The sequence below is a fragment of the Platalea leucorodia genome (genome assembly GCF_965183815.1).
Source record: "Platalea leucorodia genome assembly, chromosome: 6".
In the NCBI taxonomy this organism is placed as follows: domain Eukaryota; kingdom Metazoa; phylum Chordata; class Aves; order Pelecaniformes; family Threskiornithidae; genus Platalea; species Platalea leucorodia.
The window spans coordinates 30,785,297-30,916,210 of NC_138828.1; the positions used below are offsets into that span (position 1 = coordinate 30,785,297).

At 39.0% G+C, this 130,914-nt stretch overlaps 5 protein-coding genes across 7 annotated transcripts; 4 read left to right on the forward strand and 1 right to left on the reverse strand.

Moving 5' to 3' along the window:
- The first annotated feature begins 28,825 nt into the window (after positions 1–28,825).
- LOC309591989 (radial spoke head protein 4 homolog A-like) lies at positions 28,826–35,177 on the forward strand. Its single transcript, XM_082315012.1, has 6 exons — positions 28,826–29,182; positions 29,692–29,923; positions 31,414–32,169; positions 33,317–33,467; positions 34,345–34,462; positions 34,932–35,177. Exons 1-6 carry the CDS (start codon positions 28,914–28,916, stop codon positions 35,173–35,175), a joined length of 1,770 nt encoding a protein of 589 aa, XP_082171138.1. The 5' UTR covers positions 28,826–28,913; the 3' UTR covers positions 35,176–35,177.
- An 814-nt stretch (positions 35,178–35,991) lies between these two features.
- CENPE (centromere protein E) lies at positions 35,992–73,705 on the forward strand (the record flags this gene model as incomplete). The annotated part of the gene is made up of 44 exons (XM_082314965.1): positions 35,992–36,047; positions 36,362–36,453; positions 37,320–37,409; positions 37,488–37,606; positions 38,666–38,785; positions 39,524–39,605; positions 39,804–39,871; positions 39,949–40,020; positions 41,620–41,671; positions 42,497–42,584; positions 42,785–42,911; positions 43,846–43,965; positions 45,299–45,457; positions 45,793–45,937; positions 47,247–47,341; positions 47,662–47,718; positions 47,799–47,966; positions 50,149–50,223; positions 50,476–50,598; positions 50,961–51,095; positions 51,720–51,897; positions 52,375–52,529; positions 53,567–53,881; positions 54,792–55,103; positions 55,308–55,466; positions 56,362–56,571; positions 57,536–57,820; positions 57,932–58,090; positions 58,985–59,206; positions 60,380–60,542; positions 60,752–60,969; positions 62,011–62,148; positions 63,043–63,243; positions 63,326–63,472; positions 65,028–65,240; positions 66,477–66,686; positions 67,218–67,427; positions 68,905–69,126; positions 69,757–69,960; positions 70,561–70,673; positions 71,194–71,291; positions 71,854–72,016; positions 72,439–72,701; positions 73,608–73,705. The coding sequence occupies 44 exons, from the start codon at positions 35,992–35,994 to the stop codon at positions 73,703–73,705; spliced, it is 6,699 nt and encodes a 2,232-aa protein (XP_082171091.1).
- Positions 73,706–76,419: 2,714 nt separating this feature from the next.
- Positions 76,420–89,391, forward strand: BDH2 (3-hydroxybutyrate dehydrogenase 2). The gene is made up of 10 exons (XM_082315281.1): positions 76,420–76,459; positions 78,540–78,620; positions 80,143–80,221; positions 83,362–83,458; positions 83,983–84,091; positions 85,304–85,364; positions 86,024–86,137; positions 87,209–87,267; positions 87,959–88,051; positions 89,293–89,391. The coding sequence occupies exons 2-10, from the start codon at positions 78,549–78,551 to the stop codon at positions 89,344–89,346; spliced, it is 738 nt and encodes a 245-aa protein (XP_082171407.1). The 5' UTR covers positions 76,420–76,459; positions 78,540–78,548; the 3' UTR covers positions 89,347–89,391.
- Positions 89,392–93,276: 3,885 nt separating this feature from the next.
- LOC309592098 (sodium/hydrogen exchanger 9B2-like) lies at positions 93,277–112,339 on the forward strand. Its single transcript, XM_082315203.1, has 12 exons — positions 93,277–93,353; positions 96,111–96,213; positions 97,820–98,000; positions 99,551–99,721; positions 102,414–102,556; positions 104,474–104,601; positions 105,508–105,683; positions 106,210–106,316; positions 107,490–107,639; positions 109,973–110,081; positions 110,318–110,454; positions 111,463–112,339. Exons 2-12 carry the CDS (start codon positions 96,121–96,123, stop codon positions 111,700–111,702), a joined length of 1,635 nt encoding a protein of 544 aa, XP_082171329.1. The 5' UTR covers positions 93,277–93,353; positions 96,111–96,120; the 3' UTR covers positions 111,703–112,339.
- Positions 112,340–117,001: 4,662 nt separating this feature from the next.
- On the reverse strand, positions 117,002–126,770 carry CISD2 (CDGSH iron sulfur domain 2). Of its 3 annotated transcripts, XM_082315204.1 has the most exons (4): positions 126,577–126,770; positions 119,502–119,713; positions 118,405–118,458; positions 117,002–117,269 (listed from the first exon to the last, which is right to left on the reverse strand). In XM_082315204.1, exons 1-4 carry the CDS (start codon positions 126,677–126,679, stop codon positions 117,177–117,179), a joined length of 462 nt encoding a protein of 153 aa, XP_082171330.1. In that variant the 5' UTR covers positions 126,680–126,770; the 3' UTR covers positions 117,002–117,176. The 3 variants fall into 3 exon arrangements, 2 of the variants coding, with proteins under 2 accessions (XP_082171330.1, XP_082171331.1); XM_082315205.1 differs by lacking the exon at positions 117,002–117,269 and having other exon boundaries at positions 117,283–118,458; XR_014228513.1 differs by lacking the exons at positions 117,002–117,269; positions 118,405–118,458 and adding an exon at positions 122,347–122,561 and having other exon boundaries at positions 119,578–119,713; positions 126,577–126,666.
- Between the last annotated feature and the right edge of the window lie 4,144 nt (positions 126,771–130,914).

The following is a 130,914-nucleotide window of genomic DNA, read 5'->3' on the forward strand; positions in this document are numbered from 1 at the left end:
GAGTTCAGAGTGCAGCACCGTAACTGGAGCAGGGCTCTAAAAGGACTGCAAAGGAGCTGCCAAGTGCAAGTAAGGGCCGCTTGAAGAATGCTCCTGTAAGGAACACTAAGCCTGTGGCTGGGGTCTCCTGGCCTACTGATCAGCCCCTTAGGGTAGAGTTACAAATAAAGAAAAAGAGAAAGCACTGAGCTAGATTTAGAGGGTTGCTGGGAAAGTGCTGTCAAAGGAAACTGGGGAAGCAAAGTTTTCCACCGTGGACTACTGTCCATGGACTGGGGTTCCTAGTCTATGGTTCCAGCTTGGGCTCAGTTTAGGGTTGAAAGAAAAAGTGCAGAATTACCAGCTGAAGGTAACTCTGAAAGAAGATTAAAAGATACTTCTTTGTCCTTAGTAGACTATTTCATTAGATATTGTTACTGTTTTTATAGTCTTCTCCATCCCTTGTTGGAGAACCAGGATGGTATGGGGAACACGTTTCAGTTTGCTAAAACTCACGGGCTAATATGGTTGATACAATATGTTATGGCAGGGTCAGAGAGAGCAAGGAAGTAGTACTAGAAGACGACTTATTACCTTTCACTTCTAAATAAAATGGCTTCACAGAGGAGAATATATAATTAAAAAATATTAAAAGGAGTTCAACATACTACTCTTTTGGACCTGTAAAATAACACCTGCCCAGACTCACTAGCTAGCATGCTTGCTAACCACGCTTCTCAGTCAGTGTCCAAATAACAATGTTGTATCTACCATTTGTGAACAGAGAAGCACAGAATTTGCCTACTGTGTGACTCAAATGTCAGGTCTTTTTCTAGCACTACATGGTTTGGTGCAATCTGTTTAGAGCACTCTTAGTTTTGGGTTAGGTATGAGAAATTAATGACTCAGAAGTAAGAGACTCTGAATCTTATTCTGTGTTCCCTAATTCTACTAAGAAAGATCATCATACATCATTATTATAGGGAATATATATCTAAATTCCCTGTACATTATTGTAAAAAGTAATTTCTAAAATAGAATATGCTATTTCAGTTGGAAGGGACCTACAACAACCATCTAGTCCAACTGCCTGACCAATTCAGGGCCAACCAAAAGTTAAAGCATCTTGTTAAGGGCATTGTCCAAATGCCTGTTAAACACTGACAGGCTTGGGGCATCGACCCCCTCTCTAGGAAGCCTGTTCCAGTGTTTGACCACCCTCTCTGTAAAAAAATGCTTCCTAATGTCCAGTCTAAACCTCCTCTGGTGCAGCTTTGAACCATTCCCACACGTCCTATCGCTGGGCACCAGGGAGAAGAGCTCAGCACCTCCCTCTCCACTTCCCCTCCTCAAGAAGCTGCAGCAAGCAATGAGGTCACCCCTCAGCCTCCTTTTCTTCAAACTAGACAAGCCAGAAGTCCTCAGCCGCTCCTCACAGGCCATGCCTTCCAGCCCTTTCACCAGCTTTGTTGACCTTCTCTGGACACCTTGAAGGACTTTCACATCCTTCTTAAATTGTGGGGCCCAGAACTGCACACAGTACTCCAGATGAGGCCACACCAGTGCTGAATACATTGGGATCACCTCTTTTGACCGGCTGGTTGTGTTGTGTGTGATGCACCCCAGGACGGGGTTTGCCCTCTTGGCTGCCAGGGCACGCTGCTGACTCACATTGAGCCTGCTGCCAGCCAGCTCCCCCAGATCCCTTTCTGCAGGGCTGCTCTCCAGCCACTCCTCTCCAGTTTATACTTGTGCCTGGCATTATTCTGTCCTAGGTGCAGAATCTGGCATTTGGTCTTGTTAAATTTCATCCCATTAATCATAGCCCAATGCTCCAATCTATCTAGATCCCTCTGCAAGGCTTTCTGTCCCTCAAGAGAGTCAACAGCATCTCCCAGTTTGGTATCATCAGCAAACTTGCTAATGGTGCATTCAATTCCTGCATCCAGATCATCAATAAATATATTGAACAGAACTGGCCCTAGAATTGAACCCTGGGGAACACCACTGGTGACCGGTTGCCAGTCAGATGTAGCCCCATTCACTACCTTTTGAGCTCTGCCCTTCAGCCAGTTCTTCACCCAGCACACCGTAAACCCGCTCATCCCATAGCTGGACAACTTGTCCAGAAGGATGCTGTGAGGGACAACCTTACTAAAACCCAGAAAAACTACATCCACCTCCTTCCCTTCATCCACTAAGCAGGTGACCCTCCCATAGAAAAGGCAATAAAGCAAATACTTTAGGGAGGAAGAGAAGAAACAGGTGCTATATATAAAATCATGAAGTAGTTTTCCTTTAAGATTTCTAAAATTCTGCATTCATATATGTGCAAGTTTGGAAGTGATAGCATTCAACAGAACAGGTTATTTTATTTAGGAAATTAACTCTTTAAATAAGTGTTACAGAAGTAAGATTGTTGCAGCTATTTGGAGGAATAGCCATCCAAATAGTGTGCCTTTTGGACTCGGGAGATCTTGGTACAGCTCCCTCTTCAGTCAGAGTCCTTCTCTATCCAGCTACATAAAATTATCTAGGTAATCAAAATTAATAGAAGATAGGTATTTAAAAGACAATGAGAATGTGAGCTTCAGTGTCTCATTTCCTCAGCTCCTTGGCTGTCATATAAGCGTTCTCCTACATCACCAGTGCTGGGAGAGAATAAATATATCAGGGAGTGAAAAGTGTTCCTATAATTGTTAATGTATAAATAGAGAAGACATAATTGTATTATTTTAGATATAATGATGTGTATAATATATAAATATATAGAATTCTGAGTCATATATGCATTCCAGTGCAAACACAGGAAATAGTGATTAGAGCCTTACTGTGAAAAACTGTAGACAGACAAATAACAATAGGGTTCTGTATTAAAGAATTCACAATGCTAGGTGCTGATCCTGCAATTATTTATGCACAGCGATAACTAAGAACATAAGTAGTTCACTGACTGAATTACGATTCCAACAAGTGTTTCCGCAATCAGACCCAAATTATTTGATGACAGACAACAAGTGGATGTACCACCCAGACAGGGAATAATAATCTCTGAATCATTTCTGAACTGAAGCATGTTAATAAAATCCCCTTTAAAATATTTCTGTGATTATTTCCCAAAGGACTACAAAGTATTTATGCACTGAGAGTTTGATTTAAAAGGATTCTACTAGCTAGCACTCTTCCAAATGCAATCACAGAATTCTCTAGCATGGTAGAAGCTAATTATCAAAAATACTGTTAATTGCGACTCTCAGTTATGCTACTGCTAGTCAAAAGCAGTTCCACTTAATTCATATTTCACTGGAACCTGTCTGCACAGACGCAATGAAGGAACAAAGAAGATCTGTTACATCAATGAGTATGAAAGGGGAACCAGAACACCCCCAGTTATTCATCCAAAGACAAGCTCTGCTTTTCAGGACATGATGCTTCACAGGGATTTGTCTGCTGACGCTTTGTTGACACCAGTCAAGTCTTTCCACTACTATAACCTTTATGCTCCACAACTGATGTTCTGATGTCAAAGCCTATCAACTCTCATAACGAAGAAACAGGCTTTCCAGAGGTAATCTTTTTGTATTGCATTTTTTAATGTATTCTTTGAGCTGCCAACTTCTTTGGCCAGGTGTCTACAATAACACAATAATTAACTCACTAGCATAAGTTCTTGTCAGGAAGCATAGAAGTATTTGCTGTGTGATCTCCCTTGGTTAAATGAACCACCTAAACAGAAAGACTCTCCTCTTCTGTAGTGATTTCTATTAAGAAATTCCAGCCTCAGCAATCACATATAAGATTTGTGTCATAAGGCAAAGAGTTTCTGCAGCTGTTGGACTTAGTGACTTCAGCAAGGAGCTTCATTAATAAGACTATTTATTGCTCTATTGATAGCCAATCAAAAAATGCTGTAATCACTAATTTACAGAGCAGGCTTTTTCAGTAAGACCATTTTAACACTAACATATGTTCACATCATATAAACTATGGTCAGTCAGTTTTCATAACTTTAAATGCATCCATGCTTTAGCACTTGTCATGGGGAATTGTATTAGTGGATTAGTTCTGTGCCTGATGCTTCAGAGACAATTCAAGAAATTCTGTAGTACACAATTATCCAGTAACCTCAACATACAGAAAGTGCATGCTTACTTCTGTCTTACTCATTGGTTTATATCATCAGGCACAAGGTTTTGAATTTTTTAAGCTAATTCATCTGTTCTTCCTCCAGCCTTTCACCACCAACTCCATATCCCTCATCTTCTCTACCCTTTCAAAATAGTTTACACAAGGCCCTAACTCCACATATCACTTTCAGGCACTTCCTTACTCTCCCCTCCTCTCTCTCTTCCAAGTCAGGATCCTCAGCTGTGCAAGTCACTTTGCTATGATTTTTATCCTAACTCATTCAAAATACCTTTTCTCATCCCAGTGAATACACAACAACAGAACTACCTGAAAAATAAGACTTCCAGACTTCCATCTTCAAATGTGATACTTCTGAAATAAGCTAACTCAGCTTCTGTTGCAAGATGAAGCTGGTTTGCGTATATGAGTTATTTTCTGGTTTTTTCTTGATCTACTAATAAGGATCCATTGAAGATTTTTTCCTCTATCTTTTTTATACTGTTGCTGCTTTTCATATACATAATAGATCATTAGTCTGCTACTCTTATAGTATTTACTTTCCAAATTACCTCTTTTCAATTAAAAAAATTGAAAGATAGATAAGGAATCAGGGATGGAGCATTATCTTACATCTGAACATAGTATTTTCAGGGCACATTTTGGTACAAAAGAAGAGAACAATTAAATGCAAAAAGCTTACTTCAGAGTTGTTAAGTGCTTTGACAACACAAACACACCAGGTCTTCCCCTTGCTATGTTTTCCAGCTCCCTGTTTAGCAATTCTAATCTACAGACTGCTACAGAACAACATTAATGTGCAGTGTGGTCACCGTAGTGGCTGCTTAGGTCAGTAAAGAGGACTCCAGAGCCATGACTTCACTCCATGACTCTGAAATGCTTCAGAACTCCAGGGAGCTTCATCCCCTCTCATGGCTTCTCCTGCACCATGATCTACAGCTGAGTGAATCTAGTCTTGCATTACTGCGAAGCCAATTAAGTACAATTGTGTGCTTATCCAAACCCTCCTGGGACTGACAGGCTTGTTTTCTTATGTCTCTCAGACACAGGTCTGAGATCTTTGAGTGCCTGTGGCTAACAGCCCTCAGATCTATTAGCAGCATGCCAGCTGCAGTTATGACAAGGAAAGCATTGCTGCGTACAGAGCAAGGAATTTTAGGGCACTCAGCCTAGCAGAGGGAGTCTAGTTAGGAATTGGGCGCTACAGATCTGAAACACACATACAGCATGGAAAACTCTGCAGCTGACTAAGGATCTGTTGATAGAAGACTAGAAAGTCATGGAGATACCATTCTCATATACTTTCCAACCTCAAATTAAAAAAGTCTTTGTGCATTTAAGTAGCAACAACGTCTTCATCTCAAGGTACAAAAACATGTCAAAATACACTCAGGAGAAAGAAAAAACAGAATATGCACTAGATTAAAATAATTGCACCCAAAAGCATCAAAAGTGTAGTCTCTTGATAATACAGCAAAAGTTTACCATATCAAAAAATATTTGCAGTAGTTTTTCCAAAGAATATTCTTGAAAGCTTTATAAATTAAATATGTTTACAGATAGGAAGTGTCAGCAAGCAAAACAGAGCAGAAGGATTATAAAAGACTAGCAAAGTAAAACTATATATGTATGCCATGGAGTAAAGTTTTACCAAGTACAGCTAATGGAACCTCATTAATTTCTTTCACAATTTTAATCAGATTTCTGAGCTTTCTAGTAGGCAAACAGAAACCACTACCAGGTCTCGTTGTTTCTACTCCCAGTAATTACTCCATCCAAAAATCTCAGTAAGATGTACATTTTCTGGAAATGTTAAATTCTGAAGATACCTCCCCCTCTTCCAGGCAGACAAAAAAGCAAGACCTGTGGTAATCAGTTGTATTTTATGATCTTACTGCACTTAATATTAACTCCTTGCAACTCACCTTAAAACACCTTACCTGCCAGTAAAATAAAACCATACAGTCACCTCCAATTTTTGCCTGCTATCTGACCTGTCCTAGCATGAGCATACAGAAACATTTAGAATTCTATCAGTTCTCACTAACCTAGTGAGAAAGATTATACAAAGCCACAAAAACTGTAAGTGAAAAACACTTCAGTAACAACATTGCTAATTAATCACTGACAAAGACCTACATAAAACTTTCGCATTGTTTTGTCTATGGACAAATGAATATACCAAATATATAGCCATATAGCTGCCTGCTTGTACGCCATAGTCACTAATATACCACTATGCACAACATTCAACATATACTCTGGAACCATCAACACAAATTTCTAATGAAGTATCTGGCATAATCTGATTACTATGTTGATCAAGCTGAATTGGGGCTTGAAAATGTGAGGGAAAAGCCTAACTGCTAGTTTTCAAACACTTCAGTTTCTTTGCATATTTATTAAAGTCAAGATGTATTAGGTAGTCACTCAAACATGGAAATGAAATATGCAAAAAAAAAAACCTGAGCAGCAGAGTAGGTGCACTCTTCTTCAACATGCCAAGAGTCAAGCAGCTGGCTCTGGCTTAGGAGGCATATTCCTCAGCGAGATATTTTGCTTTTATTTAGTTCAAAGCCTGATAAGTCTAATAAATAGATGATGCAATTTCCATGTCTAACACAAAGTAAAACTAGATTGGAAAAATCAGAAGCCAAATTTGTGTATTAATTCTATATTCGTGCTTCAAAACATAATACAATCTAAAGTTGACTGTGCTTATCTGACAAACTTTTAATGTGTTGAGGGGAGCACAGAAAGATACATCAGTATATTTTTCAAGATGTGTTAGATACCTGCCTGCTCCTAATAACTTAGTTTCATGTGGCATTTCAGCTGCCGGAAAACAGCGTTCTGCTCTCCTGTCCCTCTGTACCCCAGGGAATTCCAAAAAGACAACATGCAGTAAAAGGCCACTAACTTTTCATGAGTCTGGATCAAAGCTTACAGAACATTCACAATATCTTGGTACAGACTCCACAGAGATCTTTAGAAAGACAAGAAACGGCAATAAAACCATTTTCCTAAGTCCCTAACAGTGAAGCACAGCAGAGAAAGCAGTAAATCAGTCGCAGTGGGCAAGAAGAAACATCTGAGCCAGTTTAACACAGCTACTGACATCCCCTACTCTTTGCTTTCAGTGGCATGCAACAACATTTTTAAGAACTAGAGCTAGAGATCATGGCAAAATGCTGTCATACTAAGCAGATTTTGGCATGAGGTATTCATAGGTTTTCTTCCTTACAGACTTAGCCCAAGGTTCTTGAGATCCTTTCTCACATGCTCTTTTCTATTATGTTTTCCAGCTTGCTTACTGTTATTTTAAAGACTCCTCACAGCTACAAGCTTCACTTGAAGCTCTCATTAAGAGTCATATGCTTAACACCATCACTGGACACTAATTCATTAATAGGAGGGATGAGAAAGCAGCTAGTATGTAATCACCAGCACTAACTGTATCTTGCAACACTACCATGTTTCTAGGTGACCTGACACCACTAATACAACTTAGTAACACTTTTTACTTTGTGTGGAGTCCAAAACCACACAGCTATATAAAAGTAGCAAGCAATGGAATACAGTTTTTTACTCAGCTAAATGTATAAATAGGAGTAACACAAAGTGCTAACAAATTAAAAAGACTCTAGTGTACAGACAAAAAAACCTGTTGTGTTAGCATGTGCTCTTTTGATAAATTGCGTATCTAAATTTGCAGATTTGATCAAACATCCTGCCAGCTTTACACAAGGTGATTTGGCAAGTACAGACAACCTGAAAGCTGACAGCAGATAAAAGCACATTGGCATTTTACCACTCTACTGAGAGAACTCTTTTTGTACGTTCCTTGCCTCTCAATAACATCCCATTTTATTCTGTGCCTGCAAACTACCAAACCCCTTCAGTTCTCTTCAGAAGACTCATCCTGAAAACAAAACATTCCTTTTCAGAGTATTTGGGGGGGGGGGGGGGGGGGGGGGGGTGAAGAGTGTGAAGAAACTAGATGAGAGGCACATTACTTATCAAGTTTTTTTACACTCGTGCCTAAGGTCCAGCCAAAACTAGGTCCCAATTTGCTAGTAATTAGGAAATCAAGACTATCTTTTTCTTCCCTTCCTCCTCCCCAGGAGCTATGTGGCTAATTTTCTTCATGCTTCAAATTCTCCAAGTGGCTATTCTATCCTAAGTAAACTGCACATACACATTGTATGCAACTCAAGAGCAGTAAAGTGACCTATCTTCCCTGATCTGTAGAAAAAGATGAAGTATAACATATACTGTATAATGTACAACAAGTACAATTTCCCTACAACATTTCTACCTTAACATAAGAAACAACAAAAACAGCGATCAAGGATTGAGCAAGATTCCTGGTAACATAGGAAATATGGGGCTTTATTTGGATAGGTAGACTAGCAACCAAGTATTGATAAAATTTTTACCTCGCCTGTCCTTTTGATGAATAACCACTTTCTGCAAAAAGGCTGACTGATTTATTTACAAAAGTGAAGGATGCAGGCAAACAAAATGAGGTAGTCACTGGAGAATGACCCTGTTGGGTTCGGTGCTCTTTATGACCACTCTAGTGAAACACTCAAAATCTATATTCATGGTGGTACATTAGGCGTTCATTGCAGTATACTGCTTCAGTGGAATTATTGTTATGCTGAAATTTAACTGAGGGGGTGTCTAACTGATCTCTCACAGGCTGACATTCTACCTGCTCTCTGGGCAGTTTTGCTTACATACAGCCAATTGTAATACACATAGCTGTGTGGGTGCAGCTTTTACCCATAGGCAGTATACTCCTGAACAAGGGTTATTGGCTCAGGCTCAGAGCCACGCTCATTGAAGTATATTGTTTTGGACAGCTTGAAGTGCATGTGGGGTGAGATTATATCTCAAGGCAAATGATGCCATGGACAGAGTATTGTATTAGATTAAGACCAGAGTATTTAGCATCTTGCAGATCTGAACTCTAGCTTTTGTACATCTTGCTGCACAGCCAAAACTGTACATACATCTAGACCTTACAGATGCAAAGCCTTTCTTAGAAGTCTTGAAGAGTTATCTATCTGTCACTCCTGAGACAGAGTTCATAATGCTCTTAGCTTTCTTGCTAGAAGCACTAATCATTCATTTGGCTGCAAACGACATTTTAAAAATTGCTACCTATAAAGAAACGTTTGGTGCTCTTCTGTGCTATTAGAAATTACATACTGCACTGCCCCATAAGGAGCATTAAAACATTATATCTCTCACATTCAAGGAAAGCAGACAGAAGGATGAGAAGCTTATGAGCTGTTTGACTAAAGAGTCACCATGATCTACCACCACTGAAAACCTGTTTGTGTAGCTTAGGGTAAATGTGAGCTGTGGAAAAATCCATTACAACAATTTCCCTAAATTAAGGAGGAGACAACATAATGGACACAAAGTAAGATTTCAGCATTAAAAAAATCAAGAGGTTTAAATTATCAAAAACTTGAAAGATCACATTAGCAAATCTCAGGAAAATTTAAGAATTTGTTTCTTTCAGTCAGCATTCTAACAAATCCATTGCGTTTGTGAAGAACATCAGTATCATAATACCAGAACAACAGATCTAAAAAAGAGGCTCAGAACTAAAGTGTGCATAGAAAGAATTACAACTATAGGTAAAAATCAAAAATCACACATAATGCTGCTAGTGCCATTTCTCAGTGTGACTTTCAGGTTACTGTCCTGTACATGCAGAGAACTGAGCAAAGCAGTTCAAAGTGTACCTTATACCAAGCCCAACCAATAACTGCACTTTTTCCCTCCACTGAAGTCCTCCATGAAGTCTCACTGGGAAAACTGTGAAAGAAAAAAGAACATATACAAAATGTTTTGGGGGTTTTTTTTGTTGTTGTTGTTGGTTTTTTTGTTTGTTTTTTTTAAATTATAGGAAGAGAGTGCTTTCTTCTATATTGATCTTTTGTCAGTGTTCTTGTATTCTACACCAATTTAGAATCAGAATCTGTTCTTAGTTATGCCAGAGTTGACTATAATGGAGTTATATTAAACTCATTGTCGAAAAATCGTAGGGGCCTGACATTTTAAAACCAAAACAAAAGGTAAGTCTCTTCAAGCACAAAGGCTCCAGGACAGGCTTAGACTTCAGCCTACACCCCAAACACCCATAAAAGGTACAGAAAAACTCTGGGGAAGTACTTTTAATCCTAACTTTATGTGACCTGCAGGTAAGACTATGGATTTAACTTTGTCATGAATTAACTTGATGTGCGGCCAGAATCCTCATTTCTGAATGAAATGAGCCCATTGCTCAGAGACCCCTAAGTGAACTTCAAATTCCCCATCATGGGGGGGGGGGGGGGGGGAGGAAAAACATGGATAAATCTTCTCCAGTATATGACAGAAGGGGAAAAGAGCTCCTTTGAGAGTACATGGAAAAAGAATTACAGGTTATGACCCCAGAGAAAGAATTACAATACATCCCCAGCCACATACACAGGTTAACTTTGCAATGGAAACATATCTTGCATTCCTAGACCACTCTCATGGTAAAGAACTGCCCTCCACTGTAAGTACACTGATGTAGAAGGAAAGACAGTAGGATCTCTAACATATAGCCAGTTCTTTCTTGCACCACTTTTATACTTGCGCCACTCCAGTGACTAGACATTATTCAGCAGAATTACTCCAGATTAACATCTGGGCAGATGAGTGTCAAACTGGACTTTAATATTTTAGGATCATCAAATGGCTGACAAAAGCTACTTCCAACTCATCCTCAGGTATATGAATGTTCAGTTATGAAATTAGGTGGGGATCTCAGTCATTTCAGAATTACTTGGTTGGCTTACTGAATCCATTTAGGGGCTTCTGTTCTCATTTCATAATTTTACCTAACAAGCCTTTAAGTTTTCTCATTATTTCTTCTAACATAAGCAGAGCAGAGAAGCTGAGTTTGCATTAGGATAAAAATGTGAAATATCTGCCTACAAGTTGATCTTTCAACCTCAACAAAATTTCCCTCCTTGTCCCTCTTCTCTCCTCTCTCAGCCTCAGCTCCTGGGCAGAATTAGGGCTCTAAATTATGCTGAAAGACTATAACCAACACGGGTAATAATCAGATCCAACAGGAAATAGTCAGATCATTCAAACTCAAAACTCAAACCAATTGTAAATGTTAGAAGGCAGATGTTATCTAACCAGAAGGCAGCTGTGGGCCAAAGAAAGGAAGGCTACGATGGAATCATCAAATAAATTTTCATATCATAACGGTACAAATAAATACCATCTGGCCACCCACACCTCTAATTTTTATGGAAGAAAAATATTTTTTTTCCCAATACTGTCCCTAAAAAGAACAGTGCTCATCTCTCTCAATGCTGAACTGCTTCTTTTATGTTCTTGGACAGTATTCAATATTTGTACAGACAAAGCCAGGATCCTTAATATTGGATTAAGGGATTACGTGCAGTGGGTTTTGCAGCCTTTTTCATTTTCTCACTCCTATCACACCAGTATTTACTGAACTGAAGTGTGCTGGAGGCAAGTTCAATTTCCATCTCTGCTCAAGGGAGCGATTAAATTTAGCTGATGCTGAGAAAAAGAAATTCAGTGTGATGAACATAGCAAGACTTGACTGCCAAGCCTATGAGAAAGGATTAGTACCACAAGCAAAGCAGAGCTACCAAAACACATGCAAAAAAGCTTACATATAGAAAAATAAAAGTAGGAAGGAAATGGAAAACTAATCTTTTTCTAAAAAAGCAAAACCAAAACACTGTAAGCCCAGGACTTAAGCACATTAAACTTAATTCTATATTTCAATACCAGAGAGTATTCTAATAGTATAATTTCAGCTTCATTAGAATAATCCTTAATTTTGAGAGAGTTGGGAACATAATTTGAGATGTGGATTTTGTGGCTAATATGCATCTTTTAACAGAATTGAAATGAAATCCTAAATTTGAGTTTCACTGAAGTTTGGAGTTGATTCAAATTTTGCAGCATTTACTTATTCCTGACAATAAGACATCCAATGGCTGCCTCTGTTAGGGAGAACTATTCAAAGATTTACTTCTGGCAAACTGGAGTAATCTTTCCTATAACCTGAAACTTCCCCACAAACTGACAGAGCAGTCATCTCTTCACTCAAGGAGATCAATGAACACTTCAAAATTAACCATTGCATGTAAAGGACAACTTCTACTCATGCAGCAGATTGAACACCTTATTTTGGAGTTACACATTAGTCCAACTCTTTTTTCTGTAACAAAATTAGGTTTAACTGACAGCACTGCCTTTTCAAGGCTGGGAAGGAAATATATTGACCCAGCACAACCACACTCCAGAACTTTCTGCATTTTTACCATTTAGAAAGAGCCTGGTGTGATCTCAAAGGGATAGTGTCATCCCTCTTCTTGGAATGAAAGATTAGAATGTGTTTTCCAAGACTGAGGCAAACTGACCCAGCACAACCACACTCCAGAACTTTCTGCATTTTTACCATTTAGAAAGAGCCTGGTGTGATCTCAAAGGGATAGTGTCATCCCTCTTCTTGGAATGAAAGATTAGAATGTGTTTTCCAAGACTGAGGCAAACATGATAAGAAGGTATTTAAAAAAAAAAAAACTGCTTTTCCTCAAGGAGGAAAACAAAGGTGCTTGGGGGTTTTGTTTTTCTTTGGTTCTTTTGGATTTTTATTTTTTTTTTTTAGGAAAGTAAGTAGATCCTCTAGAAGTGAGGTCTGCTAACTTGCATGAAGACTAAGGAATAAAACAGGTGCCAAATTATCTAAGCTCATTTTGAAATGGTGATTTTGAAAACAATTCCATTTTGAATTAGGAAAAAAAAATTAACGATCTTCTAATTAAGCTGAATTACTCATAACAACTATGTCAGATCCAAGCATATCAATATCAACAACAAAAAAAAAATTGTTAATCACAAATTGCACAGAATCATTTTTATTTAAAAGCAACCCAGTTTGATAAATTACCACCCACAATGTGTGTGGCTTAATGCCTGCTTTAAAGAATAATTGCATACACAATTAATTTACCATTAGCTCTGAGCACCTAGAAACCTTGGAGTTGATATATAGGTACTTTGGCTTTAGCAAGGCCTTTTGGATACTTCATACACCCAAGTGTGCTACTCATACCAGCTCCTTTCAGAAGTTGTAAATGGTGAAAGCTACTACTTATCACTACCATCCCATATGCCTTGAACATTTAATGACGGGGAATCTACTCATTTCCTGTGCCAAGTGGCTCACATCAAGTTTGGGATTGCTTTGTCTAAAGACCATAGCCAAAATTGTAACAATGATGGCCATCCATTTACATACCTAACAGCCACAATGATTCATTGCTTGCAGCAGAAAACAAAATATCTCACCAGGCCAAGGAAACTGGCAAGCTTCAGGCAACAGCTGTTCTTCATGGGCAAGAGTGCACTGCTACAGGAAATCATTGCAGCTCTTGCCTCATATTTATGCAAGCTTTTCTACACATATGAAACAATTTAAAAAAAAATAGTTTTTACTAGTAAAACTTCACTATTGCTTGGCCCATCTGCATAAAGCAGTATCATGGTTTGTCTTTTTATTTTTTCATTTAAGCAAATTCATATGGTAAAAAACAGCTAGCAGAGAGTAGAGTCCAGTCCAGTTGCCCCTTCCAGATGGTCAATGCTAGTATCAGCATATAAATACAAAGATCTAAGAGTCACAGAATCATCACAGAATCATAGAATGGCTTGGGCTGGAAGGGACCTTAAAGATCACCTAACTCCAACCCCCCTGCCATGGGCAGGGACGCCAAAGGCCTCCAAATATTGTAGCACTTTTTTTCCCGAATTGATGTCCCCCCTGAGTTAAACTGCATATACTATCATGACCCTAAATAGCATTGCCACATCACTGTTTTAATACGTCTAAGCAGCTTTGCATTAGTCTAACTGTGCAGGTAATTGCTTAATTGCTTATCAAAATAGTTCTACTGATCCAAAATAGTTCCCAGTGTTAGAAGTCAATGATTCAGTTTTATGATCTCTTGGATGATTGCCATGACTAAGATTTCATGCTTACTTTGAGTTTTAAAAGGCAAAAGAGTTTTAAAGCTGGAAAGCAAAGTCTTGATTCATTCCCTTAAAGAAAAAAAAAGAAGAGTCAGGGGAGATGCTTGGACACTGTTAGGGAATGTTGCTATTATATCCTCAGCAGGAAGACTAGAAGTCCAGGATTTTACAACCAAGAGACAATTCCTTCACCTGTGAAAGCCCAGCATGAGATCTACACTCTTTTTTACCATGTAAGAGGTGAGGAGTCAGAGTTGTACTCCTCCTCCTTCCTGGCCTGAGCCCTTCCTAAAAGGCCAGTCACTGGAGCCAGTGGAACTGCATTCAGTGCAATACTAGCTTTTGCAATCTTTGATCCAGTTCAAGAGGAGCTATAATGCAGCTTGTTTTCATAAAATAAAAAAATATTTTAAATGCTTCTAATTTCAAAAGTTCAGCATGTCCATGAATGGAAATTTGCACCTAACACATAAGTAACAATTTATTCTTCACGCTAGGCTACAGTACCTCTCAACAATTAGACTTGAAGTCACTTGAAACATTGACCATCTAACCTATGAGTCAATTCTTGCTACCATTGTGATAATGTTCCACTCCCAAGATTAAAGTCATTTCACTTGAAATACTCAGACAAGTAACAGAAATTATATATTTCAACTACAAAATCTCTTCTACAACAGAAGTTGAGTTTATTAGAATATTTATGCTGTAAGCCATACTAAAACTGTTCCTGCCATAATTACACAAGTGTGATGCAAGAAAACCCTACACACTAACACAGATGCCAGTCACCACAGCAGCTGTTGCAAGGATGAATTCCTGCCCTCTACAAGACAGACATGGGTTGGTGTTCCCATTTGCTTGCACATTAGCATAAAAAAATAAAGCAAATGTACCTGTAATCACAAGACAATTGCCTAATGACAGAAGGAAAAGAACCCCTTGATTTTGCACACAGAGCCATCTCAGAAACAATGTTTGTTCTTGTAGCTCCCCAAGAGCTACAGAGTTTTCCTAACTGCTCTCTATACGAAGTTCAGAAGCATATCTTTAAAGAAACGTTACTAACTTCTGCAATTCAGCTTGCTGGAAAACAAAAAAATATTTAAATAGTGAATTCTTTAATTACAAAAACACACACCCCCCCCATCTTTCTCTCCTCATTTTGTTTCTCACCTATGTCTTATCAGATGGCATCTAGATTATATGCCAGAAATATGTAACTGTCAAGTCATTTGAGGAAATCTTATCTACTCTAAGAGGTTGATTGAACTGTCCACTGGTGAGGCTTTTATAGCATCGACATTTGTGACATCCAATCAGCTAATGAGCAAATGCTGCCACTGGCGTACATTATTTGCAAGTTGGTGAAGGACAGAGCTTACAACATCTATTTAGTTTTAGATTTGTATTCAAGTTACAAAACTCATTCAGCCATAGTAGAATCAGCCCACATTTTTAAATCTAGAACTAATCTTCTACAGCACTCCACCGTGTTTAGGGATTCAAATCTTCCATGTAAATAAAACATGAGATTTGCTACCCTAGATGCAACTCTCACATAAAGCAAATGGGCAGTGCCCAATGTTAGAGAAACACAAAATAGTGAATACAATGAAGTCATGGGTGGACAGTATGGGCAAACATTCTAATTGGCTGAAAATCCAGACTTAATTAAACAGTATGTAAAAGCTAAAATAAAGGCTGCTATACAATCCATAACAAGACAAACATTCTCTCATGTAACTAATCCCTGTTATATTTATTGTTGAGTGTATTAACTGAAAATTGAACACTTCAGCCAAGCTGATTTATGGTGTTTGAATTTTGGGACTCTATTGATTTATTTACTATGCATTTGTTAAATTATTTTGCATTCTATCCCCCAAAGGTATTAGCAGAAAAATCTTTCAAGAAAGAATTTAAAAGGCCCTTCTTATAGATTAAATGAAAAAGCTCCATCAGCACAAGTATTTGATAAATAGAAATTAATGAACTATTATTTAACTTGATCACAAGTGTCAGAGGTCTAAAATAACAATGTTTAATTAAGATGATGTGTGCCCCAAGTCTTCTCCCAGGAAACTGGTGAATCACAGCAGATTCCCTTCATTGCCAAATATATTCACAGAATTATATGAACACATCTGTTAAAAATATATGAACAGCATGAAGTCGTCTGTTAATTCAGATTGATTACTTGTTAAACATAATTAAATGAGGCAGGAGGGAGGTTGTTAACTTGTTTACATTAGGATATACAAAATAATGGAGAAAATGCAGTTGTGGCATTCAAAGAGAAGTTGAGGTATGTTAGAAAAGCAAAGTTTATATATTTCAGATGAATCACATGAAATAACTAAGAAAACTAGTGTTTCCCTTTCATTTTTTACTCTTGAGTGCCTTCTGATTTAACAGATTTCAGTGCCTGAATAATATCAACCACGCACAGTGGACCCTGTATTATTTCTGACAACAGATAAAGTATATTCTCCCATCATTGAGCAAGGACTGCTTCCAAGTCCTATTACCTCACTTTACTGCCTGTTTACAGAAGCAAATGCATTACTAGATGAAACTCACACTCCTGAAAGTATATTGCATCTAACTAGAGAAATGTTTTCTACAAATTTTGCCTCCTGTGTACATTGCCCTTCCTTTGAATCTCAGAGCCAGAAGGAATCTAGCCAACTGAAATGGAAAGAATGTAAACCTGAAATGCTAGAGTCAGATCAGATCTTTTCTTTCAAATTTTTTAAAACATATCATGATTTTTCCTATTAAATGACTGTACATCTTTCTCGGCTAGATCTCAGAAGCCTTCTGGGAAAATCTCAGCTTCCTCTCTTGTAACTGTTATTTATCCAGAAAGCTCTGATCCAGAAAATCCATTTTAGGAACACAGCTCTTGTTACTGCAACTCCAACCTCTTTCAAGTGTGGTTCATTTAAAGGTAATATTAATTTAACTTGAACTGTTCAATTTTAGGCATGGTGTTTTCCTGTATTCTGGCATATTATTAGCCAAATCTGTTTGCCTTTCCTGAGAGTTAATCAACTTGTTGATTAGCAAAAGGTCCATCAGCTCGACACTTTAATCTCATCTGCTTATCTCAAAACACTCTTGTTCCTTCACTGTAGAATTAAAACAGGTAGAGGAAGCTGGAAGGGAAGTAGATAACAAGATAGCATCAAGAGATATCAAGAGACAGACACCACAGGAGAGATCTTCAGCTAGCAAAAGCATGCAGTTTCATGGACTGCAATAGAGATGTTCTGACTAAGAACAGTTGAGACTAGCCTTATAATTACAATTGTATCCATTTAGAAAGTCAGTATTACGATTATTTCTCTTCCTCTCACCATCTCTGTCCAAAATAAAAAAAATAAGATTCTTTACAGTTACAAATGGGGTTCACTTAAACACAACACCTTCAAACAGTGACACGTTTAGACATGCTTTTTGCTAAAAATTGCTCTTCTCTTTGTCCCATAATTCAGGCAGTAACTTCTGTATAATAAACTAGAATGAAAACTGGCAAGCTATCAGAATGACTTTTCTGTTAACACTGGACCAAAACGTTAAAAATCTCAAACCAGGGCAAAAGCTAATTTGTGACCTTACTGCACTTGCTGCTGGGGGGCGGGGGAGAGACTCAATAACTCAGTAACTGAGTTCTCCCTAGCAGGAAATTCATTAATAATCTTTCATTCCTCTCCCCACCCACACCAGGTGAATACGTTCATTTATTCAGAGCTCATAGACCTTAAGTTATGAACTCTCAAAGGTGCTGAAGGGCAAGTTCCACATTCAGGAGGAAGAGCTAGAATGGAAGATAGATGTTAGGTAAATTAATTTATAGCACATGCTTAGAGGAAACAAACAGTATATCAGCTGCATATGCAAGATACACCTGTGTCTACAGTGACAGCTTTCAAAAATAAAAATCTACTACCACAACTAAAAAAGGGAAGAGATAAGGCTTAGGGAAGAAATGTAACCTTTGGAAGAGATCCAGAATTTCAGAAACTACACTGTTTCCCAAAAGTAACTCAAACATCTAAATCTTTTAGGTACTTGGCAAGTTTTACCATTACTGTTTCTTGATTCCTATAATATTTGGATTTCTGTGTTTTCATAATACAGACTGAAACTGTGTATGAATTTTAAGATTAAGAGATTTAAAACTCAAATAATTAATACTTCTATTTAGAAACCTTTTTTCCCCCATTTTTGTTGTACTTTAGTATTAAGCAAATTAAGAGAAAGGCAACATAAGCCATACGATTTAAAACTGGACCCGATTTTTTTGAGAGCAATCTCACAATAATCCAGTAGTTTTATTACCAGCTTTAATTATTCAAAGTTAACTTTCTGATCACAAAATTATTGAATGAATACACAGAGTGAAAGATTGATTAAGAATACATGGCAAGAATTGTTGAATTAATCATCATACAGAGACCAATACAAGGTCTATATGTCATTTAAATGAAGTTCAAACTCTGGATTATGTATTAAAAGAAGTTTTGAGTCAGAGCTACTCTAAGATCTCAGGCTGAGGAAGTGCCTCTTTTCTAAGAGGTACAGCATTCACAGACCTGGTAATGAAACCAACTGGATGCTAATTTAATCTCCATAGAAAGAAGAATGTTAACAAGATGTGTCTTCAGGCTCAGGGGAAGCAAATCCAAAGTCAAATGGTCCATAATCAAACCTGTTAGCTCAGAATTCCACAGCCATGATATTCTTTTGAATACCAATAACAAACTAACTAAACCTATTCACCCACATTTTTGATGTTTGTTTCAAAGCAGTAGTTAAGACAGTACCTCACAACACTGAGTAGTATTTATTAAATCTCAACCTACAATACCAGTTACCATGAGTTATCAAGAAAAGTGGAAATGCAACACAGGTAGGCATATTGAGCCTGCTGAAATTTTTTCTGTTACGATTTATTTTCAATCTGCAAATACACCATCTTGTAAGAGGCTTGGGTGTTTTTTGCTTTTCTTTTGTTCTTTAAAACTTGAAGCATTATTCTTATTGCTTCACACTTACTTATATCTGTGCAAAAAGTAATTTTTTTTTTTTTTAATGCATAAACTTAGTATGTCCTTCTATGGAACATCATTAATGAAAAACCCATAATGCAGATTCCTGACAAACAGGAGTTTGAGCCATAACTGTCTCACTGAGGTACAGGGAATTTCACTAACTCCACAATGGAATTTGGCCCTCTGAATAAAATCATGGTCACTTCAGGAAGCAAACCACTATCTGATTAACAGATGGTGTTTGGACATAGATTCTTTAAAGAGAAGACTCAAGCTCTATTGTGAGTTATTTTAATAGCTTGACTTTTTGCTTCCCACGTTTTCTTCCTACAGTTATTACTGTATCCTGGAAAACTACTATTGACAATGAAGTATTAGCTCTGTCTTTTATTGACTGTACTGGAATCTCTTATGAAATCATTCATGACTGTGCTCCAAGGTCATGGTTTTACTTTATAAAAGATGAAAAAAGCAACTTTGAATATTAAGCTAGGAAAAGGTTAGTAGAATTCTGCAGTGTACCCAAGTCCCCTCAGACAGACCCAGTTCCCTTATTCAAGATGCAGGGAACATGATTTGTGTCTTAGCCTGAAGGGAGTTGAATTCAGGTCTCTCTCTGTCCTGAGCTCTACCTAGACTGGTATAAAGCATGTATGCTCCTAGCAGCTGTTCTTTAGAAAAGAAGTCCTACTTATTGAGTGGGGAAGTAGACACTCTGGAAGGGAGAGCCACCCTGCAGGAAGATCTGGATAGGCTGGAAGAATGGGCTAACAAGAACCTTATGAAGTTTAACAAAGACAAGTGTAAGGTCTTGCACCTGGGAAAACATAATCCAGGAGTACAGCTCAGACTGGGATCCACCTGGCTAGAGAGCAGCTCCGTGGAAAGGGACCTGGGGGTCCTGGTGGACAGGAAGCTCAACATGAGTGAACAGGGTGCTGCTGCGGCCAAGGCAGCCAGTAGGATGCTGGGCTGCATCAAAAAGGGCATCACCAGCAGAGATAAAGAAGTCATTATCCCTCTCTGCTCAGCGCTTGTCAGGCCACACCTGGAATACTGTGTACAGTTCTGGTCCCTGTTATACAAAAAAGATGTGGACAGGCGGGAGGGGGTCCAGAGAAGGGCCACCAAGATGATCAAGGGCCTGGGAAGCCTGCCCTATGAGGATAGGCCAAGAGAGCTGGGCTTGTTCAGCCTTGAGAAAAGGAGGCTCAGAGGTGATCTCATCACCGTGTACCAGTACTTAAAGGGGAGCTACAAAGAAGATGGAGACTCCCTTTTTACAAGGAGCCACATGGTGAGGACAAGGGGTAACAGGTACAAGTTACTCCCAGGGAGACTCCAATTGGACACGAGAGGTAAATTTTTCACAATGAGAACAGTCAATCATTGGGATAATCTCCCCAGGGAAGTGGTTGACTCCGCTACGCTGAACACATTTAAGAATCAGCTGGACATGGTGCTGGGCCATCTCATCTAGATTGTGCTAGAAAGGTTGGACCAGATGATCCTCGAGGTCCCTTCCAACCTGGTATTCTATGATTCTATGATATTTCTTTGGACAGTGAAGGAAAAGGGGGGAAATTACTTCCTCCTTCAGTAGAAGATCTATAAATTGGGAGTCTGAAACACATAATCATGACCCCTTTCAGTTCTGAGAAGGATGACTAAAGCCTGAAGAAATGAATAATTTATAGCATATCATGACAGAATTTCCACATCATTCAGTTAAGCAATCCTTGCTCTATGCATGAATTCTCATGTCTTTTTATCTCCCAAGTATGTTACCCTATGTATATTAACTCTAAGCATCAAAGAGTTCTCAATCTCACTCCAGACAGCTGAAAGTAAAATGTTATAGCCCCTAAGTCTTACATACTTAAGGGCACCTTCTAAGATGCTCTTACAGTTTCTTATATGGGCACAATATTTTTTCATATTTTGACAAATGAACACAAACAAATCTACGCTTTAATTTGGATGCTTTGAACACTTAGTAACATTGACAGCTAAAGAAGTAGTTTTCATCTACAAAATATAGAAGAGGGAAGCAAGTTTCAAATGCAGGTGAGCAAGACATTGTTTACAATTGTTATATAAATATTTTGCAAGAAAAACAGACTAATAGAATCTATTCTACTATCTAAATTCATAGTATATTTTCCATGGAAAACTTATTTATATGTAAAATAGGATGGAAATTGTTGCACTAAAAATCTAGTGATATTGCAAAGTTACTAATATAAAATAGGGGGAAACGTATCTCAGAGACACTTCATAGGTACTCCTCTATTTCACCTAAATATAGTCTTTTGATTGCTCGTGCAAGTTTTTGTCTTGTTTTTCTCATGCTTTTCATAGACAGAAAAAGGGCATGGAGACCAAGCGACTAGGTGAAAACAGAAGTCCTATCCAAAATAGTAAAGAGGAAGACAAAGAACAAAAAAAAATAGTTTTCAAGTGAACACGTTTGTTCCTGGAGTAAGGTTGTTCACAGGAAGTTCTACGTCTCCAGAAGAAAATGGGATAAAGTTATCTGCAACAATGGAGACTGAACCTAGACATCCAATTTACAATGAAAGAGTATTGGAATTTATAGAAATTATTTCCAGAGAAAATGGTTGATCTAATGGTATTTCACAAAATAACAATGACAGAGATGGATTTCTCTTTACCGGAAATCGTCACAAAGTGAACTTCATAACCTTGCTTTCCCATTACGCTTTGAGTATTATTTCAAATGAAGAATGCAATTGTATTATGAACTCAGTAGATACAAAATAAACATACTGTTTCTGAACATACTGCTGTTCTCAAACAAGTCAATTATTACATATCACACAGTCAAAATAGCATAATATAGGACAACTTGCTTGGACATTGTTGAAAAAACATGGCCTGAAAAGTTCTATTTTAAAAAGTGATATTCAGTAGCACGGATTTTCTGACAGGACTGCAATACTAAGAAGGATTTTTGAGCAGAACTTCATATTTATTTAGTCTAACATGGCAAGGTGCTCCTGTAAAGAATTTAAGTGTATGACTAATCCCAGTGAAATACTGAAACTTCTTCTGTATATCCCTAAGTTCCACAAAATCTCCTACCCATTTCCAGAGTCCCTAAAGAAAACAACGCCATCTACACTTCTGAAGGATTTTGATTTTAGAATATTTCTTTTCTCAGTATTTGATAAATAGCAAAGAACATGTTCAGATAGTCCTTCTCTTAATCATTTGAAGGGCAAAATGCCAGGCCTGGTTCTCTGTTTCCTCATGTTTTGTATAGTTTGGTAAAATACTGCTGAATCATTATACTCTGTTCTACACCGCTGCTGCAGACTAGAGGGTTTACCACAGTAGGGGAAAAAATGACTGAATCCATTCTCTCTACAATGAGAAGTGCTATAACACACAAAGCTAGGGAAAAGCAAAATAGGAATTGACTGAAATTTATAATCCTCTTGAAGTGATTCCACTTGCACAGCTTCACATGTGAATAAAACCATTACATAGAATCATTGTAAACTGAATGCAGTATCTAGTAAATATAGAAGTTTGTTTTACCACTCAGAAATACAGTAGAGGTTACAGATCTGCGAAGTGAAAAGTGAACCTCCCTTTTATTAATGACGATAAATCATTGCTCCATTTCAATGGTCACTTAATCAAATATTAACAGAAACTAAATCCCCAAGAATTTCTACATTGAAAAAACCTCCCCTCCCTTTTGCTCCCCTACCCTCCCAAGAAAGGAGAACTTCAGAGGCCCAGCAAGGAGAAACAAGCCTGTTAAGATTTCATAAGACTGCAACAAGCCAGAGCAGAGGAGGGTATTTGAAGCTCATTCCACCACACTACTGCCACCTGGTAACACTGCTGCAGCAATCAAAGATCCTAAACTCCAAGAGCCCATTTTTCCACTGTTGCAACACCACAATCATCAGGATCCACACAGCTCTGAGGAACAATTTGGATATCTTCAACATGAACCACTGAAGCAGGTTCAGTCGATGAGGACAGTAGAGAAAGGCACAATTATGCAGTTAGACCTTTTAAAGAGCAGGCACTGTCCCACACAGACATTCAGATTTCTCTGCACAACAGTCAACAAAAACACGTAACAGAAGCTGAGCTGGCCCTATGTAGGTCCAAAACAGGCCCACTTGAACTCTGTATCACAGCTATAACATGCTAGCAAGGATCACCACTGTTTTTCATCTCATCCTATCACACCAAACAGCCTCCGAAATCTGCAGCTGTGATCCAACAGACTTGTAAGACAGTTCTGAGCACCAGCACAAAGTACCTAGGCTGACACTGGTTAAACCCAGCATGTAGTTAAAAGATGCACAACTGCCACACCCTCTTTGCCAGAAAACTAAGCTTTCTCCTCATAAATAGCAATCAAAAACCACCCCACTCCGATGGTACTGACAGGTAAGAAATGGTATACAAACATCAATGAAAATTATAATATATTAGAGATACAGCACCCAGAAAGCACTAATCGTGGTGTCCACTGCAATTTTTAGTCACTCATACAGTGCTCAAAACCAGAGAAATACCATCATCTTCAGTAACAGAAATCATGATCACAAGGACATTATATTCGAGTATCTGAAAAATCATGAACTTCAATTTCCTGCACTTCTCCTAACAAAAATCCTCACCATGTCACTGTAATGACATAGTTTGAACAAAAGCTTTGTTTACAAAATACGTTCAGCACTCAGATTACCAGGTGATATAAATTTTTTTACCCCCTTGAAATTTTGCTGGTCCATACCAATGTTGCTGCCACTGCACAGTTATAGTTAAATGTCTACTGAACATTATCCGGTTACTCACAGTGATTTTCTGAACTTGGAGGATGTAAAATACAGAATTCACATGTCAGAATGCAAACTCATGCTCGGCCTTAACCACAGCAGCTCTCCATTATAAGTCAGGACTAAAATCAGTTTGTCTCCCAGCATATAACCTGGTCTATGTCAAAAAATGATAATGAAATGACAAAGGACCTAATCTTACTTTCACTGAAGTCAGTAGCAAAACTCTCACTGACTTCAATAAGACCAAAAGACAGCACTAGATCTCCCAAAATGATTATTATTCTCTTCAGAGCACCATATGCATTTCCTATCAGCCCCCTGCAGAAAGATGACATCTCTCAGCTTTCCAATAACATTGTCTCATAGAAAAGCATCTCACACTGCCAGCGCTAATTTAACATCTATGACCACCTGACAAATGCAGTTCGACTTCAGCATATAACCTAAAGAAGAGAAAAGAATCAAGCCCTATGGAAGAAGGAGGCATACCAGCAGCACTGACTCAATTATAACCTTGTAACTAACAAAAAAACATCACTGCCATATTTTAAGGAGATCTTGTATAAACATCTATTCCTCTCTGCACAATACACATCTAAGATTCACAGAATGATATTTGCTTTTATATATACAAGCACTTACTTAAATATTTAGCGGGAAATTGCTATTAGAGGTGACATAAAAAGGAGAATTTCAACAAATAGAAAACTATATTCTGAAAGTGATGCAGAAATACATTTTGATCCTCTCTGGGTTAAAAAACGAGTAAAAGAAAACTCTGTTACACAATTACACCCACTTGCTGTATGTTTAAGCATAAAAATCACATGTGGCTTTTTTGGAACTGCAGGAGAAAAAAAAGTGACTTGGTTCTGAACAGAAAAAAAGAGCTTAAAACATAGTTATGTACTTAATAGTCTTTTCATGAGAATTATCAAAGGTAACAAGACAGAACCTGCACTTTTCAAGTATTTTTCCTCTTGAAGTCATCTAGAAGCAGTTGGAGTGAGCAAAAGTATTTAATTCATAAACAGTTTAAAGGAAAAGCTAAAGATCATCTTCATATGCTCAGGCACTTTAGTCTTGACCATGGTATGCAGTTTGAAACCTATGCCATACCAAATCCAGTAAGAATCTACTAATTATGCCTTCCACTTAAGTGAGCTGACAGCACACCTGGCAGCCACTTGCCAGAACAAGCTTCACACAGAAAGCAATAGCACCCGATTCCTGGTGTACAGGCTGGAATCCAGTTAAAGTTGCCTTGCCTGCTACACAGTAAAGAGTAGCTTCACCTCAGTAATTACAGGTGCTACTTATTGGTCTGGTGATGAAGGCATTCTTCTAAGACGACACACATGGGACCCAAATCTGGGGTTTCCAATTCAATAGCTGTTTGCACAGAAATCAACAGAGCACAGAAGGATTACTACTTGAAATGAGAAGCTATATTCAGATTGCCTGTCATTCCCTTCCCAATGCAAGCATGTTCAAAATTCACCAATTAAACTGTATAGAAATGCAACAGATGTCCAGTTCTACATGCAACATTTTATACCATCTTTGGATCTCCACTTGGAAATCAGCAACAGGCAAGAGTTCAGTTTAAAAAAAGGGGGGGGGGGGGGGGGGGGAGGGGGGCACTACTGAAAAACAATCCTGAATCCATAGGACAAGAGACTATTGCTACCTGGCCACAGCAAAGACAATACAAACCATTAATATATCTCCTTTGGAAAGCGCAAACATTAATATTTTAGTTACTGTTCAGCTAATTAACCCATGCTACTGACAGTGTTCATCAGAGTAAGATTCTACAGCAACATTGCATATATCCATTTCCTTCTTTTCTGTATCAACAAGAGATCACAGCACCCTGCTGAAATACCCTTCTGCACTGAGGTACTCTTTCCCCTGAGCCATTGTACGTTTTACATGTGTCCTAACTTACATAATTGCAAAGGCAGAGAGGAACATTACTACCAAATATAGGCGCCCTTAGTTTTCTCTTTCTTTGCTGAACAAGATTGGAAAGATAAAGCAGTTGCCCTTTCTTGAGCAGCTGCTTCACAGAACACCACAGGTAGAAAGGTAACTTAATTCCATACAATTTTTATAGAGGCGAGTTCCTAAATAAATCAAGTTTTTCCTCCAAATATGAAATATGAATATCAAATAAAAAGGAATTCACAAGTAATTTGCAAGTACTGCACCGCCCTCTGCAGTCAATGTGCAAGTTCTGCAAATACATCTGCAAACTGAACTTTGCACGTTCCTTGCAACTCTACAAGTTGAAACCCAGCAGAAGTAACATTTTTATGATATTCTCTTACTTGTTGGAATCATAGGAACACAATACAGAAACTTTTTAATTCTTCATATAAATGCTCTGCCTATTAAAGGATGTGGAAACATATATTTTGCTACTGTTTCAGAATGGGCCAGATTCCTCAATGATACTTCTGGCACTTACTCTCTTGGAACTTGACAGAAATTTGCAATGCCCCACTCGAGAATTTTTTCTGGTTAATTCTAATAAATACCCAAAATACACTGCATTTTAAAAAAGTTACATTAACTGATGCATCAATGACAGAAAAGCACATTTTACAGTTCAGGTATTGCACTACTTTATTTAACACAACTTATAACCTTAATAGGGCATTTTGCTGAGATTTGTACACCACCAACTTCTTCACATGGATACCCTAAGACAGTATTATTTTCCCTGTTGAATTGTTAGAGAACACTTGACAGTTACCCTTGGGCCAGCTGTAGATATTTGCTAAAATGCAACTCCTTAAAAGGCTTTTTTAAAATTTTTTTAAACCTCACCTGCTCTATATATTTGTTTCATAACCTCCTTGTTGAATACTAGGTATGTATTTAACTTTACTCAAACAGTAAAAGTTCTTCACTGACTTAATTATGAGCAATTAAGGAGATAATTCATGTGTGCAAATTTTACACACATGATGAAGGCTCTGGATATTAACATAACTTCAAATATCTGTTCAAGTAGATAGCACTGCAGCGCATAATACCTGACGGGATTACAAAAGCATACAGTGCTGCGCTACTGTATTTCTGTGAAACAAATCTCAAGTAACTAAATTAATAGAAGTTAGCAGGTTCTTTCTCTGTAATGTGACATTTGTCCTTCACATTTTAGTGTTTGAATATTGTTGCAAACAGAAGTTACTCACATTATGGCCAGCTGTCTCCTTAACACTGATAGCATCACATGACAGAACTGTTTCCTACCAGAACACCTTCATTCCAACTTAATTTACATCTGCTTTTTTTCCTTGGACCTGTGAATACGATTTTTTAAAGTAATTATCAGATTTCACAATCTTTTTCTCCTCCTAAAAGAAAAAACTTTGTGCCTTATGGCACCACCAAAATGCAAAAGATTAAACTGCATTTTCTACTGTACACAATGAAAGCAACGAAGGCAAATGAATGTCACTTATTTCTTTTTGAATCAAAATTAAGCTTTTAAAGAGCCATTCTTTTGCTCTCAGCAGACACCTGAAAGATTCTTGTACCCCAAACGTTCGAGACAGAGTACTAACAGCACTTCATGGTTTGTGGGTCATGATGAAAGAAGAGAAGCAGGGCTTGAAAATCCCTCTAGAAAAGGAAGTAACAGCTCGGGCAGCTTGCTGCCTGGCTAGTAAACGCACCAGGGCTGTTGGGCCGAGGGAAGCCAGCCCAGCAGGAGCGCCCCGGCCCCCTGAAGGCGGTTCCCCCGGGGCCTGCCCACAGCGACAGCCCCCTCAGGGCGCCGCTGCGCGTCCCGCCCGGCGCTGAGGAAGGCCGTCGGGAACGGCGGCCCCCTCAGGAATCAGGTCGCCCTCCCGGCCACCTCCTGTCCCTCAGCGTGCGGCGACGCAAACGGGACGCCGCCCTGCCCGCCGCCTAACAGCGGGCGACGGCGGGCACCCGGGCGCAGCGGGAGCGGCAGCCCCAGCGGCCACCCCGCCACCGAACGGCTCCCCCGCGCGCGCGCGCGGCGCCTCCAACGGTTTCAACGGCCTCCCCCAGCCCCGCGCTGCCGCCGCTCCCCCAAGGGCTCCGGCTGCAGCGGGCGCCGTCAGCGCGCCGGGACAAGCCGCTCCCCCTTCCCGAGCGCGGGGAGAAACGGGGCGGCAGAGCCGAGCCCCGACAGAAAACCCGCCTCGGGCCCACCCCTTCCGGCACCGCCCCGCCGGGCGGCCCGAGCGACGGCGGCCGGTTTACCTCGGCGACGCTCCGCCCCGCGGGCGGCAGCCGTTGCTGCGCGACGAGCGGAGCCGACGGCGGCTGAGGGGCGGCTCGGTGCCGCCGGCCGGGCTCGCACCCCCAGGCTGTCCCGCGGGAAGGGCAGGAGCGAGGCCTCAGGGAGCACCTGGGGCCCGGACACAGCCCCGACCGGCCCGGGCCGTACACTTCCCGCCCGCCCCAGCGGGGCCCCGGGCAGCCGCCTCTGGAGGGCTTTGAGCCTGAACGAGACCCTCAGCGGCCGGAATCGGGACCAGCTTCCTATGAATACCAGGGGGTAAGGCAAGGGTCTGATCGGCCACAAGGACTGAGAAAGAGCATTTATCAGCCACGCGCGCCCGAGCAAGACCCTTACCAAGCACAAGACCAAAGAGGAAGCGTCAGCCAGGCTCAGGCACCAGGACAAGCCCTGTATCAATCACAGACCCCAATTCAACACCTCTACCATCCACGGGCAGCAGAACAAGCCTCTTACAAGCCACAGCTGCCAGAACTAAACATCAACCAGAGACAGGCGCTGGGACAAGACTCTCATCAGGCACAGGAGGCAAGACAAAGCATGTATCAGTCCCATGAACTAGGATTAGACCCTTACCAAACACAAGAACCAAAAAGTGCCTTTCAGACATCTGCAGTAGGACAAGATCCCTACCAAGCCTATGAACATGGGCATGACCCCTATCAGCCACATGAACCAGGTTATGGTCTCTATCAGCCAGGATACAGTCCATATGATGATCAGATACCCGATCCCAAATCCCGAATGCTGGCAATTCAGAATGCAAAAGCCTATTTACTGAAGAGCAGCACGACATCTGGCCTGAACTTGTAAGTCTGAAAAAGGGACACAACTGAAAGGGGTAGGAAGCGTGAGTGGAGAGAAAAGTAGTGTTAGTAAAAGGGCAAAGGGTTATGTTAAGAAAGGGAGGGATACCAGGGAGGTATACATAGAATGGGAGAATATGTTATAAATGCAATAGTTCATCGCTATGTGATATTTGTGTGTGTCCAACATCTTTCAGAATCAAAATTCCTAAGGGAATTTATAGAGTTCAAAGGGAAATCAATTTGATTAAGAGCAAGTTTAAATTCAGCTTCAGCTCCTGAGGCAGGTGCAGTATATACCAAAAATGGAATATAGGACTACTCCTAAGTATATTATCATCAGGCTAGTTGCAAGTCTAATTTTCCCATAATGCTCCATGATCCCCTTTCATCTAACTATTCCAATGATTTCTCCAAAGCTCCAGGTGATTAGCTTCTGCTTCTGATATTAAGAACATAATATTCTAAAACTTTTGTATAGTAGACCAATAATATTTACATTTATATGACAGATATGATCATCTTGCTAATATGCTAACAAAGATCCTGGATGAACGGCCCACAAATGCAGTAGACATAATTGAGAATATCAGCAAGGATGTGAAGTGGGCTCAGTTTCAGAAAAAAATGGACACTCTTCGAGATGAACATGAGATTCTTCCAACATTTGAAGCTGCAGAAAAGCGTAAAGCTTTGTTCCTCAAGGCAAATGGAGAAGGAAATGAAGAACTAGAAGAAGAGATAGTGAGTTATTATCAGAGAAAAATAGATAGCATATATACCAGGGAATGGGTGGGAGGATGGCGGGAAGGGAAAGGAGGTAGGGAGGAATTTCTGATCTCCCTTGTAGTATTAACTCTCACGATTGTATAAATAATTGTAGCCACAGTATCATGTGCTCTCTTCATAGTTGAGTCAGTCCCATGTCTAGTTGTGAAGAAGAAAACCCATCTGGTTACTTAGTTGGGATTTTTTTCTGTAGCAAATCTAATATCCTGAGCCTTTAAAATCACAGATGTTCTAGAGATGATGAACAGAAAGTAATGTTTACAATATCTCCCATATGGCAGTTCAACATGGAATACTGCATCCAAATTTCTTTTCTTATCTAAAAGTGGTTATAACAAAGAACTACTAGAATTGAAAAGCCATTTCTTAAAACAGGGGATTTTCAGCATTCAGTTGCTTATGTGCAGAAGCATTTGCACCCAATCAAAAAATAAGAGAATTCTTATAATAACCAAGGGAAACTAATCAACAAGATGTTGATTTTCATATGAATTTACCAGTATATATTCAAATGAATTGCCATTGCAGAATACAAATACTAACAACAGAAGAGATAGTCTTTCATCTTTTCCATAGCCTATTACTTATTTTAGAGTACCAGTATATGATGGTAAAAATGGAAAAAAGTAGGGTATTTCAGAAAGGAATTTTGAATTTTTCATACTCCTGTCTGTCTTGCTTTGATATAAGAAACCTGTAAGGGCCAAAGAAGTTCCATACGAAACTAATACTACTTTTTCCAAATTCCCTACCCTGCTGTATACAACTTCTAGTATCTTTGTCTGATATAATCGCCTACCCCCATGAAATGAAAGAAGGGTGATAAAGCAAACAGCAATACTTAATGAAATCTTCATTATTGGCCTATTTCTGCTTCCACTGAAGCCACCTGGAGTCTTATTATGGACTTCAGTAAGAGCAGGGGACAGTATTTTAAAAAAATGCAGGGAGCTTTATGCCAAGGTGTTCAAAAGAACAACATTCACTCCCAAGAAATATTGCTGGTCTGGTGTCTAAATATATAAAATATGTATTATATTTTCCTCAAATGTGTCTGCCACAAACACAAGGAAACACAGTGACATAGTTTGCGGGCATCAAGGCCTCTTACATAGCTGACATGCCCTAGCACTGAAGTCCTTTGTAGATCCCATGTAAGAATTCTGACTTTCCTTATTTTGCAATAATTAAAAGTGAGTTTGAACTTTGAAATCCTGTATTCTAAAAGCTGCAGATCATCTGTGTTCTCTTCTTTCCCTTAAAATGGTATTTTTAATTTTTCTAAATGATAATGGAAGATGTAGTGGATGAATAGCTGCAAAGCACTTTGAGACAATGAGTGGCATTGTAGGAAAGTGAAGTATAACTTTCAGTTTAACATGTTTAATTTTTCAAATAGATAATCATACCAGTCTTCAGCTCTAACTCCGGATCTTCTTTCCTAGGGAGAGACCCCTCTACCTAATGTGATGGAAACAGCCTTTTATTTTGAACAGGCTGGAATTGGCTTGAGCAAAGATGAATCCTATCACATATTCCTTGCCCTTAAAAAACTAGTTAGTGTTCAGCCAATCCAGACCTGTCGCTTCTGGGGCAAAATTTTGGGCCTGGAGATGAACTATATTATAGCTGAAGTATGGTACCATGAGGGGGAAGAGGAGGAGGAAACAGAAGAGGAAGAAGTTACTGAGGAAAAAGGGAAAGGGATGGGTGAGGGCGAAGACGAAGATGAGAAGAAAGAAAAAGAAGATGAACCACCAAAATCCACATATAAACCCCCACCTGTCATCCCGAAAGAAGAAAATGGGACTGGGGCTAATAAATATGTCTACTTTGTCTGTAATGAGCCAGGCAAACCCTGGGTGAAGTTGCCTCCAGTGACGCCAGCCCAGATTGTCTGTGCCAGGAAAATCAAGAAGTTCTTCACTGGTAGGCTGGATGCTCCTGTTGTGAGCTTTCCTCCTTTCCCTGGAAATGAGGCCAATTACCTGCGTGCACAGATAGCTCGGATCTCAGCAGGAACCCAGATCTCTCCTATTGGATTTTACCAGTTTGCAGAGGACGAAGGAGAGGAAGAGGAGGAGGAGGGAGGAGGAAGAGATACATATGAAGAAAACCCCGATTTTCAGCCCCTTTCTGTGGCCGAAATGGTGGATTCTCTCGCCACATGGGTACACCATGGACAGAGTATTCTAAACCAGGTATGTTCTGGCATAGCTCACGTCGACCTCGGATACCATTCACGCTGGAGTACTCATAGGGTTTCAGAACGTAAATGAAACTTCTCACCTGCACATTTGAACCATTCACCGGAAATAGTACTGGACTGAAATATTTTTCTACAGAAAATATATTTGATATAGTATATAATATATACGTTGCGCATATCTACATATAACATATTTTTATATATTATGTATATATATATATTTAGGAACCTCCTAGGTTTAGTACTTTTTTCAATGGTGTGTTCTTGAGATTGAAACCTGTCTTTAGATAACGGTATGGAGTTAGCCCTTGATAGATACCAATAATTTCTGGTAACCTTCTATATTAGGTTTTCTCTTTTGAAGTCCTTACTTGACAAAAATGTTTTAAATTCTCTAAATTTCTTGGGTAGGATGCTAAAATGCAGATAGCTTATGACTGTATGCTACATGGAACTTATTTGATGTTTTCTTCTGGTTTGTTTTTTGTTGCTTACTTTCTGCTGTGAAACATGCAAATGAAAAAGCTTAAAAGCTTGTGGTATCAAGCTAGTGCTGGAAAGAGGTATTACTAATTTGATGATCATTGCTGGATGACTTGCTGGCCAGTCCACCAGTTCAAGAATGCTAGTGTAAAATAACAGCAAATGGTAGGAAATAAGGTTTAAAATTATGACCAGCAAAACAATAGTTGTAAAAATAAAATCTATATGCATTAGAATCTGAAGAACATTTTGTTATGTTCCTCTGACTGGTAGCTAAATAACAAGGCAGACTTTAAAAGGAAGGGGCAAAGTCTGTAAGTTAAGCCTCTTAGTTTGCAGTAACTGGTAATATAGCGAGGACGTAAACCAAACTAGCAAGGAACTGAAGAATACAAAATAACAAAAAGCTGATGACAGAGGTATAAGGTTATTCTGAAATAGTAAGCAGGGATGAGGGAGGAATGAGTGATATAGGAAGCACTCTGCCAAGAGCATACAATATTCTGCCAACAATATACCAATTATGGAATATATATTTTTCTTTTCTTCCCCCCTCCCTTAACTGTGTGTGTGTGTGTGCCTGAGCCAATTGTTTTAACTGGCTTGCCTTTCAGTGATTGTTACATGTATTTATTATTTTTCCATATCAATTATAGGGTCGCTGTGTTTGGCTTAATCCTTTTCAAAAATCAGAAGAAGAAGAAGAAGAAGAGGAGGAGGAGGAGGAGGAGGAGAAAGCAGAGGAGCCAGATGAAGTACAGCAAGAAATAGGACCTCCTCTTCTCACTCCACTCTCTGAAGATGAAGGTATTCTGAAGATGAAGGAATATGAAGTTTTTGATAGAGAGCCACTAGGAATGTTGGCATTTAGGTAGTAAAATTTGAAGTTATAGGTCTCTGATGCTTCATGGAGCAATATAGTTTGCCCTGTAGGGTAAACAATTTCTTTTACAAAATGGATCAAAAGCAAAATGGTTAACAGTATTGACATTAAAACTGAAATAATTGGGTTTACTAGTGAACAATCTTGTTGAGAACAAAGGGAAAAATACCTCAGACTTGTCAGGCTGCTGCAAGTTCAAGACAGCTCACTACATGAAATACATTCAGCTATTTTTCCATCATCTTTTTAGACAAAAAAAGTGTATGTGCACCTGTAAATAAATAAACATATATACGTACATACATGCATAGATATACAAATAAGAATTTAGATCCTGTAGCATATTACTGCAGCAAATCATGGGAATATGGGAACCTGAATATTAGATTACATCAATAGCAAATTATTTTCCTACTCTCCATTCTTTGATCAAGGTGAAATATAACTGTATAATTTATCCATAAGTGATAAACAGTCCTTGACCAAAGAAACAGCAGTGAGTACTACTGAATTTCAGGAGCGTGATCTTTTCTGTACGTGGCTCTATTATCATTCCTGTGCTACCTACCCGTACATCCAAACCACCTGTTTGAATATGACGCCTACATTTATTGTTTCTGACTTCTGGCTCTTCTAACATGCAACTTATTATAACCATTGCTTGAATTCTGTGAAAGTCTTGTAGCTCAGTCTTAAATATTTTGTAGAGGCTCAATTTATTTTCAATTTATTGTCAATTTATTCATAGGCTCAATTTATTGTCAATTTATTCATAAACTGTGTGTGTTTGGCTGTCTCCAGGAATTCAAAACATCCCTGCTTGGACAGCTCAGCCTTCTACAAACCTGATCCCGCAATACGCCCTTGCAGTTCTCCAGTCTAACCGATGGCCCGGAGCATATGCCTTTGCATCTGGCAAGTGAGTAGCTAGTTGACGTGGTGACAACACAGACCGTATATGCTGAACACCTGTCTAATGAAGTCAAAGTTGCTTTATTATTAACTCATTGACTGAATTCTAACTATTCCAGAGACTGATAGAGAAGGGCACTTAAATGTGCACAGCCACAGTAAATGTGTATTTAAGACTGAAAATTAATAATCATTGGAAAGGCTAGTATAAAGTTAATGGATGTAAATGTTCAGTTAGTATTTGGGCACAGTCCTTGATTTAAAACTTATATTCTTGAGTCTGTGGTACTTTTTACATTCTGCGGTTCTAATGTTCATTCGTTTCCACTACACATGGTACTGTCTTTTAAATACTTCCGTTATAAGGTATCTGCACCACAGCGACTTTTTGCACAGCAGAGTAAGGAAGCCTGACAATATCTCCGCTGATGTTTTGCTGGGGGGAGAATGCGTGATCTTTCACTTTTCTTTCTCAGGAAATTTGATAACATCTACTTCGGCTGGGGTCACAAATACAGCCCAGAGAACCACACTCCCGCGCTGCCTCTGCCAGTGCAAGCAGAATACCCCAGCGGGCCAGAAATCACTGAGACAAGAGACCCCACTCTGGAAGAGGAACTGGCTTTCAAGGCTGCGAGGGAAGAAGCCTTAGCTGCAGCTGAGGAAGAGGAAGATGAGGAAGACGTTGTTGAGGACGATGAAGAGGAGGATGATGATTAAAATACGGGGGAGGAAATATTTTTAGTTTAAAAGTTTAAATATGATTAGTCTTTTCATAGATTAGTCATTAAGTAGTTGACCTGAAAACAAATGCAGGTGGAGCGTGCCGCCTTTTTTGATGTCTGTAGGCTCCCCTCCGCAGCCGCCTTTCCCTCCTTCCCCGCCCCCCAAGCCCACCCGCGCTGGCGTGAAGCCCGCACTGCTTCCACTGGAGGGCAGCGCGGTAAAGCCGCCTCTTTTCAGAAGAGCAGGCAAACATCGTCTGCTTGTGCTTCCTAAAATAATTCTGCTTTGAACTGACTTAACCACCGTCCACCAAACGTTCTTGTCCTTTTTCTAACCCGCACTTCAATGCCTATAGAAATTTTACTTAAACCGAAAAAAAAAAATAAACGTAATTACATAACAACGTCACTTTTATGTGTGACAGCATACTATTTAAATTCAGCAGGCAGCTTCCTAAGTTACCGGCCGAGCGCTGCGTCCCCGCGGCGAGGCGCCGCTCGCACGGCGCCGCAGCCCTGGCCGCCACCATCGCGGGACTCTCGACAGGCAGGGGGGTGTCGCGGGGAGCGCAGGGGCTGCTCAGCCATCTATCGCTCACGACGCGTTGCCTGTTCCCCCCCGGCCAGGCCTTGGCGAGTGGTACGCTCCGCCGTGGCGTCTGCCCTGCGCGGGCCAATAGGAAGCGTCCTCGGGAGAAGTTCAAACGCCGGTGGCGGTTGGGTCGCTGCGCTGCTCGCCTGGGTGCGGGCGGGCGAGCAAGGAGTGAGCGGCTCCCCTGTCACGGGCGGCGCGTGCCCAACGGTCGCGGGGATGGCGGAGGAGGGAGCCGTGACGGTCTGCGTGCGTGTGCGGCCGCTCATCGCCAGGTGAGGCTCCGTCCGGGCGGCAGGGCCGCGCCCCAGCCCCCGGCCTGAGGGGAGGCTGCAGTCCCTCGGCTTCCCTGGGTGTTGCTGTGCCCCCTCTCACCTTCCGCTGGGCCCCCGGGAGCGCCGCTACCGCCCTACGAAAAGGGGGAGGCCGGGGCGTAAATGCGGTGTCCGTCCCTGTGGAGGAGGGAGAGAGCCGGAACAAACGGGGCTGGCGAGGGCCTGGGGGAGAGGTGCTCACGGTAATGGGTACACCGGCGTTATAGGAGCAGAGTCCTGAACTAATAAAGTTAACGGAATATCTCTTCTTCTAGAGAAAATGCTCTAGAAGATAAAGTGTCACTCCACTGGAAAAGCGAAAATAATACCATTTCCGAAGTGAATGGTACAAAAGTATTCAGTTATGGTAAGAATATGAAAGCGATTACTGTATTTTGATGCTTATATGGAGCTTTGTTACTGTACTGCTTGAATGTATGCTAACATCAGTAACCTTAACTTTTTGATCCTGAACTTTTTTTCCAACTTCATAATTTTGAAGGAGTGCCGTTGGTGCACACAGGATTTTGGTTTTAGTCAGTACCGGGAATCTGCTTTTGAAGTCAGCTTCCTGATGGACGTTGCTTTCTCTGCTCTGCTTCATGCTGTAGAGTGGTTTTGGAACACAAGCTGGATTCTTTTCATATGAATTCCAGTTACAAAGGGACTAGACTAGGGCTAGTCCAGAGCATTTAGGGTAAAGAGGGTGGGGGAACCCAAACCCAAAACTGAGAAGTGCCTAGTGTGGATGTTAGATCCTCATAACTAACTGCCTCACTTTGAGTCTCTTCCTACTGATCTACTCTACTTGTAAATATGAATGTAGTCACTACAAATATTTTTCCCAAATTATAGATTCAATAAAAGCATGCTCTAAGCTAGGAATTTAACAAGTAGCCTGTCCTGTCAGGCTTACAATCCTCATGGATAAATTAGCCATAACTGTTTTTAGGATCAAATAGGATGACTATTTAACTGTGTTCATCATTCTTAGTTTTTTTTGACTTGTCTGTTCATCGTATCTTTCTTGGTTCTGGGTTTAATATTTCTTTTAAAAAAAAAAAGAAAGTCTGTATTAGTAGTGTCGCAATTACATTTTATGTTTGAATTATCCTACAAACAATCTGATGCCCATTTATTGGATTTGAAGTCAGCAATACTGAGTAAGATGACAGCTTGTTTTTTACTTATAATAGAGTGGATTTACATGCTTGCTTTTTTTTTTTTTTTAAGATCGTGTCTTTCACTCAAGTGACAACACTCAGCAGTTATATGAAGGTGTAGCTGTTCCAATTATACAGTCAGCTGTGCAAGGTTATAATGGTAAGTTTTAAAACTGTGTGTAAAACCTGTTTGTAATGTGTTTCATAAGTAATTAGTAATATTTAACCATCTTTCTAGGCACAATTTTTGCTTATGGACAGACTGCTTCAGGGAAGACGTACACAATGATGGGAAACGAAGATTCTGTGGGCATTATCCCTAAGGCAATTCAACATGTTTTCAAAATTATTTGTGAGGTGAGCAATTCCATTAAAGTCAAGTGACTGAAAGGACTAGTGATATTTGTCGTTGTTACAGAAAAATTAATTTTAGTACCAAGAAGCTTATAAAGGAAATGAATTTATATTCAACCATATGTTGCTGTTGCTTTGCTAGTCTTGCAAAGATGAGTGGTTTAAAAAAAAAAAAAGGGACTCTATTAGTTAGAATCAAATCAGAACAAAACTGGGGGGGTTGTTAAACTTGCAAATATACTAACCCTTGGTTACAAATATAAAGATACTCGTTAGCATGTTAGATAAGGTAATGTGAAGCTTCGTGTTCTTTATTCTGCTATTTTAAAACTTTAAAAAATTAACAGTGTTAAAGACTTTTTAGTGGGAAGAATATGACACTAAATTTACTTATTTCAGGCTTTCAAAAGAGTCGTAGGCTAACTGCTCAGTGCTAATAGGAAGTAAGGAGAAGGTGTAAGTTAAAACAGTGATTTCCAAAACATCATCTGCAGAGCATTTGCTTCTGCCTTGAGGATTTCAGGTAATTGTTATCAGTTATGTGAAGTGATTGCTGCTCCTTTGAGGAGGTGCAGAGTACATTAGGGGGTCTATAAAAGTAATTAAAGCCAAGAAAACTTTCCATGGTGCTGTAGTCCTTGAGTCCATTGTGCAGCCTTTCCTCACCCCAGTATTCTCTACCAGGGAGGCATGAGAAGCAGCAGCAAGGTAAATCTAAGCAAGCAGGGAGAGTAGACTAGGTACGCAGAGAGGAAAGAGCCTAAGCAAGAGGAAATTAGATATGGAAAGGGCATTTAAGTGTGGTTATTACACTTCTGTAGGGCAGTTATCTTAATTCTATAACCTACTAAAAGTGATATACCATTAATGCAGCTAGAAAGAGGTGGGAGAGAAGAAAAATGATTCTGTATTGGTAGATGCTAATGTGCAAAGAGGATGGGGGGAAAGAAATATGTGGAACAATATCCAAACATATACCCTTGAATTTAGAATACTTGCATTAAAAGGTGTTCATTGACTAGTCTGTTGGTTTTTTTTTTTTCCTCTTTCTTTGAACATTAGATTCCAGATAGAGAATTCTTGCTAAGGGTTTCTTACATGGAAATCTACAATGAAACCATTACAGATTTGCTTTGTGATATCAGGAAAAAGAAGCCTCTGGGAATTCGTGAGGATGTTAATGTAAGTGGATGTTATATAGTTTAAGTATTGTATCTGCTTGGAGTAAAAGAAGTAGTTAAAAAAAAAAAAAAAAAGCAGCCTTCAGAGGCATCTAGTTGAAAACTTTTCTGTGTCAAATTGTGTAATGGTTATCTTCAGAATTACCAGATGGACACTTGATGTACTAGAATAACAGTAGTGAAGTTGGGCTTGCTGTTGCTGGTTTATCTTTATAAATGTTTGTAAATGTAGACTTAATTCCTTAAGTTTTCCAGGATAGTATATTTTATTTAAAAATTGGTGGTTTGTTGGTTTTTTGGTTTTGTTGTTTTTGGTTGGTTGATTGTTTTTTTTTTTGTTTTTTCAACACCCTAAATGATCAGTGCTTTTGGAACTTGGGAAGAAGGGAGACTTGTCAGTTGTATGATTATGGCCTTATAACATGTACTAAGAAATATACTCCTGGATTCCCTCAGAAAATGTCCAGAAGGATATTTCTCTTACTAGTTTTATTTTTAGGAAACCTTCTAGATCTCTGTTGTTTTTTGATTCCTGTGCCTTTAGGCTATAGTTCTGATAAAGGTCTAAACTTTCCCCATTCCTTGTGTTCAGAGTAAGAAGACATTCAACTGTTGTTGTTTCCTTTTAAGAATGAATCAAACTGGAATAAATACCATAATAATTGCTGGTAATGTTAACTTAATGTATTGAAGTGAGCTTTAGAGTTCGGTGAAATTTATTACTGTTTTTGTTCTTAAGAGGAATACGTATGTAGAAGATCTGATTGAAGAGGTGGTGGTTGCCCCAGAACAAGTTATGGAATGGATCAGAAAAGGAGAAAGTAAGTTGTTTAGCCAATGTTAGCTGCTATCTTCAAAAAGCATTGATGAATTGGATATATCTAGAATCATGGGGTATCTCTTTGAGATTACGTTCAGAAATCAATGTTTTTCGGATAGTTTTAAAATTGTACTTTTTGTCTGTTATCGCCAGTTTATCAGAATATAAGCAGAAGTATTCTAATATTGCTTTTTGACAGAAAATCGCCATTATGGAGAAACAAAAATGAATGAACACAGCAGCCGTTCTCACACTATCTTCAGAATGGTAAAAACTGTTCCATTATTAGGAGGGTTTTTATTATTTTTGAAATGACAAAACCTTATTGCACCCTCTTCTTCTAGATCATTGAAAGCAGAGAACGAAGTGACCCTGCAAATGCAAACTGTGATGGAGCAGTGATGGTATCTCACTTGGTAAGCTGTACTCCAAGAAGTTATTAAATAGGCATTTAAGTAGAGAATTTACTGTTACCACTTGTTTGAGAGAAGAATGTTACTTTATAATGACATTACAAGTATGCTTTGTTGTTAACTTCCATCAGACATTTCTTAAGCAGAAATCATGTTTCTGATCATCTGTATAGAGGGAGACTCCTGGGGTGTTATCTAGAGGATATCTTTCCACCAAAGGGAATTCTGACATGGGAATAGTTCCTAGACAATTCATGCTGGATTGGGGGGTGTTATACCCTTCCCAGGGGTGTAAGAGACTATTGGCAGAGTGCTCTTGCATTTTGTTAAACACAGCTTCCCCTATAGACAAGTTCCTGACCCCTACACACAGTTCCTGACAAGCCCAGTGAAGTAACTTCTGAAGTGGGTAACCTTAAGGCTTCTCTTATCCTCAAATTTAGTTGTTAAAAGAACATGTGGCCTACAGCTGCAATTGCCAGAAGATTCATTTTTTTCAAAAGTAACCCTGCTTATCATCTCTTTAGTGGATTACTAGTATATGAAATGTCCTAAGCTGGGGGGAACACAGTGCTGGTCTCTAGGGGAGTGTTTTGGTTTCTGAATCCTCCTATATACAGTTTTCCCTTGATTCTCAGAAAAGAATCCAAATCAACTGGAGGAATGAAATCAATATGAAAGCATTCGAGCTTGCTAAAATCTGCATAAGCACTCTCATTCAGAACTGGGAATAGCATTAAGTCAATTGCATTGTTGAAAGATTTCTGTTCTGGCTTCATGTGAAAAAGCCCTGGGATCTGAATGTAAACACTACTCATGCAGTATCTGAGCAAACTACTGCCCGCTTTTTTTTTCCTCACCATAGCTTATGGGTTCTATTCTTCTTACACCACCCTTCGCCGTGTCTCTCTGTTCCAACTGACTTTATAGTAACCTCTACTAACCAGGGGGAGATAGAGGCTTTTTGGGCTTTTTGGTCTGTTGCTGCTTGGTGGAGTTAGTACAGGATTTTACCCTTCTGAAACAGGAACCAATTAAAGCGAGGGCTACTTGCTCAGGCAAGTCATTATGGGATGCTAGAAAGTTCTAGTTGACTTTGAACCAGATTGAGTGAGGCTTTTCCTCTGGTATTTAATTTCTTCCTTTCCTTATCCCTACAATGACAGGCAAGGAGAGACATACAGCTGACTCAAAACAGGGTGCCAGATAATCTCATCTGGGCTCTCTTTCCCATGAAAGACTGGACCAGATGATCTGTGATTCTATGAAGCTTCCTACGGCTTGAAGGAAGCTAACCCTTCTGTATTGAGAAACCATGTTTATCTTTTTGTTACTGAGGGTAGGGGGAATTGCACTGCAAGTTTGACATACTGTTCAGGGTGGTATTAATAGAGTTTGTACAAACTTATTGCATGTCCTTATGTACCTTGAAAGTATTGGTTGGTATGTGTGTAGTAGCTATGGATTACTTCCAATAATGACAGGCTTCTTGCTTTTTTCTAAGTGTAACTTTATGAAATTCTTAGCAGAGATTTAGAATTAAGATGATCTAAAATTAAATTGTCTTAGAACTAACCTGTGAAATATTTAATGAATTTGCAGAACTTGGTAGATCTGGCAGGCAGTGAAAGAGCTAGTCAAACAGGATCTGAAGGTGAGTGGTAAATGAGGCTCTTCTGATGACCACTTCTGTTCATTAACTCTTATGAGAGACTATGATAGAAAGGAAATTATTTTACTTATGTGCTATTGTGCTACTTATTGTTTATAAATAATCTCTTTTCCTATTGGTAGGGCAGGATCTACTCAGGAAAATACAGAAAATGCTGTAAAGTGCAATTAGTTAGGGTAGTAATGTGGCTTTTCTAGAATAGCAGGTCCAACAGCAGTCATGCACTGAACTAATAGAATGGAGATGAATCAGTAGACTCACTTGTAGTAAAGAGGTCATTAGAAGCGTATAGGGACTCGTATATAAAGGTGAAGAGTGAATAGAGGGCTCACTCTTTAGCTAAGAGGAAGCTTGATTGTTAACAATGACAGCATGAAGCTGCACAAAAATGCCTTTATCGTAAAAAAAGTGATCTGAGAGGAACACAAGTTAAGATTCTCTCTTACGAGGAGTAACTAACTCGAAAGTTGTATCTAAGGTTGGTTTGGTATACTTACGTAAATATGGGCATTTGCAAAACAGGAAACAAAATTGAAGTTCTTATGGCCCCAGCTATTTACTCTGTAAAGATTATTAATGTTTATTTGTGATAGATCAATATCTCATTTTGATGCATTTCAGCTATTATAAAGGATTTGATACCGGCTGCTGATGGGTCATAGTGCATTGTGGCACTTGAGATTTACCTTCTGGATAATCCCTCTCAACATAACATAGCACAAAAGCTTGAGAGGTTGAAAATGTATCTTAATGTTGTTTTAAATTTAAAAAAATAAATAATAAAGAAAACTACTGTGTGATACCTAGGTGTCCGACTGAAAGAAGGCTGCAATATAAACCGGAGCTTGTTCATTCTGGGTCAAGTTATCAAAAAACTTTGTGATGACCCTTCTGGGTAAGCACTTGTGTTTGTATACTTGTTTTAAGAGAAGTCACTAATAAACTAAGAAATTAAAATCCTTTATATATAATCCTATTTTATGTAGGTAACTATTTCAAATAAAGTATTACCTTGAGAAAAGATATTTACTGTGTTTTTTCTATACAAAAATATTAATTCTTTCTTCTTGTTTTTTCTTCCCTCTTTTTCATCAGCTTTATAAATTACAGAGACAGCAAGCTGACTCGAATTCTGCAGAACTCCCTTGGAGGAAATGCTAAGACGGTTATTATTTGTACAATTACTCCTGTTTCTTTTGATGAAACACTCAGTACTCTTCAGGTAAAACTTCTCACCTGTTTTCAATATTATTCTGACTCAGGGCTTCATTGTAGACAAGTTGGAGGAGTGGAAAATGTGATCTGCTGGATCTGTAGTCACTTGAATCTTCTAAAGGTCCTCTGTGGACTTGGAACTTGAAATATTTGTTTCGTACACAGCATCTTTTCCCAGTCCTCATCTAGGACGAGAGGAAACGGCCTCAAGCTGCACCAGGGGAAGTTTAGGTTGGATATTAGGAAAAACTTCTTCACCGAAAGGGTAGTCAGGCATTGGAACAGGCTGCCCAGGGAAGTGGTTGAGTCTCCATCCCTGGAGGTATTTAAAAGACAGGTAGACATGGTGCTTAGGGACATGGTTTAGTGGTGGACTTGGCAGTGATAGGTTAACGGTTGGACTCGATGATCTTAAGGGTCTCTTCCAATCTCAATGATTCTATGATTGTACTAGGTTGTCTAACTAGAGCTTTCTGGCAGTTGGAATGAAGCTCCTTCTCTCACCTTGCAGGCAGTAGATAACCTCTGTTTTCTCATTTGGCTTTTCCAAACACAGTTAGAGCTACAAGTCTTTGCTAGCACAAGATGTTAGACAGGTCCTGCAGGAAAGGAGGCTAATTGAACTATTCATGAACTGTATTCTTTAGGTAGGTTTGTCTTCCATTTTGGTTGTCTCTTGAGCTTTTTATTAAATAAAAAAATAACTTGGTATATTTTTGCTTGAATGTTAGGCTTTGCTTTTTAGGTATTAATATCAAGCAAAGAAAACTTACCTTTTCAAAGCTTAGAATACATGAAAAGTAAGCAAATGCAAATATTTGTGTCCTTTATTATCTCTTGCTCTTTATCGAATAAACTGTGCCTTTAATTCTGTTGGGGAAGTATGAGACAGAATAAGTCTTTTGATATATTTGTTCTGTAACTATTGCCCATTCTTCCAGTTTGCTAATACAGCCAAAAGAATGAAGAATACTCCGAAAGTCAATGAAGTACTTGATGATGATGCCCTCCTGAAGAGATATCGCAAAGAAATTCTGGATTTGAAAAAGCAACTGGAGGAAGTATGTAATAAACTTATTAAAATTAATCTATCCTTAGTACTGATAGCTATTTGGAAACATTCTGTTTTAAACCCAAACTAGTTAAATTTGGCAGGGTTTAAAAAACGGTTTAAAACCACTTGAAGTGATATCTGTCATTTCTATTGAGAGAATAGAAATTGAAAAGGTGATGTGAAGTTTAGAACAACTGATAATAGTCAGCATATCTGTGTGAAAGCTAACACTGAATGAGATCAACTAACTGAATTGCTTGCTTTCTGTAGGTTAATGTATTTAAGAAATAGAAATTTGCCATGCCTTATAGCACACTTTTATATTGCCGCAGATCAGAAGGAATAATTAACTGTCATTCAATAACTTCTTCTTACGCAGCAATTAAAGATTCCAACTTAATTCGTATTTTTCGCACTTACCGATGTTTAACTTCAGTTTGAGTTGCAAGAAGTTGCAACCGCGTAAGATCCCTGGCAAAACTTATGTCCTGTATAGGCATAAGATACGTTTAGAAAATGAACAATAGTAACTTCCCACCAAACAGTGTAATCTCTCATGTGTTCATCTTTCTCCAAAAATCTATGGAGTTGAGGAGCAATCTTGCAAGTCTTGTTAGAACATGGATCATAAAAGATAAAGCACAGGAAAATCACAATTCTGAATATACTGTTTTGATTAATTAAATCATCAAATACAATAGTCATAATAAAAGTTTAAGGAAAAATAACTGACCTCTTATGTTTAAAGATACTTCATTTGCAGTATAAACTTGCACCTAGAAGCGTGTTTGCTATCTTCTGAGGTAAGGTAGTGAAGAAAGTACTTAATTAAGTACAGAAGAGTTTGTTGGAAAATCCCATGTGAACTTCGAATTACTATGAAGTATTGTAAGCTTATGATTAAGTTGTCAAAATGCAGTAATGCAGTTGCTTTACAATAGAATAATTTTTCAGTACTTCAAATTTTAAAAGACTACATGCCTTAGAGTAGCTTGCTGTTATTTGACAGTTGAATACTAGTTCTCAAAGAGCTTCAGGCTTCTGGTGTCATGGGAAGGTCATCTTAAAACTATGTTAGACTTGAAAGAATGCTCTTTTTTGTCCTTAGGAAAATCTGAGGCTGTATTGTTTTGGGGATTTTTGACCCCTTTGAATACTAAGTCTGCAGGTAAATTGTAGACTAAATTGTCAGTTTCATTGTTAAAGATTAAAGACATCTATTCCAGACTTAAAAGAATATATGTGTGTAGTTGTTTTTAAATATTAGTAATTGTCTATCTTCTGTAGGAGTAGTTTGTGCTCTTAAAACATCAGGTTTATTAATCTTCTTTTTATGGAAGGTGTCTTCAAAGACTCAAATTCATGCAATGGAAAAAGACCAATTGGCCCAGCTGTTGGAAGAAAAAAATTCTCTTCAAAAAGTACAGGAAGACAGGATACGAAACTTAACTGAGATGCTAGTGACTTCTGCCTCCTTTTCCTCAAAACAGAATGCTAAAGTAAGCACCTGTTCTAGATCTTATTTGTTAACTCTGAAATACTTTGCAAAAGGTAATATTAAATACGTAGGGTTATATTGACAATGAAGAATAAGTTCAATAGGCAATTTTCACATAATCTTTCTTATTTTTAAAGGGGTAACTTTTAAAATAACTTCTGAGTGAATATCAATTCAATGTTGCCTTGCAATGAACAGACTGCAGAGACTTTTGCTTTCAAACACTGTCTAGTTAGCTGCTGCTACTGTTATAAAGCTAGCCTAATGCAACATCTACTCTCTACTTAATGCTTTGGTTGTATTGCTTTTTCCTGTAAATATTTTTTTTTTTTAAAGGCCAAGAGAAGAAGAAGAGTTACTTGGGCTCCTGGTAAAATAAACCAGGCAAATGTGAGCTATTTTGAAGACTTTGAAAAACCAATGCTGACTGAAACAAAAAAAATGAAAATGTCTCTGTCGGCACTACCAGACATGGAGGATTGTAAGTATCTTCAGGAAAAAATAAGGAAACTCTGCAAAGCAGCTTTGAAATGAGAAATAATCCCTTCTAAATAAATCTAAGTTAAAAAGCAAATTAATTTAACAATATGAAAACTGCATTTAATTGGCACTATACTACTCAAATTATGTTCCATAAACCCAGTTTTGAAAGAGTTACCTGTAGCCCATAAGGAAATTACATATGTCTGCCAGCAAAGAATGCTGCCTGGGAGGGAGGTGGTTTTAGCACAATAATACTGGTAGTTCTTGTGCTGGAAATAAGGTTCATTTTATTTAAAAAGTGGGAGCATGAGCCTCACTGTCTCAGGTGAAATAACGTGTAGCAAATTCCTGTTGGATAACTTTGCAAGCATTACTTAGTTTCCCAAAGGGAATAAGTTAAGACTCTGATAACACAAATTAAAAAACAAACAAACAAACAAAAAACAAACAACAAAAAAACCCCACACCACCCACAACCCAACAAAACCAAATGTCCCTGTACACACCTTTCAAGGAAATTGTTATGCCCCCTGCCCCAGATATTGAGCTTTTAATTTGCTAAAACCAAAGGTAAGAGCTGTGAGGTAAAAGGCAGGGTCTACAAATATTTCTGCCACGCGGCCTACCCCAACCCCCCATTTTTTTGTAAAAGTAGTCAGTTATTCTTTAACACAGACTGTCCATCCAAACTGTGTTCTCCCCGCAAAAAGGAGGAGCGGGGGGAAAGGGGTTGTGTGTGAAATTCCAAAATCCTCAACAAGAATATAGAAGTCCTTACTCAAAGATCACATTGAGATACAGAGAAATTCAACAACTTATTAGAGGAGTGAGGGACAAAGAAAGTTGAACTGAAGATGAGAATAATTAGACAGTATTGTTGCTGAATTGCATCTTATTACCTATACTGTCAAGCTTTTTTTGCTTGTGTGTGGGTTGTCGGGGGTTTTCTTCTGTGTGTGGGGGGGGTGCGCTTTTTTTTCTTTAAATCTTGCAGGATACTGTGGAGTGGTTCTTTCCTTGACACTTAAACGCTTTTCCTAGTTTGTAATTAAGTATATATTCTGGATTTGGTTTAGTATTCATTAACTTGCAATAAGGTGGTCAGCATAAACGTAGGGACTGGGCTTCAGTGTTGCTCCCTTTCATAAGAGAAAATCATGAGATTCAGACATTCTACTCAGTGTGCTACATCTTTGCCATTGAATGATTGTGGAAAATGATAAAATTCTTTGATAAGAACGTAATTCTTGATGTCTAGTTTAAAATGTACTGCTACTCTGTATTTTTTAATAAATCTTTCTTTTCAGCTGTCTTAGAGAATTCTGAACATGACAACCAATGTCTGATGGTTCCTGATCAAATTTTGGATGTAGAATGGACTGCTGGACCTAACATGAATTGGGTAACACCATAATCTGTTTTGGTTGTCTGATACAGTGCATATAAATTACATGCTTCTTACTAAGATCAGCCTTACTCTTCTGTAGAACACCGACATTATTCTGTATGTCTGAAGAATTATTATAACTGCTTAGAAAGTAAGTCTCTTGGTCATCTCTGTGAAGTTGTGGGATGGTTCTATGATCCTATGGTTTCGTGGTGAATGATCCATAAGCGTTTTCATTTAAACAGGACTAGCCATGAAAAGACAAGCAGTAATGAATGTAATACTAAACTTGCTTGATCTTGTAGATCAGCTAACTAGAGCGATTCTTTTTCTAGACTCAGAGAGACTTTGAAGAATCTGTGCAACTCTGTGAAGCGTTAGCACTAGAAAAGGTGAGTCTGCTCCGTATTTTCTAGAAATAAGACTGATATTCCAACAACAACTTCTAAATTTTCCTGTGCTCCTTCTTCAGGATATTGCTGTAAATGAGGTCAATGTCCTGCAAGCTAACTTTAATAACCTAGTATTGGAAAATGAGCAGTTGAAATTAGAAATAAATGAAATGAAGGAGAAACTGAAGGAAAAAATAGAAATGGATGAATTTGAAGCACTGGAAAAACAAACACAAAAAGATCATGAGGTAAGGTGTATTGAAATAAATACAGAAATAAGAATTCTCTATGCTCAGGTGTTTTCTGGAGTTTAATCAGTGTACATATACTTGGATGTTGATTCACAAACAGATGGCGTTATAAGCTACGTTCAGCAACAGAATGAATGAACCCAGGATTTCAATTGGATTTACTCGGAGTATAAAATTCAGACTTAAATTCTTGGAGAGTTGCATTCTAAAGTCTGGTTAAACATATATTTGTGTGTGTGTGTGTATGCATCCATATATTCTTTTTATATATGCACAATCTGAATTTCACTCTAGATTTCAGCAAGAGACAGTTGTTTTGCTGCACAAAACATTTTAGTACTGTTTTGAAGCTAAAGTATGGTTGCTAAACTGTATTTCACATATTTCTTGTGCAAAACATCTTGGTTTACAATCCAATATAGTTCAATGGATTACCAAAAGCCAGAGCTATGCGAGCACTAACTCTTAACATATTATTTAACTTAGTAATAAAATATTTTAAAATAATAGTGTGAATAGTAATGTCTGTGGAAAATGGAAACATTGTATTTTGTGCCAGGACGTCAGAAAAGGTAAACCTACCTACTGGATAACTTATGATATAGGAAATGCTGACTTTCAGTTCTCTTCACCTCCTTGTGCTGTTAGTGGAGATGTACCTTGTTTGTCCAAATGTTTTATGCTTTGATTCTGTAACCTAAAATATGTATTATTAGGGCTAGACTGTGAAACAAGTCACAGTGCAAAAAAACAACCAAACAACAAAAAACCCCCAAAAACCAAAACCTCGAACCCAACAACTTGAGGTATTGAGACATGGATGTATTATTCCGTTTCGTTCCTGGTATCTTCTCTGCAGATTGCTTGTACATGCTAGTCTGTTTTTAATATCCTCTGACCGTGAAACTAAGGTTGAAGCTGAAGTTACATCCTTTTGCATTGTTGTTTCAGGTTACAATTTAACAAGAGCACTTCTCATTTCCATTGTGTTCCCTACAAAGATTTATGGACCTTAAATAAAATGGGTCCATAATAGATTATGATTTAGCTTGTATTTAAGATTCTTTTTAGAAGACCCTTTGTATACTAGACTAACTGTGCTATTTTCCTTATCAGCCAACACTTAAAAAATCCTCAGTTACACAAAAACTTTGCAGGGAAAACTGTATCTAATAACAAATGCAATGTTCTCAGGTAGCTTCTATTACAAGAATTTCTTTTTGAGTGATTAGTGCTTTCAGATGCGTATCTGAAGACAGTCCATAAAATGTAAGCATTTGTTGATACCCATGTAGCAGATTAATTACAGCAATGCGGAAAGGTCATATACTTCTACACTAGATAATATCCATCAATTTAAATCACCACAGATATATAAAGGTAAACTCAAATATTATTCTAATAATGACATTAAATGTCTTCTGACAGTAGTATTGTACCGTATCTTCTACAACCGTCCTCTGATTTTAAGATTACAGATTGGGTGTTCTTCTTGCTATACTCCTAACTATATAGCAATACTCACAGGAGAGTGCTTGTTTTAAAGCTTTTCACTGATCTTAAAATTACAGATTGGATTTGCTCCTTACCTGTGCTTGTGACTATACAGAAGTACTTGTAGATGAGTGCTTATTGTCAAGCTTTTCTAACAAAGCCCAAAAGAAAAGAGTTCTTCAATTTTAGAAGTGCTTTTCTATCTAGTCTACTTGTGCTTCCTTGCAGAGGATGCCACTGAGTGTGTTCATGGCTTGCTTTACCTCAGTTTTGGCACCTTCTCATTCTCGTTAGTGAATAGATTAAATCATAAATATCTGCACTGCGTCATAAAAAGCTGCTTAACATGACTAGAATATGAAGTGTTGTATCTGTACAACTTCTGCATTAATTACTTTGATCACATTGCTCTTGCTTCTCGAGCTGTTGCAGATTGAATTGTACTTGAATCCTTTCTAATTATTGGGAAGCTAAAACAGAGCTTTGCATCTCATCTATCCCTTTGAAAGAATATGTAGCAACCTGCTTTGTAGCTGTTTAAATAGATATGTGTGTGTATATATGGTTTGCCCACTAATAGAAAACACAAGATAGACTTGCTTATTTTCGTGGTGTTGGCAACTAAAACTACTGGTGTGGGTGCTTTCTAACATCCTCTGCAATTTTGCTTCAATTTGCTCCACAGATACAACTAATGCATGAAATTACCAACTTAAAGAATCTAGTTTCAAATGCTGAAGTGTACAATGAGGAACTTGAGGTGAGCCTGTCCATGAATTTACATGCAATAAGACTTGTATGAAATGTGTTTGGTTTGTTTGTCTTGAAATACTATATCTGTAGGACAACCTAGACGTCATTGGGCTCTGGTTAGTCTTATCAGCTATAAGGAGGGTATGTCTAAAACCCATGAACACTTGCTATGTACAAAGCAGGTTTTTGTTAAATTCTTGCCTGAAAAACCCAACTGGGCACTAGAATCTTCCTTCTCCCTCTCTTCTCCAACTTTTAGGCAGAAATAAACTCCAAATTGGAACAGCTGAAAGAGAAAGAGAACAAAATAAAGATACTACAGAATCGTGTGGAAGAATTACAGAAAGCAGGAGCAGAAAAAAAAGACACATCTTTTTCAGTGGTAAATTTGAGTTTTCTGCTGGGTTGAGAGATAGTTTCGGTTTTGTTGGAGGTGGGTTAAATTTAGGTATAACCATGGTGTAATTGAAATCTGTTTCCCTACAGATTTTGGGAAAAACTTTTTTACAAAGCTTAAAATGCTAATTACTGCATTATCATACAGCAGTACTCTGGTGAAGTAAAGCTATGGGAGATGCTGCTCTATATCCCATCTCTCAAACAGGCCTGCTACTGTTCCTTTAACAGTAAGCTGACCAAGTTTTCTGAGCCTGTATTTACATTTTAACCACATTATAATGAACACATTTGCTTTATTATGGCTATATATTTTTTGATTTCTTTGAGTATTTATGTCTTTTTCAGGGAGATTCTGATAAGCTAATTGAGGAAATTCAGCAGCTGAATAAATCCCTCTTAGATAGTGAAACCATAGCCTTGGATGCCAAAAAAGAATCTGCTTTTCTCAGAACTGAAAATTTGGAACTGAAGGAGAAGATGGCAAGTACTTGTTAAACTGCTTTTATAGCTGTACAAAATGCTGTTAAGGGCCTATCTGCTCCCAGACTAGTGAAGAAGGCAATTGATAAAGACAAGATGTGGTAGAGCATTTGGAGAAAGCTAATGACTCATGCTCCACATAATGTTTTTATTGTGGAATTCATGGAAAATGGGTCTTTGGGAGAAAGATAAAAAGAAAATAGAGGCTTCTTCCACAGGAGTAGGTGGTTAGTTTTAGGTTTACCAGTAGAGAGAGAGCGCAAAGGAACAGTCCTTAGGGAGTTACTAAGACATCAGACTCCAAACCTAATTTTACCAGAGAGCAAAAGAGAATAAGAGATATGAACTCAGAGAAGTGGGATGGAGCTTACTTTGAGCTTTGAAGGAGTAAAGGCAAAATAGCAGAAGCAGTTATGGCTTTGACCTCTGAGGTGAGGTAAGGTATGTTTTGTTATAGGACTCTGAGAGAAATGCAATTGTTAAATTGTGGCTTATTCTGCCATATTTATCAAGGCCAAAGTTGTTCGGAGTGACAACAGGAAATGTGACAGATGCAATATGTAAATGTTAAGCAAGTGGACTTTTATTTTGTGTGTGAATACATGTTCTTTTGTTTTCCTGAAGAATGAACTCTTAAATAATTACAAGCAAATGCAAAAGGATGTACAATTCTATCAAAGCCAAATAGAAGCTGGAAAAGCCAGTTACAAAAAAATGCAAGCTGACTTGCAGAAAGAGTTGCAGTCTGTATTTCAAGAAAACACAAGGCTAACTTCGCTGATGGAGGGTAAAGTTCCAAAAGGTACTGTTTCAGGTGCTGCTTTTTTCCCCCTCCCCCTCTTCTCCCTTTCCCTCTTAACGGTGGGGGCAGATAGGGAAGACTTTGGCTCTTGTTTTCTCAAATACTGGGAGCTTCTGTCGATATAAAATAGTAGAGTATTTGGTACTGCTGGCACATAGTAACTGCTTTAGCACTTTCTTGAACTAGTTGGAAAACTACAGCTTGTGAAATGTTTTGTATTTTGCACAAAGACAGTAAAGTTAATGAAGGCTGTCGGGGAGAATCTAAAATAAACTGGATGTCAGCCTAACAAGTGATGACCAAATTCAGACCAGTAGTTTCATCTTTAATTGTTGGCTCCTGTAAAATATACTTTTCTAGAATTATACTTATATGACATCCAGAATGCATTATAAATCTTCAGCTTAATTTAAAACATGCTTTTCTTCTTTTCTTCTCTCACACTCTCTTATTAATCTGAACTTGTTAATTCTCTAGATCTGCTCTCTCTTGTGGAGCTGGAAAAAAAGGCAGTTGACTTAAAAGGAGAACTAGAAAAAGCATTGAAAGAGAATGCACTTCTACAAAAACAAGTAGATGAGATGTCAGAATTTCAGTCTCTACCAAATACTGTTGAGATACAGCAGAAAGAGGTAAACAAAAATAAAAATCTCTTTCCTTGTTTTCATATTGTACTCCACTGGTAACATATTAATGGAGGCCTATTGGATACGAAGTTCTAAAGCCAAAAGTTGTGTTGAATCAAATAACCTGATATTTTACAACTAAATTGATTAAATTATTGTTCCTCCGGTATTTAATATTTGCACTTAGGAATAAATTTAAGATCACATGTTTTAGTCAAAGTCTACTATAATTAATCAGGAATTTCTAGTCCAACATTTGCCTGCCTATTTGCCATGGTCACCATTGATAACTGTATGTATAATGGTGTTTGATCCTGGTTTACTGTTCTAAAACTGAATTTTTGTCTAATTGGGCAAAGAGAAAATTTCAAGACCTCTTAGCAGAAATGCTGCCTGAGAAGCGAGAGGTTTAACTTGCAAATTCTGGAAAACTTGTAAGGAAAATTTTCTGTTTCCTGGCAGGCCAGGGCTTAGTAGACTAAGTTTGATGTGAATGTGTCTTAAAGGGTTTGTTTGCAAACACTTTCTAGGTTTCTTTATCCTTAAATACCTGCTACTAAGTATGTGCAGTGAAAATTATCCAGGGCAAGTAATCTTGCAAACTCATGAATGCTTTGCAAAAAGTTCCAAACTCTTCCAGTGGTCTACTTCCACTACTTAACAAAACTTCAATTAGACATTAACAACTTTATACACTCTGTGTCATGAAGAAAGTATTGATACATCTAAATATTCAGTTTAGGAGTTACAGCTAGGAGTATCAGTCCAGTCCTGGCTCAAACACCAGAAAAAGGAAATATTTAAAGAACATCTAAAAAGTTAGAGGAGAGGTTTCAAGGTTTTGGAAGGGCTTTGTCCATCTTGCTGCTCTTTGAAGGATTGTTCGCTAGACAGCTCTCTCCCAATAAAGCAGAATATGTACTGTGCTTTGTGTTTGCATGTACTTTATTTCCTGTATCTGCATATGAACAGGTTTTTTTATTATGCAGCTATGACAAATACTGATTTAGAAAATGCTGTTAATATTGCTTTTCTGTTGGCAGATTCTTGAAAAACGTGAGGAGCTACGCTTATTAAAATTGGAAAGAGAAAAGCTGCTTTCTGAAGTAGCTGATCATGAAATTAGACTTAAACACATGACTGAAGAAATTGGAAAATCAAAAGACGATCTAGCAGATGCACAACTTAAGTATGTAAAGTCTGATCAGGAGTATGTAGCACTTAAACAGCTCCATGAAGAACTAGAGCAAAAATATGTAGCTGCATCAGAAAACAATGAACAAATGAAGCTCCAAATAGATACTCTATCTAAAGAAGCACAAGAGTCTAAAACAACTTTGGATGAAGTGAAATTAGAGGTCAGTTTCAGCTTGCTCCTTTTTATACAGATAAGACATGAGGAATTTATTAATAGTATAAAAAAAACCAAACAAACAAAAAAAACAAACAAACAAAAAAACACTTTTGGAGAAGTGGTCTTCAAGGTATAAATAATACTATCATTGAAATTCCTCTAGCATGAGTGGATATTACTTATTCCGTGCCAGGTGTATAAGGTTGAAGGATTATGCAGCTCAATGATCTCTTTCTTCATAGGCAAAGGAATTTATATGTTGCTCCAGGTTATATGTTCTTCTTCTGTACTTGACCTTTTAATTCTTCTTTTCTCATTCTTAAGTTATATTTTTATTATGCAAATATTTTTTTAATATGCTGCTATGACTGACTTTAGATAAAAGTCATAGAAACAAAGTTTCCTCATTGGGAACTGGAGTCTGTTTAGAACAGATCATCATTCAAACCAAAGAGAATCACCACATAAATTGGCAAATAGAAAGGAAAAAAAAAAAAAAAAAAAGAAAAAAAAAAAAAAAAGAAAGAAACACTTAAGAAAAGGGAACTGAAGACACGTGTTTTTTATAAGGCGTTTGGCACTGATCTGGCTGTCATATTCCAGCTATGGATTTGAGAACTCCTAATTTGAGAAGTCTGAAGCTATGCTACAGTTTCATGTGTGGTGTTACGCTTTACTAAGACTTGTGCTGCTAAGGAGAAACCACAGGAAGGTTCCATAAACAAATGCTTATTTAATGTGGGCAATAATATAAGCAGTGACTTAAAGTGAAATGATGAACTTCCTATTCTCTTGTTGTAAGCTATCATCTCTCACCCCTTCTAAGCTAATATAAGATTCTGTGAGAACATGTACACTTTATGCAGTTTTGCATTACAATGAAAGTGTCTGGCCTTTTCCTTTACAAACTAAAGCTCTCTAGCAAAATGAAAGAACTGGAGGAAAAGACAGAGGAGCACAAACAACTTCTTGAGGTAAGAGAAGATTTTATTCGGACTCAGCAAAAGTTAAATGAAATGGAGCAATTAAAAGAGCAAGAAAAGATTATGGAGTTGAGACTGGAGGCCAAGGATTCGGAGATCCAGGCAGTTCTTCAGCAGCTTACTGAATGTCGGGAAGAAATAAAAACTCTAACCCAGGAAAGAGATTACCTGAAGCAAAAAGAGAAGTCTCTCCAAGCTGAGACAGACCAACTCAAAGAGGATATAAAGGACACTGTTTCAATGGTAGGAATTCTGCCTTTATAGAAACGGACCATACATGTTAAGGGGAAGAGTGTAAGAACACTTATAAACTATACTGAAATGTATGCGGGAGTTGGAGAGTGGGGTTTTGTGTGTATGTGTTTTGTTGTTTTGTTTTTTTTAATCAAGGAGTGCTTACTAATGTTACAAAATACTTTTGTGGATTTTCTTTCTTTTATTCTAAAGAACATCTTGGCACATGAAGAACTGAGAAATACACAGAGTTCTCTCAAGCAATCCCAGGACACTGTCAAGAATTTGGAAAAAAATATTTCTGAAAAAGAATCTCAGATTCTGAGTGTTGAAGAGATACTAGGGAAAACAATTAAAGAACTTGAAACACGGGTAAAATGTTATGTAAAAATTCAAAATAAAAATGCTTTTAATGTGTTTTCCACCACTGTGAAAACAAGCCTAGTTAGTCTGCTTATAGTCTCTTTGCTTGTCCTTAGAAAATTTCTAGGCCTTTGGTAGAAAGTGGGCAAGAAAGTAGTACTGCCCGATCCAAGTCTTTACCAGCTGCTGATCTGTTTGTATAGAGCTTCAAGCTGTAATGTACGCTGTGATAAACCTTTGCTTAACTAGTGTGCCCCATGGTTGTCAATTTGAGTGGTGGCATTAGATGGCAAATGGAAGAAGAGATAAGGGTTACTTAGGGGTAGGAATGAGACTAATGGTTTATAACACTTGGTCCCAATGGGAAGGGTAACACATGGTTGTAAATGGCAGCTCAGTTCCCAACTTGCAGCAGCAGGCTGATCCACTGTTTTTTAGGCCTGTTTAACAAACAACTGATAGCAAAGTGTGCTGAGAATATTGTATGTTATACAGTTGCTTCAGTGGCACGCTTTCTCTGGAGGGAGAACCCATAGTATGTGAGATCAGATTTTTCTTGAAGTATGTCAGCTGCCAGACCCAGTAAGTCAATGGTGGTCCATTCAGCATTTGCATGTTTTGGAGCAGATGCATAAAAGTAATCCAACAGGTGTGTCTTATTTGGCTTCTTCCTCTCAGACTTTTTCTAGATAAAAATGTGGCCAATATTGCAGAAGAGACTTAAAAGGTTAGCATTTGAAACAAAACAGGTGACAAAGGCCAAAGACTTGGTCCTGGAGGTTTTCTAGCTTGGTTACAGTGGTTAGATGTTAAAAATACTGTAGAAGAGTGAATCAAACGAAACTTTTGCATTTAATTTTGGTTTTGAATTGATGGAAATACCGTCTTTGCGCATTTTTTGTAGATATCACAAATGACAGAGGAAATAAAAACCGTCACGTCAGAGAGAGACCAGCTTGCTGAGGAAAAATCAGAAAATAATAACGGTAGAGAAAGTGATCAGCTTCAGGTGCTAAAGGAACAAATCTTCTTCCTTACACAAGAGAACAATTCATTGCAGGATAAGCTGGACAGTTTACATTTGAAAAAAGAAGAGTATGGAGATGGAACTTTGGTAATTATGCTAAGGCTGTAATGAAAGCATGCTTATTTAAACTTTCACTTGAGTGAAAATAATTTGCAAAACAAACTGGAGAAAAGGGTCCTGCTACTTGACTGCAGACCATTAAACACCAGGATTATTATTGTTTACTTGAAATATATTCCACCCATATTGTTGTATATGGACAACTAGTAGTAGAATATGACAAACGTTTTTCTGTAAAGAGAATTTTAACTTTATACAGGGTGGTGATGTTCCGAGTTGATCTGCCCAGAGATGTGGTTCTATAATTAATTGAAGCTAAAAATTGCTCATCTGGAAAGGGTGATTCTGCTTTTTCAAAGCAGATAGAACTGATGTTTTTTCCTGGCAGTGAAAGGGACGCTGCAGCCAACATTTTCCATAATTGGACATGCTGATTGCACATGTGTGTTGTATGTGTGTACATACAAAGTGTGTGTGTGTGTATATACACACTTCGAAAAAACAAAAGTATGTGCATGTATTTTAGTATTTATGGGGGAGTGGACGAATTTCAATGAAACAGTTGTCTTGGCACCATTATTATCTACTGTTGAGACTAGAAATATGGATAAGGTCTCTGTAGTTTGGTTTATGGATTTTTTTTGTTGTTGGGTTTTTTGGTTTGTTTTTTTGGTATTTTTTGTTTGGGTTTTTTGGTGTTGGTTTTTTTTTCTCCCCTGCTCAGGCTTAAACTATGGCCATGAAATTCTACTTCTGGTAACTTGTTTCAGAAGCCCTCACTTCAAATTTTACTTTTGCATGTTTCTTATTTCAAGAAACTTGATTTGTATATTGAGTTCAGTCAAATCTTATTATTCTGGAAAAAAAAAATACAAATGTCTCTAAAATATTGCTTCTGTTTGTTTTACATAATCAACCTGTCAAAGGTCAGATATGTTTCTCTTAAAGCTACTTCCCCAAATATGTTGACTGCTATCTCTGTATAAAATAGATACCACAGATTCGAGAAAAATCTGTTGAGCAAGAATTATTTCTTCTGAGAGAAGAGCTGAGCCAGGCACAAAGGAAATTGCATGAAATGGAGGAAGTGAAGGCCAATGAATGTCAAAGAGAATCTGAAAAAATGGAGAGAAATTACTTTATTCCAAAATTGCATGATTGTCAGGACGTGAGCACTCTGACAGAAAGAGGAGATGATGATCTTAAAATGCAACTGCAGAATCTCCAAAACGAGAGAGACCAGCTAAGAGAAACTATACAGGAGACAATTAGCATGGTAAGAAAAATAGTCCTATTCCTTTAGGGTAATAGCTTTAGTAAACTTCTGTCTTAAATTTTGGAAGTGTTGTTCAGGCTTTAATGTACTTTAACTGTGTTGTGTCCAAAGAATTCAGAGATGCAGGAAGAGCTGAGATGTGCTCGTAACTCTCTTGGACAACACCAGGAGACTATTGTGGAACTGAAAGGAAGTATTTCGGAGAAAGAAAATCAACTCTTGAAAGCACAAGAGGCATTGAAGAAAACAACTGATGAACTGCAGCAGAAGGTCAGATGCAGTTTTGTCAAGTAAACTAAAAATTCTATCAGGATTGGCAACCCATGTCCTCTGCAGACTTCAGTTTGTAATGGTTCAGTAAATGTAATAACAAAACTTAATTAAAAGTTTTTCCCTTCTTTTTTTCCCTGTACTCTTTCTCAAAAGAAGTCCATAGAACAGAGGCAGTGAAAAGATGATCAAATGCAATTTGACCTGCAAGCTACAACCCTTACTTATAACTAAACATGCCTTAGTGCTGAATGATGGAATAGTATTTGGAATCAATACCGCTCTTTGACCTCAATGCATTTTTGAAGTCTTCAAACTTGTTAAATTCTAATAATATGCCTTTTAGCTATGTAACTCTGAAGATACTTGAGCAACTAAAAGGCAGTTCAGCTCATTCTTTAACTTGCTGCACTATCATCAATTTCTTATCTACTTATTATTTTCATGTCTGAAGCTATTGTGGCTTTTAGAAGACGTTTAACGCTTGTTAGAATCAAGCCTATCTGCTGTAGATACAGCAATGGAGTCATTTTTATGGAATTATAGCCTGTAGGTTTTTACACATTCACTTTTGTCTACCAATGAGACAGAAGCACTGAAATTTGATTGACTCTTAAGCAAAATTGTTACATCTTCCTTTACTTACTATAGCAGTAAACTAATGGAGGTGTCTTCTGTAAAATAATCCAATTATAACAACCTGTCTGTACAGATAGTGCTTGTGAAATATGATCCAATAACGTTCTTCTTAAATCAGAACCTGGTTACTGGGACAACAAAATCTAATAAATTAGAATGTTACTGTTTTGAGGTTTTTTTCAAACTATCAAATTACTTCTACCTAAGCTAGAGATGATTAGAAATATTAATACTGGTTCTTATTTGTTCTTTCAGCTCACTGAAGTAACTGAAAACCTGACTCGTGTCTCTTCTGAATATGACAAGCTACTGACAGAAAAAGAACAAACTGAAAGAACAATGAATGAGCATATCTGTCAGCAGCTTGAGAAAATCACTTTACTTAATCAGGAGAAAGATGAGCTACAGCAAATGGTAGAGACGTGTAAAGCAGAAAGAGATCAGTTAGAGGCTGACTGTCGGGAAAGCAAGGAGAGAGTATGTATAAAATGTCTTAAATAATTGTTTTAAAGGCAGGTTGTACCACTCTGAATTGTTGTGGTCATAAAGCCTTCTGCTATTCGGTATCTCTTCCTCTCCCTTCACTTGTTCATAGCAGCAGTAAACTAAAAATTTAGTTTACTAATCCAATCTGGATTTGTGGAATCTGTCTCTTTTTTTTTTTCTTCCCCCTATCCCTTTCCTGCCCTTCTGGTCACTGTGTCGCTCTGGGTTTGGGCACAGTTGTCTGCCACCTGCTGGACAAACACTCTGCAAGTTCCTGTTACATGTTTCATCTATAGCGCCTTTGCATTTAGCACTGAACAGTAGAGTTAATCCAGGTTTACTGATATCTAAGGGCTTAATTTTCCTATCACTTAAGATCATTCTGGATTGATGAAGAGAAATCCAAACCCAGAAAAGAAACTGATTAGCTATCCTATTTGTCCTTCCTGATGTCTTATTTCCTGGCAGATTAGTGACTTCAATATTCAAAGTATTTGCATGAAAAGTATGCTTATGTTGACACACTATCGCAGGCAAATTTGTTCTGATATGTAGTTAACAAAAATGAAGCTGATAATTTCTAAATTTAATGGGAAATCTGTTTGTTTTTTTTCTAAGAGAAGCTCTGCAAATTATTTTAAGAAATGCAAAAGCTTTCATATGAATTTTAGTAAGCATCAGGTAGAACCACTGATCTCTTTGAAGTATGTATAGACCAACTAATTTTAAAAACTAAACCTAGGATTATCAAATCTTTAATTTTAGATTTACATCTTGCTACTAAACAATTGGACAAATTGTTCATGTAACTGATGGCAGTTGCCACAAGAATAAGGGTACCTTTCATGGTGGGGTGGGTGTTTCTGTTTTTTAAATAGTCATCTACATAATTTGTTCCTCCCACATTTTTCCCATTTCTCTTTATTTCTGCCTACTTTTTTTTTTTTAACTGATAAAGACTGTTTCTAAAGACTGTCTTTCTTTGGAGTTCTTAAACTAGGCATGGGGGAATGACAACTGAGGGGTTTTTGTCTAAAGTAAAAGACTGATTATTCTGATAGTTCTTTCCTAGAACTTCAAATGCTTTGACTTATTGTTCTTAACTCCTGATAAGCAAAACTTAGTCATACTGAGTGAACATCCATGTAATACCTTGTTCTGCAGTCCTTAAAAGTTCTGACAGAAATGGAAAATCTACAGGAAGAGCTAAGGCATCAGAAAGAGCAAGCTGATATCCAGAAGAACATGCTAGCAAATGAAGAAGAGAAATTGCAAAACGTTGAAGAAAAACTAAATGAAGAAATAAACAAACTGAAAGAAAAGGCAAGTATAGTAATAAGAAACTCTTAGAAACAATTTAGAGGATGTCCCCTCAAGGACGCATCAGAATAACAGGTATTTACCCGTGATAATTTGTGCTGTTTTTATTGGTCCATTAGATGATGTCATGGTAATACAATTTAGCAACAGAAGAGGAGGTTTTGCTAATAATTATGTGCTGATCTTATACTTCTTTAAAATATTTTTAATAGGTAGTCCAGTTGAACGAGGACTTAAATTTGGTAACTAAGGAAAAGTACCAGCTACTGGGAGAACTGAAAGAAAAGACTGAGAGTGAAAGCGGTAAACTTCAGCAGCTGGAGCAACAGTGTGATTTGTTAGCACAGGAGAGAGATCAGCTCCAAGAAATGCTGGAAGGTATTCGAGCAGAAAAGAACAAACTGGAGATTAACCTACAGGAGAGTGTTGATAAGGTGCTTTATCTTTGATTAAAGTATAATAACTATAAACACTTGGTAGAGGAAGATGGTTAATTCTTGAAGCTGTCTTGAAAAATATCTTATAAGTATAAATGTACATACCCAGACTGAAGAATACTGGCATGCTTTAACTTCTGTCTTGTGAAATGGTATTTAAAGATGTATGTAAGTTCTTTCAAAAATGTTATTTAAGGCTGCTTTATTTAGAAATAAATGAGGAACTAGAAAATACATGGGTTTCATTGCTAAAACTTAACAGGTTTTTTTTTTAATTAATTTGATGAAATGGTACGTTTTGTAGTTAACCTCCAAAGTTTCGAAACTAAAGCTGACAAATTTTGACACTTTTATTTCTCTTCTGGATGAGGCATATCTTCGCAATAATGAAGACAAGTGAATTGGGCGGTATCCGTTGAGCAGCAGTCCTTTCTTCCAGATATTGAGTAATCACTTCAAATATCTGTAGTTAATTCAAGTCTATGGTGGGAGAAGAATCTTCTTACTCTCAGTACCAATATCTTCTAATTCACCTGTTTTTGTGTATCAATTGTCTTGCTGTAAAACTTCAACTTCACTGGAAATTCAAAGGTTTAGTGAAAGGAATACTAGTTCTGTAATTATCAAAGATAATTTAACAGCACTCTGACAACAGTCCAACTCATAAAATTGTGTTAAGTAATGATTTCTAGACAGTTCTTGATGTGAACCCTACTCAGATTACATCTCTGCTTTGTGTTACTCAACGTTGTGTAAACAGGGATTGCAGAAAATGCCCAAACATGTTTGTAGCATACTTTGTCTAATTCTTTACATTACTAGGGGTTTATCAGTATGCTAGTTGGCAGGCTTTGTTTAATGAAAGGAGAAACTTTCAAAAACTTGAAATTTCTTGTATTCAACTAAAGTAGTGGGGTTTTTTTTTGTGCCAAGTATTTTTGACTCCTATGAAATATTGAATGGCCTGGTGTGTGAGAGGTAGATTCATATGCTGTCTCAGAACTTAATTTTATATTTGTTGCTTTATTTTTACTCCAGATTCTTGAAACTGAAAAGGAATTGAAGTGGCAACAAGAACTCCTCAGCAATGAGAAGATCAAAGCTGAAGAAAGGGAAGAAAATTTGTTAAAAGTTCAGAGGCGGTCAGAGATTTTGGAGGACAGCCTAACAAACAAGGTGAGGAGTTTTCATTTTAGTAGCTGTTCTGTCTTCTGATGTTTTATCACTGATGTGCTAAACTTTTGCTCAAGACAAATCCTAGTTAATTTTTAATTCTCAGCGCATCATTTTTTTGGGTGCTAAACAAGCATGAACACGGGCAAAGGATTTTGTATGAGTTTCTTTAGTGATGTTTAGAAGTAGCATCCTCAACTTGTTTCAGCTTCATAACCAGTTGGGTTTGTCACTCTATTAGAAGGGACACCAATTTATCCAATGTGTGCAGGCTTAATATAATGGTCAGTAATTGTACATGTATTTAGTCAGACTTTAAAAGGCACTGTGTAGACGGTATGAACCTAAGTGGATTTGGAATCCTTGGTGCTTTGCACACTTTGAAACTAGATCTGTTTATTCGGAAAGTCTTGTACTTAGCTCTTGCCAAGTCAGCCTTTTTTCAGTTTTCACCTGTCAAGCTCTTCCTTTGTCTGTAAATCAAAGAGTATAATTAAGGATTGTTTCAGATTAGCAAACATGTCGCTGTTCTATTCATTAGAGCAGATATCAAGACAATTCCATTGCACATCTCTTATACTGATCTTCTGTTTCTTTTCATTTTCTTGTAATGTGGACATATGTTGACTGCCTTTTGTTTGTTTCCTCTTGCTTACTGGAGGTTGAAGTTGACTAGAGTTCTCTGGGTGTCATGCTATTGCCCTTCCTTTTAATTTCTTTTTCTGAGTGATCAGAACACAAATTATTTTTAAACTTCTCTTGTTGTTAGTGTGAATTTTAGAGTTATTGGAAATTGTGTTCTTTGTGTTTGACACAACTGATTTGAGTACTTCATAGGGGAGTATACAGACTAGGACCAAATCATATTTCTTGCTTTTTCTCCACTATTTATTATAGATTCAACAGTTAACTGAGATGCTAAATAGCGTATCATGTGAAAAAGACCAGTTATTGGCTGAAAGAACTAGTCACTCTTTCCAACTTAAAGAACAAATCTCATCAATTAATCAAGAAAAAGATGAGCTACAAAAAATTCTCCAGGATGTCACATCTGAGCGGGACCAGCTCAAGACAGAATTGCAAAAAAGTTCTGAGATGGTTGGTGTTGCAAGTTGCGTACCGAAGTTATTCATAACTTCTCTTCTTGAATGGTACTTAAATATATATGCTTTTATTTTAGTGTGGTGAAACAAATGCAAAACTGGAATGTGCTCTAGACCAACTAAAGCAGAGAAACCTGAATGATATGTCCATTCAGGTGAACCCACTGGATAATGCAGAGCAGATGGCTGATGATAGCCTGAAGGAAAAAACCTTGAAAATTAAGGTAAACTTACTTCTCTGCTTATTTTAAGGATGCATGTTAAACCTTAATACTATTTGTTCTGGAGCATAAACCTTGCTTCTGTGTATAATGTATAAAACTGTTTGCATATCTTGCTAAGATGCTGCCAACCACGGGATCAGTTGATTTGCTGTTGCTGTTCAGTGACCGTGCATCTTGTTCTGAGAACGTTTAAATTGAACTTCTCAGTTGAGACATCCCACTTGATTTCATTACTGTCCAGCCACTCCGATGAAAATAACTAGTCACGTAGAAGCACTTCACCCTTTTGTTTTCACAAAATCCCCCCCAAATCCTCCCTTCTGTTACTCCCCATCAAAAATAAATTTGTTTTAAATAAATTAATTTCATTAAATACCTTCTCTCCTCAAAATAAGAAGCTCCTGTAATTCCTCAGAGCTCTTGTTAATTAACTATCCTGAATATACTTTCTCACAGATGTGAGAAGTACTACTAACCTATTGAAAGCCAAAATAAACCAGGATTGATGAATATGTATGAAACACGTTAAAGAGTACCATTGTACTGCAGTCTGTACATCTGTGCAGCAGATTTGGGCATCGCTCTCTATGTGCTGGAAAAGCCCCCAGTGCTTCTTCAGTTAACACCAAAAGTGGTAAAGGACCAAATTGCAAAAATCAGTTATGTGTAGCTTTCTCTGTTCACGCTGTCTTTCCATCCTACATCAGCAGTAGGGAGCTAATAATGAGGGAAGTAAACATCGGTTGATCCTTTTTAATGGCACTCTCCCCTTCTGACTTTTGTAATAGGTAAGATCTTGTCTGCCTCTTTCTTGTGCAGTTTTCTCAAGTATCTCGTACTTGCTCCTGTTGGACGCAGGGCATATGTTAGTTCCAGTGTTTTTACTGTGGGGTGAATAGTTAAAAAAAAAAAAAAAAAAAAAAAAAAAAAAAAACAACAACGGTGAATTCTGCTTCTTTCAACTAAGAACCAAAAATGGAGGCAGTATGCCTAGGAAGTTTTATGATTACTTTAAAATGTATAACCTAGCTTCATGTGTAATACTTGAGCTGCAGTTTACTGGGAGTGCCTTTAAAGCCTGTTGCATTTCTCAACCTGCTCACTGCTTGATTGCATCTCCCTTTTTATGGCAGAGTGCTAGGAACAATGTCATGATCCCTTTCTTTCAACAAAGGACCAAGTAGATCAACTTGGGAGCCCATCCTGCAGGCAGCCCAGCTGGCAAACTCGTGAACAGGCAACAATTTCATTTTGGGCCTGATCTACAGGTCTTGATGTGGCCAGGCAATCTAAATCATGAAGATAATTTGAGATTGTGAAATGATTTTCTGGAAAACTAAGAAATTCTCTGCTTTTGTGCCTGGCTTAGTATTTTTGTCATGTTCCTCTGGCAAGTCAAAACTGAAGTCTTAGTCCTATTAACTTTTCTGTTGTAAAACGAATACATGCTGTAGGGTTTAGTCTTGGAGTCTGATGGTTTATTTTAAGCTTCTGTTTACAGTTAATCACTCTCTTCCTTATTGTGACTGAATGAATTTGTTTCACTTGCATTTAGGAACTTCTTGAGAAATTCCCAAATATGGGGAAGAGGTATGAACGTCTCTCTACAATGTCTCTTAATCTAAAGAATGAACTGAATAGTCAGAAAGCACTGATAGCTGTGATACTGACTCAGCTTTCATCGGAACAGAGTAAACAAGTCAAAAGACTTCAAACTGAAAATGAGAAAATAAACAGTCATCTGCAGAGTTTATTGAACAAACTAAAGGTACCAACTTAAAATGCTGAAGATGTGGATGCTTCATATTGCTTTGGTTTGGGGTTTTTTTTAATAAGCTCTCAATATTAACAGCTAGGATTCCGTATACTCTAGCTTTGATTTTTGTGAATCTGTGTCTTGTGGAAAATAAATCAATAGTAAATGCTTTACAGTCCTGGAAAACGGGAACTACTTATGTTAATCAACCTTAGGTTTTGACTGTAGTTCAGCTGCTTTGCACAGTATTATTTTATTAATATTAATCCATTTTAATTGGGAAAAGAAATGTCTTTCTGTACTCCATAAATCAAATTATGGACCCCTAAGTATGTATTTTATTTTGGGGGAAAAAGACATGCAAGATGCCATGGAGATGCATGTTTACTCTGCAAAACTACCCAAGTAGTTTGATAACTTCTGTAGCATTGCAGATCTTCCACAATTTGTAGTTCAGTGGAGAAACTGATTCCAATTATCAGAAAAAAATTAAGGGCAATTGGGAAAGAACTCCAGTTATCATATGCAGAAGTACAGTAAATGGTAAAGTGTTTTTCTGTTTCTTTATTTACCATGAAGTGTTAAGGGTGGTTTTTTGTTTTGGTTTTTTTGTTTGTTTGGGGGGGTGAGGAGGGGCAGGCCTGAGGACAAGGCAAGGTTCCTGTCCAGTATGCGAAAATACTGGACATGATCTTGAGAGTTATAAATATCTATTAGCTAAAAATTTTAACTATTCCGAAGAGCCTTATATCATAAATTCACAGAGGTTTTTTAGGTTTTGATAATTTTTCTTTTTTTCCATAGATGCCTTTTAACTTTTATGGTTAAAGATGTTTAAGATTTAAGTAGTGGTCTTGACAGAATAAAGCTTTAAATCAGCACAGTGATATTATTCTTGTAGATCATCTGCACCTTTCACAACTCTAAGAGAAAATAAATACAACAAAGAATACTTTGCTTTTCAAAGTCTAGGTTCATGGAAGTCTGCCTAGAGCCTTTTAGACTTTTTGGCCTTTTTAGGAATCTACAGAAAAAGTGTACTTTAGAAATGCTGACCCAGCTAGCAGTCTTATACGCCATTGCTATACAGCACGTGTGAACTTGATTTTCTTAGTTATGTTTTAGTTGTCCTGGACACCTATGGACTAGGAGAGTAAATAGATTTACTTACAAAATATGGAATTTTAGCTGGATGCAGGGTACCATTTTAAAGCATACTCACTGATATATCCTGTGCTTCTATGACAGTTTCTGTTTGGTCGTGTTTGCTCGAAGAAAAGAGAATATCATACTACTGTTAACAAGTATGAAATGGAATCGCTTGAGGAAAAGAGAAAACAAGATCAGCTACGAGCTCAGATTCAGTGTCTCAGGAAGACTTATTTAAACCAGAATGAAATATCGTCTCAAGAGTTAAACATCAGTGAAGTGCTGCAGAGTTTGCACTCGGATGCAGAGGTAGTATTTGAAACAGTTTTCAGACAGAAAGGCTTGTATATTTTAAGGCATGGGGTAATGTGGTGGTGCTAATCTAATGGCATTGCTTTTATCTGCTAAGACTTCACTTAAGGGGGGATAGAACTCGTATTTTTTTATGCTACTAATTCTATAATATGAAGATTCTGTTTTATAAAGTGGCTCATAGTGAAATTATTAGGTTATAAAATAGTGGGAATGTTATTTACTTATTTGCCCTGTAAAATATATACTACCTGATACCAAGATGACTTTTAAAACAATGAGAGAAACTTCTACTGACATGCATACTTTTTTCCCCTTTCCTATTCCCACCTGTCCCAGGAATGTAGATTGCCTTCTCATTTTCCCAGTAGGGTTTAACTTAAGTATAGCAAAATTCCTTTTATACAATAATTAGATGCTAAAACAGACTTCTTGCAAATATTGATAGCTAAGGGGGCAAAATGTATATTTAGACATGTAGTTATCAAAGCACTATTTAAACTTGAATTCCCTCTTTTTTTTTTAAAGAGCATTCTCAAGGATGTATCGGAAATGGAAAGCGAACTTCTCTGCATAGAGGCAGAGTTACAGCAAGAAGAAAGTGCTAGAAAAGAAACAGCACAGTTCTGGGAAGCTTGTTCAGGAACTCACTGTGGTGCAGAGGAACTTAAAGAAGAGTTAAAGAAAGATAATGAAAGGCTTTTGCAAGTCATTAACTTCTGGACTCCTAAAGTAAAGGTAAAGTTAAATCTTCTTTAATCAGAAATGTATTTTGTGTAAGCACTCTGTAAATGCCTCTAATCTGATTGAAAACAAAACACAAAAAAAAGCTATTTAAAGATCATTCATTATTATCAGCACTTACTGTATTCATACTTAACTGTAAAATGTAGGAATACTTAGAAGATTATTTTTAAAGACTTCTTTCCTCATGCATCCAAACTCGGAAACTTGCTTTGTAAAAGACTTTCTAGGTGATAAATGGGGGTAGGAGGGATTGTTTGCTTGCGTTTTTATTAGACTGAATTCTGGAAACTGTAGGTTCAAATTGTTACGTAGCTTTGCTTGAGGAACTTGGCAGCCTGATAAAATCACTTTCTCCAGGCTTTGTGCCCACAAGATTGTCTGCTATCTTCAAGCCAACTTCATCAAAACCACTTTAGCCATTTTTAAAACTCAATTGTAATTTATATTCTCACACCTTTTCTAATTGCAGAAAGTCAAGTTATTCTAGAGGTGGTTCAGCTTTCCTTTCTCTTCTCTTCTCTTTCCTTCTTACCTCTTGCCCCTTCTGGAAAAAAAGACCAAGTGTTTTACAGGGTTAAGTGCATCATGAACAGGATTTAGTGAGATTTCATCTTTCTGATTAAACGTATTGAACATTTCTAAAAAAAAAAAAAAAAACAGGTTATGGGAGGGAACCCACTACCTTCTGATTGGCTGTTAGGAACAGTCTTCATAACAAGTTATTCTTCATACTCTTATTCCTTCTACTAGTGTTGATCTGAAGTATGATGAGTTCATCACCCTCCTTCCCCCAATGTCGTAACTCAGTTCTGTCCTGTTAAGTTTAGCCTATTTTAAAGAGTTTGTTCTGTAGAATCAGTAGCCAGTCTTGGCTTCTTCAGGATTTCCCAGCGTTGGCAGGCTTTTTGGAAGAATTCCCTGACAGACATGTGGATCAAAGCTTTTACCAACCAAACAAAAAAAATCTAGTATAAAGTTGTCATTTCCTGACAAGTGTGAAGTTTTTCTTTACCTGGCATGTTAAGCATATGGGTTTCTAGAACAGTCCAATGTGTATGGTTTCTCTCAAATGGTTTCGCTGACTTTAGTCAATGAATACATTCTAGCGAAAACTTATGCAAATAATTGTGTTTCTTTCTGTTACTGACTTTCAAGAATTCTTTCCAATATAGTTCCTTTGTTTCTGTAATGTTAGTGTTTGTTTGAGTTAATGCAGTAAGACTTGTAAATTTGCAATGCATTATCTTCTCTTGTGCCCCTTTCTGCCTCCTCCTCTTTTGGAAAAGAAACCAGTCTTTTTTGAGTGTTAGTGATTCCATTTCTGATAGCAAGCATCTTCAAATGGGACACTGAAACAAGAATGTGAAATTAATACAGGCCCAAACACTTCCTGTTTCTTCACTTACCTTATTTCTAGCTGATTCAAAAATTATTTAAAATTTATCTGTATGACACTACTTATTTTCAGATACTCCTTCAACTTTCTTCAGAGCTGGATACCAGAACTGCCAATTATTGTAAAAATGCTGATGTTGAATCAAAACAGAGAAAAGAGAAAAGTGAAGAATTGCTTCAGGAACTAAACACTCTTAGAGAACAACTGGCCCCTGGTGGCTCTGCCAGTCTTGCGTTAGAAGAAGAGAATTACAGGCTTCATAACAAATTAAAGACTGCAGAACAAGATATAAAGGTACCAATATTTGTTTCTAAGGAAAACTTCTTTGATGCTTGTTTTCTAAGTGTGAGTACTTCAAACTGAAAAGAAAATAAAGATTGGCAGCTGTAAATCTGTGCCACACTATACATTGGCCCAGAGTGCGCTTTATTTTTGTAGCTTTTTTTATTCCCAAAGTGAAAGTTTGAGCTGTTGCCTGTGATGTGATTATTTTAATTGCCTGTTTTCTGTACGCAAATAGATGTCAGTTTAGAAATCCATATGAAATAGAATTTTTAATTTGTTTCTGAAATATTGATTTTAATAGTGTGATACTCTTTATGGTTCCTTTAAGTATATGGTATTCCCTATGCCAAACTGGAAGCTGGAGAAGAATTTTTGTATTTAATCCTAGGAATTGAGGACTCATTTTCTCTGTTCTATTTTTTTGTCACAGTTACCCTTGTTCAAAGCACTTTTTTCTTAGACTTGAGTGTTCCAGAATACTAAAAGGTGACACAAAACAGTGTGGTAGACACCAAGAGTTGCCATAGAGCCTGTAGTGTTGGATTTTTTGTGTGTGGTTTTTTTTGTTTGTTTTTCTTTAGAATATGACCACTGTTATATCTCTTGGCATAACTACTCGTAACTGATCTATCTCAATAGGCTATGGAAGTCAAAATTCAGAAGCTGGAAAATGTAATAAATGAAGTAGGAAAAAATGTCAAAGAGAAAGATGACAGGATAAACAAGTTACAAGCACAGCTAAGAATAAAAACAGAGACAAGTGAGCTCACTCAACTGCAAGCCAAACTGAATGAGAAAGAGAAGTGCCTCAGTACTGCCTTAACAGAGAATCAGAGTCTTCAGGTATGAGCAAAATACTTTACTCTTCTCATTCTCCTCTGATCTCAGAGAGACAGAGCATGCTTGAGAATAGCTGTACATGAAACACAGCTCTCTAAAGTCAGTTTATTGTTCTGTATGGCATTCTTAGAGTAAAACACTCTACTCGCCTGTTCAGCATACAGTTTCACATTCTACCAATGCAGCCTTCAAGGACAAAATTTAGAACCCATGTTATGATATTAGAAGCTAAATTATTACTTGCCTGTGATGCATTTCTGAAACACTCTAAAAAAATCTATTTACATTTTAAAACTGAAGCATGAGCTGGTTTTTTTGTAATATATTTGCATACTAGTTCAAAATTCCCAGACTTATATCTGCAAACAAGTCAGTGAAACTTGCTAAAATATGATTGCATGTAATATACCAGAGTTAAGATACCAACTAATACTGTAGTGCTAATTGGTAATGTGGGTGTTCTTACTTCAAAATACCTTTCTGCTCCCAGTCTTGTCCTGCAAAATCTAGCAGATCATAGTAAAGATACAAAGCAAGCAACCCTTAAATTCATTGCTAAGTAACAAGCCTTTCTTCATACTAAATCATTTATTTTATTTTCAGGCAAAATTAGATAAAGGTGCTGAGTTGTACAGGGAAGAAATTGATCATCTCAAAACACAATTGGTAAAATATGATATGGAAAGAATGAAACAATCCAACTCTTTTGAGATGAAGTAAGTTCAAATTTTACCTTGTTACAATTCTCAACTACTTAGTTCTTAGCTTGTACTTTTCTGTTTATTTTTTCCACAGAATAAGAAGTGTGCATTCAGCTTCAGGTGTCCTAGGTTTTTATTGTAGCGAGATTACAGAGAAAGTAAAAACGATATGCATCTTGGGTTGATTACAAAACTCCTTCCATATCCACCCACCAAAATTTCTCAACCAACCCATGTTCAGCCATACACGAAATAACTGTTCTGACAAAAGAAGGTGTGGGGAAAGCAGTAATTGAGAGCACTCTCCAGTTCACTGGAGAGAAGGGATACACAGAGAATAATTCTAGTCCAACTTTTGGGTTTCTGCACTTTACCTAAAATCTGACAACCAGGTTTATGTAGTTTACCTGTATAACTTGGGTATGTTTTGCATTTGATAGCTCATTTGGAAAGCAAACTAGTTCTCCTGTAACTGTAATAATTATTAAACTGAGGATTTCTGTGTTTTTTCTTCCTCCCTTTCTGCCCCATATAGACTGGCTAATTACAAAGCTCTTGCAGAACACCAAGAACAACAGTTAAGAAAGCTAAAAGAAGAACTTAGAAGAGCACAGCAAGAGCAAGATGCTACTGGTAAACTGAAGATAAATATAAGGGACTCTTTGATGTTAAACATGCAGTTCTAAGGTTATATGGTTAAAGTCCAGATTGAGATGCAGGCCTTTTACCTCAAAGGGTATGAGGAGGACTGGGTGCATTGGAAGATGAGATGGAAAGTAAAATGTTAGCTGCACATACACTGCGTTAGAATCACAGCAGTTCTTGTGTTTATTGCTCCAGCCGTGTTCGCACATGTAGCGGGATAAGCTGCAGTTGTAGTAGCTCATGTTGCCATTTTTTTCCTTGACTGACTTCTCATATGAACAGCTAGTTCTAATCATAATTATGACATACCTGAAACTATAACTATTTTAACTCTAAATGGCCCAATGAAGAATCTCTTAATATCCCCCTGGCAGTGTGAATACTGGGAAGTGTGTTTGTGTATAAAAAAGAATAGCTGTTGTAATGGCACTTGTAACCTAGTGAGGTTTTACATGTAAGACTATAGGAAGGAATAGGATAAAAAAACATATTGAGTTGGTTTTAAGCACTGTCCAAATAACGCACACATCTGTATAAAACTGTTTTCTAGTCGTGCTGGAAAAAGAAGCTCCTCAGCAATCCCAAATACCCCTTACTTGTGGTGGTGGCAGTGGTATTGTGCAGAGCACACAAATACTTGTTCTAAAATCTGAACAAGCTAAGCTACAGAAAGAGAACTTTCACTTGAAGAAACAAAATGACCTTCTGCTAAGGTAAGTTTAAAGCTGATCAGCAACATGTCAAATCATTTGTTGCTATTTAACTATGCATGTCATTAGTGTTTCTTTCTGGGACATCTATAGAAGTGAATAATTATTATTAATTTCAGATATTCTAGATTCTTTCACATCATAAACTTTTATTTAAAGCTAGTGATTTATTGCTTATATATCTTTATGGCTTTTGAACTTTAAATTGCTTTCTTTAAATTGTATGTGGAAAGGAATTTTAGCTTAAAAAAATAAAGAAAATTTTGCCTCTGAAAGCAAGATATGCAGATATGGTCTTGCATTGCCATGTCCGTTGTATGTTGTCTGAAAATATAGGAACTGTCTGTTGTCTGGAATTTTTCCTTACTTAAAGGAGCTGATTTAATTTTTTTTAATTAAATGCTAGGGTTTTTTTTTCTTTTCAGTAATGAGCTTCAACTGAAAGAGGAACTTAGAAAATGGAAAGAAAGAGCACTAAAATGGAAAGAACGATCCTCAAGAGAAGCCACTCGAGAGAGAGTACCAAGGTCTCCAAGGAAGACAGTGCCATATTCTCTTAAAGAGCAAACGCCTTCGCCCTCCAAGGAACCTATTTCTCAGGAAATTGTGACTCGGGACATATCAAAGCCTCTGCCACTGACTTGTCCAACAAATTTCTTTGATAATTCCAGCTTGGGTACACTAACAGGTACGTAACACAGTGGCGGTGTCCTATAAAGATCTGGAGAGACAAAATATAAGGGGTGGTCTGTGAGTTGAGGGTAAATGCTCTGTACTCTTTACATTCAGACCCGAAACTTGCATAACGGTTTTTTCCTGAATGGTTAGTGAGCTGACTGCTGAAGGGCTGACCAGCTGGATTCGTGAAGGTTATGTATGCTCTACAGAACCTAAATACTTAAATGAGTCGTTCACCCCGTGAAGATTATACAAACTTCTTTTTTTTCCCTGCAGTGGAAATGTTGATGACTGACTTTAAAAAGTGAATTAGCAGAATATCATTACTAGATAGCTGATGCTCTAAAATGTTTTGCTTTTTAACTTTACGTTGGTTAAGCACGGACTTCTGGCAGAACTATTCAAAGTTAACTGCTGGTTAACTTTTTTTTTTCCTAAACTTCAAGATGGTAGACTTTAGTCTTTGATGTTGATTCTGCCAGTCTGCCTGGCTCCAGCTGCAGTAATAGCTGTTTTGATAACTTCTGTTCCTCAGCCCTACTCAGGATTTCTTATATCTGGCCTGATGACTTCTGGGGAAGTCTCCTAGTGATCTCCACTAGCATATTAATGCTATTGCCCTCATCATCATGCTTGCTTCTAAAAACTTTCAGAAGGCCCCAGCAGACATGTTGAGGAGTTAACCAGTTTTCAAGGTATTAATGGCAGACTTTCAGAATGAATAAGACTCATTGCTGTTTCTTGTTGACGGGCAACCTGGTCCTAGTACAGACTTCCTCACAATACAAAGCTCCTCAGAGCCAAGCTTTCATGGTAGACATTTAAAACACTAGTCAAGATTAAATTGCTGTATTCCTACTGCTTGTCTAACTGGAAAGTTTAAGTGTTACTTTAAATGTTCTTGTCTTCTGTATAGATATGCGACCCGCGGGAATAGAGCTTACAGAAGAGCATCTTAAGCAGTGGTTTAGAACTTCAGAGGAAGATAAATCCCCCTATTGTACCACCCAATAAAGGTGCTCTGTGGCAAGCTGCCTTTGCAGTGGCTACAGCCAGAATCTGCGTATACAAAAGATGATTGCTTCAGGTCAAAAGCCATCAGCCTCTTCCACGAATTGTGATAATCCCTTGCTGTCTTGGAGTTGCTACTTCCCACAACTGGAAAAGCCTGGAATACAAGAACAAAAATGGAAAAGCAGTTATGTTGCCCACAACCTGCTGATCTGATGATGATCTACTTTGGTGGGTTTTTTTTTTTTTGGATGGCAAAGAAAGAAAAGGCAATGTATTGAAGAAAAAAATGGAAACAGGAATGGATCACAAACCAATCTACTGTGAAACTTCTCCGTCTTAAACTTTTTATTCTGTCATTCCTAAAACAGCCCTCTTCTGGGTGGTCGATATTTGTATCTTCAGAGTGCTGTTGAGCTGGGAAGAACTATACTTTTTGTTTCTCAGCCTATGGTCTTTACACCATGCTTCCTCTAAGTCCACAGAAACTGCATTTTCACCACAACTTTAACTTCTCTATATAGGGCACACAATCAAGGGTTCCTCTTAAACTCCTTACAATATTTCTGCAGCTCAGCCAATTATGGTACCAACAGTAAATTTGTGTTTTGCATCATCTTTCAATATACTTCTAGTTCCTGTCTGAAGTTGGGTGTTGGAATTTTTTTAATAGTAAGCAATGGACCTGACACTTTTCTGCTACTCTAGTGAATAGAAAATAAACTGGACGATCAGGGCTGCAAGGCAGACTTATCTGCATTGTGAGACCTACTTCTTTTGTATGTTTTGTATAAGAAAGCTTGTTTTGACAATAAACTTTAATGTGTTAAGTATTTTAAAATATTTTTGCTGGTCACTTCACTTGTGCTATGATCTAAGGATGTTGATTACAGTATTCAGTGTCTAAAGACTATCTTTTACAGTAATCTCGCCACTTCCATCGTTATTTTGCTTCTTGCTGTGTCCTTTATAACTTTCTGCAATAATTACTTTGTGCAGAAGTTTGCTGTTGGACAAGTCTATGTCACCAGTGTTTTGTTTAATTCTTCTTCCTAACTGAATCTCTCTCTGCCAGGAAATGTTTGAAGTCTAAAAGGTAGATCCTCCTCCCCACGTGCCCTCCACTGCCTACTAAATAGGAATTTGCTATTCAAAACCTGAGGTCAACTCTGTTAAGAATAAAATCTTAGATAGATACCTGCATCAAAAGCATCATCCTTATTTTATAGGAATAAAGCTCTCAATGATGCTAGGTCTCAAGTACTCCATTTTGGGTTACCCAAACTGATAAGCAAATGGTTACATTGACATGTTCCCGGGCATTCAGCAGCTACTGGAACTGGAAGAGTCACACAAGGATTATTTACCTGATGGAGGTACTTCAGAGATCTTTATTAAAGAACTAACTATCTATTTACCTTGAATACCTGAAAACTCTGCCAACTACTGTAACTACTAAGAAATTGCAAGCATTTATCTCTAAATCTCTGACCTGGAATGTATTTTGGGAAACTTTTAAAGATCTTGCTAGTCAAAAATATGCGGGTTCTAAATACCATTACTGAGTTCAGCACTGCAATGTCTCCTTTCCTACCACAGCCATAGGTATGTAGGAGCAATTTATTTCTTCACAGTGATAAATGCAAAGTGCTAGTGTTTGTGTGGTGGGCTTTTTTGTTTTGTTTTGGGGTTAGTTGAGGGTGTGTTTTGGTTTGGTTTGTTTGTTTTCTCAATTTCCTGGTATGGTTGAAAGATATTTCCTTTAGCTACCAGCTTTTTTTTTTCATTCCCTCTATTTTGGTGTTCTAATAAATGAATTAAACTGACTTTTTCCTTCTAGAAGGGGGAAACTAGGTGTATATCTAGATCTACCTCTTTCATAGACAATTTCAAGGGTTGGGGTTTTTTTTGTTAATTATTGCTTGCTTGGAACACTTCTAGATTTGGAGATTTTTCTGGTGACTGAGCTGAAAACCAGGAACCTATTGCAACAGGTCTGTGTCTGAATTCAGTAACCTAAAAGGTTAGGGACAGAAGGATAAATGCTTTTAGAAAACATAGTCATTAAAGATTTTGTTTACTGGGGAGCTGATTTACAAAGCCTTAGAAAGCTATTGTAGTTCAGCAGAAAGACAAGATAAACTTAATATTCCTGAACTTCGTGTTTGTGTGTCCCAGTTTACCCACAGAAGTGGCTTTTCTGTGGAAAAGGATTCAGGCAGGATTCCAAATTCTTTAAGAATGCTATCAGGGTAGCTTTAGGTCTGGTGTGAGCTTGTAACTAAATTAGTTTGTCCTAGAATCTTCCAGTCTGATATTAACTCTGCTTTAACGAATGTAAGTTAAACCACTAGATACAAAAAGAAAAGCGAAGTTGGTAAATCACCAGTTTAACATGCAACTATTGTCCTAATTTGGAATTTGATAGCTTATATTGCTAAAGAGAGATTGCTTGGGAAACACATGTTTGTGGCCTTTTTTGTGGGGATTCTGTTCGTTTCTTGAATTCCTTAGGGAGAATGGACAGTTAATGTTGGTGATCCTTTTTTGTCCTTTCCTGTGTAGGAAAAAATTGCACTTTTAAAATCCTGAGTTTCACTAGATGGCAGCATCTCAATGTTTCAGCAGGAAATTACGAAATATAGAGAAACTTACCAGTTAGACTACAAATCCCAACAAGCAGAGCAAAAAAAAAGTAAAAAAAACTTCCTTTTGTACAAAGGTCAGTAAACATAACAAGCTGTTTGAGATCTTTTGGTGAGTGACTATATTAATACTTATTTTTAAGTGCTTCGTAGAATCAGTGTGTCAAATGTTCATAAAAGCTGATCGTTGGATTGAAAAATGTACTTAAAGTGCATTTTGCTTCCAAAGCGTTAAGGTGATTTGGGGAAGTACTTGGACCGATCAGGTTTTTTCCCCACTGAAAAGATGTATGTGACAACAGAGAGTAAGAAAGAGCTTCCTCTGCCTTGAGTGAGCACTTTGAGCTCGTTGTTGAGATACTCAGGACTTGCTACAATTAATAGAACCTTTCCCAGAATGTTGTGTTTGAGGAGTTGCATTTTGGAAAGGTTGGTACATTAGAGAGAGTGCAACCTAGCTGTGTGTGTAATTTCATTCTGCTTGGTTAATGTGGTATTTTTCACCTTCTTGCATTGATAGGTGATGCTGAAACAGGTCCAATCTCATATAACCTTATATAGCCTGCCATGAGAGGCAGCTGAAGAGATGTCTTTTTACTAGCCAACCTAAAAACTGATTTTTAAGATATTGTGCTTTCTCCTAATTACTCGGTTACTGTTTGCTTAGGAGACTGTTCTTTTGGTTTGTGCTTTGTTCCTTTCTTTGTGTGTGTGTACACATGTGCGTCCCAGTTATGGGGGGAGAAAACCTACAGTGAAACATTTCAATGTCTCGAAATACGGTCTGTAACATTATCTCTTTTGATTTAAAGCCAGACTGAGTTATTCGTGTTAGAAGGGAAAGAATTTTTCAGTTAAACTGCTTCAGAAGAAGTCCGATTTGTTGAATCAGTAATCTTCAGGGAAACATTAGTTTTGCTGCAACTTTTGTCAGGAAAAGCTGCTGAGAAAACAGATAGAATTTCTGGTCAAAAATCACAGAAATTAATAATCTGGTCTAAGATGTACGACACTAAATTCAACTCGGTAACCTGAGTGACAGCATGGTTTTGAGCATCTCTAGATGATAGCATTGGCTGCTAACCTAGGGGATGTTATGGCATCTTCCTCTTAACTTTTCAGTGAAGTACTCGGCATGTTGGATTCATGTATATATTTAAAGACTGCAGGTTCTTGGGGCACCTTTCTACACTCATAGCTACATAAACAGATTTTGCTCTGTGGATCACAAAAGTGCAGAAAGTCTTTTGCTTATTGGGAACCCAGTTAACCACCAGATATCGCACTCTGACGGGAACACAGTGACCTTGCTTTATAGGCAGTTCTTTGAAACGTCCTATTAAGTAGTCTATTCCTTAAATAACCAAAAATCCTACTGGAAACTTTTGAATCCATAGGAGTGAGAGGATGGCATTTGCTTTTACTTGTTTGTCTGCAACTTTACATGCTGTATTTCTTTAAACATAAAGCAGCATTCGAAAGCGTGTGCTTGGGCAGAAGAGGGCTACATTTAGCCTTTTGGCCGCTACACACAGAGTAAGGCGGAACCTCTTAGAGGTTCCCTACCACTTGCTCCAAGCGCGCTCCCCGTGAGCAAGCAATGCGAGAGGCAGGACAGGACAGAGCTTCATCCCCCCCACCCTCCTGCCTTGTTGGCGCCGGGAATCTGCTGTGCTGGAAGATTCCTAGGACAATTCAGAGCAGACACCGCAGCCAGGGTATCGTGTGGAATTTACTGCAATCTAGGAAGTTGATGAGTTGGTAGTTAGAGAGGAATAGAAGACAGACCTGCTTTCTAAGAACGCAATGGGCAGTGGAAACACTAGATTACAAACTACTGTACTGCAATTCTGTTTCATCTTGACTTTTTTTTCTGTTTAAGGAACACGTCCAGTTTCTGTTATAATAAAGCTTGGCTTTTGAGCTCAAATGCCTTTTTGAGAAAAAAAAAAAAAATGAGGTTTTTGAAAATGAGAAAAAAAAAAAAAAAAAGGTTGAGGCAGTCCCCCTCACAGAACCCTGGATGACTCAGGGTCACATTGCAGCCAAACAGGACCACCTGTGACATGATTTGATGGCAGAGGTACTCTGAATCATGTCTAATTTTTGGAATGCATTTGCATCTGATAGCCAGGGAGTGTTTTTGGCTCATCTTTTTGTTCAAGATTCTGTGACATCTTCTGTCTGCACAGGTCAGCAGCATGGGTCGGCTTGATGGGAAGATCATACTGCTGTCTGCGGCAGCACAGGGGATTGGACGAGCAGCTGCTATAGTAAGTTGGAAAATGTTTGTTCTCTAATGCTACCTTGTCCAATGACACCTGCACCAAACAAGTTCTTGCATTAATAAATCATAGATGAAGCCAGAACTACACATTGAAAAATTCAGGGAATAATATAGTCATTATACTGTATCATGCATGCCTTGTGCTCTTTAAATTTCTGAAAGTCTTCAGCTCTGAAGGGTGACATTAGGCAAAGATAAGGGCAAGATTTGAGAACAGCTGCAATTGCTTTTCTACCAATATATGGTTGTACTGTCTATACTTCTAATATCTGCTGCTTTGTTCTGGGGGAAGATAAGGAGAATAGAGGGAATATTTCCTGTTCTAAGGCTGGATACTGCAAACATCCCCTATGGTAAAGCCAAGATGTTTTATCTACGCTAATAGTTGATGTAACCAAGTCTACGTGATACTAACAGCACAGCTACAACCTTGTTCACAACGAGGAACTGTGAGAAATCCTTTACAAAATTTTATTTAATTACTGTTAAGCAGAATTCAACGTATGTATTAACTTTCTGGTTAACTTTTAATTCCTTTTGACCTGTTCTTCCCCTGCTGTTTCCTTCCTCCATAGCAGATAGAGAAACTAGTAGAGTTATCTCACTATCTCTAATGTAATCAACAAGCCAGGAAAAGCTCCTGTAAGTAAGATTTTTGCCAGACTAGTTAGTTTCTCATGCATGCAGTTAAGAATGCAGAAAACTGCTGATCTTGGCACTCATGTACATTAAAACACTCTGTCGGAGGAGGAGGTAATCTTCCTGATTACTTCACTTTGTAAGTACCCAACGAGCCACAGAAAGCTGGCATGTTTAATGCCGCTATCATCTTAAGCTGCACTCAAGACGCTTATTTTGAAGATTGTCTGAGATGTCAGAATACTTCTGACACAGAGGTTGCTTTGTTAGCATAGCTGTTGATTTATCAGTAATCACAATGCAGAGAAAGCAGGCTTTGAGGGGAGCATCAAGAATGAAGGAATATCTCTCGTTAAGTATCAAAGGAAAGTCATGCTTCCTGTAATATTGCTCTATTCCAATGATTTGGATGCAAAGTTTTTTCATAAAGTTTATATACCACCATTCCTTTTTTATGACTTGTGCCTTTACCTGTCAAATCCCATAACTTCATTTAAATCCAACAATACGACAATTCTAGCCCTACATGTTTGTAACGTGCTTGCTAGTGCACATGCAGCTAATAAGGGAAATAACGATAACTGTCTTGGTGTGGTTACTGTTCTCATACTTTATTTATGCCTTCCTTCCTTTAAGGAAAAGATCTTAAATCTGTCTTATACGATGTATAGTTACTTAATTGTCCCCAGGATGTGTTGTAATTGATGTCCATTTCTTCCTGACACGCCCAGAATGAAAAGTGAGAGATCAGCTGCCTTCAGCCAACTTTTCTTTCAAGCCAAAAAGGAAATGAGAAGAAAACAGATTTTATTTCTGGTGAGATCTGGAATATCTAAATATAAGCTGCTTCTCTTGCTTGTATTCTTCAGGCTTTTGCTAAAGAAGGAGCCAAAGTCATTGCTACTGACATCAATGAGTCCAAGTTGCAAGAACTGGAGAAGTATCCAGGTAAGTGACCCACAGTAGGCATTAGTTCAGCTCTCACAAGTTTTGTTGTAGACTGGCTGAAATATAATTTGAGGATAGGGCAAACTTCAAAAGGCCAGAAAAAATGGAAAATATCCAGACCAATTCTTTAGATGTTGGCATTGCTTTATTCTGTGGTGTGGAACAGCAGAGATTTAGCATGTAAAATACTGCAGCATCAGCATATCAGACAGAGTATTATTCCAGCCACGTGGCATAACTTTGAGTTTCTTGTGTCACAGAAGCAGCTGACTTCTGCTTCCCAGAATGGCATGAGACCACTAGGCTGATTGTCAAACATATCACTCTAAAAGGCGTGGAATGCTTTTCTCTGATCAGAATAACTAACATCCAGCTACACAAAAAGTAGATTTAGTGTCTTGCATTTCCATGGTCCATAGTTACTGAGGAATGCCTTAAAAGGATAGCTGTCTAGTAGAATTCATGTGTCTTCAGAAACTCATCCCACCAACACTAGATAAGCCTATTCTGTTTGTACAAATGCTTAGGCCTGAAGGTTGCTTTGCTACTGATATCACAGGAACACAGTTCAAGGAGCAGGTTCTGCATAGCTGTGTTACTTAATCATAAGTGACACAAGGGTGGGACATTATATTAAAAAATTATTTTTTCAATCCCGAAATAAAAAATAAGACTTAGATATATTTCACAACTGAAAATGCTCCCAACTTAATTTGATGGAAGGAAGTGGATTTAATGAATTCCTATTACAGGGTGACAGTCAAATATGCACAACTACTTTTCTCTGGCACAGCTTTTAGAGTGAACATCGGTCTGTACTGGCTGGAGTTCAACACAAGCAATCCCTTTGTAATTCTTTAGGAACTTTAGGACTTTCCAGGTTCATTCTGAGGGTGTTTAGGAAAGTGTCACATTTTGAACTGTGCATTTTTTCCCTCTGCTTAGTGTATTCACAAGGGAAGAGGTAATTTTCTACATACTCGGAGCCATTTCTATCCTTTTGACACATGATTAGTTAAGCTATAATTTATCAAGGCTAGGCACATTGTAGTCTTTGAATTTTATCCAGGAGAGGTAATTCCAGTGCTGATGTTAATCACCAGCCTGTAGTCTAATTGCATCATTATGCACAAATCTCTTCAAAAGTTACTATATCATTTAACTAAGGCATGTAAAGCCTGTTCATGGACTTGTCAGTTCAAATCACATTCTCCCATAACTTAGATATCACTCAGATGCTTTACAGACAGCTTTACAGTATTTCATAGAATCATGTACATTGGATGAGACCTCTGGAGGCCATGTAGTCCTGCCTACTGCTGAACGTGGCTCTGGTTAGAGCAGGCTGCTCAGGTCTGTGCTCAGTCAAGTTCTGAACATCTCCAAGGATCGAATTTCCTCAGCAACCTCTGTAGGCCCCCGTTCTAGTGCGACTGACCTCATGGTTTTAAAATAATAATGATATTTAAAAAACAGAAAAAACAAACAAACAGCAAACACCCCCACCAAAACCCACAAAAACCAAACACACCTTATATTCAGTTAGACTTTCCAACTTCTTCCTGTTGCCTTTCATCCTTCCGCAATGGGCCTCTGAGAAGTCTGGCTCCATTCTCTACAGTCTCTCAACAGGTAGTTTTAGACATTTGTTAGACTGTGTGTCACTAGTTGTGCATGAATAACTTGTAAAAATACAATGTTTTGTGGCACAGCTGTGTTCTGCGCTAGATGTCCCTTCGTCCTAGATGCAGGATATGCCCTGCTCAAGCTGTGGCAAAAGGGTGATCAGCAGCAAGTCTTAGTGTCCTGGGAGCCTAACTGTACCCACGAAGGGAACTACTGCAGCACACCCTGACTCTTTCTTTTCCACTCATCCAGGTTTCTTCTGGATGAAAAGTTCATGTCTTTAAGAAGGGGGCACGGCTCAATCTTTACATGCAGTATGGAGTGAGAGTGCAGGCAAAGCGTATCATGAAGCATGCCTCTTCCATAGTAAGGATTCAGCCTTGACATGGGTGAGAGAAGCTAGTTGTCTTAGATTACTGGCAGCTACTTCAGTAAAATGAGATAAAATACCACGTGGATTATATCATATCATATTATAGCTCATCTGGGAGAGTAGTTCTTCTACTTTGCTCTTTTCACTTCTGGCCAGGGGATGGCACCGCTGTGGTTGGCCCTGAAGCAGTTCTGTTACAGGGGCTGATTCTATTGAAAAGTGTGCGGAAGAGTTGAGCCTGACCCTGTTTTGCAGCAATTATGTTTCTCAATCTTTCACAGATAACTTCTCTGAACAAAATAGAAGGTGGTTTGTGGGGTTTTTTGGTTTTTGGTTTTGTTTGGTTGTTTTGTTTTTTCATCAGTGGCTTTCTTGAAGGCATGGCACAGGCACAGCCAGTGCTATAGTGAAAAAGCTTATAGTGAAAAGCAACATGTTTCCAGCCCTCTTTTGTTTGATTATAAACAAATAATTGCAAAACCATAAGCATCATATTTTTAAACTAGCCTGTGTGATAGAAGCCATCAATTTGTTACACTTCCTCTTCATTTCTATTATCACGGCTATGACCTCATTCCAGGCTATGTAAGTTATTGGCTTATGCAAAATCACTTTTTCTCATTAATTAAATGGTATAAAGCTGATTCATCATATCCTCAACTACACATGGATAGATGGCCTGTAATGTGATTGTGAGTATATGTGACATGTAACTATTTTCAAGTAATTATTATTCTGTAATAGCGGGCATGAAAGCTTGTTATGATTATACAGGCTCTGTAATTTTTCAGTTTGGGAGCACAGTGGAATTCAAATTTATTTGAAATGTTTTTATGGTAAATGACATTAGCTCATCTGCTTGTGTGATGCTGTATGGCAATCAAATCAGTTGATCTTTTTATAATTCCCTTCTGAAATTTTAAATAGCACACCATGCTGTCCATTGCTGTCCTGATTTCACTAATGTAATCATTAAGTGTAGCTCTCGCTCAGCGAGTCTCCATGTGCTGGTGAACCACGGAGAGGGGACTGTTCCTGGCAAGCCACTGGCCTGAATCGTAGATGCAGTCCTCAGCACTTCAGAAAAATAAACTGCTGATCCTTGGCCAAATAGACTGAAATGAATATCATGTTCTTCCAGGCATTCAAATACGGGTTCTGGATGTCACCGAAAAGGAGCAGATAGAAAATCTGGCCAAGGAGATTGAAAGGATTGATGTACTCTGTAACATTGCAGGGTAACCAGCTTCTGTTTGATCCTACTTCTTTTTCCAGTTTCTTCTGTCCTCCTGAAGTAGTTTTTTAGTTAAATGCATTTTTTTTCTTTTGTTTTAATGCATTTTATATCTTTAATATAAATTTTCATGTGTTCTCATCAACACTGAACTTCTTGTGCGTAGCTGTGTTACCCAGGCCAAGGTAGAACGGCTCTGGAATTTGTTTCCCCCACTCTGTGGGTGCCCTGTACTGATGGCTTTGGCCCTCCTGGCACAACAGTGAGCAAAGCTGATGGTCTGCCAGTGCGCCGTCTTTTTTAATTTCCCTATTACCAAATGTTTCTTTGCGCTTATCAGATCTGTCTTGTGTCCCTGGTACTCATCAGGAGAAACATACTGTTGCTTGCTTTTTTCAAAAGAGCTCTTGCCCCTCCTTTTCAAGGTTGGAAGGGTTAGCTATTACAAAATAGCAATGGAAAAATAGGCATAAAAAGTTATAGAAATGTAAACCGCAGACAGTAATCCACTTCATGCATATATTCTAGGTTTGTTCATCATGGAACCATTCTGGAGTGTGAGGAGCGAGACTGGAACTTCACTATGAACCTCAATGTTCGCAGCATGTATCTAATGATCAAGACCTTCCTTCCGAAGGTAAGGCTTGGTTGCCCATACTTTTTGGTCTCTGCTGCATTGTGTTTAAATTGTGAGAGGTCAAAGTTGTGGCCACTGTGACAGCATGGAGGTTGAGATGAAAAGGCGAGTATGCTGCTTTGTATAGGGGAGGCCCTTAGATTACAGCGATTCTACTCTAAAGCAGTCACTGCATTGTGGAAGTCCTTCAAGTAGGCAATCTATCTAAAGGATACGGTAGAGAAGATTAATTTGGGGTTTTTGCCCTATGTAATTTGTAACTAAAACCCTTCAAATGCAGAGTAGCGAGGGAGCCATTGCAATACAGTGCTACCACATCATACTGTAGCACACAGCTGCACAATACCACTGCTACCAAATATTTATAAAATATGTATATTAATATGAATTTCATGCAAATCTGGAAACTATCTTGTGAAGCAATTCCGTGCCACTGATGCCAGCATGCTGGTTATATCAGAACAACAATCCAAACACAGTCTAGCAGCTTGAGGACACTTGTTGTGTTTGATGTAGTAACTAGGTTTGGGACTACAAAAAGTTGTGGACTGAATAAGGTGTCTGTATTCCTGTAAATGTGAAGGCCACAAGCAGAAGCTGTGACCACGACTGGATGATGACTACTCTTTTCAGTGTTATTCCAGTCCTTTTTGTTTGGTTGGTTTTTGGTTTGTTTTTTTGTTTTGGGTTTTTTGGTGTTTTTTTTTTTCCCTTGGCTGATATTAATTTTTAAAGTCTCTTTATAACAAATTCAGGCATCTCAGGTTTTGAGATGGTTAAAAAGGTTATAACTTAAAGAAATTTAGCTACAATTCAAAGATGCTAGAGAGTTGTGTTTTAGTTTTCTCCAAAGCAATGGAGAAGTGAATTAGTGCATTGGTAGATGGCACGAGCAGATGTCTATGTAGGGTAACTTACTGTGGTGACAAGAGCACAATGATTCAGAGGTGGCTATCTAGGAAAAAAGTCCTTTCCTGTCATAGTCTTCGTCCTGAGGTGACTTAGGAGAAACTAGTGAGAATTTCAGATTCTGCTCTACTACTTCAGTCGATAGATCAAAAAGAGATAAGCACCTATTCATGCCAATTAATCTTTGTTAGTGTGCCTATCAATTGCATGTAGGGCTGGTCTGCGGGTTGTTACGGGCTATTTTGCTGAACCTGTAGATGACAAAATAGTTTGCATTTGAATGACATAAGTATTCTTTTGCAGATGCTTAAACAGAAATCTGGCAATATTATAAATATGTCTTCTGTGGCATCCAGCATTAAAGGTCAGTAGCTTGCTAGAGAGTTCCTTATATAATAAATCTTTAAAATGATGGGAATGCAAAACAAATATTGCACAACTTTGAACTTAGAGGACGCTGCCAATCCTGTGGAGAGATGCAATTATAAAAAGTGAACACATTGACTGATACATACACACACAAGGACACAGATGGGAAATTGCAGAAACATTAAGATCCTTGCCTTTGAGCTTTTGAATCTTTGTCCTGAATGTTTTGGAGCATTCTTTTTACCAGTTTGTATTAACTAAAAAGGAATTACTTCCAGTGATATCTTTCTACATATGTTCTTCAGAGAAACAATGAAGAAATGCCAGTTACCTAAGTGCTACAGCTATGCTTCCCAAGGAAACCTGACGGTGAATAACAGATGGGTCTCTGCTGTTCCTAAATCTTTGTTTGCTTTGTTAACTTTTCTGGACTACCCCCCAAACTTACACTATTGAAAGATTGTGTGCTTTGTTCTGGCGTACGCTTGAGTAGAATTCTGGCAGTCAGCATTCTAGTTAGCCCACCCTTATGGAGAGACTACAGGTGCTGGAGTCCAGAAGCAGGTGCATATTGAACAAACTTGGGTCTCTTTTTTCTTTTTTTTTTTTTTTCCAATATCTTTCTACGCTGCCTTCACACCAACCTTCTGTTAGGAGTTGTGAACAGATGTGTCTACAGTACTTCAAAGGCAGCAGTTATTGGTCTAACAAAGTCTGTGGCTGCTGATTTCATTGAACAAGGCATCAGATGCAACTGCATATGTCCTGGTAAGTATTCTTACATTACTTTGTAAACTAGGAGCAGGTGCTAGAAGGCCCAATTTAGTTTGATGTTATTGACAAAGAATAGACTTGCAAGTGGCAACTGAAGTTACCAGCAATCAAAAGAACAGGACATGCTTGAAACACTTCTGAGATTTAAAATAGAAGACTTGTTACTTCTAGAGTAAAGCTGTATGTTTAGTCTCTTTAGTCTGGAAGTTAGAAGCAGACAAGGGCTAGGTAACAGGCTTAGCCACTCTTTAACCATTTGAAAAGTATTGAATCTGATTCTCAAAAGTCTTGCCTTTTATTGAAATTTAAAGTCCTATGCTATCTTCGATAGTTTTGCAGTCTTTCTCCTTGTCATGGTTTAACCCCAGCCAGCAACTAAGCACCACACAGCCCCTCATTCATTCCTTCTCAGTGGGATGGGGGAGAGAATCAGAAGAGTAAAAGGGAGAAAACTCATGGGTTGAGATAAAGACACTTTAACAGGCAAAGCAAAAGCTGCGCACACAAGCAAAGCAAAACATGGAATTCATTCACTCCTTCCCATCAGCAGGCAGGTGTTTAGCCATCTCCAGGAAAGCAGGGCTCCATCATGGGTAACAGTTACTTGGGAAGACAAACACCACAGCTCCAAACGTCCCCCCCTTCCTCCTTCTTCCCCCAGCTTTATGTGCTGAGCATGACGTCATATGGTGTGGGATATCCCTTGGGTCAGTTGGGGTCAGCTGTCCCAGCTGTGTCCCCTCCCAGCTTCTTGTGCACCCCCAGCTGCTCACTGGTGGGGTGGGGTGAGCAGCAGCAAAGGCCTTGACCCTGTGTAAGCCCTGCTCAGCAGTAACTAAAACATCCCTGTGTTATCAACACTGTCTCCAGCACAAATCCAAAACCTAGCCCCATACTAGCTACTACAGAAAAAATTAACTCTGTCTCAGCCAAAACAGCACACTCCTGAATCATATTATGAAGTTACACATAAGTGTTAAGTCGTACAAATAGAACCAAGGAACTGCATTTTTGGACGTGATTGTTGATGCAGTTGTTTAACATTGAATTTAAAATTTTGCTTAGGAACTGTTGACACACCATCTTTACAGGAAAGAATCCAAGCCCGACCTAACCCAGAACAGGTGAGAAAGCAATGTATTAGTTTGATCATGTGCATACATATATTTAACTCCCTTAAAAAAAAATAAGGCATTTCTACTCAGATTCAAGAATGTCCCCTACTTCAGAGTACCATAACCATATGGTAGGATAATAGTAGTGTCTCCTTTGATAGTTTGGTCAGTTTGTACTCAAGACAGAAGTCTTAAAATGCCTCAGAAGGATACTGTTGCTTAGTGACTACAGAGGGTCTGTCATCCATGGAAGTATTTGCAACCATTGGTTACAGTATCTAGTGCAAAAGTAGAAGACATTTTCTACCGTGGCATGTGGCAGCCACAAACTAGTGCAAAACCATGATAGAACGGGCATTCTGGCCTATGCATTTCAAAATTATTTGGGATCCCTAACCACACTGACTAGATAACTGTGAGCCCTCATTTGAAGGGCCTGGCAATATCTACCACCAAAGGAAGAAGGACTTTATTCTGGAACCAGAGATGTAGGTCCAGTCTCCTACTATTTTTTTCAACCTGAAATTCATAGTACTGTTAATCTTCCAATTTCTTTTTCTAGCATAAATTCCCTACCCAGTGTACTAAAGGAAGTTAGGACTTATGGCCTGTTTCCAGTATTGCTTTGTACATGTAAGATTAATTGGATTAAAATAATTGTTTTATGTTTTTAATATACCAAATGTTCGTATATATCTAGGCATTGAAAGACTTTCTAGCCAGACAGAAGACTGGTAGGATGGCTACTGCTGAAGAAGTGGCCCATCTCTTTGTGTACCTGGCCTCTGATGAAGTAAGTACAGAAAGATAAAATTCCCTGTCACAGAATCTACTTTGCTGCATCACAACAGAGGGATTTTGGTTTAGGGGGATCTATATTGTCTTTGAGCTGGATTATTACAGAAAGAAAAAGCTGATGGTCTTTTACTGAGTTCAACCTATGATTCAAAAAGTACTCTGAATGTTGGCCGTGATTGTTAAGGCACCGTGTATTTGGTACCATAGCCTGGTGGCTCATGTCATCTCAGCAAGTTGACCCCAGTTCATCCTGAGTGATAGGAGAAATGGGCTTGTCTGCTTTTCCAAGTTTGTACTACAGCTAGATTATGTTTTAAGGAGGTAGAATTAGTACTCATCACCTACCTTCGCTATTCAAGAGCAAATATTTGTGTAGAACTGCTGGAGATTTTAGCTAAAAGTGCTAATGCTCAGAGTAAATCTACCCTTTTGGCATAAGGAAAACAATAGACCCACTGAGGGTGTTACAGACCAAACTTAATGACCACTGCAAATACCACCAACACTAATGAGCACACATCGAGGTTATTTCAGATGCCATAAATTTACTGTGAATCTAAAATTGGACTGGATTCCTCTGGACTTGTCCAGCAGTCCTACTGAGCATAACAGAATACTTTAATGGAATGAATTCAGTCTTAATGTTGCTATCTACCAGTAATCTGTTTCTCATCTTCATCTTAGTTTTAGTGTTTCTGTAAAGCTACTGATTTTTTTCCAGTCTGGTCATAGGGTGTTCAACCATGTGTAGATTGGAATTCCAGTTTTCTGATACATTCCAGTATGCTTCAGTACTGGCATACAGAGAAGAATGTCAACTCCTCAGTGGCTTACCTCACTTTTCTGCACCATCTAAATTTCAGTTAGGTCCCCTTATAATTATTAGCTGATCTGGTCAGATTCTGCTCAGCTGAACACAGTTAATAACATCATAGTGTGAGGTATAATTCTCGCAGGTGAGATATCTGAAGTCTAGCTTATGTGAATTTGTACACTCAAGATGCATTCTCATCTTAATGCCACTAATAATACTTCTGCTACACTCCCCTGAATTAGCTGAAGGGCTTCCATTTCTAAGTTTGTTTATATTCTACTTATTCAGATATTTTTGTAAAACAAAAAAAATTGTTTGTGTAAAAAGAAAGCAGTTTTTTGAATTTAAAGATAAAGTGTTTCCCTGTACTTACTAGCCATGAAAAATTAGTTAAATTATTGTTACTTTTTATGTAATTTCAGTCTGCCTACATGACTGGTAACGAACTAATCATCGATGGAGGATGGAGCTTGTGATTGACCCTGCCTGCAAATGGAAATTCATAGTATAAAAGGCAAAAAATGAGGATCATGTTTCTCAGTTAAGATAGCTTGCAAAGATTTAGATTGCTCACATGATGTCTTTCAAAACAAATGTGGTGCATTTCTCCTGCTATATGATCTCTTTATAGACTGATCTTACTGATTCACTTTTCCCTAAATAGCGAAACACTGGAGTAAAACATACTTCATGTGGCTTCATTTTGTGGTAACTCCAAAAACATGAAAGAATAGCAATTTAACATTTAAGATTTCAGAGGGCAAAGAATATTATTTAAGGTACAGAATCTGAGTTGTGTTTTAAGCAAATCTGAGTGAAAGGAATTAAATACTACCTTTATTCTCATCCTGCAAAGTATTTGGAAGTTAAACATCCACCATTAGATTTCCTACTACCATGGACAGACTATCTACAGAAAATGGAGCAAGTACTATTAAATCAGCCCAAAGGATCCTGAACTACATGTGGTTTAAACAGAAGAAATCAGAAATAATAGCAAATCTGAAGAGTTGAACACTTGAATCATTTTGTTACTGGCAGTGCCTCTTTCTACATTAGTTGCACATTGTACTCGTAATTTGCAAAGCAGAATGTGCTTTCAAAGTAAGTTCTTTCTGCTCTGTACTATCATTAGCAAAATGTAGCTGTAGAAAACCAGTCTGAATTGTTGAAAAAAATATGTCCCAAGCCTGAAAACACTGACAGATCCAAAGTGGATGGTGCAAGACAGTCAAACACACTGTAGATACACAGTGTATGGGCACACGAAACTTCTGTGCATATAGTAAAGAGTCAGTGTACGTGCACAGCTGGCTTGTGCAACTGCTATGTCCATTTTCCAGATCCTGGGCAAGTTAGGCTATTAGAATCTGGAAAAACAGCAGATCATAGCACAAAAGGCAGGGTAACAGATACTATTAGAAGCAGTAGGACTGGCCACTTTGTGGAGTTTGGGAGGTTGATTTTTTGCTTAAGCACAGAACGATTATAGACACCATCTTTATGAAGCAGAAATGATGGAGAGGTGCTTGCTCTAATGGTTAAGACTAAAGCTTACAGCATGTAGAGAGCATAGAGAATCACATATACTTTTACAATCAGCTAGAAAACGAGTACGTTAACTAGTATGAAAGAACTGAGAAATAGAGGCCAGACCTGTTTCATTAATGGTATAGATCACTCCTAAAATGGTCTTGGAAGTATCATGACTATATATATATATATATATATTCCTCCCCTCCCCCCCCCCCCCTTTCCACATACAGAAAGTATGATGCAAGGACATCACTCTGGTAGGCAAGGATGGGGGTATATGCAGAAGAAGTATTCTTAAATACACAGGTGGATCTTCACAAATACACTTCACTTCTGGCACACAAGCAAAGGGAGTGGATTTTACCACTCTAGATAGAGCCAATATATTCCTCTTCAAAGAGGTGTACTAATATGTATGTACTAACATCGTCAAATCTGTATGCTAGGTGCTAGGCTTTGGTATTCTATTGCTTGATTCTCAACTACCAATACAGTTCATGCTACAACACAAGGCTAAGTTTCTCTGAAAAGGACTGCTTCTACAAGAGTGAGTTTGATGATTTTATTGTGATAGCGCATGGTAGCTTTGATTTATGAATCACAAACCTATTATCGTAAAGTCTCATACTCTGGAAAAAAACAGATCCTGCCCCAGAGATCTAAGGCAATGAATAAACCGAATTCCAGAACTCTGTTTTGCTAACATACTGTTAAATTTTATAGGAATGACATAGGCTGACTGCCTAAAAATATGATTACCTTAAAAAATTGCACACAGCTTCATTTATCTGGTTTGTGAATGACACTGTATGCAATTTCATATATATTCATATATATTAAATACATGTATGTTTGGGGAGGAATTAAAGAATAAATGCTACTGAGTATGATTTATCAGTAATCAGAAAGCACAGGGAAAAACATACAATATTTTGTGTTTCTGTAACAACTGCCATGTTTTTAAAATTATTGCTTAAGCTTTTCAATATTCACTGAAGCATTAATAGAAATTATTTGATTTCAAAGATAATGGAACGTGTCTAGTTAAAATCAGGCTTCTTATTTGTAAAAGTTACATTTACTATAATTTTAAAATGAGAAAGTATTGTGGATGTTGGCTTCCTCAGGCTCACTATGGGTTTAACTTTTACCTTTAACCATGGTTGGAGCATTCTGATCTTGTGTAGTTTGTTTATGGGGTTTTGAGTATCTAGTATTTCAGTAAAGTGACCCTGGCAGCCAAGCAGGATCAAGTTGAGGCAGAAATCCAATGTTATCCAAAACAGCTCCACCAACATTCACTGACTAAATTCAACTGTTAAAAGTTCAGGCTGGCAGGATACTGTTTCAATGCTGTCAGAGTTTAATATGAAGGCCAAAGCTCTTCCTCTGTAGTAGGCGTAGGCGGCTTACCTTGAAAAGAGAATCTCCCCACTGCAGTAACACGGGGAACTTGCACTGTGTATTCTGAAAATACAATTAAGAATCTGAGAGAAAATTCATTATACATGTTGCATATTGAACTTTATTAGTTAACGTTTCTAAGCCCGCTGGTGATTGTAATATCTGAGATACTACTCAAATGTTGTTTTTGTCAAAGCACTCCTGCAAGAAAAGGAGACCACCTGCTTTTTGCCACTAAAAGTGCAGAGATACGGATTTTTTAGTGGTAGTCCAAGAAGCTGGTGGACCAAAAATACCCAAACCAAACAAAAAAAACCCAGTGGAGATTCTTGTCTCCTGCCTTATTAACAATGCTTTTCATGGATGTGTTTAACAGCTACAACTCTGAAGTGTGTTATAATGTCTAGGGGTTTTCCAGCAGACTTGCTGGAATTATTAAAGGAGAATGCTTCTTAATGCTCTTGTGACCTCTTAGTTCCCTGGTCTGTTTTTATGGAACTGGGTAATTCCATTTCTTTTCCTTCCACTTCAGTGATAATGTAAAGAGGAGTTTTTTTGACTTTTCAGAATCTTGGTCAAACTTTCCTCTTGTGGGGAAGGGGGAAAGAGACTTCCCTAATCCAGAGTCCTTCTGGAAAATTTAATCTGATCAAAAAATAGTGCTTTTTTTCCCTTGGATTTGTAGTCAGCTTAATTCTGTGTAATGCAAAGTAGCAACATGTGGCATTTGAATCTGCTTTCACATGTACCCAGTGTAGCCTGCAAAATGAAGCTGAGAGAGAAGGTCTGTCTCATTCCCTTATGTCACTGACAGAGGAGGTGGACACACCTGATTCTACTTTAAGAAGTAGAAATGTCTTGGTGAGAACACCACAAACATGCTTTTTTTTTTTTTTTTTTTAATTCTGCCTGCCCCAATGCAATTCTTCTGCATGCATCCAGAGCAGAATCATCTAGGGGGCCTTACCCTTTCCTTGCACCTAACCTCCAGCTGCAGTGCTGCAGTCTGAGGACTGTGCATAGCTTCCCCCTGTCCCTTCCCAGAGCCCTGGGAAAGGCAGGGTAGCAAGCAGCCTTTTTATGTGTACAGGTTACAGCGAAACGGCATGGGAAGCGGCGGGCTGGCTCTGTGAGACGCAAACCTGCTTCCTTCTCACCCCTAGTCCCCCGGGACGCCGTGGGCTCAGGGCTGCTCCGTCGCTCAAACCAACCTGACCCCTGTCTGGCAGCTCAGTACAGCCACCCCTCGCCGCAGTGACCCGCTCCCGGCGCCAAGAGGTAGGAGGGCAGCCGGGAAACCCTTTCGGGCTTCCCAAGCTCCAGACTGAGGGTTTTGCTGCCGGCGCAGCGAGGCTGCGGCTCTGGAGGAGGGCCCGTGGCACCAGCAGCAGCAGCGGGGGAGGAGGAGCCAGCGCGGGCACAGAGCTGCCGCTGCCTGCGGGGAGCGGGTTGCCGCCTCCCCGTCTGCCTGCTGAGGGACCAGCCGGGCCAGAGAGGCTGCACGGGCAGCGGTTCCTCCCCTCCGACCCCCGCCGTTCCCCAGGTGAGTTTTCTGCCCCTCTGCCTCCTTGCATCTCCATCCCCAGCGGCTGGAGGCGGCAGGAGCGGTCAGCGGCGGGCCGCTCGCTGGCGGCGCCGCCAGGGAGCTGCGGGGGGAGGCGGGGAAGGAGGTTGCATCAGGGTTTGCTTGCGCCTTTTCGTAGATGATGATGCGTGGTTTGGGTTGTCTGTCTTTACTTATTCGGAACGTGAGTTGCTCTGGCGGTGGCTGTGGTATTTTATTTGTATTCCTTTCTGTACCGTGCGTGCGCAAAGCAGAACGCTGACAGTCACCAGGGCAATAGAGCTAATGCCATAGGCACGCACATGCTGCCCCGTCAGTCATCTCTCAGCCTCCCCCTCTCTTCCTCCCTACCAATTAAAATCAAGTAAAATGAGAGGATCTAATAAAAGCCTATAATAAAACCCTTTCTTGTTTCAAAATAAGGGAAGTGTATTTTGCAGGGAGGTACTGAAATAAGTCTGTTACTGGCTGGTTTCCATGGTACAGGGCTTAACCCTGTGGTATGAATTCTGCTTCCTGATTTCTCAGTCCCTGATTTTGTTTGTATAGGGGATGAAGTTTAAAAAACAAACCAAAACAAACCCACAAAAAAGCCAAACCAAAACAAAAATAAATCCCCAAAACAAGCAAATAAAACCCACGAACCCAAAAAAACCCACCCTGGTGTGACTAAACTAACTACTCACTTTGGTCTCATTAATCCAACTGGCCGTTGCTTGAAAGCGGCAGTATCGAGAACCTGACAGTGTGAAGACCTGTCACAAAACAGATAAAGACAGCACATTCACTATCAGACTCCTTGTTCACGCCTTGAAACCAGTCCTGCTAAGCAGAACATCCAAGCTCCTTGCTTAGTCAATCTTTTCTTTCCTATACGCTACGATGAACGATGCAGGCATGAGCTGAAGCTGTTGTGCAGTGGACCTGGGTTTCTCAGCAGTATTAACATATTTCGTGTCAACAGCTACATGACCCCAAGAACTGGGACGTTGCTCATGCAAAGCTGGACGGAGAGCAATATCTTTGTCCCTTACTGACACGCACCCCTTTCAGAATCACAAAATTAAGTGCACGTACCCTGGGGAAGTGGCTGGTGATGGGAAGGAAGGAGGCGCTGGTAGGTTGCCGATACTTTCTATTCCAGCTAGTAGACTGGCATTTGTGGATTCCCAGCCCCAATGAAAGGATGAACAATCCTATGAAAAACCCCCAAAGTATCACTTATTTCATTATAAAAAAAACTTTAAGACCACAACTATTTGGTTCCACAAGTAGTAATTAAAGACATAGAAAAGTACTGGAATTTGAGTGAATTAACACTTTACATATAAAAAGGAAAGAAAGGAAAACTATTACCTTAGAACACGTTGAAAGTGTTTGCATATGGCTCTGTATTCTTCCTCTATACCTTGGCCATGTCACAAGCCTGTTCTGTATCAGAACAGATCAAACAAAACCACCCAGGTGTTACAATAGCCTCTGTCTTTGTTCATGTCATCAATCATTCCCATATATCAAACATATTATAAATGGAACGCTTTGGAATTGTGAGAATCGGGTCTCTGATTTGCTTCCAGCAATTTAGCAAGGAAGGAATTTCTTGGCTCAAAAGTTCTGGCTCAGCTTTGAGTGGTGTTTTATATAGCCAGAGCAATGTAAAAGACTTCAAGAAAATGCTGTTAGCGCTGAAATGTAGTTGGTGGAGAATACAGGCACACCTTTACTGTAACAGAACACTAGCAAGCCTTGCCTTCAGATATGTGCATGCAACTCTTGCTGGCTCAGGCCTGTGAATCTACGGTAAATATTTGCACCAAAAAATTCTGACATACAGAACAGTACACTGCCATCTCTCGTTAGCATCTATGGGACGAGACGTGGACTGAAGACATACAATGGCAGTTACCCACAAGCAACTTGGACCTTATTTCCCACTCTGAGGAGTATCTCCACGGGACATAAGCAGTAAAAAAGAGCCATGTTTTATCAGCCTCACCTGAATATGGAGTGCAAGTTGTGCATAGTCCTGATCTTTATTCAAACAGGCATTTTCTGTTTCTCAGATATTCAGTCAATGTGTTCACAAATAGTGATGTCTAACAGAACCATGTTCTTGAAAATTCCCCTGAAAACTAAGCTGGATCTGGTCAGGTTCAAGTTAGGGAAATAGTGTGTCCTCGTGTGTAAGCTTTAGAAACTATAGTTGTTGTTCTTAGCTTTCTGAAATGATCGCTTGCACTGCCATGCACACAGGCCCTGTGACATTTTCAGGACTAATGGTCCTGGTAAGTGGTGTTGCCAGCAAATAACCTTTATCTTGTGCTGACAGGAGGCACAAACAGATATATATATATATATATAGATATTACAGCCATACTTTTAAGGAGTCATGACTTTAAAACTTAGATTTTTTAAATTCTATTTTTATTAGATTTTTTAGATTTTTCTATTTTTATTAGATTTTTTAGATTTTTTTTTAATTCTATTTTTATTAGATTTTTTTAATTCTATTTTTATTAGTGCTTGACTTTGTAAGCTTAATACTGTTGTTCTGTTAGTTTCTGTCTTTTGTACAGCATATGCAGGCATGCAAAAACCATTTACTTCCAAATTGGGCTGTGAGAGTTTTTTCACCTAGTCTATGGGGAAGGAAACAACATCACTGAGAAGTGTTGCATCAGGAAAATAATATTGTTTGCTTCTCTCTAACTTTTCTCCCTTTATTGCTTTCTTTAGGTTTGCAACAATGGTAAAGGAGGATATTGTAAATGATGATGACAATTCTGAGCCATCAGTATGTGAGAGAAATGGCATGATTCCCATGCATGAGAAAAGCGAGGTAATTAATTAGGATCTCAAAGTACAGTTTCAGTCAGAGGAACCCTCCTTTTCCTTTCCTTTTTCTTCCTACATCTGTTAAAATCCCTGCATCTGAAGGGAATACAAAGAGAAATCTCATCAGTTGGGAATGTCTTACAATTAACAAATATTCAGTTTTTAAAAGTCTGTGGTATGTCGGATTGCTGGAAATCAGTTGTTGCAATTTCAGCTTGAAGTGGAAAATGCATCAGCGTAAGTTTTACAATCAGCTATGGAAGAGAATTAAATGGACTTAAGATTGCTTCTTTGCTTTCAAATTGCGCCTACCCGCCCACTTGCTGGAAGTTGTTCATGCATCTCTTCGTTTTTTAATTTAACAAAAATACCCGTCCCCCGCATTTTAAACTTCCATGTGCGTATTTCTAGTGTTGACCTCCGTGGCTTTAAAAAACACTTGCAGTAAACGCAAGTAAAAATAAAATTCTTAATATAAAAGGCACTTTAGAGTAAACATATAAGATTGACTGTAAAGACAATTACCATGTGGCGTGTCTTTATACACGTGGGTAGCGGGTGATCACAGAATCACAGGGTAGATAACCAAGTAACTCCACACTGAAGGCTCACAAGATTTGTGTTCCAACTGTGACTCTGAGTAAAGGATATATATATCTATATCTATATATATCTCTCTCTCTCTCTCTCTAGAGAGAGAGATGAGACAGAAAAATAATGGGAAACGTGGAACTATTACTGGAGGAGGGCCAAACCACAGTATAGGCAAGAATTCCATGTCCACGCTATGACAATGAGTTGACATGAAGGTGAATAATCATAGGGGAAGGTAGATGAATAACTTGTCAAAAATAAGACCCTAAAATGAAGTGAGGCATAGATCCAAAAATGGTCAAAAAGTGCTTTCGCTATGCATATGGATGAGTAGATGAATCAGTATAAGAGAACAGCTTCAAGGAACCATTCTTCAAGCAAATAACTCCCAGGGTAGTATTTCTCCTTCTCTGCCTTGACTTACCAGCTTGAGCCTTCCAGCAATGGATCATGTGAGTAATGCTTGCACTGGCCAGCTCTTCTGTTTCTTTCATCTTTGTCTAATCGCAAGCAGGTTTTGTTATTTTGGTTCAAGACTTTGCAACAGAAGTTATTCAGGAGTTATATTAAAGACACTGTCTCACTGGAACAATGCTCATCTTTAACTGTATTGTGGAATCCAGTCTGGAAGCAGAACCCTATCAAACTGTAGAAAATATTGATAAATACTTAGCTCGTGTACAAGACAAGCTGAACCTGGCCTGTTAATATTGTTTCTTCATCAAATATGCTGATATTGTTGCTGAACAGATGGTATTTGTATTGGGACAGGAGTCCTGTCAGTCGCAGATGAAAAGGCAAATGTCCCGCAGTCTCTCACATGCAGTTCTTTGTGCAATGCAAAACCAAACGCGTAACCAAAAATCCCAAATATACAATGCTGGACCATTCCTACAGTGATTGTGTAGTTAATGTAGTCATCTGTAGATGGCACGGATCTAGTGCATCACAGCCGATTTCAAGTCTTCAAATGTACACAGTGCCACTTCTGAGAGAGTCTTATTGTTTTCCTTCAGGAGGGACCAACAGATGCTAAAGGTACTGATGGGAACACACAAACAGAAGAAACTGCTCTCTTGAATCATCGTGCTCAGCAGCCTCCAGAAGCAGCAGCAGGGTCTTCAATACCCGCAAGAACATGGAGGCAAATATTTACTTGTCCTCCTCAGGGTTTGCTGGCCCAAACAGTGACAAACGGTATGTGAGAAAGACAGCGTTTAATTAAACTGAGAAATGGCAAATGAAGTACTTGTTTCTCTGGATGTGATGATATCTGTCCATTGTCCTTGAAAACAATGAAGGGAAATAGCTATGTTTTACACATCACACTTTTGTTTCAATGTTTTAGCAGAAAAAAAAAATGAGGTGAAACAAAGATTTGAATGTATAGTTTTTGTTCTTCTATCCTCTCTTCTGTGTTTAACATGGTAGGTGTGTTTTTGCATTCAAAATTGTTTTCATCAGACGAAAGACCTCCTAATTCTTGGTTTGATGGTTTGTTTTGGCGTGAGAGCATTAAGATTATTATAAGCACAGTGGCATTTTTTGGCACACTGGATGGCTTTTTGTTGAATTAAGGCAAGAAATATAAGACTTTGCAGTGATACATTCTTTTGTTTCTTAATACCCCAGGCTTGCAAAGCCAAGAATCCTAACTACAAGGCAAACTGACCCATTCTGTTTAAGATTTGCCCTGCACTGAAGGCTCACAGAAGAGAATGGCTGGCTAACCAGTTATTTCAGACTTTTCATAACAAAGGACGCTTCCTGTGGCTTTGACTGCTTCCACAGCCTCTGTTCTCTCTCACTTGGGATTCCTAGGCTTTTCTGTTTGGAAATCTACTGGTCTTCCCTTTGCCACCCGTCAGCCTCAAATAAGATTAAGACTAATTAGTAAGATTAAATCCAATCTGAAAATGCAATATACTTTCTTATGATTACGAGAAGGGCAATTTATTAACACATTTTTTTCCTCTCCTTCAGTCTTCTGCTTTTATCCAACAAGAACAGGCATGCATAGACATAACTGCAGGGACAGATCTGGGAACCTGGAAAAAGCACAATATTTTCACATATTTTACAAAATTTTTACATATTTTTATAAGATTTTCACTTAATGTTCTCATAATATTTTTCATGAAATTTTTTTTCCCCTGTGTATTATCCCTCTTTGATTGCTGTATCAAGGGAAGTATCTGTACTACTTCAGGCTTTCCAGAGACATGACCTTCTTCAGGTTTTTTTCTTTTCCCCAGGGATAGCAATGTATTGCACAAGCACATCCAGCCAAAAAATGATACTTAAATTCTTCTAAAAATTAGACTGGAATTGCAGTCATTAGCTCAAAGATACGCCAGGCTGTACAGCAGCAATTTCTTACTGTAGTTCTGAAGTAGCTGAAGGAAGATAAGCAAATGCAAGATAAGGTAGTGAAAGTCTTTGCTTTAAGTTTGGGGCCTGCTAAGTGCTTTCCACAGTGGCCCAAGGGCCACTCAGTACTTTTTGGTCCCCAATGATGTTCCTGCTACCATTTTTTAAAGTATCTTAGCATCTATAAAATCAGAACATCAGTTTAGGGAGTATCAAAGATTAAACACGTTATGATTAAACTAATTTTTAAGGTAAGTGATTTTACTTCTGAAAGTCATGGTACCTTTTTCCTTAGTAGAAAACCAAATGTGATTTAATAGCAGCCAAAGTTGTCCCTGAGAGATGATTAAAGATGAATATTTCTTGTTTTGTTGCAGTTGCAATTGTGGTCCTGGTTTGGGCTGTGGTTTGGTCCATCACTGGGACTGAGTGTCTCCCAGGTGGAAACCTGTTTGGAGTTCTGTTTCTTTATTTTTTTGCTGTCATTGGAGGTAAAATTTTTGGATTCATTAAAATACGAACACTACCTCCTCTCCCTGCTCTTCTGGGTAAGATATCCTCTTCCTTCTTTTCTTCCTGCATATTTGTGTTTAAACTGTCAAGTAACACCTGCATGCTAGATATGTTTGGATTGGGAACAAACAAACTGCATCACGCGCAAAATCTGTAGCTTTTCCAAGTGACTGTTATCTGGTCCTCTCCAAGAAGGTGCAAAAGCCCCCAAACTGGCTCAGGTGAAATAGCCTGTGTGTTACTGAGGCTCTCCTCTTAATTCTTTGCGGGCCAGAGAACTGTTTACCTACAGATTGAAAAGTTATTTTCCTTCAGTCACCTCTGTCACAGTTACTTAAAATTTGGTTTTAATAGCACAAAACAGGAGTCTTAATCTGGGCCTCCTGTTACAGTAGAAGAACTAATTCATAAGGAAATTATTGCTGAGCTGTTTCACATGTGTATCGCACAATGAAAATGTTTTCCAAAGAAAATAGGAATTCCCTATTACTGGTAATCCAAAGCAATTTCTTCCTTCTCCTACCTTTATCTCAAGATAACTGAAACCTGAGAAAATAAATTCACCACAAGGAATAATTCTTCTGAAGAGAGTTATTTTCAATCAATCATAACATTGTTTTTCATATCAACATCTTATTCTATTTTACACAAAAATGCAAAATAGAAATGGGAGATGAAAATGACATTAATTTTGACATCATCAGAACCTTTTCAGACTTCTCGCCTAGAGGAAGTTTTGGTTAGATCAGTACAATATCGTGATGTTAACAAAGGTGAAAAACGAAGCTCCAGGTTCTTCTCACCGGCTGTATACTGCCCCCTTACTGTGCTTAGTGCAGAAATGAGTAAAGCTGTTGACGGACGGTAAAACTTCATGGCAGAGTGGGCTACAAATATCTGCCTGTAGTGCACGGATGGGATTTTGTAACCTGCATAGCTGGTGCTGTGCCTCACACAGTAGCACTGCTTACAGAAGGGATGGATAGCTTCACGTACAGCTCTGTCCAGGCAGCATGCGCGTTTGTGCGCTGCTTAGTTTCACAAGCAAGAAAAAATTCAAATGAGAGGGAGGGAAGTTTTGCATATAGCTTGCATGCCTGCAATAATATGAACACAGAATGTAACACACAGGGAGTCTGGCCTTTCTAACTAAACACCCCCCCTTTTGAAAAAGAAAAAAAGTTTCTGACCATTTGGATTCTACTTTTTTTAATTACATCTGTATGTAAAAGCTATGAGTTGAGCATGAAACTGCTTGTCAGACAGGTAATACTGAACAACAGAAACTTAAGCATGACAGCACATGTCTGTAGAGTTGCTTAGGACGGAGTTCATTGTTCAGATCCCCAGTCTTTGTGGAAAATTGGAGAAATCGGTCAGTCAGAAGAAGAGATGGACAATGTCTTTGAATATTCTTTTTTACACGAAAAATACAAATCTTGTATTCTTACATGCCTTTAATCCACTTGTGCTAGGTGCAGTTGAGTGTAATGTGGCTGGCTGAGCACTTAAGCACCTTATAGTGAGCCTCTGAGGAAAAAAGGAGTGAAATTGCTACTGAAACAGTCACATAGTATATTTTAGGTATACATTGCAGAGAGATTTCTGCAGCAGGCAACATAGAGCAGAACAGTGAAGATATCCTTTGAGGTGGAGTTTTTTGCTTTAAGTAGATTTCTAGATAGGGGTAGCTCTACTGACTTGGACCTCAAGTAAACATTGCAAAGAGCGTGTGATTATTATGCTAGCCTGATATAATTGTCATGAGGTACTGCAAATTAATTATGCCAGTTTTTTTTCCGGGAGGTGGTGGGAAGAACGGTGACCGAAAGTTTAGCATGTTCCAGAACAAAACAAGTCCACAGCCAAGGCTCACACCAAGCTGGGACCAACCCAAGCACAGTGTTTGTTTACTTTTTGTCTTTTTTGGTTTCCTCTTTCTTAACATGGCTAATATAAAATTATGCCACAAAAATGTATCTTTGAATCATCAGGACCTACAATGAATCTCTGCAGATCTATATTTAAAGTCCTCCTTTCCTGTACTTTTCTGTATCCTTCCAGAACTACAGTTCTGATAGCTTTGCAGGAAGTCTCTGATTAAACAGTTTTGCTAATATTTGCAAAAGGTTGGATCTTGCAAGTAGCTCAAATAAAGAACAAGAGCAAGTTCCTGATTTTCCCCCCTTTTTTTTCCTCTCTTTGTATGAGTCATATTGCCAGAGCATTTTAAAATGTCTAAGTTAGTCCATGATTAGCTGTTTTAGATTATATTTCCCAATGAACTCAGCATTATGGTTCCTGTCATACCTGCATTTCTTACACCTAAGAGGATTTTTAACAATTTCCAACTTCTGAGATAAATACGCAATATTAGACGGTCATCCTCTTTCCATGTTAAAACAAGCTAACAAGAAAAATATCTTTAAGGACGCAGAGGTGTCTTTGCTTATGGTAAGTGTGACCTGCGCCTGGTGAACAAAGCTGAATTCTGTTGACTCGCACTAAAGCTACGTGTTCTTAGGCCACTTTCATTGCTTTAAACACGTCTCTCTCTTTCCATGACTCAGTCCCCATCATTAATGCATGGCTAATAATTCAGAACATGAATTGTTTCTTTTTCTCTCATAAATACATAATATGGTGTCTATTTTTAAGAATTCTATGCAAGCTTTTAGTGCAATAAAAGCAAATCATTTGACAGGAGCTTGTTTGTTTTCATTTAAGGGATGCTACTTGCTGGTTTCCTAATCCGAAATACCCCGTTCATTAGTGACATCGTCCAGATAAACCTACGCTGGTCTGTAGCCCTGAGGAATATCGCTCTTTCCATTATCTTGACCCGAGCAGGACTCGGCCTGGATCCAAAGGTATGGCACCAGCCATTTGTGTGAGGCAAAGTATACAACAACCCTCAAAAAAAATTGAGTAATTCGTTCTGTTAAAAATATTGAACTGTTCAGTCTTAGAGGAGCTGCAAATTAGAGCATTACAGAAAGTATAGTTTCTATTGCATAATCATATGTTAATATTAGCAGTTGGATTCGTAGAGTAGGCAAGCAATCCAAAAAATACCTGAAGAAAACTGATTTTATGACTATTTTCCCTCTTGCCTTAAAGAAATTTCATGAATTTTGTGAGCAGAGCATCTTGAGCTCCATCATGGTCTGTCAGGGAGAGTTCACGCCCCCTGACAAACTCCTTGTCAGTTTACACTGACAAACTAAAACAAGTAATGGAAGGGATCCCCAGTCCTTGAAAGAATGTTGCTTGTGTTGACACCAATCAAAAAAAAAAAAAACCCACCAACCAAAAATCCAAACCTGTGTGTCATTTTTACTTTTTTCTCTTCTTTTTTTTTTTTAATCATTGCCATTTTAATGCAAATATATTAATTGCAAAGATGAGTCCTGCTGCACCACAGAAACAATGCTTCATATCACAATAAAGCCCATAACACTTCTGTGAACAAAAAAATAGTCTTCCTCCACACACTATGAAATGTCATGTTCCACAAATTAATGAATGCAAGGCTTTGCTTGATCAAAATCAGCCGGCTGAAATAAAGCTGTACCATATTGGCCCCTATCTATTTAAGGGGCCACTTAAAGTTTATATAAAACTTAGGTCAAGTATAGCTAGTTCAGAACAACTAAACTGATATTTCTTAACCAAGATGAAAACTAGGGAGTTAGTTGCCAATGCTTCAAATATTTAGGAAAACAGGGTTTTGTCATTCTTGAAAAATGCCTGGTTTCTTAGATTACTATCATCCATTTTTCCAAGACATTGAAGCTTGTATGAACATGGACTGTGTGTTGTTACACACAGCTTGGATGCCCAGTTCTGTGAGACTGCTTTTCTTTCTATTCCGTGATGACTTTTTTTGCCTTCATTTTTGACTCATTTTTCTCCCATGCAGCAATTGAAACTGTCATTTGGACTCTGTATGTAGCAATGCTTTGATGCAGTTACAATTGCTCCTCATGCAATTGAAGCTGTGAAGACAAAGATGTCAGTTGCTCTGGTGATTCTCAGCCCTAACTATGCTGGGATAAACTGCCCTGGTACAAAGTGCAACTCGTTGATTTATTTATTGTTTTTTCCCAGGTCAAAATTAGGGACCTGTCCTAACAGAGTCGTGTTTGTGACTAACTATTAAAGGCAGCTGTTACAAGTAAATACTCTGTTTTAGAGAAGCTTTTGAATGGAAGTTTCTGAGCCAAGTGGAACTTAATCTGCTCTGGGTATCACGTGAGAGACAGCTGAAAGAGATGCTTGGCTCCTTGCACCAAGTTTATGTAGTTCTACAACTTTTCATGATTCGTTCATGGATTTGGGGATAATTTTTTGGGGGTGCTCATGCAACATGGGGGATTATAGCAAAATCTTTTGTGGATGGAGCAAGTGACCTCAAGTAACTGTGGGTAAGTCAGCTGGGTTGAGAGTGCACTTTTCAAATGGATCCCAGCTAGTCCAGCCTCCCACATTTAGTTTGCTCTACACAAGAAGCCAAACAGAATTCTCTGCCGCTTCTTCCTGTGATGTGCAGGAACCTTGTTGAAGCTAGATTCAGTGGGTTTCACTGCCACACTTGGAATTTTATATCCAAATCCAGTTGTGCTTGAGTCTATCTATCTCTGGCTTAGACCATGTAAAGTTGTCATATCTTGTACTGCAGCTCAGAGGGGATTCTTTTAATAAACCATATCAGATCATAAATGTATTTCCTCTCTATAAAGCCAAGGGTACTGATACTAATGTCTGAATGTGCTTTTATATTGCAGGCTCTTAAGAAACTCAAAGCAGTCTGTTTACGGCTTTCTTTCGGACCATGCATCTCAGAAACATGCACAGCTGCTGTTCTTGCCTACTTGTTCATGCATTTGCCATGGCAATGGGGATTTATATTAGGGTAACGTACTCTCTTTTCTCCTGTATGACAAAGGTGCCTGTTTTCATGCTACAGTTAAATGATCCAAGTGCAGTTAGTTCTCTGCGCCAAGCAGAGACCTCAGTTTAATGCCAGTTAGGAAGCTGTGCGTAGCCCCGCTGGTTGTTTGCTTACCATTCATGTCTGGCTCTGTGGCTAATTTAAAGGTCACATTTCCAGGCTGTGGAGGAGTACTTGCATCATTGCTCTTCTGTGTTTGTGATGTGGTCACTTGAAGAAGAAACAAGGATGGTGCAGTCCCTAAGTCTTTAACCACAACACAGGGGGCTTTTAGGGACAGAAAATGATACTGCAGTTTGGAGAATCTTCATGCTGGAATTCAGAATTTCCCTGAAGAGAGACGCACATACGACAGTCTTCCTGTCACAAGTCAAGAATAAGGATATGGCATGTTATATTCTGGAGTGATATCCTTGAAGAGAAAACCTTTTCCATCTAGTTCTATCTAAACTGGGGGACTTGGTCCGGACCCATATACTGGAGCAAAATGGATGAACTTCTCCTCTGCCACGCACTGATTTTTATGAGAAGCAACCAGGCTACTGAGTCATAAGCATGTCTAGATCAGGTTCCTAAATTAGACAATCAAGGCATATATCACGGAGCATAACTGGCCTGCAGTGTAGACTCAAGTCTTAAGTCTGTGGAGCCCTTTACTTTTAATACGATTGAGTTGGGCAGGAAGTAAAAGCTGATTGCAAATCTGCATAGAAATATCCCTGCTTGTTCTTAGCAGGGAAAGGTAAGGAGAATACCTCATGTAAAGGTCTGTTTATTTATACTTAAAAAGAATTGGGGTCAGACCATTTTGAAGTTTTTTAGTTCAGTGCTTTCTTTTTAAGAGAGGCTGAACCCCTGTGTTTTCAGTTTTGTTCTAGGTGCAGTCTCCCCTGCTGTGGTGGTTCCCTCAATGCTGATTTTACAAGCTGGGGGATATGGGGTGGAGAAAGGCGTCCCAACTTTGCTAATGGCAGCTGGCAGCATTGATGACATTCTGGCTATTACAGGCTTCAACACTTGCCTTGGGATGGCTTTCTCTTCCGGTATGCTGGTTAATCTGTACGTGGTGAAATCCAGAACAAACAGTGATATTTTGAGGAATGTGTGCTCTGTTATGACTGACTGGTTTGTAACTTAATGCCATCTCCTTATAAAGTTCATGTATGGACTTGAATATTGAGAGGGAAATTACCTATGATCAAAAGTCTCGGTGTAACATTGTCTGCCCTGAGTTGTGGGTCACATCAGCTTTCAGAGAACATTTTTCCCTGTCTGCTCCCTCAGCTGCCAAGTCTGGTACCTGCATGCCCAATGTAAGTGCTTTCAAATTTCCATGGGTTTGGCAATGTTCTCGCAATGGCTCTTTCTCTGGCTTCTCTGGCACGCTTTCTTGGCATGAGCTTGCACTATCCAGTTGTTTCAGGGTCATAGGTTCCTCCTGAACCCCTTTACTCCCAAGTAATTTAAAGCAGACACTGTCCTGGAATCGCCCTTATAGGTCTACAGGGTGGTTTGTGCGTGAAGGGTCTGTGTATGGCTTACTGAACCTGTTTTTCTTTTGCCAAATAGGTTCTACCCTATACAATGTGCTCCGTGGAGTGCTGGAGGTTGCTGTTGGCATAGCAGCTGGGGGGATTCTGGGAATGTTTGTTCGGTATTTCCCAAGCCACGATCAGGTAAAAACCCAGTAAAAAAAAACTTCTTATAAAATAGAGATTCTTTGCTAAGGGATGATACTCGTAAGTTATTAATTTCTAAGCATCATGTGAAACTGCTTTTGGGAAAAGCTGTGTACAGTGCTAACAGCTTCCAGGTTGCAAAGCCTATCAAGTGAGGATGTGTTTTATAGGTGATTACTTGTTTACTGCAACAGTAACAACGCATGATATCATAGTCCTTCCTGATGCAGAGTTTGGAACCCAGTTCACCATCCTGCTCTCATTGAAGGTGATGGAAATGTCCACACGTAAAGGAGAAAGGGTCTGATACCTGTTTCAGGCAGTAAAACATTCATCAATTAGATCGATGTGTGACACATTTACTTCTATAAGATGTTTCCGGTAGGCCTAAGATTAAAAAAAAGTAAAGCGGACAGATTGTGGGCTTTAAGTGATTGGGCATATCCTTAATGCTAATTCAAATGTGTTACTTTCAATAAAAATTAAACTTCTATAAAGTGGTAAATGAATTTACTATCAAGGGGCAATTAAGTGAACAGAAAATTGTGGAAGAAAGTAGGTATGTTCTGGACTACTGAAGGCAATTTGCAAAGTATCTGTTGCCCTCAGTGGGATGAAATTTTTCTCTTATTAAACAATGTAAGAAGTGTGGTACAGGAGCCAAAGAGATAAATAGAAATGGGGAACAATGGCAGAGAGAGAACTGTCTGCTGTGAGATCACATAAGACTAGACTGTCCCTGTCGAAAGTTTGTATGACTTCTCCTTAAAAACATCTAGTGGCAAGGATTTCACTTCTCCTTGGATAAACTGTTCCAGTACTTGACTGTACAGGTAGAAAATCCTGTTATCACAGAGTTGAAGCAGGGCTGTTAAAATAGAGCATCATGTTCCTTGTGATACAAAAAGCCTTTTGACAATAAGATTTTGGATGGGCAGAGGAAAGAAAATATTAAATTTCCAAAATTTTAATTTCTTAGGAATTAATGTCCAAAAAAACCTTCAACTGAACCAAATAGTTCGAGTCTCACTTGGAAGCTTTGATTCTTTCACAATGGTTAATGGTAATTGTTATTTTCAAATTGCAATTTTCAAAATTAACAGAAGTAATCTTCTTCCTCCATTTCTAAAAGAAATTTACTTTTTTGTTTGTCTCTTTCCTTGGCTGCAGGCATCTCTGGCGTGGAAGAGGACATATTTTGTACTTGGGCTGTCCATGTTTGCTGTTTTTGGCAGCATCTACTTTGGCTTCCCTGGATCAGGAGGGCTCTGCACATTAGTCTTAGCTTTTGTTGCAGGTGTGGGATGGTCTGATGAAAAGGTAAATGTTTACATAAAGAAGCATACCATACCAAAACTCCTTTGAATGCACACCTTGACAGGAGTTTGAATTTCTGTCAGGAGTGGTAATGGTGCATTTATGAAGCTTTAGGGGGTGTACGGATTAAAAAAACCAACATTCTCCGTTTATTTTGGAATTCTTTAACATTTAGCATGACAGAAAGTATGTGAATATATATCGATACAGAGCCTAACAGACTGACAGAGAAATGCTCACAAGCTTTTCTTAGACATCTTAAGCCATGTAAAGGAGATTTAGTTATCAAGGTGCTTGACTGGGAATCCAAAGCTTTATGTTCCAGCTCTGTGAGTGTCTGTAACCTTACACAGTCACTTTATGGTAAGATTAACAAACAGGTGTCCAAAATACAGTTGTGCAAATGGCCTGAATGCCCTGAGGTTTTGTTCCCTGTGGTTTTGAGGGGTGAAATGGAAAATAGTAATTAACCATCATCTCTCATCTTTCCCAAATCCCAGCCAGTGTATTGTGGATAAATTAGAGAGCAGGGTGCCCACAATAAATGGTGATATAAGGCTATATAAAAACCATACAAAAGACTGCTTTTTAGTCACTTTCTCTTAACTGCTAAGCCTGCTTCCTCTTACTGTCGCTGCCGCACTGCATTTCTGTACCTTGGGATGTCTCGCTGCCTCTTTTGCTTGATACCATCTATGCTTAATGTTTTGAGGGCATCTCTCTCTCCACAGTTGTAGCCTTGTGACATGCAGTAGGAGAAGGGGAGAAGAGAAAGGAAAGGGGATCAGATATAGCAGAGTCTGCATTATTATCCCCATCCAGACCCTGACTTCAGTAACATCTCAAGGTTTGTTAAAACAACAAAAAAGAAACCATGGTTTCTATTTAAAGTATTACATTGTTGTCCAATTTTAAAAGAAGAAAAACTCATCTTGGGACTTAACTACTTAAGGACATTACAACTGATAAAGCTCTCTATTGAAAAGCTGTTAAACCATTTCAGAAGGGAGGACCTTAAAAGAGTATATGCAGTCTATAAATGCTTCGCTTAAATTCTTTTGATCAGTGAATGAAGCTTCTTGGCCTTAAGGATGTTGATTTCAAACGCCTTAGCTCTCTTTTATCAGATACAAAGATGTCTGCATACTGTATACTCAATATATTACCAAGGTTTTTCTGCTGAGCCTCTCAAAGGCCACTGTCTCCTACTGTCCCTGGTGGAAGTCACTTGGCAAATACTGTCCACAGAGAACAAGGAACATTGTACCTATTGCTGGAGCAGTTAAATGGGCAGTAAACAGACTGAAATAATGCAAACATCTGTAAAGAGGATTTTTTTTTTTTTTCCCCCAAAAAAGACAAGGGTGAGATAACAGGGAGAAATGAGACAAATAAAGAAAAATGTTTAGAGGTCTGTATATTTTCACCTCATTCTCTTTAAGATTACAGAAGTTTTTGTATTGCAGTCATCTACCATTCCATTGACTGAAGAGCAAGAGGTGTTGCAGGATCAGTCCCAGAAAGAATACCAAGGACAGGACATGTCTAGGCCCTGGACTGATTATTAAGTGACAGAGCACTGCACTTATATTTTACACACACACCAGCCTGAAGGTTCATTTGCTATTGGGGAACTCAATTAAAAAGGAAGTGCTATTAGATATGCTACATGTACCTCTTCACGTAAGTGGAAGATTCCTGTTTATCCTGGCAGCAGTTGTTCTAGGAAAATTGTACGGTGTAAACAGAAGGAGAAAAGATGGCTTTGCCTTTATACGGTACATCGCACTGGAAAGTTCAATCCTTTTTGCAAGTATGGCATTTCAGACTTGCTCAGTCTAACTTTGCTCCTGCCCACATGGAGACAAGCCTCTGAGTGCAGTGCAAGTGGAGTTAGGTCATGACTGAAACAAAATTTTGAGGGTCTGACTCTGCTCAGATACAAATGGAAGAACATGTTTAAGCATGCAGTTCCCAAAGGCTCAGAAACTTCATGGCAAACCTGTTCAAATTACATCTTCCTAAATATTGAAAATCAACTATGCTTTATTTTCCTCCTCTTGTCTGCAAATTGCTCTGTTACTGTTCAAACATCAGTGATTTTTATTTCTCTTCTTGAGATAGCAAGTATTTATTTACTAGCAGAGCTAGACACAATCTGACCTTCAAAAGGTGTGCAACTGATTTTGAATCTTTTATTATTAGGTCAAAGAAGGAGGAGCAATTCTGGACAATCTTTATGATACATTTTCAGTTTGTCCTTTGATTAATTAAATGTTGTGTCAACTTGGCCATATTTTTGTGAATCTACAAATTTATTTTTGTTTTGATTGCAGAGGGAAGTAGAAAAAATTGTGGCAGTTGCATGGAATATCTTTCAACCTTTTCTTTTTGGTTTAATTGGAGCAGAAGTATCTGTTACATCTCTTAGGCCTGAAACTGTTGGTAAGATCATTCACTAATTATCCAGCTTTCATTACTAGCTTCCAAAGAATCTCTATGAGGGAATCTAAAGCAAAGCAGACTACGGCTGACCCCCCCCCCCTTCAAATCACACACAGCACCCCCCCCACCCCCCCCCAAAAAAAAACAACTGTATTGTAAAGCTACAGTTTTAGGTGGCTTACTCCCCTCAGGCACCTATGCACAAAAGTACTGAGAAGTGTTTGTCTTTGTTTCAGGGCTCTGTGTTGCTACAATAGGCATTGCCCTAGTTGTGCGAATCATAGCAACGTTCCTGATGGTGTGTTTTGCTGGGTTTAATTTCAAGGAGAAAGTATTCGTCTCACTGGCGTGGATTCCCAAAGCCACTGTCCAGGTAAACAGTCCAACATCACTTTCGTTCCAGGCTAAATCTATTGTCCTTAGCAAAGCTCCTCGTAACTAGCACAGCAGTAAACAGGGAGAGGATCAGGCTCAATAACAGCAGAGTGTAGTATATGGACCGTTCGTATTCTAAACAGCCCTAAGTCTGCTTGAAAAGTGCACGGAGAGCTTTCTGTGTGAAGCTGTATTGCTTGCACCCTGGGTTGTGCTCTTAATAATGACAGAGAATTGTACATATATCATAGGAAGTTTAACTATTTCTCAGCTATTGTGGGTTATTGCGCATTTACATACAGATTCTGAGAATTCTCAAAACAAAGGTAAAAGTGTTTCCCTCTTACCCCACATGAAGTGTCTGCAGGGACGGTAACACCAGAGGCTCAGAACGGGTTTTCAGTTTGTGGTCGTTTTAGTAAGGGGCAGTCTGACAGCCATATTGCTAGAGAAGCCTCAGGCTGGCTGCATTCCTGCTCCTTTATTTCAGTGATCATTTAGTCTTAGACTTAATCATTTAAGTCATTTAGACTTTGCCTCAATAGCATGATTACTTGCAAACAACAGCTAAGAATCAGAACAGGCAAGGATTATTGCAAGATTTGTGAACTAAATTTTTAGAAGCTGCTACTAGTTGACTGCTTTCAGGACACATTCTCAAGGTGTGGCATTTTAACAGCTGCAATATGCAATATACCGGCCCATTTCATTAATCACACATTCTCCAAAAATGTGGATAAAATGGCAGTTAAGCAATGTTCTTCACAGGAGGGAACCACCCAGATAAACTCATGAGCTTAGGAAATTTGAAGTGTAGCCAAGTGAAAATTGTTCTTGTAGGTGTAATATAACATTTACTTTTCTACGTACTGCCTAGAAACAAATGGGTTGAATGTACTAAAGATGTCAAATTTATGTTAAATGTTGACTGATGATTAGTCCCTATTTTCCTCTTTCGGTGCTAAAGGTTACTTGATCCATATTAGCAATGCTTTCTTTCCTGCAGGCTGCAATAGGTTCCCTTGCCCTGGATACAGCAAGAAGTCATCAGGATGAACAACTGGAAAAGTATGGCATGGATGTACTGACAGTAGCTTTCTTGGCTATCTTGATCACTGCTCCAATTGGAGCCCTGGGTATTGGCTTGGCAGGGCCCAGACTTTTGCAGAAGGCTCAGACAAATAGCAAGGAAGATGAGGAAGGTGCTGAGGTTGGAGAAGCAGCAGAGGCCTGTGAACCTTCGTAAGACAGACAACTACGGGAATATGGTCCTTCAGCTCTTACACCTCTGTTGAGTAAACACAGTGTGTCTGTAATCCTTCTGGAGGAAACAAAAACAAGTATCAATCAGTTATGTCTGCTATTTTAAAAGCAGCCCTGGTGGAGTTTTATAAAATATTTTTATGTGTTGATGGTGCCTTCAGAGATTAAACAGCTGAAAATACAGTGAATAGGCTGGCCAGGCAGTGAGTCACTGAGAAGTCAGCAGTCAACGGTTACTTGAAATGCATGGGTGTGAGGCCAGGGAGAGGATCAGAATTGTTCAGGCATGGAGTGGAGTCATGAGGTGGAATATATTCACAGAAGAAAATGGAGGCTAATGTGAATAACTTCTTGATGGTTGAAACTGGGCTGTGAGATGACAAGTTCAACAGCTCAAAGAATGCAACTGCTGAATTAGAGACTGCTGACACACAGTGAATGAGTCCTGCCGCAGGTTGGTGATTCCCTCTCCTTCCTCATTCAGGTTCCAAGAATTGCCTTTTCCTATTGCCGTTTTTCCTCACAGCTCATGCACTCCTTTGTGCCTTCAAGGGACTATCAGCTTGGTCATAGCAAGAAACAGCAAGTGGTACTTATGTGCTGAAAGAGACAGTTGGGTCCATCAGGGACTGTGGTAATACAGGTGGTGCTGGTAGAAAAAAGGACTGAGCTTGAAAAGGGGATGAGGGTTGTGGGGAGGCTATAAGGACTGGGAAAGGGTTGTATGGGATTGGGATGGCTGCTTCTTCACACAACATGGTGTCAAGGGAGGGAAAGCCAGCTTTTCAGCCACCGAGAGTGGCTGTGTTCTGGTGCTGGCTGCTGCAGGACGGAGGGGAGAGCTCCTCTCGGGTGGGGTTTGCTGACAGGGCAAGGCCAAGGTGGCAATGCGTTGTCCCTTTCTTCCTCAGTTCCTCTTGGGGAACTCGGCAATAGCAGCAGACCTCTCCTCAAATCAAGATTCATGGGTCAGCCGGGATCTCCTTTGCTTTGTCCTAAGTTAATACTCATCTGACGGAGACAATGCCATGATGAGGTCCTTCTTACATCTGCATCTGGATAACTGCAGCAAAGAAAACCAAGTATTTGCTAAAAATATAGCCAGGTAGTGCTCATTTTTCCAAGAGGTGTCTGGCTGGATTGACTGTGGAGAGTGGAGGCCTCTCAGATTTGCCAGGGCATTTTTTACCTCTGATTGATGCAGGAAAAAACTAATAGACTTTAAATGAACAGCCTTGAAAATGCAGTGCTGAGAGGGATAGTACAAAGTGAAAGGAGCCTCACCTACCTTCAGAAAGGCTGCTGTGTGAAGGCAGGTGTCATGAGGAAGCAGCGTTCAGGACACAGCGCTAGCACCCTCGGCACATACCCACGGGTCCTGCGGGTCTTTCCAGAAACACAAGTTGTGTGCGGCTGTGGATCATGGTAATGACTGGCAACGCTCGTGTCGAATATCTTGCCAAAACATTTCACCAGGGGGAGCAAAAAGCTCAAATGTAGTTTTCTTCATTTTATTTAATGTCGATGCCTCCTGCACAGTCAGTTGCAATATAGTTCACATTTGATTTTCCCACTCCCAGAAGACTTTCCTTTCTCTTCTCCTTGACTGTCCTAAAGCCAGGAGTAAACCTCCTCTGTTGATCAAAATCCTTCTCTTGCCTTTAGCTTTGGTATCAGTTAGGGTTTAGTATTGACCTGTTACAGATACCAGCGAATCTTTATTACTCTGCTCTGTTTTGTACAGCTAGCTCCGAGTAGGCCATTCCCAGCTCCATTCTGAGGCATGGAGTCAGTACAGCACCCCTCAGAAACTGGAAGTTTTATTTTGTTATTTTTTAGTAAGGATGTTAGATCGTGTCTATAGTCAAGGTGGACAATGCCTCCTTGCAGATTTCTACACTACAGTTCACTAAACTCGTTTTACAGGATACTCTATAGAATATATTTGATGTGTCCAAATATTCTTGGCATTAGTAAGAATTAATTCTATTTTATCTTTTATACTTTTTAATATGCAACACAAAAATGTACAAAAATACTTTTAAAAGAAAACGGTCTGAAACTGTATTATTTGCAGATTGTCCACGTATGCCTCTGTATACAGATTAATTACAGCTCAGTATGTGTGCCTTTGTATGTGCCTTCTTCTCCAAGCCAAAAAGAAAGCTTCCTGAGAAATATTTAAGGTTCATAGCCTGCAATTCCAGCATAGTGATAAAAATACCAGGCAATTCTTTGGTAAGTTTTCCCCTAACGGTTGTCAAGTACATTGACGTTTTTCTTACTATACACACTGCTGTTCTCTCCGCTTCCTCGGGAAACGTACAATCTTTAGTTCAGTTCATGTTTGTTCCCTGCCCAGAAAGGAAGATGCTTTCAAACTGCATGCTGATGAATGGTTAGGGTGCTGTGCTTGGTGGTTATTGTCTCAGCCGTTGACTTCTGTGCCTGTTCTGCCTTCTTTGCATGGGTAATGGAGGCACTCTGTTACTTAAATAGGGGTAGTTTTAATAGGAGCTTATTGTGTTTGGCAATTGTAATGTCTGTAAACCTAATTGGCAAGATGAGGGAATATGGTGTTCAGTTCATCAGTAACTGTCTATAAAATAATTCTACTTGAGTAAAACTTACAGGAGTAGAAGCTTTATATAGTTCATTTTTTTCATAAAGTTTTATAAAAAGTAAAAATCTTCCTGTGGGCGGGATCGCTATCCCAAATTTGGAGTCTGTTCAATAACAGAAGTGTGCCATGTAAGGATTATAGCCCTGTAAACTTGAACATAACCTTAAGTATGATGCAAGCAAACCTCTGACAGACAGCCCTTGTTCATGATAGCCTCTAATGCTTGCTCACCATCATAACAGGATCTCATAAATTGGATTTATCATGTTCCTTTCACCTCAGTGCACTCTCAATTTATTCATTAGATCACTCCCACCGTTCTGAGCGCTTGAATAGCTACACCAATGAAAAATGTCATCTTGTTCTCTAATCTAAACGAAATTGAATCAATTTTCCTTTCCTCGCCACCATATGTGGATGTTTCTCACAAGACTCCTTTCGCCTAGCTTCTATTACATCTTCAAAAAGAATCAGGTTGAAGCTATTACATAGACCCGTAGATCTAAAATGAAAAGCATTAATGCTTCATAATGCTCCTCTCCTTGCCTTCCAGAAGGGAACAAAACGCGTGCATCTTGTCATGAAAAGAAACGTTATATCGGGGCTAAGAACCTATGAGACTGTTTTGTTTTGGTTTTGGTTTTGTTTTTTTTATAAGTATCGTGACAATTTCAACTGATTTTAAATAGCAGTTAACTTTGAGAGATACGATTTCACTTTTTATCAGAGTTTGTGCAGGTCAAGTCATGACAGTTAAGACCACCTCCCTTTTAACAAAATGCCATGAAATCATTCACAAACAATGCATAAATTCAAGCTACTAAAATCTTTATGCCATGCCAGTCTCTCACTTGCAGGAAATAAAATTAGAGCACAACGTGCAGTAAGCTATAACCAGAGGAGTCCTGCTGTCATGCAGACATAATCGCAGGCATAATGTGGGAAAGTACTGAGCACAGTATGCGTGTGCAGTTCCAGAAGGTTCACAAGAACCTCTGCAGCAGAAGGGTCTGACGGCACAGCGTGTTCCTGGCGGCAAGCAGCAGGCAGAGTTAAGCAGGCAGCATATGGGAAAAGACAGAAATTGGCCATCTGGAAGCAGGGAGTCACACAAGCCAGGGGATGCAGTGATAATGTAATTATAATCACTGCTTTCTCTCTCTTTTTCAGCCAAACTGAGCATTTTAGGAAATTTACACTGAAGTCTAAAATTAACTGAAACACTCACAGTGTAATAATACAGCCACAAAACAGTGAATGATACAGTTTTTGCATTTTGCTTTTCAAATAATTAGAGTGCAAGAGATCAAATTTTGTGCCAGCTGCACTTCAATTACATTTACTTTGTCTAGTAGTTGCCACAAGTCAGACACCTCTCCCTAAACATATTTGGTTTACAGGTTTATTTGTAGTCTATTATAACTATTGTTCAAATTCATAATCAAAACAAAGGTAAACATTACTGTTCTTGTAGAGTGAAAAGGCATGTCATGACCTGCCAAGTTCAGCTTCCCCTGATTTTGCATCAAGACTGTGAAGATGTGGTCTACTGCCTCAGTCCTGGTCTTCGTTAGCATTAGGCACAAATCTCTCTCTTTGTGTGGAGCTTCCAAATTAGGTTAGAAAAGTCATCCAGTGGCAAGACATGACCAAGCACATCCTAGCAGGTAATTGGTTCAACCCTCCCAATCGCTGGTGAAGTACAGGGCTCTGCAGACACGTCAGTTCTTAGCTATCTATCCCCATACACTTCAGGCAGGTAATTTGAACCGATCAGTAAATTCTTTGAGACTTTCTATAGACAATTCTGTGGCCATGAGAGACAGTATTACCTTGACAGATTTTGAAATGCAAGGAAATGGTCGGCTTATCTTGCTTGTGACCTTCATTGTAATATTGTCTTGTGGAAATTACTACGTCCTTTCTACAAAGGAACTGTGACTGCATGCTGCTATTGCAGGCCCATACTACAAATGTGTTCCATTCCCCTATGGACATCATAAGCAAAACCAAACAAAAACCACCAATTTGTTCCGTAGCCACATTTGTAGATAGTTTAGCAGTAATCTCAACTACCAGCAAGCAGGGAGAAAAAATTAATTACATAATCAAGTTGTGCTAGAGATGGAGTCAAGAGGTTAAACCTTACACTGTCATTCTCCCTTCAGAGGAGCTTTATGGGAGAAACAAAACCAATTTTATTGTATTACTTACTCTAAGAGGGTTTGTCTGAACAGACAAATGGAAGTGAAAACAGGATTGATGCACGTAGTTTACTTAGACTTAGGAGGAAATCAAAGTATTTGAATGCAAAAGTATCCTGATAAAAGCTGGAAGCACATACAGACTTGCATATAACAGCAGCCTGCTACAATAGGCTGTGGATTTTGAAGCCTGGGCGAAAAAAAAAAAAAAAATCTGAAGACAGGCTTTTGCATTTCACATAGTAATTTTTTCACCAAACCCAAAAATTGGGGCTTGGTGTTCAATATACTGCATCTATAAGTGAAGACTGAGTATAAGACATTTAGTAACATTATAGATTTTCCTCTGTTATAAATGTTATATCCTAATATAATGTTTATGGTTTGCTCATCCATCAAGGTAAGACTACCATGAAGCATTTAAGCATTAAAGACTGTACCATGGTTCTATTACACGCTTTATAAAAGCAGGCATTTAACATACAATTACATCCTAATCTGCCATCTTTTGCTGCAAGGCAAGAAGTTTAGATACCTAGAACTGTTACAAATGGTAGGTTTAGATACCTATAACTGTTACAAATGGAGGAGGAACAATCTACCTTAGTTCTGCTGCTGCTGCGACAGCCATTATGCGAGAACTGCTTCCTGACTTGCTTTCTGTTTCAGCACTGTGGTGATCAGCTTTAGCAATGGCACACTGCTCTGGGGCTTCTCACCTGCCTAACAATGGGTCAAATGAAATGCCGTTAAGGAACAGCTGAAATCTGCCTTAGTACAATTGTCTAAAATTGTAGCATAGAAGAAAGTTTTATTTTTAAAATGATGGATACAGTCTTTCATTGAAGAATAAAGTACTTTGGAAGAATTCATTGGAAGTCTAACAGTTAGATAAGAGGCAATTATCCACCTGCATCTGAAATTAAGCCATACCACAACAAAGTTCTGACATGCCCAAATAATCATTCTGAATGGATAAGAAGCCAAGAATACAGCTTAGCTCTGTTTTCTTGGTTCTGTCATTTAACCAGTTCCTCCCATGAAAGTCCCCGCTACAAAAAGTAGCGGCCACGGTGCAAGTGAAATAGCAAGGAGCAAATTTGTGTTTCCTTACAAGAGCTTATGAACGATCAACACAGGGGCTCAAAACAAAGTAGTGGCTGACCTGTTCGATAGTTTAGTTTATATGGTCTGGAACTGCAGCACTCTGCCTAGGACATGGTATCAGACTGCCCAGCTGTGCGGGGTTTGTCGGAAGCGGGCTGCTTTGCATTAGACTAACAAACTGCCCGCTTAGGCACTGCACAGGCCAGACCTTCACCCAGTGTAACTTAGCATCGCTATGCTGCCTGCCCTCAGTGGTATGCTTAGGTATATTCACAAAGGATGAGTTTATTATCTTTTTTCCCCACTTAAGTGCACTTAAATTTCTTCCTGAAAAGCAGAACAAAACATGGCTTCTTAGCAGAACAAAATCAACAGAAAGGTGCACTTCTGTCACTTGGAAATAGTGACAGTCTTATAATTGCATGCTCATACAAAAAAGGCTTAACTGTAGGAAGTCATTTTATTGTTGAAATAAACTACTTATTTACAGAGATAGTTACTTTACAGCTTTACAAAGCAGACATAATTCTTCTCAGAATAAAGTATCAAAACAGTGACAGATTTAGCACTGTCTAAATGCAGTTTATTCCAAAAAGAAATCTACAGCAATCATCAGACTAAATCATACCCATCACATAATAAAATGCTGTCTTTTGCAACTACAACAATAGAAAAAGACTTTTTATCAGTCATGATCTAGTGGATTAAGCATCTGCTATACTTCTTTCTTCTTGAGTATTAGTGGACCTACATTATCTCCTGTTAATTCATTGTGCTTGTTGTGGGAGCCATCACAGACAGGGAACTGGAAGAAAACATACATGAGGAATTAGTATAACTCTGTACAGCAATTGCATGGTGATTTTTATACTTCTTCCTATGCCAAGAGCACTTTTATGATGTTGCTAGTTCCTCCTCCTATGTCCTGTTTCAACATCAAACTCCGTCTCCTATCCGACACAGGACTACTGTTACTAAAGAAAAAAAAAAACCACTGCTAAGAGGTAACTAAGTTTGTGAGGTCCTAAAAATGCTGTTCTTAGACACAAAGTTAGGGACAAAGCCTTTTCCATGAAAGGACAGCAAGCAAAGCAGCCATCACAGCCACAACTGGTTTAAGGTTTATTGTGGAACTAGTAAAAGTGCTCTTAGTAGATTTAATAATTTGCAACCAGAAAGTACTGCTTTAAGGAAAAATGAAATACTTTGCTGAACTGATTATTCTGAAGGGAGAATAGTTGAGAGGGTTTCTTAGGTCCAGGGTAGATTTTTTTGTTAAAACAGGAAAGCATTCAGTCCAGAGAGGACAAAACCAGAGTGTAGTCAGGACACTCAAAAGAAATTGAGGGTAAATGAAAAATACCTGTGTACATCTAGTTGATTTGGGGGATACGGACTATCCAAACCAGTCATCTACTGGCTGCTCTGGATCAGACGGGGACATGCTCTCCCTCATCAACACAGATCCAGCCTTACTTTTATTCTAATATGAACAACTTTCTAAGCATTGTTTTTGCAAAGTAGAGTAGTTACCTTCTAATTAGTTGCAATGTATTTCCAAATATTAAACAAGGCTTGCTTAGTTTTCATCTACTCACAGGTGGTCACTCTTTGTAAGTGTTTCTAGAAAAATCCTACTGTGTTTCTTACAAGTTTCTACAGTTTCTTTCTGCATGCAGATAGGTTTACAGTGAAGAAAAATAGGAACTGTGCCATTCTCAAAAACCAGGACCATGTTCCACCTCCAGAGAAAAGCAACAGGTCAACATGTAGCAATTCCCCACCGAAGCACTGATACAAATATGCAAGTTTCAATCTCTAATCCTACACTAGCATAAAGTGTCTTACCGTCTTAGAACGCCAACACCTGCAGTAAGCTTTAGTGAGGCACAGATCTTCGATGTTTATTTCATTCACTACTTTTGGATTTTCCTTCTGGATCTTGAGGTTAATCAAGCTATCCTTTTGCTGTTTCTTCTTGGGGAGGAACGGACGAACAGCGAGGTAGCCGAGCAAGGCCAGCACGCCCAGGAAAGGCAATAACCGCAGCCATTCTGAAACTAAAGACAGGTGGAATTTAGATTGGCTCTTGACACCACTTCAGTATGGTGCAGCATCAGCTACTCTCAAATGGCTTTGCGTAAGGAATAGGGTTTCTCAGTCAGCGAGGCTCTGAGGGCAAACGCGGTTCTGCGGCTAAGTCTTAAAAAGAAAGAAGACCCAGATTAAAACCTGGGTTTTACTGTAGCCAAGGTAAAAATTTGACTCCTAGAATTTAATCTGAAGTTTAATTTTAACACTCTAGAAGATGACTCAATGGAAGACAATAAATCCAAAAGAAATAAAAGATGTACTGAAATGAAGAACCCTAAAATCACAGAGGTTCTGCTCACCCAAGGTAAACCAGCACTGTGTACTGGCACACTGGGCATGATTACATGCAGTAAGTATATTCAGTGCTGGTATCTTAACATTCTGTATATGAAGAACTATTCAGTACGTTTTATAGTTCAATTTTTAATTGCTTATTTCAGATATTTAGCTTCTTGAAGTTTTCCTCATTTTATTTGTTCCAAGTTTTTTTAGAAACTTTCGGTAGAAGTTATACAGATTATTAGATAAGCACTAGCAAAACATTCACCGATCTTTTTGGTTTTATTTTTCAGAGCTCTGTTTGCTCAGGGATCTGCAACCAGTTTCTACAATACACAGAGAAAGAAAGAATCCTGAGATCAGGTAAGTCAAGCTACAGAAAATTGTTTTTTACCAAGCTGAGGAACTTCTTTTAAGAACAGGTAAGAGATTCAAGTATCCTCTGCAGACTTAGCTGCCTTGCTACATCATTATAAATCATCTAGACATACTGGTGAGAGAAAGACTTACTGAACTTTTTAAGAAATTCATCAGCACCTGGCATAAGATCTATATGTATTAAAGGTGGATCCACTTTTCCAGCAAAACATGCCGTGACAATACTCCAGTGTAATTTAAGTACCACGGTGCAATACAGGAGAGAGCATTTTTCTAAATTTCTGGAGAATACATTAAATCTAAACACTCATACAGAAATGGAAGAGAGTTTAAAAATATTTTAAAATGAGAAACAAACAAGTGTAATGAGCTGGAGCACAAATAGCTGCACAAGCACTTTGTAAGACAAGATCCTGTAATCAAGTTCCTCTTCTAAATGATTTAGGATCACAACATCGCAAAATTTTGTTCTACAGTTTGTTCTTCGAGATTAAGATGTACAAGAAAGGAAATTCAATAGAGCAGGCTAAGGATGCTAGGTAGGTTGTAGCTCTCAGAATTTATATTATTCTGTATAGCTTGATTTTATTTGTAATAATAGAGCACATGTTCATGCTAATACTTTTCCAGTTAGAACAAAGTGGCTTTTTCTTAATAATTTGAATTTTCTGGAAGTACACCATGTAATGAAAATACTTTGTGGGACTAGTTTTACGCTCTTTGAGCTTTCTATAGCCTTTGAAGTGAAAACCACACTTATTGCATTTATCTGGGAATGCAGCACAACTGTATAAATGCTAAAGGCACCACAAGAGCTTTCAGTAGTCTTTCCGCACCTGCACTTACAGCCATCCCTATGCACAACAATTGACAAAATTTGCTAAGAGTCACTGCAATAGACTAATCTCTGTTGCCCTTTCCTCAGTTCCCCCAACAAGCTGTAAGCCCTTAATAATAAAAATTAACACTGCAATACTTTAAATGCTTTCAGTTGCACAAAACACTGAGTTTCCTGAACAACAGTGCCTGTTTGTCTTTTCTGTCATTACTGTTCCAGAACACTCTGTCAATAGGAATCCAAATGCACTTTCTGACCTTAAGTGAAGGACTGACTTGGAACGTACTTTAGAAGAGAGAAAAATATTTGGTCACTGAAAAAAATTTCCAAATTGAGTTTCTAACCTGACTGTTGGCAAACAGGTGGATCTCTACAAAGCTACTCTGAACTCCAAGACAGAACGGACGTTCCAACAGGTGCACCATAACCAGAAGCAGGGCACCTATCAAGTGTGTGATTAATACAACTGGGCTAAGACTGACACACAAAAAGGAAACGTCTCACATCAGAATTAAACATCGTTAAAAGAGACTGGCAACTAAACAGCAAGTGGCATCTCAATACAGCTTGAAACTCCCTGATATGACCAAAAAAAAAAAATCGGATCAGTAGTCACGTCTATGGGAGACTCATAACCAGTTGGGTTCATCCAAATGAAACAGGAACATGATAGCTGTAACCTCTGAGAATGGAAATTAGAAAAAAACATGAATAGTAAGTACAAGGATATTATTTATCATGGTTATTATTTAATATTTGTATCATGCTAACTGCTGATAAAGAGTTTTGTCCTCACTAGCCAATGATTTCTTTACATATTTCTAATCTGGAAGTCTCTGGAAAGCCCCCAATTACACCAATGCATACACTAATCATAAACTGACTTGTTATTGCCAAAAGACTGTCAGAAGCTCATACTTTCAGATTGAAAAATCAACATGACCATGCTTCTACGGCATGAGAGACAAGATACTATCGGAAAGTAAAAAAGTCACAGAACTTTGGACTGGGTTGGCGGGGATGGGAGAAAAGCTTCACCCAAACTAATGCAATCATATCTTCCTACAACTGTAAGCTGCTCTGTGTTTTTGAAGCCATTCATACCTTTCTGAAGCAGATGTAAGGCAATTCACAAGACTGTTTATTTTCACAGCTGATAACTCAGAATTCAGCAATTACATTGATTCTGGAGATTCTTTATCAGTTCTGCTGCATGGGAAGAGGCAGTCTTTGGAGCCAGAAATGGAGAGCAGAGTATCGAAGAGGTTAGTCTTCAAACTTGACTTGTGTTAGACAGAGACCAATCCCAAAGAGAAGTCCTGGAAAGTATCAGGAACATCACTGAAACAGGAATGCCCAGAGAATTCCAAGAAGCTGAGGCCATGGACCATAGGCCACAGCTACATTTTCGAGGAGAGGTTGTCTTAACTTTTACTCCAACAGTAACAAGTCCAAAAAAATAAGAAACACACACATTGTGAGCAGAAAGGGACTGGCCAGCCACTGGCAGTCAAATCAAAGCAAGAGGTCCCTGCTTGCCTTTCACCAACTACTCCTTTGATACCTTTCACTTTGATTTATGTTTTAGCTAATTTCTGTGGAAATGGCCCTATGCAGACCCAAAAGTAGCTTCTTACAGTAACAGCTCAACTCCAAGCCAAAATTTTAACAAGTATTAGCTACCAGTCAAAGTGAAGATTGGAACCGTGATTGTATAGTCTCTAAACTGATGAAATTCTTCACGCAAAGTCAAATTACTTAATTACATTCTCTTCAGAACTAATAAGCAGTTCTACCCTGTTTTCTGTTGTTTGCTTGGGTCTTTTAGGGGTCTTCTCATTGCTACAGAAACTAAACACAAAGGACTCCACGCACCACTTTAATATGTCTATTAGCTTATTCAGCAGGTATGAAGGTAGAGAGGTGACAGTTCTTTTAGCGACATAGCACACTTAAATAAATTAAAAGCCAAAGCTTTCAGGTTAGCGAGCCACTCTGCAAACGACAAATTCCTTGTTGAAATAGGTTCTGAAGACTGTTATCATGGTATCACCCTTCTTTCCCTCAGCACTGTAAAAGATGATCCACAAAACGGTGCTCGTCCTGCCTGGCAGCTTGTTACATTCAAGTCTCTCTTAACATGTAGGCCAAGTGTAAGACAGCCCACCCAGGACTGCGTCATGTTTATGGAAAGATGACTAGCACCTAGATTCTTGCATAAACCTTGAAATTCTGACCACGTGCTATTTTGAAGTGAACGTCTATGCTGTTTTAATGACATGTACCAGGATAAAAAGCAACACCAGCATGAGCCAACACTGTTCATTTCAGCAAACTTGAGAAGGGAAGGGTAAAGCAGCTATGACAAGAAACTGAAAGAGGCTTCTGAGCAGCAGCAGCGCGACAATTTAGATATCCACTTTCAAACCCAAGGTCAAACATTCTTTCCTTCCTCCCTCATTGCTTTTACCTTCAGGAGTTTTGCAAAGGATGTTAACAGTCCTCCTCTCTCCAAGCAAGCAGTTTTCCGTTGTGATTTGGTGAGGTCATGACAGACAACAGGTGTCTCAAGATTTTTAATCAGCATACTATACAATATCCTATACAAAAGGATCCTCCCTATACTTCTGGTCTGTCGTTTCTACAACTGACGCGCTACAGGAACTGAAGTTGCATCTGCCTGGAAGCTAATGAAGCTTTACAGAAGCAATAAAAGAGCGAACAAGCAAAGCACTGCACTGTTCCAGATTTGGGTTTTGGCCTGCCTTTGCGAACAAGGTCTATGCTAGCGAGTGTTTATAGTGCTGGTTCCTGACTGAGTTCAGTAGATGCCACCTAAGGACAAAATACTAATGCACTTGAAATGTCTTAAGATCAATATTGTTTCTCACCTTCCAAAAAGCAGCAAATAAAAATGCTTGATATGTTTGATATGTCATTTGCCAAAGAATATGCTCCTCTGTAATTTGTAGTAGTAGTAAACACAAAAGAGAATATTAATCTAATCTTCTCTATTGTCTAATAGTCTTTCAGTAACTGTAATTCAATAGATATGATCCTTTAAGTTGCTGCTGCAAAATAACTCCCAGAACTGGGAATCCCCTGCTCTTAGAGGCTTATGACTTTGGGACAGGACAGGCTAAGACCACAAAAATATAGAACAGGTGGCATTTGCTGAAGAAATACAGTTTTCCCAGATGAAACTTTAGACTGACAGCAGCTCTGAGTGCAGGTAAGTACTAAAGTCTTTAATGAGCAATGAGGTTAGAATGACTTTCAATAGCTTTTAAGCACTAAGAGAGGATCATTTAGGTGCCTAGGATGTGGTGTCCTATTATTTCCTTTTGAAAAGCCTCACCATGTTGCATTTACCCTATGCCGTAACTTTAAGCACCTTTTACAATTTTGCTGGTTTTCATTCATATCCACCTTAAGAGGAAGACACATAAGTATGATAGCAGATATTACTCTAGTCTACTTGTCTGTTGAAAAAAAAAGAAAAAAGTGTCAAAATGTTGTCTCTGTAGCTATGTGTTCTTAATTGTACCTCTGTTTCCCCTTTTTAGAGTGTTCAGCACAAGACCAATCAAAGAAATCACTGAGAACTAGAGGCACTGGATTCTTTCAGGTACGCTCATTAAATCCTACCAGGTCTCAAAGCAATTTCTGACTTGGTTCTTTCTTTTACCTTTCTTTAATATTTTTGGAACTGACATGTCACATGTTTGGTCTCCACTTAAGGTTTCAGTTGTTTGCTTCTTGCCCTCCCTCCAAATTCAAAGAAGTGCCTGTCCATGGGGTAAATAACATGACAGCAAACCACTTCTCCCCCATTGATCATTCTATTAAAAAAAAAGTTCTGACCAGAGGTTTTCAGAATAAGTTCTATTACTAATATGTAGTGTGAATAAATACAGGGACTGCACAAATAATCCTGTTACAGAAATGTATGTTTGGACAAGTGAAGCAAGAAGAGATTAAACCCAAGCATTACTAAGTTTAATGAATTTTAAGTACAACCTGTCATTAAAAGGGCAATGACTTAGGTAGGAAACTGCCAAATGCTAGGAATATGAGGACCTGCACTGTTCTGTAGCTTATTGTACCCCCTTCCTCCCAACTTTGTGGCAGCTGAATTTCTCCATTTGGTAAATATAATTAACAGCACTTTCAGATGAGAGAGTAGTTGCAGGGAAAGGAGAATGATTCATTTAAAACAGGTTTTCTTGTCGTGGGAAAGATAATAGGACTTTAAGTTTACAAGCAGCATAAACATGCTGGGGAAAAAAGTACTCAAACCTGGTTTTAAATAAATTGTGCCTGTTCTCAATAAAATCATTTTCCAGCACTATTAAAGTCATATAGCTTAGTGCTGCAAGATAAACATACGCAGTTGATTCTACACTTTGAAGACTTTTTCTATTTCCAGAGAGTTTCTTTTAGAGCGTTCCTCTTATTTATTATCGCCGAACTAATCTCGCCATTTGACACTACTTGAGGTTCTGCCTGTATTATCACAGCTGAGCCTGGGCTCAGATAGTTCCAGCCTGCAAAGCACTGAAATGCACTGAACACCTAAAGAATTTGCTAGTATTTAGTTTTCTTTCTTGTTCGGTCTGTGATAGGGCTATGATTAATGAATAGGTATTTTCACTCCCTTATTCAGAAAATACTTATAAAAATGATTAAATAAAAAACCCTAACTTTGTGTATGTAGTAGGCTCCCAGAAACAGATCTATTTTTTTTTTTTTAATCAGTACAGACACTCTTTAACCTTTTAAGCAAATGAGGAGGCAGTGTTTTAGGCCTTCAGCTAAAATCCCATTTTCTGTATGTACATGGCCTCTGACTTGCTGCTACTTGCAGAGAGGAATTTTAAGTACAGTGCAAACGATCTGGGGCCGAGGAGCCTGGTACGTTTTACTCTATCGCTATATTTTACTCTGACTGTTATCATCTACCTCACAAGGCATCTTAAACGCCTTGTCGGATAATTTTCCTCCTGAAACACTTTAACGGCGATTTGACGTTTGGGGTCGCGTTCGCCCCCATAACAGACAACTTGTTTAGCACGGCCGGGAGAAAGCGATCGATGCCCGGAGCGAGGAGTGGAAGCCGCAGCCCGACACGGGACAGGCCGGGGGGACGTGCCGCAGCCCAGGCGGGCGCCCGTGTCCAGGCAGAAGCGCGCCGCCCGACCCGGCCCCGCCGCGCCCCTCACGCCACCCGCGGGGGCCGGAGGGGCGGGAAGGTGGCGGCGAGGCGGGAAGGGGGGGGCGGCGAGGCGGGAAGGGGGCGGCGGCCGCCGGCCCTCCCCCGCTCCCCCCACCTACCTGTGAGGCGGATGAAGCCGCCGACGCTCTCGGGCAGCGGCAGGCGCTTGAGGTACGCGGGCAGCTGGACCTTGACGATGCGGGCCAGGCTCTCCAGCACCATGGCGGCGGCCGTGAGGGAGCGAGGGGAGGGGAACGTGCCGCGGCCACCAACGGCCCCCGCCGCTGCGACCCGCGCGCTTCCTCGGGCTACTCCCGCCACGCATGCGCCGCGGGGCGGGGCGACGCCCGTGCCGGCCCCGCGTGCGCACGCGCGCAGAGACACGGCCGCTGCCCCGCCGCCCAGGCCGCGCTTCCGGCGGGCGCCGCCGGGGGGTGCTGTCGCGCGGGGGCCGGGAGCGCTGCCGCCGCGAGGCGGCGCGCGGGCGGCGACGGCCGTTACAGGCAGGAGGGAGCCGGGACGCCAGCGGAGCCCGGTGGGCAGCGGGGCCGGGGCTGGGGCCGGGGCCGGGGCCGGTCGGGGAGAGGCGGGGCGGGGTGGTGGGCGCGGGGCGCGGGCCGGCGCCGCGGCCGTTGGCAGCCAGCAGGGCGCCTCCTGAGTCAGCTGCTCTCCTGAGGCGAGGGGGGCAGCGGCCGGCCTGCGGGTCCGTGGTGATGTCCGGCTGGTCGCTTGGGCCGGGCTTAGCCTGGGCAGGCCTCACTTGAAGGTACAGCTAGGGAGGTGAGGGAGCGCGGCTTTAATAATGTGTGGCTTTTGATTTATAGGCTATATACGACCTGTCGTCACCCTGTTCTGTTAAAGTTGCATTTTGAGTCGATAGTCTTAAAAATATTGAAGTAAAAGACTGAAAATTTTTCTTCATATGAATGATGTTTTTCATATGGTATCATAACTCTTCTGAGGTGGGATAATGTGAGCGCTGAGAGGCTTAATATTACAGGGAGAGGCCCATCCGCCTCATGTTTGGCAATAGTTTGCACAGAACAAGCAGTATCTCTGAGCACACTATTTCATTTTACTTCATTTTATGCCAAGGAGACTGGTCATTTTGGCATAGAAAATTGCCCCTGTGTAGCCAGGTGAAAAAATGGGAAGTATGCAGCCATTCTGGGTCCGTTTAGACAATCCAGCCAGACCTGACAACTCTTGCATTAGTCTCTTGGTCATGAGTTCAAGATGCTTTGCTACTGTGAGTGAATCCATTAGGTGCTAATAGCGTATAGCACAGAGCATGAGCATCCTTGGGAAAGCTGAAGCAGCGCAATCCTTCTAGAAGACCTGTCTCCTTCCTTACATTATCTTGACTGGAGCACAGTTCTCTTTCCTCCCTCAGTGTATGGAAACCACACCATATCTGCCCACATCAACTGTGCACCTTTTCTGCCAGCCCAGGATTGGTAGTTAAGAAGTTTTGGGGTAAGTTAATAGGGTTGAGCAAAGCAATGAAAGAGTAATGATAGGTATTTCTTGAGTCAGATGAACCCACTGGTCTGTCTTCGGCTGAATCTACTCGGCAGTCATGTTTGCCTTGTATTGACTAGGATATACAAGCCCAGTGCTAGATCCCTTTTACTATTTTGCTTTAATGATTGATTCAGGATAATCTTAACCAAAAGTTAAACCATAAAGAACTAAGGCAAAAAAAAAAAATACCGGAAGCCAGGTTTAAGACAAACAAATCCAGCTTGTTTGTGCTTCTGGTCTGAATATTTTCTACCTCTGACCCTACGTTAACACTTCCTGATGAATCATCTTGTTTAGCTAGTGAGAATATTCCTGTGATCTCAGAGTATCTTAGTTCCCTGCCTCAACCAAGTTTATCCTTGTAATGACTATGTCTGATGTTCTAAGATGATTCCTTCTTGTGTAGGCAAATGCGTGCTATTAGACAAGATAATGAAAGAGCAAAATGCTTGATTATTCTGTAAAGATTACAAATCATATGTCATGATGTAACCTTGTTTGTGAAACTTTCTGAGGGAAGAATACATAAGGCTAAAGATAAATAAGGTAAATCCTCCAGCTCTGAATCAAACACCTTCACATCGAAGTTGCCTCTGTCCTTCCCTCCTGCTCCCTTTCTTCTGCTCTTCCAGCTTTCTCTGAATGCTAGCTGTGATACTGGGAGCACAGCTGACATTTCACTGAAGCTCCTGAGCCCCACTGTGCCGCCTTTGATCAGCGCTCCACTCAGCACACTGTGAGACAATCTGCACGTGTTGCAGAGAGGAACCGTTCTCACTGCGCCTTGCCTGTCTGCATAGGTATCGGTTGACATGAATGACAAATGGTTTTGGTATATGAAAGGCTGAAGTCATAGACTATGGAAAAACTATGAAGAAAATGAAGCCTGAATGAGATTCTTAACTGAAGGGGAGGCAATAGATGGTCTTTAGAAATCTGGTTTGAACTGGGGCTCAGGAGATGCGTGTTCACTCTCCAACTTGGCTGCAGACTTCCTGTTTGACTTAAGGGGAAAAATGTAAGCTACAGGCTTGCTCAGTCCTGCAGAAGAGAACAGGGTTTTATGCAGTAGTCCATCTTCAGGGACCACATTACGGGGTCAGAACTTAAGATCGATCAACATCAGGAGGTTTACCAGGGAGGTGTGATGTCTTCTTTCTCTTACACACGTTTAACACCCTATGTGGATGTTCTTATTCCACAGGCAGATTGCTTCTTCGGGATTTTATTGGCATCCTTTACAACCTTGCCTCAAATCTCAGCGCTGTTGAGTATCTGGAAAATTTTCTAGCTTTTTGGGGGAGAGGAATATGCAACAATTTGTTCTTGCATGTTTAGCTTCAGTTTGTGAACTGTTAACAAGTAGAGATTGCCTCTGCTTATGTGTTTCGTGCTGAATTTGGCCACTGAAACTCTGGTAGTGGGTAGGATATATAGGAGTCGCTGTAAGAAAAATAACAGCATAAAAAGCCCAAGCAGAGATACTTGAACAGAACCTAGGTAACCGATACTGAAATATGATTATTCCTTTCAGCAGTAGGTATCTTCTATCACCGGGATTTTTCATCTAGCAAGAACATTACAGATAAGATGGAGCATGGAGCCCACATGAATAGATCTACATAGTTAGTGCTAGCTCAGGTCTTTTACATGGAGTTTCCAAAACACAGCCCAAAAGAGAACCAGCCCAATTAACTTACTACTATGCATGCTTTGATGAGAATGGTAGAAAAGTTTGTGGCTCAGATGCAGATCATGTTTGGCAGAGTTTATTCTGCCAAGCGTAACGTCACTAAAACATAGCTGCATTGGTCCGGCTCACCGTAGAAATAAGAGTTGCCTTCAGCATCCACAAACTTGTTGGTCCTGGTCCAACAGACAGAGCATAGGTGAAAAGAGGCTGGTTGTGTTCCTCCTCTTGTTACCCTTCAAAAATTGCTTAATTTCCCTGTGCCTTTAATTCAGCTGTAAAATGAGGTAATACTTACCGGTCTGTCTAGAACACTAAGATTTGTAAAGGAAAAGAACATTTATAAGTTACATTTATTTATTTTATTTTACCAAGTACACACCAGTAAGGATAAAAGACGAAAGGTTCTGAGGTAGCAGACACACAGTCCTTCCGTCTCTAAAACAAGCTTAAGTAGCACAGTAATTTGTTCAGCACTCGTTCATGGGAATGAGCTTTTCTATCAACAGGATGTCTCGTGTTGTTAAAACCATTTTCTTGGAATTGGCATTGCCATTTTCCATACTGAGCGCCTGGAATAATCTCTGCAGCAGGCAAAAGTACTGTTGTCAACTAAAAACGATCCTGTCACCAAAGGGCTAGCTTCTGTGATCAGCAAACACAAGCCTCTCTCTAGGAGGAAGCTAGAACTCTTCCTTTGTATTCGAATCATTTCACAATGGGGTTTGATTAACTGCTGTTCCTGCTGTATGCAAAGATCTCTCTTTCTTCCACTTCCCCAAAAGCAAGCAAAATCATTACACCCCAGAAGGGCTGTAGGAACTGTGATTCACTTCATGCAATGTCTCCATCAGTTAGTTATACAGCACTCTCAACACCCAACTGCTAAATAATTGAATCTCAAAAAATAAGGAGACTGGCTTAAAAATGTAAAGACCATATATATAAGGTGACTTTCCTCTGTTTTCTGCTTATGAACATGGCAAGCAAGTTGCAATTGCATTGCATGCAGGTTAGGTTTTCATTTCTTATTTTTACATCCAGAGGCTTAATTGCCCTTAGAAGAAAGCTGAGATTGTCATGCTTTCACTTGACTCTGAGACCTGGCACCTTAAGTGGCTTCTGCTAGTGTTTATTGAAAGTATCTACTATTCTGTCGTGGGCAAAGTGTTCAAGAGAAAAATGAGTTAAGGAAACAAATCACATTCATAATAGAATCAATAGGGTAATTTTGTGATAGCAT

Excerpts from the sequence above, each read along its gene's own strand:
- LOC309592098 (XM_082315203.1), top strand. The coding sequence starts at position 96,121 with ATGGTAAAGGAGGATATTGTAAATGATGATGACAATTCTGAGCCATCA. Across the intron at positions 102,557-104,473 it reads GACTCGGCCTGGATCCAAAG|GCTCTTAAGAAACTCAAAGC; the intron begins GTATGGCACCAG and ends TTTATATTGCAG. Across the intron at positions 107,640-109,972 it reads TGGGATGGTCTGATGAAAAG|AGGGAAGTAGAAAAAATTGT; the intron begins GTAAATGTTTAC and ends TTTTGATTGCAG.
- CISD2 (XM_082315204.1), bottom strand. The coding sequence starts at position 126,679 with ATGGTGCTGGAGAGCCTGGCCCGCATCGTCAAGGTCCAGCTGCCCGCG. Across the intron at positions 119,714-126,576 it reads CGGCTTCATCCGCCTCACAG|TTTCAGAATGGCTGCGGTTA; the intron begins GTAGGTGGGGGG and ends ACCTGTCTTTAG. Across the intron at positions 117,270-118,404 it reads ATGAATTAACAGGAGATAAT|GCAGGTGAGAAGCCCCAGAG; the intron begins GTAGGTCCACTA and ends ACCCATTGTTAG.
- LOC309591989 (XM_082315012.1), top strand. The coding sequence starts at position 28,914 with ATGTATCAGTCCCATGAACTAGGATTAGACCCTTACCAAACACAAGAA. Across the intron at positions 32,170-33,316 it reads GACAGAGTATTCTAAACCAG|GGTCGCTGTGTTTGGCTTAA; the intron begins GTATGTTCTGGC and ends TATCAATTATAG. Across the intron at positions 33,468-34,344 it reads TCCACTCTCTGAAGATGAAG|GAATTCAAAACATCCCTGCT; the intron begins GTATTCTGAAGA and ends GGCTGTCTCCAG.
- BDH2 (XM_082315281.1), top strand. The coding sequence starts at position 78,549 with ATGGGTCGGCTTGATGGGAAGATCATACTGCTGTCTGCGGCAGCACAG. Across the intron at positions 83,459-83,982 it reads GTACTCTGTAACATTGCAGG|GTTTGTTCATCATGGAACCA; the intron begins GTAACCAGCTTC and ends CATATATTCTAG. Across the intron at positions 85,365-86,023 it reads TGTGGCATCCAGCATTAAAG|GAGTTGTGAACAGATGTGTC; the intron begins GTCAGTAGCTTG and ends ACCTTCTGTTAG.